The sequence below is a fragment of the Danio rerio genome, chromosome 2, assembly GCF_052040795.2.
Source record: "Danio rerio strain M-AB ecotype USA chromosome 2, GRCz13ab, whole genome shotgun sequence".
NCBI classification, from domain to species: domain Eukaryota; kingdom Metazoa; phylum Chordata; class Actinopteri; order Cypriniformes; family Danionidae; genus Danio; species Danio rerio.
Window position 1 is genome coordinate 8,085,109 of NC_141022.1, and position 125,507 is coordinate 8,210,615.

General features: G+C 39.3%; 2 protein-coding genes across 6 annotated transcripts; one reads left to right on the plus strand and one right to left on the minus strand.

The window, feature by feature from the left end:
• Positions 1 to 62,864: 62,864 nt before the first annotated feature.
• LOC103910208 (sorting nexin-16-like) lies at positions 62,865 to 100,905 on the minus strand. 4 transcript variants are annotated; one of them, XM_087240446.1, is made up of 7 exons: positions 79,767 to 80,056; positions 79,465 to 79,649; positions 77,969 to 78,055; positions 77,702 to 77,847; positions 71,914 to 71,983; positions 68,045 to 68,184; positions 62,865 to 65,186 (listed from the first exon to the last, which is right to left on the minus strand). In XM_087240446.1, exons 2-7 carry the CDS (start codon positions 79,615 to 79,617, stop codon positions 65,093 to 65,095), a joined length of 690 nt encoding a protein of 229 aa, XP_087096572.1. In that variant the 5' UTR covers positions 79,618 to 79,649; positions 79,767 to 80,056; the 3' UTR covers positions 62,865 to 65,092. The 4 variants fall into 4 exon arrangements, 3 of the variants coding, with proteins under 3 accessions (XP_087096572.1, XP_087096573.1, XP_087096574.1); XR_015478224.1 differs by having other exon boundaries at positions 62,866 to 65,186; positions 67,991 to 68,184; positions 79,767 to 79,828; XM_087240447.1 differs by lacking the exon at positions 79,767 to 80,056 and adding an exon at positions 100,823 to 100,905 and having other exon boundaries at positions 62,866 to 65,186.
• Positions 83,805 to 105,432, plus strand: LOC137487415 (adhesion G protein-coupled receptor E3). 2 transcript variants are annotated; one of them, XM_087240444.1, is made up of 17 exons: positions 83,805 to 83,933; positions 87,839 to 87,895; positions 88,480 to 88,518; positions 88,891 to 88,935; positions 90,435 to 90,797; positions 92,005 to 92,036; positions 92,240 to 92,317; positions 93,391 to 93,580; positions 95,637 to 95,753; positions 95,849 to 96,030; positions 98,020 to 98,184; positions 98,261 to 98,467; positions 100,848 to 101,080; positions 102,495 to 102,561; positions 102,648 to 102,739; positions 103,176 to 103,338; positions 104,837 to 105,432. In XM_087240444.1, exons 2-17 carry the CDS (start codon positions 87,874 to 87,876, stop codon positions 104,918 to 104,920), a joined length of 2,079 nt encoding a protein of 692 aa, XP_087096570.1. In that variant the 5' UTR covers positions 83,805 to 83,933; positions 87,839 to 87,873; the 3' UTR covers positions 104,921 to 105,432. The 2 variants fall into 2 exon arrangements, with proteins under 2 accessions (XP_087096570.1, XP_087096571.1); XM_087240445.1 differs by lacking the exon at positions 83,805 to 83,933 and having other exon boundaries at positions 87,767 to 87,895; positions 90,435 to 90,557; positions 90,633 to 90,797.
• The last annotated feature ends 20,075 nt before the right edge of the window (positions 105,433 to 125,507 follow it).

Consider the following 125,507-nt stretch of genomic DNA (forward strand, 5'->3'; position numbering starts at 1 on the left):
GAGCTAGTGTTTCCTCCCATTCCAATATACTTCTGGCGAACGGTTATTGTGATTTTTTTCAATTTTATACGGTTCCTTTCACAGCATCGATGTTGTAATGTGATTAAAATACAATCAGTTAAATAGACTTCGCATTCATTTAGTTGCTGAAGCCTAAACTAACATGTTTACTTGCACGTGCCTGTCAGGAACAGCAGGTTAGCACAGAAACGCCATTGGAAATACTGGAGTAAAATAAAAGTAAAGACTTTTAAGACATGGCGTGGAAACAATGTAATTTAATGCAGGGCTTCTCGTTCATTCTGAGACCAACTTTAAAGCGTATATCAATCAGGCAGTGGAGATCGTTGATTTTTAAAGAAAAATCAACAATCATATTAACTTAATCAATTTGTGTTGGGACAACATGAATGAATTGTGTGGTACCCTGCGTTTTTACAGTGTATTATTTTATATTCATTCATTCATTTTCCGTCGGCTTAGTCCAGGGGTGTCCAAACTCGGTCCTGGAGGGCCGTTGTCCTACATATTTTAGTTTCAACCCCAATTAAACACACCTGAACCAGCTAATCAAGCTCTTTCTGGGTACAATAAACTTCCAGGGAGGTGTGTTGAAGGAAGTTGGAGCTAAATTATGCAGGACACTGGCCCTCCGAATTTGGTTTAGTTCCTTTATTCATCAGGGGTCAGAATAAGCCATCAACTTATCCAGCATATGTTTTACATAGCGAATGCCCTTGCAGCTCCAACCCAGTACTAGGAAACACCCATACACTCTCGCATTCACACATTTACATCACGGCCAATTTAGTTTATTGGTCACTTATAGCTTGTCTTTGGACTGTGGGGGAAACCGGAGCATGCGGAGGAAACCCATGCGAACACAGGGAGAACATGCAAACGCCGACTGACCCAGTAGGGACTCGAACAAGCAACCTTCTTGCTATAAAGTGGCAATGCTAACCGCTGAGCCACCGTACCACTTTTATTTTATATTATAGTTTCTATTTTCAAAATATTTAGACACCATTAAAATGAATTAGCTCAAAATGTCTCGATCAAACAGCATTTGGAAACAATGTCAGGGCTTAATTAAAATGTTAGCAAAACATACATAATTATTATTAGTTAGCTGCACTGGAAGCTTCTTGCATTGACAATCAATAACGAAGAGATTTGTATGAGGGCATTTCCTGCTCATAAACGTATCCAAAGTTTACAGCCTCGTAACATGTTTTGACCTCGGAGTTGTCTGATCTCCCGCTCCATCAGGGCTGTTTTGTTTAAAGTTGTTTTACAGATGCGCTATTGGACCAAACTCTGGGTGCAACTGGGCCACGCCAGGACACTAAACCTCTCAAACCTTCAGATTGTTGTCTGTTTGGGTAACTGTCCTGCTGAAAACTCCAAGCGCTCGTATCGATCACAGCATGATGTCCTGCAGCATTTTTTTTCCTGGAGCTCTTTTATGAGTTTTCCAGTCCCTGCTGCAGAAAAGCATCTTCAGGTCTTGATGTCGCCACTGCTGCACTGTAAAATATGCTGGGTTCCACACAATTCCTTTATGTTGTCCTAACACAAATCATTTAAGTTAATTGCTTTTACAAATTTAAGATGATTGAGCATAAAACATTCAAGTTTTGTTGATTCAGCTCATTTTAAATAAGTAGTTTAAACAAGTAGCAAAACACATTTTTTGAGAATATTATGTGTCTGATATAGTAGTTTAATAGCTGGATCCATAAGGGTTATTACTGTTAAAGGTGCAGTAGGTGATTGTCTTTAACTTTATTATCGTCTATTAACTTTTTTTGTTGTGCTGGTTGAAAGTCTCTTCACATTCCAATAGTAATGAATAAAAGTAAATGATCTAAATGTATTGATATGTATTTTTATATTCTGGGTAAGGCACGAGACAAAAAAAAAAGTTCATCCAATTAAAATTTGTCAGGCTGATAATTTCCATAATTCTGATAAGTAAAACTGTCTGTCAACAAATGTTAATTTATACATCTGCGCACATCCACAGAGACAGTCCTCGCTTCATCCTGCAGCTCAATGACATAGTTGACCAGGTCAGCTACATATAGCTGACGATCACTTACACCTCCCCTACACTAAACCCAACCATTACAGTAGCATGGGTGCTACCTCAGTGGGTGGTACAAGGTCTGCCACATAGTTGACGATCGCCTACATCTCCCCCTACCCTAAACCCAACCATCACATTAGCATGGGTGCTACCTTAAAGGGTGCTACAAGGTCTGCCAAATAGTTGACGATCGCCTACACCTCCCCCTACCCTAAACCCAACCGTCACAGTAGCATGCATGCTACCTTAGTGGGCGGTACAAGGTCTGCTATGTAGTTGACGATCGCCTACACCTCCCCCTACAGTAAACTCAACCGTCACAGTAGCATGGGTGCTACCTTAGAGGATGGTCCAAGGTTCACTACATAGTTGACGATCGCCTACACCTCCCTCTACCCTACACCTAATCGTCACAGTAGCATGGGCACTACCTTAGAGGACGGTCCAAGGTTCACTACATAGTTGACAATCGCCTACACCTCCCTCTACCCTAAACCCAATCGTCACAGTAGCGTGGGCGCTACCTTAGTGGGCAGTACAAGGTCCACTACGTAGTTGACAATTGCGTACACCTCCCCCTACTGTAAACCTAACCTTCACAGTAGCATGGGCATTAAAATAATGGGCGATACAATGTCCACAACATAGTTGACGATCGCCTACACCTCCCTCTACCCTAAAACCAATCGTCCCAGTAGCATGGGCATTACTTTAGTGGGCGTTACAAGGTCTGTTACGTAGTTGAAGATCGCCTACCCTAAACCCAACCGATACAGTCGCATGGGTGCTACCTAAGTGGGCGGTACAAGGTCTGCTACAGAGTTGACGATCTCCTACACCTCCCCTTACCCTAAACCTAACAGTCACAGTAGCATAGGCGTTACCTTAGTGCAGTGGTTCCCAACCTTTTTCTTTGGGGCCCCCCCAATAAATATATACAAACATTGGAGCCCCCCCACCATATAAATACACACGCACGCACGCACACACATATGTGTGACAAAAAGAAATCAGTAATTAGAAATGAGATATCAAAACTATTATGTTCAGAAATAAGTTAATAAAATATTCTTTCCATGAAACAGAAATTGGGCAGGAAAAGGTTTGCTAATATTCAGGAGGGCTAATAATTCTGACTTCAAGTGTATACATACAGTTATTTTCCACCCTGCAAAGGAAAGAGAAATAAATACAAAAGAATAAAAATATTAAACAAACTGTGCTTTAAGCATCTTCACTGTAAGAAAAACAATTTAGCTACAGCAGTCCTTCAGTCAAGAGCAGCGAGGGTTTTCTCGTTATGTTTGTTTAATAATGTTAAAAACAGGCGGCAGAAGGATAGCGCGCTGTATCTTTAATAGTTTCTCTTTCACGTCTTTTGATTCTCAACTCGTTTGTTTATTACACAAATGAGGGAGTAATGTAAATAATCACTAAACACCGCGTTTTGACACCTCTTTGACCATTAAAGCGTTCACGTTAAGATGACTTTAGATGTCTGCGCTCCTCTGCTCGTCTCAGTGTGTGAATGAGAGTGAATACTGACCGGCCGCATGCTTCTGACTGCGTGATCGTGCTGCACACACACATAAGCTCTTTCGCGCTTTTAAGAGCAACACGTGTACAACTGTGGCGAAATATGACGCAATTATCATTTATCTCGATTAATGCTTTTTTTATAATCGTTTGAAACCGAAATCTAAATCGGATTTTCGATTAATTGCAAAGCCCTTTATAATAGTGGACCATTTTTATGCCTTTTTCTACCTCAATACTTATCCTCTCCCGCGCCCCCCCTGTGAACTCTGGCGCCCCCCTTAGGGGGGCGCGGACCCCAGGTTGGGAACCACTGCCTTAGTGGACGGTACAAGGTCCGTTACGTCATCGGTTAGTCAGTCAACAGCAGCCTCTGGTGGATTTACATGAGAAGAGCAGGCGGAACTGCACTCGCGAGAGAAATTTGAGATCTCAAAAATTGTGCACAGCAGCCTCTGGTGGACTAGCAAAAACAAAAACTGCAAAAAAAAAAAAAAACCCTTCCCTGGGAAACATCCACACACACACTCATACACTACGGACAATTTAGCCTACCCAATTCTCCTGTACCACATGTCTTTGGACTGTGGGGGAAACCAGAGCACCCGGAGGAATTCAAAGTCCACACAGAAACGCCAACTGAGACGAGGATCGAACCAGCGACCTACTTGCTGTGAGGCGACAGCACTACCTACTGCGCCACTGCATCGCCCAAGAACATTTCAGATAGCATTTATTGATTTTTGCATCTGAACTCTTCATAAATGGATCATATAGATGTTTCAGCTATATGCTATATTTTTACATCCTAAAAACATTTTGTAGAGAGTTTCAAGTCAGTTCTTGCGCCAGTTAACCTTAAACATTCCAGTTCACAAGAGGACAAGATAAATGAAATTTAAAGCAAAATAAATCTCTCCACATTTTTAATTCAACCAGCTGAGAATTATGGGTACCATGCACTAATTTATATTAAAATTTCAACACTATATGACATTGAGATGATTTAGTTCATAGGTGTCAAGCACATTTCCATTTATATATAGCATTTAATTTATGAGAACTGTTCAGTGAGCTTTAAGAACTGTTTATTTACTGCTTCAGAGATAGACTCCACTTTCGCAGCAATAAGACGACGCTGAAGTTATTTTAAATAAGTTGCTGAAGGGCACAACATGGATTTTGAATCAAAAACAGCACTGAAGTATTATTAACTGTCTACAAGTTACAATATATACATAAAATGGGATCCAAAAGCCTAATAGGATACATAAAGGCAGCTTAGTTCATATAATCCAGGGGGATAAAGCAATTTTGCAAAATGTACAATGGTGTTGAAATACTCTTAAAAGTTCCTCCAGTATTTGTATGTCTAATCAAATAAAACGTGAAATGTTTGGAAGAAAGATATGTTGGATAACATGATCGTTTTTACACATGCTTAAATTGCTCTTAAAATAATAGGAGAACATGCCAAGTGCAGGAAAAAAAAGTACTCTATCCATCTATCTCTACACTGTTAAAAAAGTTGGGTTCCACTTAATTGATTTGTGTTGGGAAAACAGAAAGGAATTAAGTTAACTTATTAGTTTTTACTATTTTAAGTTGATTTAACATAAAACAATTAAGTTGTCCTAAAAATATATAATTTAAATAAGTAGTTTGAACAAACAGCAAACATTTAACTCTGCAGGAAAATTGCAGGATTACAGCGAATCTTCCGAGCCCTTTCAGACTGGACATCACGAGGCTCCATGGAAAAATAGTTCCATCCCGAGGAGCACTCTGCTTTTCCCCAGACAAATTAATACATGTTCTGGTTGTAGTTTATTTCATTTCCCAGATCTATCCATCAGCCCAGTATCAACATTTACTCTACCATGTGTAGATTCTCATCTCATCCCAGAGGCTTAAGGGTGATACGGTCTTCACTCCTGATAAAATGCAAGTGTCTGCACAGACTCCGCTCACTGATTTTGCCAGAAAAAACACCAGTGTCACATCAATGCCAAAGCATCACTTATCTATCTCCATTCCATATGTCTCCTTACTGAACTACACAGTGCCGTCATTATTGCATTTTCTGTTTAAAAAAAGGAATTTGGTTTCGGCTTTAATACCTGCCTGCCTCCCAGTGCCTCAGTGTTCAAGACTATACTTTCACAAGCACACATCTGCTGACAAGCCTTTAATGGCTCCCTTATGTCACAGAAATGTGCTCAGTGAAAGAACCTTCGCTTACAAACATCTCTTATTTCACATGTGTACTATATACACCAGTATTAATGATGCTATGCATCAAAGAACTGCAGCTACTGATATTTTGGGAGGCAGTTTTTAAACAATGTATAAAATAAAGCAGGAAAAAAACTGCTGAAACTAGTTTACTCGCCCTGAGGCCATTCAAGAAGTACTGTAGGTAGACTGTTTTCGTCTGTAAAATATTAAGAACGATTTTTAGCTGAAATTGTGGTCTTGGCGAGTCGTAAATCCTGCGGCTTCTGAGGATATTTGGAGGTCTTATACCTTATTACCTATAGTAAAAGTTCCTGCATGCATCAATGACGATCTGGAGTTTGAGCTTGTCACATAATGATAGATACAACGATTCAATATTATTTATTGGCAATATTATTGCCAATAAATAACCTCAAAGGTCCTTAAAATAACACTTCTCATGCAAATTCAAAGCTGAGTAATGCCAAGTTTATGCTAGTTCCCCTTCGGGGGGAACTTCAGCACTATAAGTGGATTTGATTTGTAAAATCCACGCATTGGGAGGATTCGGATCAGAAGCCGCTTGTCTGGAGAGTATTGAACGGGCCAATGAATGAAATTAATTGGCAGCGTAAGCTTGCGCAGGTGTGCGACATCTGCAATTATCTCAGCATATAAGCACACCTGAAGCCAGCAGACGCCATCCTTTTCGCTTCAGATCCTTTCTGAGTGAGTCGATGAGGGTTCCTCTTGCTGATCAGCACTTCAGAGCGAACGAGTGTGTCTCCCGGTCCAGAGTGGGTCTTCGCGGTGGCAGACGGTCGAGCTGGGTTACTCCCTTGCCTGCGGTTCTTTGGGTCCGGTCCTCCAGAGCGGTGCGTATAGTTGCAACTTTCCTAAAAGAGCAACACAGTCGTGCAGCACGTCCTTTTCAGGATGGCGCTCCGACTGTGCGTTTCTGGATGCGGGGGTTTCCTGTCTCCGGATGATGGACACGATCACTGCATTGCATGTTTGGGGGTCCAGCATGTTAATGCGGTGCTCGCGGGCGGTTCATGTCGTCATTGCGATGCCATGACCGTTGCACAGCTAAGATCGCGGCTAACTTTCGCAAGAGAGCGAGCCACCCCAGTTGCCTCCTGTTCTAAAAAAGCAGTGGGCGCTCGGGCAGATCTGAGGGTTTCAGCGGGAGCTAATCCGCCGCCCACGGGCTCGCGGACCTCTCGCTCCTCACGGCGCTCCATCCAAGCTTCGGGTGGTGAGAGTGATCCGTCTAACCAGATGGTAGCTCTCACACTCGCTGACACCGGAGATCAGATGTCCTCCGCGGCATCGGAGGGTGGGCTTTCACTGTCCAACGAAGATCCGGACCCGCTCGCCCCCTCCGGGCAGGTGAGCGCTGTCAAATCGGATCCTGAAGCGGACATGTTAGCCATGCTTTCCCGGGCTGCTTCGGCCGTGGGGTTGGAGATGGTTTATCCCCCAGCTCCGCGGCCGGACCGACTAGATGGGTGCTACGTAGAGGACCAGAAGGCGAAGCCTTCGAAGCCTCTCGTCCCCTTCTTCCCGGAAGTGCACAGTAGGCTCACGCAGTCCTGGAGGGCACCTTTCTCTGCCCGTGCTGCGAGTGCCTCCGCCCTCACCGCCCTTGACGGCGGAGCTGCCAGGGGGTATGAGGCGATCCCGTCAGTGGAGTGCGCTATCGCGGTCAATCTTTGTCCGCGCGGCGCCTCTACGTGGCGGGGTTTGCCCCGCCTCCCGTCCAAAGCCTGTAGGTTGTCTGCCTCCCTCGGAGCCAGAGCTTATAAGGCTGCGGGCCAGGCTTTGCACGCGATGGCCACCTACCAGCGCTACCAAGCGCAGGCGCTGGCCGAGCTGCACGAGGGCGGGTCCAACCCAAGCTTATTACATGAGCTGCGCACCGCGACCGACTATGCTCTTTGGACTACTAAGTCCGCCGCGTGTGCGCTGGGGAGGACGATGTCCACACTTGTGGTTCAGGAACGCCACCTCTGGCTAAACCTGGCCGATATGCGCGACGTTGACAAAGTTCGCTTTCTTGACTCGCCCATATCCCAGGCTGGCCTGTTCGGCGACACCGTCGGTGAATTCACCCAGGAATTCAAGGCGGTGAAAGAGCAGTCGGATGCGATGGGCAATGTCATCTATCGGCGTGGCCGTAAGCCCGCTCCGCCCGCCAAGCCATCCACCTCCGCTGTTCCTCGCCGAGGGCGCCCGCCAACGAGTGCTGCCCCGCCCCCGCCTCCGGCCAAGCCCCTCCTGCCCAGGGCGCCATTAAGTCCAGTAAACGGACCGCGAAGCGTCCCTGAGACAGGCCATCCGGAGAAGAGGAAACTTGCTCTTTCCCCGCTGGAGGGCGGGGCCCCGATAACAACGGTACTTTTCAGTGCCACCAAAACATCAGTAAAAGAGCACTTTTTCCCTTCCCCGGATGTGACTGCACGAGTTCTGCCAGTCCGGGACGCGCTGCCTTCCGGCTCGCAGACTCTACGTGCTTCGCCAGTGGCTCATGAGCGCTGGAGGGACGGTCTCCCTTCCCTCAGCCCTCCAGCCCCCTCTCCGGAGTCAGGGTGCGGAGCCAGAGCGAATCGCTCTCCTCCAGCTCTTCCGCGGGACCCTCGTGCTTCCCGGATCAGCACACCCACTCCGCGCTGCCCCACAGCTGGTACGTCAGCGATTGTAGCGATGACTCCATTAGCGAGGTCTGCCTGCCTGGTTAGCGCGGGCCAGCCCCTCGTGGTGGCTCATACGCACAATCAGACTCGGTTACGCGATTCAGTTCGCGAAACGGCCCCCCAAGTTTACGGGCGTGTATTTCTCCAGGGTCAACCCCCTGTCCGCCCCTGTCTTGCGAGAGGAGATTGCTGCCCTCCTGGCGAAGGGTGCAATCGAGCCGGTTCCTCCAGCCGAGATGGAGAGTGGGTTTTACAGCCCATACTTCATCGTACCCAAAAAGAGCGGTGGGTCACGGCCAATCCTAGATCTGCGCGTTTTGAACCGCTGTCTGCACAGGCTGCCGTTCAGAATGCTCACGCAGAGGCGCATTCTCCAATGCGTTCGTCCTCGGGATTGGTTTGCAGCCATAGACCTGAAGGACGCGTATTTCCATGTCTCCATTCTTCCACGCCACCGCCAATTTCTGCGGTTTGCGTTCGAGGGTCGAGCGTGGCAGTACAAGGTCCTCCCCTTCGGGCTCTCTCTGTCTCCGCGGGTCTTCACCAAACTCGCGGAGGGTGCCCTAGCGCCCCTTCGGCTCGCGGGCATTCGCATACTCAATTATCTCGACGACTGGCTGATTTTAGCCCACTCGCGGGAGCAATTGATTATGCACAGGGACAAGGTGCTTCGGCATCTCCGCCTACTGGGGCTTCAGGTCAACCGAGAAAAGAGCAAACTCGCCCCCGTGCAGAGAATTTCTTTTCTCGGGATGGAGCTGGACTCGATCACCATGGTAGCGCACCTCTCCGAGGAACGCGCTCGCCTGTTGCTGAACTGTCTGAGGGAGCTCGACAGCAAACTAGTGGTCCCACTGAAGTTCTTTCAGAGGCTCCTGGGGCATATGGCATCCGCAGCCGCCGTCACGCCGCTCGGGTTGCTCCATATGAGACCACTTCAGCACTGGCTTCAAGATCGGGTCCCCAGACGCGCATGGCACGCGGGCACACACCGGGTCTCGGTTACTGCGCTGTGTCGCCGCGCCCTCAGCCCTTGGAACGACCCCTCGTTCCTACAGGCCGGTGTGCCTCTAGGACAGGCGTCCAGCCATGTTGTTGTTTCAACAGACGCTTCCAACACGGGTTGGGGGGCCGTGTGTCGCGGGCATGCGGCTGCGGGCCTCTGGAAGGGTGCCCAGCTGCATTGGCATATCAATCGCCTAGAGCTGTTGGCAGTGTTCCTCGCTCTCCACCGCTTTTTACCGGTGCTGGAGCGGCAACACGTGCTGGTCAGGACGGACAGCATGGCGGCGGCGGCGTATATCAACCGCATGGGGGGTATGCGCTCTCGCCGCATGTCTCAGCTCGCCCGCCGTCTGCTCCTCTGGAGTCACCCGCGGCTGAAATCGCTGCGCGCCATTCACGTCCCAGGCACGCTCAATCGTGCAGCCGATGCGCTCTCACGACAGCTGTTACGCCCTGGAGAATGGAGACTCCACCCCGAGTCTGTTCAGCTGATATGGGCGCGATTCGGGGAGGCCCAGATCGATCTGTTTGCTTCCCCCGAGAACGCTCACTGCCAGTTGTTTTTTTCCCTGACCGAGGGCTCTCTCGGCACGGATGCACTGGCCCACAGCTGGCCTCGGGGCATGCGCAAGTATGCGTTTCCCCCAGTGAGCCTGCTCGCGCAGTTTCTGTGCAAGGTCAGGGAGGACAAGGAACAGGTTCTGCTAGTTGCGCCCCTTTGGCCCAACCGGACCTGGATATCAGAGCTCTCACTCCTCGCGACGGCCCTCCCCTGGCGGATCCCTTTGAGAGAGGACCTACTCTCTCAGGGACAGGGCACCATCTGGCACCCTCGCCCCGATCTTTGGAACCTCCACGTGTGGTCCCTAGACGCGAGGAAGACTTAGGTAACCTACCGACTGCGGTGGTTAATACCATCACTCAGGCTAGAGCCCCCTCCACGAGGCGCGCCTACGCCCTGAAGTGGAGTCTATTCACTGAATGGTGCGTCTCTCGCAGAGAAGACCCCCGAAATTGCCAGATTAGTGTTGTGCTCTCTTTCCTTCAAGAGAAGTTGGACAGCAGGCTGTCGCCCTCCACTCTCAAGGTTTACGTGGCCGCCATCTCCGCTTATCATAGCGCGGTAGCTGGCGACACCGTGGGAAAGCATAACCTGGTCATCCAGTTCCTTAGGGGTGCTAGGCGAATTAATCCATCTCGCCCCCCTTTCATGCCCTCTTGGGATCTCGCCCTCGTTCTCACGAGTCTGCGATCCGATCCCTTTGAGCCACTCGAATCAGTATCTCTAAGATTTCTGTCCCTGAAGACAGCTCTGCTGGTTGCGTTGGCCTCCATCAAGAGGGTCGGGGACCTGGAGGCATTTTCGGTCAGTGACTCGTGCCTGGAATTCGGGCCGGATTACTCTCACGTCATCCTGAGATCCCGCCCCGGTTATGTGCCCAAGGTTCCTACCACCCCCTTTAGAGATCAGGTAGTGAACCTGCAAGCGCTGCCCCCGGAGGAGGCAGACCCAGCCCTTTCTTTAATTTGTCCAGTTCGCGCTCTGCGCATTTATGTGGACCGTACTCAGAATTTTAGATCATCTGAGCAGCTCTTTATCTGTTATGGCGGTCGGCAGCAGGGAAGTGCCGTATCAAAACAAAGATTATCCCACTGGATTGTGGATGCCATTTCACTCGCTTATTCGAGTCGAGGTCAGCCGTGTCCCCCGGGAGTTCGTGCACACTCCACTCGGAGCGTTGCATCCTCTTGGGCGCGTGCACGCGGCGCCTCTCTAACAGACATCTGTAGAGCTGCGGGCTGGGCGACACCCAACACATTTGCAAGGTTTTACAATCTGCGAGTGGAGCCGGTTTCCTCAAGGGTATTAGGTAACCCTTTGGTGATTGAGGAGACAACTCGGTAGGGTGTTGAAACACGCTTGCTGCGCCATTCTCCCTAACACGGAGGTACGACTCAGCGGAGGAGTCACTTGCTGGCCCACTACGTTGTAGGTCTGCCCGCTGGTCAGCCCGCGTTTTGGGTATAGGTGCCTGCTATGCGTGATCCCCACTAGGCGATCCCATATGCTTATTCCGCCACGGCTAAGTCCCCCCCCTGGGCGGACCCGTGTCTTCCCTCTCCGCTAACCACTCTTTTGCTATGCGTACTCCCCCTTTTTAGGGCTAGTCCATATGTAAATTCTGCCATCTATCCCCCCCTTGGGTAACGGATGGCCTCCGCAGCGTCCTCCCTATCGGGATTGCACGCTTCCCAACGTACTGTCGTATTTCCTAGAATTATCTAGATGCTCACGACTTCCCAAAAAATATATCTAAATCCGTAAAACTTCTGTTGAAGTAGGATAAATTAGGGCCAGGGACACGTTGGAGGACCGCGCCCCCCATGATGTGGGTGCGTCACGCTTGCTTGACTATCTCCTCATCGGGGGTGTTGGTAAGGTGCAGTCATTATGGCGCTTTCAATGGGCTCCCAATGCGTGGATTTTACAAATCAAATCCACTTATAGTGCTGAAGTTCCCCCCGAAGGGGAACGTTCGAGGTTACTAAAGTAACCCTTCGTTCCCCGAGGAGGGGAACGGAAGCACTATACTCCGTCGCCATAATGACTGTCCCTTAGCTGTTTGAAAGTCTCTTCAGCTTAAAAGGATGGCGTCTGCTGGCTTCAGGTGTGCTTATATGCTGAGATAATTGCAGATGTCGCACACCTGCGCAAGCTTACGCTGCCAATTAATTTCATTCATTGGCCCGTTCAATACTCTCCAGACAAGCGGCTTCTGATCCGAATCCTCCCAATGCGTGGATTTTACAAATCAAATCCACTTATAGTGCTTCCGTTCCCCTCCTCGGGGAACGAAGGGTTACTTTAGTAACCTCGAACGTTTCTCTGTGTAGTTGATCTCAGATATTGCTGAAATTCAGTGCCCAGCTGTATCATTACTGAGCTGTAAACATTTTATCCAATGGATAATCACACTCTTGTGATATTCCAACACAATCTCACGACAATTCGTAACTTTTTCATTTAGTGGCTAATTCGTAGGAATTCGTACGATCTAATTCGTACATTTTAGTACGATTTGCTCATCCCCCAATGACGGTTGGGTTTAGGTGCCACGCCTCCTTTTTAAAATCGTACAATTTCTTACGACTGAACTCGTACCAATTCGTACGAATTAGCCACTAAACTGCCAAAACGTAAAATACTTACGTTTTCTCGTGAGATCAGGCTGGATATTCTCACAATTTTAAAACCAACTCTGAATGGTTTGCTATGTTTGACAAGGAGCCACAATGTTTTGAACATTACTAATGTCATGACACTATATGGGGTACACCTTGCCCAACTGCTCATTAATGCAAATTTCCAATCAGCCAATCACATGGCAAGACGTGTAGACAGGGTCAAGATGATCTGCTGCAGTTCAAACCAAGAATGGCCAGACTGGTTGGAGCTGATAGAAAGGCAACATTAACTAAAATAACCACTTGTTAAAACTGAGGTATGCAGAGGAGCATCTCTGAACACACAAAATGTCGAACCTTGAGGCAGATGGGTTACAGCAGCAGAAAACCACACCGGGTACCACTCCTGTCAGCTAAGAACAGGAAACTGAGGCTACAATTTGCACGGCCTCACCAAAATTGAACAATAGAAGATTGGAAAAACATTGCCTGGTACGGCGAGGCAAGTGTCCAGCAAAGTTTAGTTCCAACCCCAATCAGGCACACCTGGGCTAGCTAATCAAGCTCTTCAGCTGCAGTCACATTAGAGTTTGAGCATGTGATATTCTGTCATGCGGCGCTGCGAAAAGGGGCGGGATTAAACAAGCTTATTAGACATTTTAAAACACGAGCGATTGCTCCATGTTTTAAATTTATGTCCAGAGAGGTCATGTTTTGATCCTCGATTGGTCTCACGCAGTCAAGTGATGCGATTTCGCAGGTCAGAGTTCACCAAGCTTGAACTTTGCACCACAGCAGCCTGCGAAATTTGACCTTGCGTTTCCAGTTTGACGCATTCGTGTGCGTATGAATGGAAGTCTATGGGAGGAAAAGCCCAGTGTGACCGCAGCTTTTCTAGGCTTACTAGAAACATTCTTGCAGGTGTGTTGAGGCAAGTTGGAGCTAAAATCTGCAAGACACTGGCCCTCCAAGACCGAGTTTGGACACCCCTGATTAAGGCAGTTCTGAAGGCAAAATGGGGTCCAACCTGGTACTAGTAAGGTGTAAATAAAAAAGTGGCCATTGAGTGTAGCTTGCATCAAGAGTATTTTGCCAACATGACTTATCTGGAGAGGTTTCTGAGATCCATGTGGATATTTCTGGTCAAAGGTTACATGGGTGGTATCCAAATGGATTCCTTCATTTCTTCATGCACTCTCAAACCTTCACCATGGAGGCAAATACTTTTCTTGCATGCGTTTGTTGGCATTTTCTGCACTTTGTTTTTCTCCCCAATAACAAATTTGTCAGTATAATGCTTAATTTGAATGTTTTTAATTTTGACAAATGTTGCACTTAAATGAATTGAATACGTAATCACGTAAGCACATATGTGCTTTAGGTCTTTAGGACTTTAGGTCTGCACATGTCTGAAAATAATGAACAATATTTTTTTTATATTTAAAAAAATCTAAATGTTTAGTACATTTAAATAAATAAAACAAAAATAAATAAACAAAAAATCAAAAGTTATTTTCTAATTAGGCTGAAAATTGTGGGTGGGCAACATTTGTTTTTGTGGCAGGCCACAAAATTCTCCGAAGCAGATTCTCTGAAGTCAAAACCTCACGTCTCCATTCCCTTCTATCAGGGAACAGGGGTTACATTAGTAACTGAGATGTTTTTGTCAAAAAAAAAAAATGTGTGCATAAAATTTGTGGTGGAAAAATAATGCCATATGTGAATCTCAAACATTCTGAAACCTATTATGAGACACCCTATATGATAGTTGATAACTTGGTTAGTAAGAGTTCTCAGCTCATGTGGAACTTCTTAATGGACACCACCAGAGGCACATTATGAGCGATCATCAAAGTTTAAATAAAGTCACACATGACATCGCATCCATTCTTATGACATCCTCGAATCCAATATTATGACAAATAACCACCATATATAATATCGTACAAGCCAACACATATAAATTAGAAATCTTGCAGATCTCAACACAATCAACAAATGGAATTGGAGCTGCTCTTGGGATGGACATCAATAGGGAATAACACATGCTTTATTTTAATTTCGATGCTGGAGTGGGCCAAGCGCATCTTGTTTCAATAAAGAACAAAAATATTTGTAGGCTTATCTAAAGAAAGCTAATTTAAGGCTTGACAGAAAAATTGCTGGTGGAGAAAGTGATTCTCAGAACCATGTGTCATATCGGCGAAACAGAAATCGCACCAAGATCCCGCTTATGATGGACACTTATTGTGTAATCCGTACAGTGGTTAAATATAATCCAGCATATGCAATACAATTAATTGTAGGTGTATTTACCAAAATTTAGTAACAATTTCCCATCTGATCCAGACAAATTAGATTAGATTTAATTGCAATGTTCATTGTGCTTTATACAGTTGAAGCCAAAAGTATTAGCCTCTTGTGAAATATTTATTCTTTTTCAAATATTTCTCAAGCGATGATGACAGAGACTGTATAATGATCAGTCATATAGGTTTTAAGGGAGCAAATGAGAGAGCTGACCCTTCGATGGCAGCTTGACTGGCAGGAGATCCCAATATAGGTGAAGCAAATATTCTGGCCCTGTGTCTTCCCACAATTTTGACCAACAAGCATCGTCTTAGAGCAGTGGTGCTCAACCCTGTTCCTGGATATCGACCTTCCTGCAAAGTTCAGCTCCAACCCTGATCAAACACAGCTGAACCAATTAATTAGGTGCTGAACAGCACTTGATAATTACAGGCAGGTGGGTTTGATATGGGTTGCAACTGAAATCTGCAGGAAGGTCGATCTACAAGAACAGGGTTAAGCACCACTGTTCTGCAGCTGCGGTCACACTGGGCTTTTCTTCCCATAGACAACCATTCATACGCACGCGAATGCGTCAGACCGGAAACACGAGTCATGCGTCAAGTTTCGCAGGTTGCTGCAGTAGAAAGTTTAAGCTTGGTGAACTCTGACCTGCGAAATCGCATCACTTGACTGCGTGAGACCAATCGAGAATCAAAACATGCTCAGGAGAGAAAATTAAAACATGGAGCAATCGCTCGCTTTTTATAATGTCTAATAATCTTGTTTAATCTAGCCCCTTTTTGCAGCGCTGTATGACAGAATTTCGCACCGTAGCTTAATACGATGCTTGTTGGTCAAAATTGTGGAAAGCCACAGGGCTAGAATATTGGCTTCCCCTATATTGGGATCTCCTGCCAATCAATCTCTGCACAAGAAGTTTGGCCAGGGGAGCAACGGTAATGACCACCTGAGCCTAGTTTCTCTAAAATGCTTCTTTCCTTCACTTTCGTCAATTGGGGAAGTTTGTTCCTCGCCACTGGCATGCTTGGTTCAGGACTTGTGGAGATGTGCAACAATTGATTTGCCCTTTATTGTTTGGACTTTCAGCAGTGGAAAATAATCCACACAGAACTGAACTAAACTTAACTCTGAAAACTGGACTGACACAGTTTTAGTTTACTAGCATTTTAATGTTAATTTTTTTTTTTTTTTACACAATTTACATTGTAAAAGCGCTATAGAAATAAAGATGAATTTAATTTGAATGTAGACAGGAGGTACACAGAAAAGCTGGGCAAAAATCTAATTCATCCTTTTACCAAAACTTAAGTATGAAATGGGTATGTTTGTGTGGACGAATCACCATCAACCATCAGTGGTGCTGTCACTTGTTGAACGAAGATGCAAAATGTGAGGCTGCTGAACTAATCTTTACTGTAACTGGACCTACATTGTATGCAAAACTTTAGTTTGTGGAGATGTGACTTGTGACATGGCAAAGGACAAAGAATTTCAATCAGAAACTATCCAATAACTCACAAGTTCAATGGATTCAAGAGTTTATATCAAAGAGATATAAACAAAGGCGATATCAAAAAAGACATCCTATGTTAACATGTAAGTTGCCCCGATTTCACTAAAATTTACCTTCTATTTCTACAAATTCAATCAATAATCATTTTCAGGTCTTTAAAATCTGTAAAATGTTTTCAAACTCTTATGCATAATAATTTGGAACAATGCATTTGGAGTTATTTTTTCTATTATTCTTAAATAAATAGACAACTCTCAACTCTCACATGGTTGCCCACTGAAGCTAAGCCGGGCTGCACCTGGTCAGTACCTGGATGGGAGACAACAGGGGAAAGCTAAGTTTCTGCCGGAAGTGGTGTTAGTAAGATCACCAGGGGGCACTTCTCTCGTGGTCTGTGTGGGTCCTAACACCCCAGTATATTGATGGGGACTCTATACTGCTTAGTGAGTGCCATCTTTCAGATGAGATGTTTATTAAGGTCCTGACTCTCTGTGGTCATTAAAAATCCCAAGATGTCCTTTGAAAAAGAGTAGGGGTTTAACCCTGGCATCCTGGCCAACTTTGCCCATTAGCCTCCTAACCATCCCCATATCATAATTGACTCTGGCTGTTTCTCAATTCCAAGAACTCAGAGAACGGACTTGCGTTCTTGTGGAGACCGGTCTTGCCAGGTGTCCTCGGAAGAACGAACTCAGGAGACCATGAGAACAGAGAACGCGTCCTGTGAGAAATGAGATGCTGCGTTCTTCCTGATGGTCACATGACCTTCACGCGTTTAAAATGGAAAATTATTGAAACATTACAGCATTCATAAAACAATTTGTTGCTTTACCCTTTTCAAAATATTTACTATGCATAAAAACATTCTAAATATACTCTGCACAATATAAATAAAGTGAAGTTTATTCATAAACTAATTTCGAGAGGATCACTTGCTTATGATTTATCACAGCCGGTCTCGCATTTGCTAATCAGTATCTTCCAATCATATGAGCCCCAAGCTACTATAAATAGCCACAGTTTTCAGTTCACTTTATCTTCGTTTGGAAGAAACCCCCCTCCTCCCCCTTTACCTCTGATTGGGCGGCACGGCGGCCCAGTGGTTAGCACTGTGAGCCCCACAGCAAGAACACTGCCAGCCCTGGTTCCACAGGACCGGTGGGTGTTTCTGTGAGGAGTTTGTATGTTCTCCCCGTGTCTGCGTGGGTTTTCCCCGGGTTCTCCGGTTTCCTCCCACCATCCAAAGACATTCAACATACATAACAATCAAGCTTTGTCTAATCCCTTGTGTTCCCTTAGCTACCGCAGCAGGGGAGTTCTGAGATCCACCGAGCTCAGGCACCCCTCTTGCTCTGCCAAAGGGAGCTCCGGGCTCTCTCCCGGGACAGCATGCCAAACAAGCTTTTATAAATCATCAGCTAAGTGTGAACTCTTGAAACAGATTTTAATATGAATTTCATCAAACAAACACCCTTAATGTGTTTATTTCTTTATTAAGATGTCCATGGTAATGTTTACTTTTACTGTTTTATTTAGGGAAACTCCTGAGGTGAATAAGTCATATCTCTGAACTTTATTAATAAATCTAAATAAAACGCTGTGCTTCCCACCGCAATGACTTCTGGGACTTCCAGAGTGAGATTGGTGCTCACCTGCATCGTTGCATCCTCGATATCAAGAACACATCGGGAAGTTTCACGCGTCCTCTGTCCTTGCGGTCTTGAGTATTGGAACTGAACTTTGGCAGCTGATGATGACAAGAGAACACCAGGACGCAAGACCGCTGAAGAACGCATATTGAAAAACAGCCTCTGTCTCATCTCCACCAGTTAGCTGGTGTGTGGTGTGCGGTCTGGCGCAATATGACTGCTGTCTCGTCATCCAGGTGGATGCTGCACACTGGAGGTGGATGGTGGTGGATTCCCCCATGAGTAAAGGGCTTTGTTCAATAAAATTACAATTATTTGTAACAGTTAATATTATATACAGTCAAGCCTGAAATTATTCATACATCCGGCAAATTCTGGCTTTTATTCAACCAGCAACTTTATTTTTGACCGGAAATTTTCACAGGCTTGTCCCAAAATAAAAGATGAAGAGGCGCCATTGTGAATTTTTTTTTTCCTCTGCTTTCATTTACAATTGAACAAAATGTGGCCTGTACAAAATTATTCATGCCCTCTGCAAACTGTCACAGTCTATGGGAAAATTCAAAGTTATATAACAAACCATCCAAGCTGTTTTAAAACATCCAAATCACCGTTATTGATTGGCAACAGCTGTTATAATCAACTTAACAGGTGAAAAACAGAAGTTCTTTGTTGTTTGTGGACAGTCATGGCTAAGACAAAGGAGCTCTGTGAGAACCTGCGGATGTGCATTGTGGCTGTTCACAAGTGAGTAAAGAGTTATAAGACCATATCTTAATGTTTGGAAGTTCCAGTGACTACAGTGCAACGTATTATAAAAATTACAAGATGTTCTGGACTGTAAAAAAAAAAAAAAAATGCAGGAAGGTGGAGAAGCAGGCGCCAATCAGCCGTTTGACTCCGTGGGTTAGAAAAGTGTTAGCATGAGGCGTTTCAGGGAAATGGATCTCAATTACCATCCGTGTCTCTTCTCTGCTTATGTCCAGCTCTTGATAGCCTTCAGCTGGGGCTGATTGGCGTTGTGTGAATCGTGAGCTAAAATGTTAATGTGCGTAATGTGTATTATATTAAGCAATATATTGACCATGTTCTAAAATGCGTGAGCCTGTTTTCGCGATTGATTTATAACTTCCGATTCAGTCGCCTAAGGGACAAATAACTAGGAATAATAAACGTCAGAAAACGGTCAAACTCTAAAAACAAATGTTTGCATGACTATACAGACCAAGTAGAATAATTTAATAAGAAAATATCAGTTTGCAACATCAAACTTTGAAACAAGTAGTTGTTAACGTCTAAAAATTAATGGAAGTAAATCGTAAGTCTCAAGCCAAAAAGATTCAAATGGCTGCGCCTGCTCGTCGGTGAAGAATAAGGTGAATAGTTAAGTTCAAAATTAATAATAATTGAGGAGGGCTAAAAATTCTGACTTTAACTGTACTGTATGTGATATTAGACAAATAAAAATTGTGTGAGGTGATGCTGTTCATTTACAACTGAGAGAGGATAATGAGTTTTTTTTTTTTCACATTACACCCTGCTGAAAAATCCAGCTTAAACCAGCCTAGGCTGGTTGGCTGGTTTTAGCTGGTTGACCAGGCTGGTTTTAGAGGGGTTTTGGCCATTTCCATGCTGGAAATCCAGCTAAAACCAGCTTTACCAGCCTATAGTTTAAGCTGGATATAGCTGGTTTTGGCTGGACTCCCAGTTTGGCTAGGCTGGTCAAGCTAGTTTTAGCTGGACATCTCCTAGTTAAGACCAGGCTGGAAATGGCTGGAAACCAGCCTGGAAGTAGCCAAAACCCCTCTAAAACCAGCCTGGTTGACCAGCTAAAACCAGCCAACCAGCCTTGGCTGGTTTTAAGCTGGATTTTTCAGCAGGGACTTGTGCATATCTTGAATCCTGAACACTTTATAAAAGGGCAATATTTAATTCACATATGTTTTACAGATTCCTGACATTTGACATGTCATTATATGACCGGAAGCTCACTGGCCAGAGTGCAGAAGATCCCCAGGACTATTCACTGATGCTGTTTAGTTTTGGTTGTAAAATGTATATTTTCTTAGACTCTCAAGGTGATAGTTGCCTTTTGACTTGAATCATGAGTCACCATGCAGCACAGTTTGAGAGTTTTTCTGTGTTCTACTGACTGGGGAATTAAAGACTACGTATTCGATGAGAAGAGGCAGTACAGCCGCTCCTTATACGCAGAGTATGCAGGCTGTGTAGGGGATAAAATAAATAAAAAATAAAAGGAACTTTTATTTGATAATATTAACATAAAATGAGTGCAAATAAAAGATAAATTGATTAATATGTTGGTAAATACATTTAAAATTTTCATTTTCTAACGAATGCAAAAACAAATGTGACGTTTTTTTTTTTTGTTTTTTTTTCCCGGTCCAATTAAATTACATGTTTTGCATTGTTGCTGAGGTACCATAAGTATGATCACAAACAACATACTCCTGAAGCACAACTGGATGTACGGGAAGCAAAGTGGTTCTAAAAGTACGTATTTTTTTCCCGAAATTTAAATTTTTTTTTTTACTTTAAGCTAAATTGTATTTTAGACAGTATGTCAGCCATGAACATGTTTACATTATAGAGTTACAGCAGGTATAGCATAGCAATTTCAAAAAATACAAACAAGAAAATTAAAAGTTTTTACAATTCTTTTTTTTATTATTAACAGGAAAAGCATTCGTAGTCTTCTTCTGTTGCTGGATTATCAACACAGGCCATGTGGAACCATCAACCACATTGGTCACAGGAAATCTAAAAATAAAAGTGGGCAAATATTAATAATACATCCGCCTCATAATAAAAGGGGAAGCAACGTTGTGGGCAAATGTTCATGTTATTCAATTATATTCTACACTATTGTGTAGAATTTGATTGAAAAATAAAAATTTTGCTTACAACGCATTTACAATTAAAAGACAAATATTGTTACCCAGAGAACATTTACAGATTTATCAAATGTCTCTGCCTCCCCACAAAAGTGACACAGGTCATCCATGAGATAAAATACAATAAACCATGTGTGATTTATGTTATTTATTTTATTTATTTATTTTTTATTTTATTTTATTTATTTATTTTGGTGAACTTTCCAAATCAGTGCTGAAAATGCATAAACATTCAACACCTTCAAGTTAAAAACAAATAAAAACACCAGGGGCCTCATGTATCAACGCTGCGTACGCACAAAAACTTTGCGTACGCCAGGTTTCACGCTCAGAATCGCTCACGTTTGGATTTACTAACAATGAACTGAACGTGGGAATGTGCGCAGGTTCACGGCAGCTTTCTGGCAGGCGTACGCACATTTTTTGTGCGTGTCTGTTTTATTTCCATTGGCGACTCCTAGAGGCAGTTGTGTTAAATTCTTCTCTACAAAGTGTCTGATCCTTGCAATGGCAGCTGTATGAGACGGGTTCATCTAGTAGGTATGTAAGATTTCCATACCATACAGTTGACCAGCTAAACATTAAAGCGCAAATTGCAGCAGTCGCCTGTTTTCCCAATGTTATCTGAGCGATCTACCGCATGCACATTGCTATAAAGACACTATCTGAAGATGAATTTGCATGCGTGAATCAGAAACATTTCCATTCAATAAATGTGCAAATAAAATATGATGCACAAACTTATTGATGATTCCTACTTGTCTTTCTCTTGATAAATAGTGGGCAAAATCTGATATGTAGCGGGGGAAAAAAAGAAGAAAGAATTCATCAGACGCTGGATTCGAGCCGAGTTTATGCTCGAACATGTCTGTACATGATCTCATGCTTCTTATGAGGTGCGCCACTGAGACTGCTTAGGGTATCGCAACATTTTACAGATATAAACCACACTATTTCTTTTTTAAATGCACTCAGTGTGATGTTCAGACCCAACTGTGTTAACCGTATCAGCTAAACTCTCCCACTCTATTTTTTTCTTTTGTTGTTAATTCCGGAGAACAAACTTGCAAATAACACCGCTTTTCTCCGGTCTACCTCCGAAAGCAGCACCTCCATTTCACATTCTGTTCAAAGTTTCTCTTTTTGCTTGATTTTGCCGTTGCTTTTTCGTTGGGTTTTTCCATTAGCATAGTCATTAGCATATTCATATGGGGGAGGAGGCAGGGAGGGGTTTTGTGCTCGTGCATGTTGCGCTCAGTTTCACGTTCATTCAGATGTACAAAAGAATATGCGTGAGATTCGGCGTACGCAGTGTTTCATACATCTGAATTTTTTTCTGCGTACGCACAAAGCTGTAAATGTTTTAGTAAGATTTCCACGCAAGTCTTCGTACATGAGGCCCCAGGACCCTGTTTCACTAAGGAGGTTCAACTAACTTGGGGTTAAACTTGAATTCCGAGTCGATTTACAGAGAGATTAAAAACTGAGAGTTTTCGGTTTTAGAACAGCTGATTTGAGTTAGGTCAATCAACTTTGAGTAGTTAAAGTTAAGCGCACACACCATGACTATAAAAAGGCATTATCAATGGAAGGTAGATTCTACGAGTGACCATGGCAATATCTGAAAAAAAGAGATCAGCATTTCTTTCTCCAGCTAATCTTGATGGGCTCATGCAGTTTTAACAAATATGACCATATATTTAAAAAGTAACACCACTGCATCAGTTAAACAGAGACAGTTAGCGTGGGAAAACATAGCTGTGCAAGTAGTTTTACATTAAAAGTATTTAAATATAATAAAATAGTAATGTAATGTGTGGCATTTTATTAAATTTAAACGAGGCTAAGGCGACAAATACTGCTTCGTCTTCTAAAAAGGGTAGGAGGTTGACAGAAACTCAGAGTTTAGAGAATAAAACCTGCTCCTGACCAGGTTAGATTCACAGAGTAATTTACCACATTAACTGACTCAGAGTTAAAGTTACCTCTCTTTCAGAAACAGGCTTGATTTACCACGCTTTCTCGAGTTTCTTTTCTCGAAACCTGCCATTTTAAAACGGAAAACCCAGAGTTTCTCTCATTTCAGGGTTAAAATACTCTGAGTTTTCAATTAACCTCCTTTCTGAAATGGGCCCCAGGTTGGTCAAGAAGTGTTGATGCAATCTCTAATCGGAGTCGTTTCACTTCTTGTGGTGCATTGCAGATGTCAATTTTCTTTTCTTCAAGAATGTATTCTGCAAACTGGACAAAAACAACAACAATCAACAAACCATCCAATTTTTTATTAATATTTCATATGGACAATGACAAATACCTTCAAAGCAAACACACCACACGACGTACCATCTTTTTGATGTGGGTGAGGCAGTGTTTTACACACCCAATGTGAAACTGGAAGTTTTTTCTTCGTTATTGCCCTGCAAACAGGTTGTTGTTGTCAACTTCCAATATCAGATTGTGCTGAATTAAAATACTTAGTTGTTTCCAAACACTTCTTCTTCCTGACCTCAGTCTCTTCAAGGGAGTCAAGAAGAAGAGCTTTCCTTTGGGATGGGTATATAGCAGGGATGGGCAAACTTAATCCTCGAGGGCCGGTGTCCCTGCAGAGTTTTGTTCCAACACTAGTCAAACACATCTGAACAAACTAATCAGTGTCTTCAAGATCACTTGAACTCTATAGGGAGGTCTGTTTGAATAGGGTTGGAGCTAAACTGTGCAGGACACCGGCCCTCCAGAACCGAGATTGCCCACCCCTGGTATATAACCTAGATTTAACTAAAATAAATAAAGTATATCGTTGAGAGAATAGAGGAGGTTTTAAGAAGAGTCCGTTTTCAAATCACAAGCAATTACCACCAAAAACCAGTGGTGACATTCATTTACAATACCCAACAACACCTCTTATTTTGCAGGGTCCACCCGAATATAAATAAAAACAGAACAAAATACACAAATTGCTAAACAAAGCATGTAAGACCCATTTAGTTATTTAATTTAGACATGGTAAGAAAAAAAATCTATAAAAATATTTATTAATAAAAGCACAAAATATACAACAGACATTGAACTGCTGCGGTTTTCCTTTCCACAGCTCAGTTATTGTGAAGGTGTCAAAAGCAAAAGATTTGTTTTGACTTCTCATTGTGCTGCCTTACTTTCAAGGTAAGACAAGCATTTAGTACCTTGTCAGACAAAAATAAAACATTAATATAACATTACATAAAAGATTGACGCGACACAAAAAAATGAATTAAATCTTTACCTCACTATTCATCTCCATGCCAGGTCTGAGCCGTGAAATATCGGAATCAAATAATTTATACGGTCCCACTATGGACAGCAGTAAATAGCTTTCATTGCCTTCCAAAGCACTTTTGATGTTTATAAACAAATAAAAGCTGCACTTTGGAAAATAAAGCTTCATTACAGCATTTAATTTTATAGTACATGAGCACTTACAGCCATGTACTGCATCCTTGGTGTCAACCTGTGTAAGCATTTCCACTGTAGTGGTGTGGGATGGGGGAAAGGAATGATTAGCAGTTAAATTGAGTGGAGAAAGTAAAGAGGAAGACTTGGGGGAGACATGGGGAGAAAGGTATGGTGCATTTGGTGAGGATAGAGGTGATGGTTGGGGTCTAGAGGTGTAGGTTAAGGGTGTTGGTCAGGTCATTTTGTGGTGCATCAAGCATGGCGGAGGAGTATTCCCGATGAAAGTGAGCGGGGCGGGGGTGTCAGTGAAGAAGGTTGGGGAGTCGCGAAAGAAAGCGAAAGTGAACAGCGGGTTGGGGAAAAGAGCGGTCGAGGAGGGGGAACGGTAAATGAGGTGCACGAATTAAGCCCTGCCTCTGTTAACATTTTCCTCTGTGCTGTTGACCTTTTGGGAAATATAGAACTTAGAAATGTATTCACTTTGTAATTTAAACTGAATTAAAGACTCAACGTATACCTAAAATGTCTCGGGCACCTCGGAAGGGTATCGTGCCTCAAAGCCAAACATCAAGAAAAATGGGGAGTACCTAGTTGTCAGCTGTTGCTTGGTTCTTAAACCAAACATCACTGCATCTAGGTACTCATCCCATTTTCAGGTCACTCCTCCACAAGTTTACACAAGGCTCAAGAGCAGGGCTCACAAATCTCGGTCCTGAAGGGCCGGTGTCCCTGCAGGGTTTAGCTCCAACTTGCCTCTACACACCTGCCTGGATGTTTCAAGTATACCTGGCAAGGTCTTGATTAGCTGGTTCAGGTGTGTTTGATTAGGGTTGAAGCTCAAATCTGCAGGACGCCGGCCCTCCAGGAACAACACCCTGCTCTAGAGCATGGGTGTAAAAAAACTCGGTCCTGGAGGGCCAGTGTGCTGCTGAATTTAGCTTCAACGTACCTCAGCACACCTGCCAGAAAGTTTCTAGTTTTTCTAGTAAGAGCTTGATTAGCTGGTTCAGGTGTGTTTGATTAGGGTTGGAGCTAAACTCCCCTGGACACCGGCAATCCAGGACCGAGCTTGGACATCCCTGCTCTAGAGTAACAAAGAGCAGAAAGGTATTAGGACACAATTGTAAGGATATCCAATATTACATCAATATTGCATGCCCATAATGCCAACTTACTTCTGGATGGTTCTATTTAGTTTTTCCACAAGGCCGTTAGTTTGTGGATGGTATGGGGCACAGAGGCTTCGTTCCACACCGAGGAAGTCACAGAGATCTTTGTTGATCTATTTGCAAAACATATGTAAGGTTTGTATCATTTTGATTTGCACAAAACATTTATACCTATTTTGAATGTAATTCGATAAGAAAGTTGCAAACCTGGTTCACAAACTCTCTGCCTAGGTCAGTTGAGATCCTCTTTGGTGCCCCAAACCTATGAAAAGAATTAATTGTGAGACACAACTGCAGCTGATTTGTTGGGTATTGGATACGCTTCAGACCATTTGGTATAATAATCACAATACACAAATGTATTCGTTGACCTTTTGGTCACTTTGCCCACCAGGTCGATACCCAACAATTCTACTGGCCTATCCACCTTGGGAAAGAAAAACAGCACAAATAAATGTGAATGCTGTGACACCATGTATTTGAAAATGTGAACAAGCTTGCACACATTTTAGAATATATTTTAGCTCCTGTTTTATGGATGGCCCACAAAACTGGTATTGAGCACACTGCAAAACTTGAAAATCAGAAACAAGCAAAGGAGAAACAAACCATTGATATCTCATAACAAGTTTGAAAGAAACAATAAACATTTTACCCATTTATCAATATCCACCCCTATTTCAGGCCAGTAAAATCGGGCTGAAATGGTAAATTTTTGTCTTCACAGTCCCACAGTGTGCACAATAATCTTGCATGAAAATCGTTAAAAATTTGATTTGCTTCTTTTTCTCCAATGACCACTTGTTTTTTTTAACTCCACATCATTTTTTTTTTGGAAAGGTGGTAAAGTTTTCCATCTGTTCAAACAGCATTATTGTTATTGAAAATACTTTGATTAAATATTTTAAATCTCAACTCAAAAGTACTTTGCTTACCATTGATTTGGAAGTTGGAAGAACGCCTGCGTATAATATATTTTTGCTCCTTCTTTATACCAACAGGATATGTGCCTTGCCGTTTATAATTCATAATCCATTGCTGTTTAAGTCAAGGAGTTACCGCCAGCAATACAAATTGGTGTGGTGACATTCAAGTGACAACTAATTCATAGCTCTATTGATAATTCATTAATTGACTTATTTAATTAATTGTACACATTTATATTAAGGGTGTAATGATACGTGTATTTGTATTGAACCGTTCGGTATGAGACTTTCGGTTCGGAAAGCATTACAAACCAAACAATGCAGACTAACATCTAAATAGGCCAAAAAGTGAAGCACGTTTTTGTTTCATTCAGTTCCCATACATGGTGTAGACCCGGATTGGCCAATCGGGAGGACCGGGAGCGTTTCAGGTGGGTCGGTCCGTTTTTTGGCCGCGAGGGCTGGTGTTTCTAGCTGCTTGCACTCTCAGCAGTCGCACATTTTTCATTTATTTATTTATTTGACCATAGCCTCACTCTTTTTATTCATTATTTTGCCGCAGTTCCGCTCTTCTTATTTATTGTCTCGCAGCCTCATGAGCAAAATGCAGCCTGCAGGGTAATAATGATGTAACTATCATTACGGCCACACCAGCGTAACAGCGCCATTGTGGTCCAGTGGTCAGCACTTTGCGTTACGACGTCATTGATCTGTGTTCGATCCTCACCTGAGTAATTCTATTTTCTTTAAGACATAAAACTAAAACATAAAAAGGTTGTTGAACATTTGAAGTTCTAATGCAGCTGTTTTCTTGAAAAAGACATGACAGTGTAATTAGAAACTGAATTGGAAATGACCTTATTTTAATATAGTCAGTCGTGAACTGAGGTAGGCAGGTCTAATGCTTGAAACTCCAGTGCTGAAAATGAGTCCCACTCTGGCCCTGACATGGTGCACTGCATTCCTTTTATTCCAAAAAATGTATCAATTGGTATAGATTTAAAAAATAAAAGTTTTTCCTATATAATCCTGCAGTTACTTTTTTACAAGTGTTTAAAGTTGGCAATAGTCCCATAATCGTTTTTTGATGGTAAGAGATGCGGCTTCACGTCACGTGCTTCCCGCTAGACAAATAAGATTGCCTAGCGTCGGAACAACATGTAAACATGGTCCAAGATGGCAGCGCCCTTTACATCACTATCGAGTAGCGAAGAGGATGAAATTACGATCAGACCTTCACCAAAATCAGTAAAATGGTTTATAAACAATGCTATATGCTTCTCACGTCTATATAGGAAGATCGATTGTACACGCAAACTTTGAGATACATTTAGAAACTGCATCAAAAGTGGCTTGTCTTGCAGGATGAGAGTCAGTAAATGGTAGAAATATACAAACAGTGTTTAAAAATCGAGTTTGACAGTGTGCCCGAAGACGCTGGGTTTCACTCCACTTGCTACATGCGTTTTATTGATATAAAGCACTTGGATGCGGTCGAGAAACGAGTTTCACGGCGCACTGAAGCTGGTGATGATCATCACACAGAACACTCTGTTACATTGGGAAATGATGTTTTGTCATTGTATTGACCATCAAATAGTTTGTGTCCTGTACTTCCTGTTTGGTGCATAATTTGCTACTAAACGGATAAGTACATCACTGTGGCAGGCAAACGCCAGAAAGACCATCTTTCACAAGCAGAGATGCTGTCAGCAGGTATAAACAAAGCACACGCTTAAAGTTATATAGCCTACTATATGCTGAGAACCATAACTAACTTTTAAATATATCCCTATTTACATTACATATATAGACCATTTCAATATGGTCATACCATTGGCCCTTGAACAATTGCTGATTGTTATCATACTATGTCATAACTGTAACAAGTGGCAATTCAATCATTTTTTCACGTTAGAACAGCTGTCATAATGTTAAATAGAGGTCAAGTTGGCTTTATATTTGGACATTCAGACTTTCTGCTTATTGATATAAATTCAGAGAATAATTCTTTGCAAATTTTACATGGTGTCATTATGTAAGCAGTCAATGACTATAAAAGTACAGCATTGTTCACAGTCAATTACATAATATTGCTAATATTGTTTTGAAGTCATCCTTGCATGCTATTTTAGACTCAATATTCAACTTTGTGTGGGAAACAGTATGGGCCATTATATGAACAGATATTTATTATATGAACCTCAATTAATGTTATTTATCAGTATGTGGACCTTTTCGGATTCTAGGAAGCTTTGGAAATTAACAATGTAAAACAGGGAAAACATTAGGACCATTGTTATTTACATGTCTTACAATTTACATTGTTGTTTACATGTCTTAAAATAGTCTATATTACAACATTTATTGGACACACAGATTGTTTTTGCATACATATACTGCCTTAACAGTCTAAACTTGTGTTTGATGTTCTTAATACACATTTATTTACAATTTCTGTTTTTACAGGTCAGTTGCTCAAAGCTCAGCTGAGATAAAGGAAGACCCTAGCATTCATGTGCATATTAAAGACAAAGACTGCGTGTCTCTGGAGGTACTATATCACAAGTTCTGTTACAGACAGTACACCAGGTTCTTGACAAAGTCTACTGGAACAGTTACACAGATGTCAGAAGAACAGTAAAGCCTCCTTTCCAAAGCACACGACAAGCGACAGACCGGAAGTCATTCATTTCCAATGGAGAAAAGTCCGGGAGCTGCGTTGGGTTCCGATCATCTCAGTATGCGGAAAATTCAGATCCGAATTGAGCTGCGGATCTGTTTAAATTTTTGAACTCCTGCGACTAAACCGTATGCGACCTGCTGGCTGGATATGATGTAGTCCAGTGTTGTCCAAGCAGGTCCGTGCGCGCCAGATGAGAAATAGGAGTTTATTTGTTTGGTTTTTATTTAAAAATGTCTATATTAAAAGAATTAAATAAAACAATTTTGTATATTTGAACCAGAAACAAGACTAAAAAAAGTACGAAAAGCATTTTTTGCAGTGCATTAGTACTGTATTCTTGACACATTTGTACTGTTGTCTTTGGCTTTTTGTCCTCTTCTGCTGCCATCAGTCTGTTATTGTTTTTTTTTTTTTACTTTTTTAACTGTATTTTATATATGAAAGTGTATTTAATGTTTAATGCTGTGCTTCTATTTTAGGTGCGACTTTTTAACATTCTGTAAGGGGTCTACAGGTGAAAAATAACCATTCTTGGCTAATTCTGGCACATTTTACAGTAATTTTTATTATTGTGCATTGTCCCTGTAAACAAATACTAAAACTAAAAACTAAACTAAACAATGAATTGGTTTTTGTTGAGACCCTGTCTGGAGATTGGTAGAACCAATACCCCATCTGGTAGAAAGAATACTTCATCCATCAGGTACAGACACGGAGTCAATGGACGTAGCTAGCCAAAGTGGTGGTGAAAGCACAGCAAGTAGAATAGCTGATACTGTAGAGACCACAAGGACACTTCATAGTGCGGCCTTGATACTAAAGAGAATTGTCGATGACTCTCCTTTTATGACATGTCCATGGCCACCTAAGTCTGATGATTTAAAGGGCCATGAAACCCCCTCGTTTCAGCAGGGTATTTTCACACCTCTACTTTGGAAAAAGTCAGAAAAGTGGGCGTGTCCAGCTCTGTTTAGGGGGGAGTGTCGGAGGAAGAAAAGAGGCTTGGTGTGGGAGTGTCTATTTGGGCGCGCTGAATTACAGAGTCAAACCACACAACCACAGCGGACAATGTGACTGTTTACATGGACATCTGTAGTCAAATTATTTGCCAAATTATTAAATGGTGGACTTTAACTGTAGTTTGGCTCTTTCATTCAGGGAATTCATTCATGTCTCTCCCGACAAACGTGATATTTGATTCGAGGAGCTGCTCTAAGCGTGTATTTTTCATGCAATGTTTGATACCGCACGGCGAATGAGAGAAAAAAAACCTCAGCATTTCCCGGAAACTTAGATAAACACGGCAGGAAGCGTCAGAAAGCCGCGTGTGTTATTCCGGTCACAAAATCCAACACGAGGTTATAGTTTGGTTGTAACTGTTAGTGCTAACTTGTTTACACTCGGTGCAATAGTTTGTTTGATACGAATAAAATACAAACTGAAGAAACAAAGAGCACTGGTCGCTCACTTACCAAATCTGTAGAGACAGGACAATCACCAGCAACTAGAGCCGCGTCTTTATATAGAGGAGACTAAAAGCGAATCCGGATCTCAGCGTTTGCAGATGAGAACAGCTCTCAGGTAAACAATAATCCTCCTTAGACATGTAAGTTATTGTTGTCGAGCGTCACGTACACTGTTAATCCACACGTGACGCCAGCTGCGCTCTCACAGAGAGAAAATGAAAACAAAACTTAACGGCTGCAAACTATAAAAGCAACACTTCACGCTTGTTTTGCCAATACAACGTGGCGTCTCTGTCGTCTAAACACTGTGACTGTAATGAATATTAATGAAGTTGCACAATAGAGCGCACTGATTGGTTTGAACCAAGCCTTACTCATGCATTAATGCAACACACTGTAAGACGTAATAAGACACACTCTGGCACAGACGGCCAGTCTACACGCTGGAATACACGCTATTATGTCATGACCGTGACGCAGTTTTAAAAATTTGTTTCAAACCGGAAGTACGAATTTGCTTGAAATAATGCAAAAACAACCAATTTACACTTTTTAGTGAAATATAGGTGTCCTAATAGTCTTTTTAGCAGTGTGGGACACACATACGACTGTCAACAGCTCAAAAAATGTGTTTTGGTGTTTCGTGACCCTTTAAATATTAGTGCAGCAAAATCTACTTTGCCATTTCAACTGTTTAACCTAATTTCATGGATTATTGGTGCAACTGAAGAACCAACACTGGCCCATTATGTTGATATTCCAGATGATTTGAACCTGAAACTGAACTCCATTTGTCACGACCATTGTTTATTTTGCATCTAAGGGCCCGGAGGCAGACACCTAAATCATTGTTTCTAGGTGTAACTGTTTGGTAAGAAAGGATCACATAGTGTTAGTCTTTAATCAAGCTATATATATGCCAAAGGTTGTAGTGATTGAATTAGATGAGTTTCACAAATGCATGTCCTACCTGGGCATTCTGGGGAAAAGGTTTGAAGATGCAGCACTGCAAGATATACTTATTGATTCAGAAGTTGTTGCTCTAGGATCTATCAATGGCGTTGATGAGTGACCATCACTATAACCGCAACATGAGGGCACACAAACATCTGTATGAGAGTCTGCAGCTCATCAGATTTTTCAGTTTCTTAGACTCTTTGCCAGCAAAAGACTTTAGATGAGTGTATGACTGTCATAAGTGAGATCACATGTGCATTCCAGAACAAGACAATGGGTATTTTGTATGAAAATGAAAAATTTGTCAAAATGTGTTTTTTTAAAATGTAGCTGTCAGGTTCTGATAGTCATAAGGACAGTAGTGATGAGTAAAGTGACCTGTCACATGTTTGTTCAATTTGAGCTGTAATAAAGCTTCTGTAAAAAGTTGAAAAATTTGTGCTGCAGATCAGCATTTCATGTCATTTTTGCCCACTTGGACCAAAAATTGTTTTTATTTTTAACTTTGTGTGATACCTACGTGCTTACTGAACATTTTTGAAAAATAAAACATAACAAACATGTTCAAGTTCAAATATCTTTTTCAGTTTTATTTAGTGCCAATCTGTGAAGTTATGATGAGTTGTAAAGTGATGAGTAGATTATTGCACCAGTACTTGTCTCAAATATGTAGCTACATGTATAATAGTGGATTTGACACATAATGTGTGTTGCTAAAATGCATATTAATAAAGTTACAGGCCAAACTAGAAGGATAAGATTTAAATTTTTAGTAAATTACACAGATTTATGCATCTTGACAAAAAACTGCAGTATTTTTTGTGGAGAACGTTTACCATGAAATCCATAAGGGGGCTGTCTTTCCAGAAATTCATTAAAAATGAAGCGCCCAGATGTGAAAATGAAAATCTAGCCACTTTTTCTAGGTTCACCTTATGGCGTAAAAAGTAATAAAGAATATAAGTGAACAAAATATAATGTTTTCAGTGCAACAACGCTCAACAAGGCATCCCAAATGACGTGACAGGCAACATGCTGCCTTCCCCGCCCACCTCCAAACAAACACTACTCCAGTCAGGCACATGCTGCACTAGCTCGCAAAAGGGCTATAACGTTAATGTAATCCTCCTATAACCAAAAGCGGGTCTGGGGTTTGGGAACACTTTGGATTCGGTACATTTATAGTTACGGATATGAGACAGGGCTCGAAACTGCGACCGTTTCTGTCGCATATGCGCCCGAAATTTTATCTATGCGACGTCAAAATATATTTGTGGTAGAGCTACCCATCGATGAATTTGCTCTTCAGTGTTTGGACTCTCAGTAATGATTTTAAAGCACACTGAACTGAGCTAAACTGAACTGAACTTAAACACTAAAAACTGAACTACTCTGTTCCAATTTACTATGACCATTTATGTAAAGCTGCTTTGACACAATCTACATTGTAAAAGCGCTATACAAATAAAGCTGAATTGAATTGAATTTGGGAGTGCGTAAAATTGATGTCATGTGACCAGTTTTCACAGCAAAATGTTCACCACATGCGCGGATTTAGGAGGCATTCATGCATTAAGCATCTTTGCACCTAAAATCGGCAAACGCGGCGCTCAGGAATAGTTTAAAACAGTTGACATGTCAACTTGCAGTAAACAAAGCCTGCAATGCTTGCCCCGCCCTCAAGGTCTTCTTATTGGCCCACTGCGCTAGAACGGAACCCGAATGGATTGTTTAATATCAGCTGTCAATCACTCAGTTCCAGTGACATGGAAACGTAAAGGTCTGGATACGAGAGACTATTAACAACACTGACACATTTAGTTTTAGAAACCACCCAAAGTTACAAATAATGACACATCTGATAAGTGATCATGTAATGAATGTCAATCCAGCAATTACACATTTTGAAGAGTGGATAAAAGACTTCCAGTGTTTAAAGTCCACTATGAAAATGACATTCACTGTAAAGCCGGTGGGACAGAGTTTAGGTAACAGTGTTTGCTACTGAATCTACACATTTTAAGCACAAGATGTTCTAACATTATTTAATCCTTCATTTAATTGTCATGATGATGTCAATCGTGCGACTAACACCGCGTTCACCATCGCTAAAGAGCATGCATTCACTAAGATGAAACTAATATCGCAGCTCATGAAAAGACTGTTACTGCTATTAAGATGACGTATGCAAAAAATAAGTTATATGTTTATGTTACGGTTTAATTAAGTTGTCTAGGGAAAATAAACGTAACACTTATAATATTAAATTATTACTATGTAGATGGTTGGAAAATACACCAGGACACAATTTACATTCAATTCGTTTATTCCTCTTACGAGGAGAAGAAAAAAATTAAGCCAACAAAGAGAGGCTTACATGTGTGCGCTTTGTACAATGTATATATAATAATAAGAAGAAAGAAATACAATCAAAAGTTTTAAGGGAAAAAGGAACTAGAGTGGCGCCAAAGCAAAGAACTAAACAAAACCAAAAGCCACCTAAACTAGAACACAAGATCCCCCTCTAAACTTACTAATAAAAATCAAAATGTGAAAAAGAAACCGAAATCTTCAGCGTTTGCGACGCCACACCTAAACTCCCTGAAATAATAAGCAAAAATACAAAATGCGGCGCTCACCCACTTACCTAGTGTTTCTGAACATCGAAGTTACCTACGGGCAAAATGTATATCGCGCGACTTAGTAAACTATTCCCTTTTCCCCAAAAAGGAATGATAAACTCTTTAACCATGACCTAATTTACATCGATGTAATTATTCAGAAACACAGAACAAAGCATACATTATGAACAGCAGCGAGCGAACACAAACCAACACGCACACACATAGCACTCTGAAAAACAAGGCATGCCGGTCGAATTTAAAGTCCGCGAAACGAAGTCCAATTGGTCTACGAGGAAACGCCCTAATGAGGAGTGATAGGCTCGGGATCCAATCAGTAGGTACCTAGTGGAGAAAAAGTAGCGGAACAAAAGGTGATAGGGCGAGACAAAGAGTGAATGACAGACAAGGAGATGCGAAGGGAGCGAAAGGAGACAAGCAAAACAGGGAGGAAGAAGGCACAAAAATAAAAACTCCCACGGACCGTAACAGTGTAAATAAGTTAGTACATTCTGTGGCTTTGTAAATGTTTTTTTTTTTGTTTTGTTTTTTTTGTTTGGTTTTAGACAAAAATACTGATAAAAAATAATGAATATTGTAGTATCTCTACGACAGGACATGCCATAAAATGAGAGCCTTTCGTCACAGAATGTCAGCTATTTTACTGCTATGTAATTTGAGTTTTGTAGCTTGTGGCCTTTGCCAGGAACAAACTATCCCCTAACATTCATTAAGGGGGATGATTTTCAGACCCTTCAGCTGACCTTGAGATCCTGATGTAGGTTCTTTATCAGTGCAAATGCAACCTAAAAACACATCCTCTCTTAGGCATCAGTAGTAAACCATTACCCACACCAATGACCCATATAACAGCCGAAATGTGTTACATTCCGTGCATGCACTTATGCTATCCGTCTCAGCATGGGATGTGGATGCTTGTTGACAGCTAACGCTTAAGGTTAAACAGATGACTGGAGCCGATAGCTTTTTATTTGGTTTATTTCTGTAATTAATATGGTGCACGGTGCCTCTGTAGAGCAGCTCGTAGAATGTGTTTTGCATTTGCCATGGGATTATATTCATGGTAAACTATAAATTCAACTGAACTTATTTATATTTCACACGTATGCTTATGCGTCCAGTTGCAGCGGCTTTGTGAACATCGTGTCCAAACATTCCATCCGACTTGACAGGTGTGTAATGTGAATAAAGATATCATCCAAATCCGCATGCTGTGCAATTCACCGTTTAATGTTTCCTCAGATCGGTCCAATTCTTGATTCATACCATGGCTTGGGACATTCATGGACATCCTTGTGTCTTATGATTGAGAAGGTCTGGAAAGTGATTGTCTTGGGGTTAGATTTTCAGCTTGACTTTTTTGTTTACCCATATTGTGCCTCAGGAAGCAGCAAATGGTCCAGATCAGGTTGGACTGAAATGTTTGTGGCCTGTATTTGGCTTTAACTGTGCATTTTTACACGTCGTTATTATGTTATTGTTCTCCATATTGCGTTACTAAGCAACTAGCCTTTTCACACTGATAAAAAGCTCAGGAGCCGGACTAATGTTAAATATCACAAGTTGCAAACTACAGTAGATGGTCATAAACAAGACGAAAGATATAATAGGAGAGCTAGGAAACTGATAGAACGTTTATATGGGAATGTTTCACATGCACCTAAATTCGATATTGCATTGCATTTGAGTATGTGACGCTTAAATTCATGGCTTTGATCATTTTACTTTAAAATCAATAATGCTTGATGTGTTTGTCGTTGCATTAGAGCAGAGAATAGGAAACAGATCTGCTACAAAAACAATTGCCGTTAGCACTGAACTGTACTGTTTAGCACTGAACTGTAATAGGCCATAAGCCTATTACATATCCATAAAACACTGTGATATAACTGGGCTCGGATAGTATTGCTTTCCCACTAAAATATATCTGCTCCAGAGTTTGTTTTAATCGAGTCGAGACCACCTCATTCAAGCGATCTCAGAGCGATTGTTTTGGTGCGGATCCGAGCGCAATTGGTGATTTCACATATGCCAAACGAACCACGCTAACTGGGCAAATGAGACAGGTTCCGAAACAAAAGTGTAGGTGTGAAAGCACCCTAATAATGATTTGATCACTTCTAGTTTGAAATTACGCTGGTTTAATCTTCTAAGGGCTTATTATGCGGTCCTGTCGCCATCTTGTGGATAGAAAACATCAACCATCTGATCTACTCAGTATGGTAGGCTAATGACTGGTCTCTCAGAAATTCTAAATATTTTAAAATTGTCAAAACCTTTATAAATAAACTGCATAGTTGCAGTCTAAACAACTACATTCTCTACTAAAAAAAGCCTCAAAAGTACACTATGTTGTCCAATAGCAGTGATAATTGTCAGACTGTAAAGCGTCCTCTGCTTGTTGCTGTATGTGGGCGGAGTAATACACAAATGTGAAGAGGCTAGTACAGTGCTGTTACTGGCAAAATACTGCACGGCGATAAGCCAATCAGATTCAAGAACAAGACAGAACTGTTGTATAAATTTTACACCCTATTTTATACCCTGGGGAAAAAGTAACATTTAAGCTCTGACATAACACTTTTTTAATCAACAGATGCAATGCAATTTTAGTCATAACAAAAACAGGCAAGTGCAAAAAATTGTCACCCCAACAGAATAATGACATCTATATTTTGTACAGCCACCTTTTGATGAAATAACAGCCTGTAGCCACTTGCTGCATTTTAGACCATACTTTCTTGTACATTTTCTTCAGTTTAATCAGGTTTGATGGGATCTAAGCGCAAACAGCACTCTTCAAATCAATCCATAGGTTTTTGATGATGTTCAAGTCTGGGGACTGGGATCGCCATTCTAGAACATTGAGCATGAATTCCTTGGTAGATCTGGAGCTGTGCTTTGCGTCATTATCCTGCTGAAACATCCAACCCTGCCATAACTTCAGCCTTTTGACTGATTTCTGAGCATTATTTCTCAGAATCTGCTAATACTGGGTGGAGTTCATGCAAACCTTTAACTCTGACAAGGTTTCCAGTATAGACCCTCCACCATATTTTACAGAAGGGAGCATTTTCTACTTGTCTATGGTTGTGGCATCTGTCCACAGTATATTTTTCCAAAATGATTCAGGCTTGTCCAGATGAGCCTTTGCACACCTCAAACACCTCTTTTTGTTGATAGAATGCAAAAAGGCTTTTTCCAAAGACTTTCCATTGAGCTGTTCTTTGTGTAGACTGCGCTGAACTGTGGAATGGTGCAAAATGACATCAGCAGCAAGATGTTACTTGAGGTCTTTGAAGGTGGTCTGTTGTTTGTCTGTGAATATTCTAACCATTCTTTACCGTTGCCTTTCAGTTATTTTTCTTGGTCTAGCACAGCTTTCCTTCACCAGGGGCCTCATGTACGAAGACTTGCATGGAAATCATACTGTAAATGTGCGTACGCAGAAAAAAATTCAGATGTATGAAACAGTGCGTACGCCGAATCTCACGCATATTCTTTTATACATCCGAATGAACGTGAAACTGAGCGCAACATGCACGAGCACAAAACCCCTCCCTGTCTCCTCCCCCGTATGAATATTCTAATGACTCTACTTTGGCAAAACCCAACGAAAAAGCAACGGCAAAAGCAAGCAAAAAGAGAAACTTTGAACAGAATGTGAATTGGAGGTGCTGCTTTCGGAGGTAGACCGGAGAAAAGCGGTGTCATTTGCAAGTTTGTCCTCCGTAATTAACAACAAAAGAAAAAAATAGAGTGGGAGAGTTTAGCTGATGCAGTTAGCACAGTTGGGTCTGAACATCGCACTGAATGAATTACAAAAGAAATAGTGTGATTTAAAGGTGTAAAATGTTGCAGCACCCTTAACAGTCTCAGTGGATCAGCTCGTAAAACGCATGTCAATATGTTTTGACATGTTTGAGCATGAACTCGGTTCGAATCCAGCGTCTGATGAACTCATTCTTCTTTTTTCCCCCCGCTACATATCAGAGTTTGCCAACTATTTATCACGAGAAAGACAAGTAGGAATCATTAAGAAGTTCGTGCATCATATTTTATTTGCACATTTATTCAATGGAAATGTTTCTGATTCACGCATGCAAATTCATCTTCAGATAGTGTCCTTATAGCAATGTGTGTGCAGTAGACTTTGTAGAGAGGAATTTAACACAACTGCCTCTAGGAGTCGCCAATGGAAATAAAACAGACACGCACAAAAAATGTGCGTACGCCAACCATAAAGCTGGCGTGGAGCTGCGCACATTCCCACATTCAGTTCATCGTTAGTAAATCCAAACGTGAGCGATTCTGAGCGTGAAACCTGGCGTACGCAAAGTTTTTGTGCGTACACAGCGTTGATACATGAGGCCCCAGAACTGTTCCTGTTGCCTTCCATTTACTTACTATATTTCTGACTGCGGAGATAGAGACTTTAAACCTTAGTAATAGTCTTTTGCATACTTCTCCTGATTTATGTTAATGAATTATACTAGTTTTTAGTTCATTTGGAAGACATTTTAAGGTTTCCATGTTGCTATTTTCAGGATCACAATATGAAGAAGCACAACTAGCGTTCAGCTATCTTAAATATCCTTTTTTTATTATTATTGGTTGCACCTTTGTTAGGATTGTTAAGGTTTATTGAGTTACTCAAATCCTTTTTTTGTTGTTGTTGTTGTTGTTATAATCAGTCAGCATTTAGTGACCACACGTTTTGAAATCCATACAAAAGAAAGGGTGCCCAAACTTTTGCATAGCCTATTTTTCAGTTTCAATTTGATTTCAAACATCAGTACTGCTACACTACTTATTTCTGTCTGAAAAAAACATGACATTATCTAGCTTTCTCTAGAAACCAAATGACGTGCAATCTTCATTTATTAAGGAAGAGCACATAATTATGCAGCCACAGAGGGGTGCCTACATTTTTGCATAAAACTGTATATACACATAGTACAAGCTTGTTATTTTTGCATCTGTTTGGAATTTACTTTTTATTGATCGCGTTTTATGTCATGGAAGTTTAATGTTTTAAATAATTATGCAGATTACATGTTAATAAATTGCATCAAAGTAACACAGAAGACATGCAGGCAATCAACACATTCAGCACATACACAAAATTGATTGTAATTTATTATATATTGATGAGATGATTCATGATTAATAGTAAGTGGTTTCAGTGTTTACAAAGATCATATAAAAAGTACAAGAAGACTATTTGCAGATGTTTCCTTGTATATGCTTCTGGTAGTCTCCAAACGCTGAGTCTGCCAACTCGAAAAAGAGCTGTTGAAGTAAAGCTTCAAAAAAGAGGAGTGTAGAGCTCTAGGACATGTTGAAGCATTATTTCATACTCTGCGTGAAGAGGAGTTAATAGCCAAAGAAATGAAATATTAAAGGGGTGGTCCACTACGATATCATATTTTAAACTTTAGTTGATGTGTAATGTAACTGTGTAAACATAAACAACATCTCTAAATGTACAAAGCTCAACGTTCAATGCAAAGGGAGACCTCGGTTTTTACAGAGTTAGCTTAGCAAAGCCTACAATGAACGAATTTTGGGGACTAAAAAAAATACTTCCGGCTAGTGATGGGAAGTTCGGATCATTTTACTGACTCGGATCTTTGAGTCTCGTTCATCAAGATGAACGAGTCTTTTTTCGAGTCATTTCGTTCATTTGGTTCAATTTGCCAAAATATTATTAAAATGTTACAAATTGCTTCCAAACACATCTACAACTAACCATAAAGGTTGACTGCACGACAAATATGTCATAACTAGAATACTATAAGAAGGAGAAAATAATAATTCAATGTTTACCTGCTCTTTTGTCTATGAAGGCATGTTGTCTCTTTGCCTCTTCATGTCTTTAAATGTCAGGGGTTCATTCACGTTACACTGACAGTCACATATAATCTTAATCAATGCACAGTCTGAGCCGATAGGAGCCATGACCGTTTGTTGTTTACGTGAAAGAATGACTCAAATCCGAGGAGTCGAGAGGTGAGCGGTTCAATTCTTTTTCCGGCTCTAAACGTGTATGATTGGCCCGTGAGGAACGAGTGACTCAGACCCGATAGAGGACTCGAGAGGTGAGCGGTTCAATTCTTTTTCCGGCTCTAAACGCGAATGATTGACTCGTGATGAACGAGTGACTCAGACCCAATAGAGGACTCGAGAGGTGAGCGGTTCAATTCTTTTTCCGGTTCTAAACGCGAATGATTGGCTCGTGATGAACGAGTGACTCAGACCCAATAGAGGACTTGAGAGGTGAGCGGTTCAATTCTTTTTCCGGCTCTAAACGCGAATGATTGGCTTCTGCCAATGTGATGAAGACTTGAAATTAACGATACTACCTGTACAAATGTGCGCACGCGCGGATGAACGAATCACTCCTTAGAGGACTCGTGGTTCCCTAGTCATATTAAAGATTCGTTTAAAATGAACTAATCGTTCATGAACGACCCATCACTACTTCCGCCCCTTGTAAGATCACAAAAGTTAATTTACCGCGCGCACACACACTGCGCAGCTAAGGGCCACGGCCAGAGGCGCTGTAACGTTGTAGCAGAGATAAAGCTAAAATGCGTCCAAACGCTGCTGTTTCCACAGAGCTTCGTCTGTTTCTCTATTTGGGCTTCCAAAGGACAAAAATTTTTTTTTTTAATTACAAAGCAGTAAAGAACTGAGCATTTCTACCTTTAATTACCATATTGGTCAAAATGACTGCATGCAATTCTGATACTTTTCGCTGTGACTTTAAATATGTGTGCATTTTTTTTTGCCTAGCAACTACCTGCTAACATAAACAAAACTTTCTGATGGCAAAAACATCAATTTACTTCAGATATCTTTCAAAGCATATTCTGTGCCGCGAAATAGCTCCTGTTTGAAAGTGAAAAAGAAAGCCAAGACCTTTGCATGTTCTAGTATCTTAAATACATATTTATAGGCTGTATTACCAAAAAAGATAATATTTTTAGGGTAATGTGTCATTAAATTTGATGCCAGACATTTAAAGCTTAATTTTATTATATCAATAATAGCTTTGAATGTAAATATGATGCGACAATATTACGTTTTATATGAGAATGGTCAGAATGAGCAGTATGGTAATTCTAATAGTTACAGAATTCTAGTTTCTCTGTTAATATATCCTACTCTCATGTCTGTATTAACGCAGAATGAAGCGAGTGCACCGAAGCCCTTTCTGACCAATCACAGATGTTTCTGTTAAGCTCCTGAGCACACAGGCAATCAGCTCATGCTGATATGCTGTCTCATTGGCTGCAGCTCGTCACTACATCTGACCACACGTGGGGTTGAGTCGGCCGAATGCTCTGGAATATTCAGCCTGCTAAATATTGGATTTCCGTCTGCAAGGTGCTGGTAACGCGTCAGCGAGCCTCGTTGATGCATTGTTCAGTAGTTCACACATAAAGACTGGCGAGCGGTGTGCACCTGCAGATTTTTTCCCGATCACAGCCCGATCCGTTGGCACACTCGTTAACTTTCAAATCGGGCTCAGATCAGGCTTAAAATCCTGTAGTGTGAACTAGGCTTAACTTGTGTAGAAGTAGAAAACGATACTACTCACGATACTATGTCACGATATAAAACAGAAAATAACTTAATCTGAGCATCAGAGAAAAAGAAAGTCCCGCGCACATGTGCTTGTTACAGAAAGTTCACACATTCACGCACACACATAGACACACATAATAGCGATGTCTTTTAAAGGAGCCGCACCCCATTTTCACTCGTTACAGACACTTGTCAGATTTTATTTCAGAGAGCAGGCAGGAGGTTGACTGACTGTTTACACAGCAGAAAAGCGCGTGCTTGTAAGGGCGTGACCATAGACTGTAAAAAATATGTACGTAGTATCCGTGACGTCACCCATAGGTTTCACTGGCCAACTCTGACAATCCGACTCTGCTATGGATTTCAGTTTGCCATATGGCTTCCCAAGTTCAGAGGCATGCATTCTATTTCTCTACTTTCCACAGCCAACACGTTTTGTGTAAGGAGATTGCTATCCTCCGGGCGAAGAACACAATCGAGTCAGGGATCCAGCCAAGATTAAATGCAGGTTTATAGCCTGCACTTCATTGCACCCAGTAAGTGTGCACAACCTCGAATGCATCTGTCCTTAGGCTTGGTTTGTAGTTTTTGACCTGAAGACATGTCCTTTCATGTCTTGATTTTTCCTCATCACAGACTGTTTCTTTTGTCTGTTTTATGGGGTTGGGCATCAAAGTCCTACCCATCTGGGTCTCCCTGACTTTGCAGGTTTTTGCAAAGACTGCAGAGCATAGGTCTCAAACTCCTTAAGGGCCACAGCTCTACACAGTGTTGCTCCAACCCTAATCAAGCACGCCTGATCCAACTAATCAAGGTGTTCAATGCTACTAGAGACTAGCAGGTGTGAGTTGGAGGTGATTGGAGCTAAACTATGCAGAGCTGCGACCCTCTAGTAATTGAGTTTGAGACCATTGCTGCAGAGGAGCCCTGTCCACTCTTTTGGGGACAAGCATTTGCATCTTAAATTTTCGAGCATATTTATTAAGACTCGCTTATCTTAGTGATGCAAAGGGACGTGTTGCTTCTGCATCTCAGCCATTAGGATTTGGACAAACAAAGAAATCAGCATGCTCATCCCTGTGCTCAGTATCTCTTTTCTCAGGACAAAGGTGGACTTGATTATCACAAGGCACAGCTCTTTATTAAGGCCCAATCTCTTTGGCCTTTCCCTAACCCCTACCCCTTGTTTTGCACGTTCACATCAAGGGGTAGGGGGGTCCCAGTTCTCTTTATCTTGAAGCCATAGGGCTAAGGGGAAGGGGTAGATGGCCCTTCGAACGAAGATTTTTCAGAACCACACTCGAAACCAAGGATAAGAAAATTTCCCTGAATACACCAGCCACAGTGGCAGAACGGCTGGAAGTGAGGAGATCCACAAATTAATATATATTTTTTTTTGTCATTATAACGAATTTTTACAACAAACAAACATGTTTTAATATATTCATAACCATGTTCATGTTTTACCGTCATGCTTAAAAAAACAAAACGCTAAAATAAAAAACGCTGAAATCTATAATCCGGGCGACGCAGTGGGTCCCACGTTCGCCTCACAGCAAGAAGGTCGCTGGGTTGCTGGTTTGAACCTCGGCTCAGTTGGCGTTTCTGTGTGGAGTTTGCATGTTCTCCCTGCGTTCGCCTGGGCTTCCTCCGGGTGCTCCGATTTCCCCCACAGTCCAAAGATATGCGGTACAGGTGAAATGGATAGGCTAAATTGTCCGTAGTGTATGACTGTGTGTGTGTGAATGACTGTGTGTGGATGTTTCCCAGAGATGGGTTGCGGCTGCAAGGGCATCCGCTGCGTAAAAAGTTGCTGGATAAGTTGGCGGTTCATTCCGCTGTGGCGACCCTGGATTAATAAAGGGACTAAGCTGACAAGAAAATGAATGAATGAATGAAAATCTATAATGCCATATTATAAATCATGTACAGCAGTCCCACAACATTCCGACACTCAAATACCCTGTCAGAACAGTCTAATGGCTGGGAATGGGCTTTTTACGGTGTCTGCTATAATGTTAATGTTACTTCTGGTGTGTTTACATTGATGAATACGGCCACTGTGTTAAATGCACAGTATTACGATACTATTGTCACATTAGGTCATTATGATAACATGATATATGCCTTCAGTGATTTCCTGAAGAGAAATACTAACATACTATCACTTGTTCTCAGGTCATGTATTTTGGCTGAGTGCAAAGATAAGTTAATATAATAATTTATGTAACAACGTACACTGAATCTGCCTATTTTACTGATTGCTTGCCTTTATATCCTATATTATATAAACTTATTGTATGTTATACTTTTATAATGATCATTATTAGAACTGATATTAAGCAAAGGAGACAGGGTGTGTTTTATATTTTTTGAAGAAAATGAAAGGAGGCAGCTATGTTATAGGTTCAGTTTTGTTATAAATATGCATACAGTGAAGATAACGGTCATATAAATATGTAGCTACATGATACCTCAGCATTTTTAAGTATCTGTTAAGTTAATATCAAAATGAAAATAAGCAGTTCCTTAGATCATGTTTTCATTTTATTGTTAAGATAGTTTTCCCAGAGATGTGTTGCAGCTGGAAGGGCATCCGCTGCGTAAAAACTTGCTGGATAAGTTGGCGGTTCATTCCTCTGTGGTGATCCCAGATTAATAAAGGGAATAAGCCGACAAGAAAATGAATGAATGAATGTTAAGATAGTGAAACAACGTAGCCAGGGTGATGCGAATGATATTACACAGGTTTTACTTGACGTGTCCTCAGGAGTTTGTTTTCCATATCAAACTTGTGAAGTCTTAAGGAACTTAAGGTAAGGGTGCAAAACTGAACTTGTGTAGGCTACTTAATATTGAGAAAAACCTCACTTTCTGCAGCCACACCTTCATTTTTTAGATGTCTCTGTTTTCCTCCATCCACACTGACACGTAGCAAGAGCATTTTGAAATGAAAACCGCCTCTTCAGCATTTGAAAAAAGCTCGAAAACTCGAACTCAAAGGTAGTGTGGACGAAAAGCGTAAGCATAACCGTAGCAAAACGTATGCGTTTTAAAACTAAAATGTATCAGTCTAAACAGGGGCTCAATAGTGAGTGGCACCTCTTAAGCAGTCATCTGTACAGTGGCGTAGCGGACGGGCCCGCACCGCGGGGGGGCCCCGCGTGATTAGGGGGCCCCGCGTCGTCGCGATTTTCAATAATCTCTTGGGAACAACTGTGGTCGGAACCAAAGTTCACACGTCTGTGTTCTCTGAACACCTCTCAAGCGGTGGACTACTTCATTCTGATTGCTTGCCGCCAATGTTGCCAACTTAGCGACTTTGTCACTAGATTTAGCGACTTTTCAGACCCCCCTAGCGACAAATCTAGCGACTTTTTTGTGTGTTATCGGAGATTTTTTTTAGACTGTCATTTGTCCATACTGTACCGTCCCTACTCTTCTCAACAAGCTGCGTGTGATGCCGCCGACCCCTCCCCCGCCTCACAGCACTGACAGGCGGCCCAGTCAGCCCTCGTACAGCAGCCTCTCCCACCTGCAGGCCGAGAGCAGATCACCCCTCTGCGTACCGACGACAAATGATTTAGCACCAGCAGTGTGAAGGTATTTCCCTTGTACAGTCAAACCGATCTACTTCTACTTTATTTTAACAATTTAATTGGACCGTTTATTCTTTTCTTGTTCACAATCACAGATATTTTAGTGACAGTTTCTGAACTTGTCTGAGTTTATTACATATGAGAGATTACTGCACATTCACTACACATCTATAATGACATACTGTATTCAAACAGCAATAAATTTAGTTAAATAAACATGCTTATATAAAGTGTAGTGCAATTATAAATACCCCTTTATTAACCATAGGCTGTTAAACAGAAACGGTAGAACGTGATGACGTCAGTGATATGCAAATTGACGTATGACGTACCCCCCTTCATCAGGGGGTCCCGTCAGCGATCCCTGCAGGGGGGCCTCCGCATTTTGCGCTACGCCACTGCATCTGTAGAGCTGTGGGCTAGGCAACACCTAACACATTTGCAAGATTCTACAATCTTTAAGTGAAGCCAGTTTTTTCCATGATGCTGGATAATACTCAGATATCAATCAAATCTAATTTTCAGCTGTGCCAAAAATGCTTGCTGCATCATTCTCCCTCTCTCAGAAATGCATGCACCTTGGTCAGATGGACCCTTTCTGACCCTATCTGACACTTTAGTCGACGTCGCCTAATTAAATGTGCATATAGGGCAGCATTTAAAGATTGGAATCATATTATTTTAGCAAAGACGCATTCATGAGGTCAAATGTAGATGGGAACATTTTAAGAAACCAGACAGCTATGCGATCAGAAAAAAAAATGCATTGTAGCCAGGTCTAAACAGGCTTATAGTGTTAGGTGCCTTGGTTATTTTGTAACCAAATACAAATCCTGTTGAAGTAGTATGATAAAGCCACAGCTTTCAGATTTGCAAAAAAAAAACAAAAAAACAAGAGTCACAACAACTTATCCACCGTTTCAGCAAACCATAAAATAGTTCCAAATAACAGTGAGATTGTATTGCCTAAAACCACAAAGCAAGACATCTGACCTATCTTCTGGGAGCATTTAGGTACAGTTTTGTTTTTTTGTGATGTCATTCCGCTCTCCACATCTGTCTGGATGCATTAAAGCCTTGTGAAAGGACGCATGAAACTACAGGAGCCTGCAATGTGCAATACATTATCTTACAGGCACAGCACAGCAAGCGTGAGACAGATTCATGCGCAGTACATTGTGTTCCTTTTACATCGCAAGAGGGCGGGATCTCCTTTCCCTCACAATTTAAGCAGGCTGTTGACTTTAAAAATCCTCATATTGGATTATCTCCTAAATGACATTTGTTTATATTAATTTATCTACTTCATAACCCCCTGGTAACATATTCCTGCTTCCTGTCTGAGCTAAATGTACGGCATATGGTTTAATGCACACATGTTGATGATAACCCAGCATGATGTATGTAATTCACCATTATATCCTTTCCCATGCGATACAAGGGTCTGCTCAGTGTCCAATTGAAATGACTTAAAAATATTTTTGTCCTTCCTCTCGGTCTTGAGTTCTACACATATGCCATCTATTACCACGTTTGCTAGCTGCTAATCAATGGCATGTTTTGTGTCATTTTTCTCTCCATTTAATCCTTCGTAATGCGTCATGACCAATTGTGGTTTAAAACGCCATGAAGAGATAAGAACTAAGGGTTTTTCTGTGACGCACAGATTTCAAGCGAATTTTCATGGGATCTTGGATATAAAGAAGCTCAAGATATTGTCTATTGTGTCTAAGATCACAGTTTTTTAAACACATGCACAGTTTTTTTAAACACGTGCGCCATTCATCACTTAGCAATATGGATTTTTATGGTATTGAGATGAACTATGGATTAATTAAACATCAAGAGATCTTTGAAGTTGGTGCCAAACAGCACAGTGGGTTCAATCTAGTATTGTTTTACCGATTCACTTGTCATTCTTCCTACCGAGATTAAAGACTGAATGACTGCGGGCAGGTTATTTTTGAAGGAATGTTTCTTAAAGGGCCATGAACCCCCCTCGTTTCAGCAGGGTGTTTTCACACCTCTACTTTGGAAAAAGTCAGAAAAGTGGGCATGTCCAGCTCTGTTTAGGGGGGAGTGTCGGAGGAACTAAAGTGGGATGGTGTGGGAGTGTCAGTCAAAATACACACACATGAGAAAGTGATGGTGTTTAACCTACATGGACATCTGTAGTCGAATTATTTGCCAAATTATTAAATGTTGGACTTTAACTGCAGTTTGGCTCTTTCATTCAGGGAATTCATTCATGCCCCTCGCGACAAACGAGATATTTAATTCGAGGAGCTGCTCTAAGCGTGTATTTTTCATGCAATGTTTGATACCGCACGGCGAATGAGAGAAACAAAAAACTCCGCATTTCCTGGAAACTTAGATGCACACGGCGGGTAGCGTCAGAAAGCCGCGTGTGTTATTCCGGTCACAAAATGCGGTGCTATGTTTGCACTCGGTGCAATAGTTAACTTAATTCGATACGGACAAACTGAATAAACAAAGAGCACTGGTCGCTCACTTACCAAATCTGTAGAGACAGGACAATCACCAGCAACTAGAGCCGCGTCTTTATGAAGAGAAGACTAACGTTACAAGCGAATCCGGATTTCAGCGTTTGCAGATGAGAACAGCTCTCAGGTAAACAATAATCCTCCTTAGACACGTAAGTTATTGTTGTTGAGCGTCGCGTACAGTGTTAATCCACTCGTGATCCAGCTGAGCTCTCACAGAGAGAAAATAAAAACGAAACTTAATGGCAGCAAACTATAAAAGCAACAATTCACGCTTGTTTTGCCAACACAACGTGGCGTCTCTGTGGCGTAAACGCGGTGACACTAATGAATATTAATGAAGTTGCAAAATAGAGCGCGCTGATTGGTTTGAACCAAGCCTTACTCATGTATTAATGCATCACACTGTAAGACGTAATAAGACTCACTATGGCACAGGCGTCCAGTCTGCACGCTGGAATACATCGCTATTATCTCATGACCGTGACGCAGCTTCAAAAATTCGTTTCAAACAGGAAATACGAATTTGCTTGAAATAACACAAAAACAACCAATTTACACTTTTTAGTGAAATATAGGTGTCCTAATAGTGTTTTTAGCAGTGTGGGACACATATACGACTGTCAACAGCTCAAAAAATGTGTTTTGGTGTTTCGTGACCCTTTAAATTTAAAGCTACACTGACAGCAAAAATTAAGCAAGTCCAGGTTCTGGCTGTAGCTAATTTTGGAGACAAACAACATGGGTGACTTCATGAACTTGTAGGGATGGATTTTACTCAGAATTAAAATGTGCCCTATAATAAAACAAAACAACTCTGGAATCTAGAGAGAAAAGGTCCTGGATAGGCACACTCTTGCCCTCTTTCTGAACTATCCTTCCCATCTGGTATTGATAAATATTTAGGTGTGACTGATAACAAGATTTTGTTCACTATCTTTGATAAATTTTGAATAATCCCAACAGATGAGTAAATATATAAGTCACTGGTTAACTTTGACAAAATAACCATTCATTGCTTTCATAGTGTGTTATGCATTTTTGTTATTTGTGCTCTGTTTGTGTATTTCTCTCTCTCTCTCTCTCTCTCTCTCTCTCTCTCTCTCTCTCTCTCTCTTTCTTTCGCTCTGTTCTCCCATATCTGCTTTTAAAGCAGATATGTGTGTGATCTAGACTTGACATTGACCAAACTATGTCAGTTTTAGCCACCTTCTGAGTAAAATTTAATTCTATCAATTAAAATCAAACCACATTTTTTAAATGACTTTTAAATAGTTTTGTCTATTGTCATCAGACTAGTCTTGCAAATCCCTTGTGTCATTAATATGTGAACATTGATATAAGTTATTCCATAATTTACACAACGTCCTTTCCACCATCTTGAATAAGTTTGAAAATTTTTTTTTTTTTTTACTTTCCATAGAACGCCAGCCCAATTTCCAGCAAACATGCTGCCAAAAAAGTTATAGAATTTTCCAGTTGCTATGTAGCTTGTTGCCATGCTTGTTTATGATGTGGCTGCTGGGCTACTTGGCCCCGATAACTGCTGCTTGCAGCTATATTTGATGTTGTTTTTAAAAACAATAAATCTGAAAATATACAATTTGCAGTGGTGCTTATTCATTTTTGGTGGTTGTTTCAAAATGTTTTCTGGTGCTCCTAAAATTTGAAGTTGGGAGCACCGGTAATTTCAAGACCTGCATTAGACAAATACTATTTTTTATTTAGTCTTTTTTTTTATTTCTTCATTCATTTTTCTGTCATGTATTGTCAGTGTAAAATTATTACTTATGTTTAAATGTCACTTATTTTTAAGCACAGAGAGAGAAATGGACTATTGTTTGTTTTTAATATCATGTGCTGTATTAATTATTAATTAAGGAGTTTTCATAAGATTTTCTAAACTAGTAATGTTTTTAAATTAATGAATGCATAATAATTGTGATAATGATGAAACCGTAATTACTTGTTGGACTATAATCGTACAGCCAAATATCATTGAATAAATCATCGCATCCCTACTGCAAGCAACATGACACCTCAAGACCTGAGGAAAAGTGGGGCAAGAGAAAAGAAGGTGGAAAATGAAGAGACAGACAAATATAAAAACATTTCAGTCAGTATAAAGTGTAATATAAAGCACATTTCTGAAAAGTGCATAAAAAGTAGAGTGAAATAAATTTTTGTTTAAAAGAAGTATATTCTAATAGCACACTTGAATAAACTTCTTCTTTGTAAATCTAGTTCTTGAGCTGTATTTTACTTGCGGATTTCTCCAGATATTGGGGTGATATATGGAGAGCATGAACAGTCTAAAGTAAGGGAGTAGCTGAGTCTAATAGCGTCCGGGAGATAAATTCTGATAGCTTAATCCTAAGGGGCGAACATAATCGCTGACTGGCCGATATTCTGATGCGAGACCGTAGAAGGCTGAGTTATTTGTCTTCCTGTGATTGCGGATGACAGTGTGTTTGCTTTCTTCTCTAATCCAGTGGCCAGAAATCACTAAAGCTTTCAAGACATGTTATCGTTACATGTCTGAAATAAAACAAAGGCTCTGGATCAAATTAACCCTCCTTTCGTAAAACTGTTTGAGGAGGACATGATACTTTTCTCTTCATATCTTCAAAGAGTTTATATTTTTCTTGCAGAGGCGGAATGTTCATTATTGCGATAGTTGCACCCTTTGGTGCGTTATTAATCATGCTGCATAGAGAATGGTTTGATCTTATTTCAAAGAAGCAACAGTGTTTTAATTACGTAATTGACGTGACATTTAAAATCATGCTGAACTCATAGTGTCACACAACCAGCGATCGCTTTCCAGAGATCGCTGGTTCTCACACGAACACCAAGACTACTCTTCCGCATTTCCCAGGACTACATTTTCATACATGCACTGCTCCCAGACACCCATGCTCATTCCTCTAACTTGATTGCACTCACCAGCTGAACCCTGTCAGAGACTGATAACACACCATACATAAACCACTCATTCACTCTCCCTGGTTGCAGAGTCTTGTTTGCATTTTGTGACATTACAACGCGTTTCCCTGTCTTGTTTCTCCGTGTTAGATCTTAGCCTTGTTTACCCTTGTTCTCTAGTTTAGCCGCCTGCCTTATGACCTATTGCCTGAATATAGTGGTGGGCAAAGCGAGGCTTCGTGAAACACTGAAACTATCGAAGCAAATGTGTCGAAGCTTCGAAACGTTTCGAAACACCACTCTACGGTGACACCTAGTGGTCATTTTATTTGTATTTTACTGAAACAGCTTCAGCAAAGAACAGTTGAGCAAATTAGGGTATGAAATCCCACTTTGTAGCCTTGAATCTGCAAATGGTTTAGTTGAGCAGTTAGAGTTCGTGTCCGCCATGTGGGAATAATGGGTTCGAACCCAGACGAAAACAGTTATTTTGAAATGCTTTAACACCAGTTGGTAATGCTTTGTTATTGTATCGTTTTGTTTCAACATTGCTCTGACATACGAATAAACACCTTGTAAATAAATTTGTATTGTTTTGTGGCCAGAAGTTAACAATAATTACTTATATTATTAATTAAATTTTCCATTGTATTTTATTAACGTCTATCCAAAACCTAAAACCATCACAGTACTGTAAAATATGAATTATTGTTTTACAGTGTTACAAAAATGATGCTAAATTGATGGCATATCCGCAGCTGTATCCTATCTAGACTACACCATAAAACAGTAACATGGTTAAAATATATAAAATCATGATTTTGGAGTATTTGGACTAGTCGGGATTCGAACCCAAAACAAATTTGAAACACAGTACTGTAGTGCACACGCACGGTCCACTAGGCCATACAAGACACAGTTGACATCTTGATCATGACAGTTAAATGCAGATTCTGCGGGTCTTGAAACGCCTCTGAAATGATCAATGCTTTGAATCGCTTTAGTCACGTGACCAAGTGTTTCGAAACACTTTAGTCACGTGACCTGGGTGTTTCGGATCATGCTTCGGTGCAGTGTTTCGAAACACTTGCGCTTCGCGATCTTGACACTGTGTCAAAACGTCAGTTTCACATCAGCCATCCTTACCTGAATATTGATTACGATTTTGGATTTGCCTGCATATACCTGTTAACACCTGATTTGACCACTGCTTGCCTGACACTGAATAAACCTGCATACTGGATCTTACCTCCAGTTGTCTTTTCACTCCACCCAGTCGTTACACATAGCAAATGACTAAATATTTACTGTGCATAAATCCACTCACGTTAGCGAAACAACATTGCTAATCATTCAGAGAGATGGATATCATGCCATGTCATGCCAGATTGTTATTGTAATGACGGGGGGAGTGACAGAGACAACTGGAGGTAAGATCCACAATGCAGGTTTATTCAGCGTCAGGCAAGCAATGATCAAACATGTACAAACGGGTATATGCAGGCAGTCCAGAATCGTAGTGAAAAAACAAGCAATAGGTCGTAAGGCAGGCGGCTACACAAGAGAACACAGGTAAACAAGGCTAGGGTCTAAACACGGGAAACAAGACAGGGAAACCGCTTTGTAATGCTACTAATACAGCTAACAAGACTCTGCAAACTGGATGAGTAAATGAGGGGTTTATGTAGGGTGTGTAATCAGTCTCTGACAAGGCTCAGCTGGTGAGAAGGTAATCAATCTTGATGAGTGAGCAGGCGTGAGTGTGACCGGAGAGCATGTACGCATATGTAGTCCAGAGGAAGGCGGAAGTGTAGTCCAGAGTGTTCGTGTGAGAACCAGCGATCTCTGGAGAGCGATCGCTGGTTATGTGACAGTTATTAAGTTTTCCTCTTCAGGTTCATTAATTGAGTAAAGAATCACTTAGCAAAAAGAAGTCTTACAATTAGCTAATAAAATATACTCATGTACAAAGTCATGAGAAAAAGTGTATGCGGTCAGTTATAGCCATTCAAGGTAGAAACTCTCAGAACTCTGTTTTGCAATTTTTAATGAAATAACAATATTAGAATGAAGGGTGACACGGTGGCGCAGTGGGTAGCGCGTTCGCCTCACAGCAAGAAGGTCACTGGTTCGAGCCTTGACTGGGTTAGTTGGCATTTCTGTGTGGAGTTTGCATGTTCTCCTCGTGTTCACATGGGTTTCCTCTGGGTGCTCCGTTTCCCCCACAGTCCAAATACATGTAGTACAGGTGAAATGGGTATGCTAAAATTGACTGTAGTGTATGAGTGTTTGTAAATAAGTGTGTATGGATGTTTCCCAGAGATGGGTTGCAGCTTGAATGGCATTTGCTGCTCAAAACGTGCTGGATAAGTTGGCATGTCACTGACTTGGTCCCAGCTATTCCCCTCACTGACCAGCAGAGGTCACTATCACAGGCCTTCTAAGAACTCCATTCCCCAGAGTTCCCCATACCTGACGCTGATTACCCTGCACCTGATCCACATCCACACACACACATTTAAGCAGCTCTCACTCACCTCTCAGTGCGAAGTCTTGTTTTGCCCTGCATACATTTCTGATCATTATTCGTTGCCTTCTGACTAGTCTCTCGTTGCTAACCTGGACTGTTTATCGACCTTGTCTCTACTCGCCACCTGCCCAGAACTTTGCATGCCTCTGGACTCTGACCCTCTGCCGTCAGCCCCGATCTCAGCCTGTATCCTGATGCCGATCGTAATCTGCCAGTCTTCAAGCCTGTCACAACCTCCCGTACACTTGAGTATTCCTGTTATCATTAAAGTTCTGTTATACTTCATTTGTTTAATAAACATACTGCATATGGATCCTTCTCTGTCAGCACATTCATTACATGGCAGTTCATTACGCAGGTGACGACCCCAGATTAAAAAAGGAACTAAGCCGAAAAGAAAAAGAATAAATATTAGAATGAAATAAACAAACATTTAGTAAAAGTCAGTGTATTTTTATGAGTTTTCATTTAGCAATGTTATTAAATAAAAAAAATATATATAAAAATTGAAAATCTACCTCTGTAGTTTAGGACCCAATGCTAATTCTACTCCTTAGCTTGGTGTCCTAATTCTCCTTAGCTTGAAGGTGTAGGGCTAAGCGGAAGGGCTAGATAGCCATTAAAACTGAGATTTTTCAGGACCACACTCAAAAGAAAATTTGGGGTAAATTTGGGTAAGACATATTCCCAGAATACACCATCTACAATAGCAGCATGGCTGCGTACGAAAGTCAGGAGATGCACAAATTAGTATTTTGTTTGTCATTATTACAAATTTTTACAACAAACAAAATTTTTTAAATATATTTATAACTGTTTGTGTTTTACTGTCATGCTTTACCAACAAAAAACCTGCTAAATTTTGCTGTCTATAATCCATAATAATAAACAATGTACAGCAGTCCCACAACACACTTTCACAGCTGTCATTCGATGACACTCAACTTCCCTGTCAAAAAATCTTGTGGCTGGGAAATACTTTTTAAAGGGTCTGGTATAATGTTAATATTGTGTTTGTGTGTTTACATAGATGAATGTGTTGCCCTTTAAAAAGTTTCACATTAAAATATCTTCTTTACATATTTTATATGCATATTTCCTTTGTTAAAATATGAAATGTATAATTTAATGAATTAATCTACTTCATGTGTAAGAAGTACAAATACAAAAATACAAAAGTATTTTGCGTTATGACATACTTCCTGTTAAGTCACTTCCTGTTAGTGTTCCTGGCACTTTGTGGAAGCCTTGTCAGACATGTTCTCTCTCAGACAATCTAAACCAACTGCTTAAAATCTTCATAGAGGCAATGCCAAAAGTTTATGTTTTGCATAATGATTATTTTGTAAAAAATACAATGTTTTTCAAGTTTGTTGGCTAGTGTAATTCCTACTGCAAGTAGCACTGTAGTCTGTTTATGACAGTAACAGTGACAGTAAATGATAGGGATGTAACGGTATTGTAAATACCGTCATACCGCAATATTAATTTTTTTCGATATTACCGAAGTCGCATGACTCGGTAAAACTATAGGTCTTCTGAGAAAATTTGCTCAGGCGATTGAAGCGAACGGGAGGTAACGAAAACTACTGTTCCCATCAGCCCATGCTTGACCATCATCCCTTGCGGTCTGTTGTCGCTACAGATCCAGTAATGCGGAAATGGAGTGTGCTGCTAGAAGCGGGGATGAAAAGAGCTGGAAAACTCTAAGGCCCCGTTTACATAAGTTTTGCTACGGTTACGCCAACCGTCCACACTACGCCGGAGTTCTCGAGCGCCGAAAACGGAGCGTTTCGAAAACGCAGGAGAGGTTGTTTTCATTCTGAAACGCTGCTGCTCCGTCTCATTGTGGATGATGGAAAACAGAGACGTCTGAAAACGGAGGCGGGGATGCAGACGTTCGCCTCTGATTGGGGCTTTTCCTGAATATTAAGTAGCCTAACACGCACAGTTCAGTGCTGCATTCTTTCCGTGTAAGTTCAGACTTCGCAAGTTTTGATCAAGGCTGCAGTCTCTTCTTCTCAGTTTGATATGGAAAAGCAGACTAACGTAGACTAACCATGTTCCGTACACTTTTCGCTATTCAGCGCACTCAAACGACCACTCCTCCGTCATTGAAAGCCAGATAAGCATGCTTGTGTGTTCATTCTCTGGGGGAATACCTATTGCACAATCCAAATCTTGATTGATGTCTTTTGGACCAGTAGTTTTTGAGAAAAGATGGGATAAGTACCGTCTTCGCATGTGTACGGAAGATGATAGGTATTAACGGTGTTCCGTACACGACTAAAATAGTGTTCCGTACAGGGCGCATAACTTTAATTTACTGACAAAAATGGGCATTGTTTGAAGTCTTATTAAATTCTTATGTCAGAATATACTATTATTGTGTTTAACTTGAAGTTAATGATATATCAAATAACTATTTTATGAAAGTTTTAAATGAAATAGCCTCAAAATCATTTACTTTTTATATCATGTTTATTTTATTACAGCATGACAATTTAAAATATAAAAACATTAAATTCATGCACATTGAAGCTAACTTGACTGACCTTTTATGAATATAAACATCATTACTGCAAAAGGAGGATCCAAACAGCGTTTGCAGCCTGTCTCTCAGGCGGAGAGTTGCGACATGCGGTATTTACCCACAATTGATGTTTAAACATCCCCATTTCAAAGCATTTATTTAACAAAAGATAATTTATTTAACAATTTGTGATAACATAATATTCACTTCATAAAGACTGTAATACCGTGTGATGCATAAATTAAATGCAAAAGCATATTGTCGGGGCTTTAAATGTCTCCCCTCCCAGGCGACACTCGCACTTAAAGCTTGCCCACTTTCTGTTTTCAAGCGCATTAGGTGGACGTAGCAAACTTACTGATTTTACTCGGAAACATATAGTAGGAATGTCTCTGTTGTGGTTGGGACTGAAAGAGTGAGAATTAAAGATTACACAGATATATAGCTTGCCTACGACCCATAAGTATTTATTCAGAGATTAGCGTTAAAAGGTCATCTGTACGGAACATCGTTGTGTACGGAATATGGTTAGTCAACGTTATACCGAGGACACGGGTAAATCTTCAAAGGGAACAGTGTACTTTATAACTTCATTCACATCACCCTGGCTTCGTTGTTTCACTTTGTAAACAATAAAATGTAAACATGATTTAAGGAACTGCCTATTTTCATTTTAATATTAGCAACTTAGACAGCAGACATGCTGAGGCGCCGTGCTGCATAAGATGAGCGTCATCTTCACTGTGTGGACATTTATAACAAAACGGAGCCGATAACAACTGCCTCCTTTCAATTTCAGTGAAAATACGAAACGCACCCTCTCTTTTGCTGAGTATCAGTTTTAAGAATCGATAATGGCCATTTTAAAAGTGTAACATACAATAAGTTTATACATTATAGGAAATAAAGGCAAGCGATCAGTCAATATACAGAATGTACGTGGTTACATTAATCATTAACTTATCTTTGCGCTCAGCCAAAACACGTTACCTGAGAACAAGTAATAGATTCCAATGCCCAAAGTCAGGGAATATGTCGTTAGATAAAGACAACAAGATAAATGAAATATCCCGTTTAATAAATATAGTGAGATTAGATCCAGCAGGAGATGCTTGATGAGAAGTCCGACTAGCAGAGCTCTCATCTGGGTAGGTGGGCTGAGTGTGATTAAATGTTGATTGTGATGAGTTTTCAACAATACTAAATTGAAACTTTTTTTTTACATGGTTTAATAATTTTTTGTTATTAAAATTGAAGTTCCTGTTTCAAAGCTTACAGATAGATGACTAATTTGTATGTCATTGACACTTTTGGCACTTTTTTGGAGTATTTTCATAAGTTTTGTTTTTTCCTGTAAATGATTCAATAAATACCGTACCGTGACATTCATACCGAGGTATTACCGTACCGTGAAATTCTGATACCGTTACATCCCTAGTAAATGATCAACCTTACTACGACCCTTCATTGGCTATGGTTTAACTCAGTGTGTAGTCAGTCACAACCAGGGCCGGCGCGTCCATAGAGGCGACCTAGGCGGCCGCCTAGGACAGCAGTATAGAGAGGGCGGCGTCCGCAACACCCCCCTTACCACCCGCGTCCTTGGTTATGTCCGCGACACCTCCCTCACCACTCGCGTCCTCAGATATATTCGTGCATAGGCGACAGAATAGAGAGGTCAGCGACTCCTCCATCAGCCTTCACATTGCTGAAACAACTATGGACCGATGAGACCAAGTTTAACTTGTACCAGAGTGATGCGAAGAGGAGAGTATGGAGAAGGAAAGAAACTTCTCATGATCCTAAGCAGTGAAGCAAGGTGGTAGTAGTGACATGCCGTGGGCATGTATGGCTGTCGATGGAACTGCTTCTCTTGTATTTATTGATGATGTGATGCTGACAAAAGCAGCACAAATTTTTAAGTGTTTCGGGCAATATTTTCTGCTCATATTAAGCCAAATGCTTCAAAACTTATTGGATGGCATTTCACAGTGCAGATGGAGAATGACCCAAAGAGTTTTTGAAGGAAAAAAGTGGAATATTATGCAATGACTAAGTCAATCACTTGACCTGAATCCAATTGAGAATGTATTTCACTTGCTGAAGACAACACTGAAGGGAAAAAGCCACAAGAACAAGTAGGAACTGAAGACCAGAGCACCACCATGAATGAAACCCAGCATCTGGTGATGTCTATGCGTTCCAGACTTCAGGCTGTAATTGACTGCAAAGGACTTGCAACCAAGTGTTAAAAGTGAAAGTTTGATTTATGATTTATTATTCTGTCCAATTACGTTTGGTCCCTTAACAAGTGGGATGCACATATGCAAACTCGTGTAATTCCTACACTGTTCGCCTAATTTGGATGTAAATACCCTCAAATTAAAGCTGGCAGTTAAAGCACATCTTGTCGTTCCATTTCAAATCCATTTTGCTGGTGTATAGAGCCAAAAATGTTAAAATTGTGTTGATGTCCAAATATTTATGGACCTAACTGTGTGTCTGCTATATTATAACATATGATCATCTTGAAAGTCAGCAAGGATAGCCAAAATAAATAGTAATCGTAGTAGTGCATTATATTTACATAAATTTACAATTACAACAGAATATTCTTAATTTTCACTCTATTTTACTACTTAATTTACTACTCTAAGTCGTTACAAAGCCATATAATTGCTCATTCCAGTGATGTTTTGAATCCTGAGTCCTGAATGAATCATATGAGTGAATTATTCACTGATCTACTTGTAAAAACAGATGTTATGTATGAAGCCTTACAGTACTGTCCAAGCAAGATTTGAACTCCTCACTCTGAAGAAAAAAGACAAGCAAATCATACCTCCTGCGCGGCTCCCGAACCATTGCTCTGGGCAATGGTTATTAACGCAATGGTTATTAATTATTAATTACTTTATTACCGGTTATGTACAGCCTCTGCAGGTTCTGTTCACTATCATTGATGGCCATGCACTCACGTTCTCTCAGTTGTAAACAAACAGTGCGTCAGCTCATGTGTGATTTTGCAGCCGCAAATACATCATTACATGAAGTCAGAAATTACATTTTGGGGTGAGTCAGTATGTATTTATACACTTTTTAACACCATTTGAAGGTGTCATGTTGTTGCGCAATGTATATAAAACAATGTGAGGACTTGTGTGACCGGCTTTATGCTTCTCTCCTGACCTTGAAAATATAATTGTCTGAATCGTAGAAAAGAAGAATTATGATCGTGTGCAAAATCGAATTGAGATTGCAATCTTTTTTTTTCTGATTAATCATACAGCCCTGGGGTATATTATCATTATCTTATAATTATTGGTCTTTTCTTCTGATTTTCGTTTTGTGCTTATTTCTGATTTGTTGACTGTCTAGTCCCACTTGTGATTTTCCTCCATGAGTTGCACTGTTGAGGCCCTACATTTTTTAAGAGGGACTGAACGCATTTGCAACATCTCATCTGCTCATGGTAGTCCTAAGTGGCTGTAATAAGATAAAAGCCTTTAAATACCATTAACAACATCTTGTATGTGAAGTGCACCACTTAATCAGTGTATGCGGTTACATGCAGTTTTTCTATTATAGCTAATCAACTCACCAGGGAAAACATCTTTCCCTTGTAACATCAGAATTATGTTTAGCATTTAAATCTGGCAGATGTGGTACACCGAAGAGATACATAAACTGAAACCAATAGTGGTCAATGATCTTTATTCTTCCCAATACTCTAGCCAGGGTTCGGAGATGCTCTTTGTCATTAGGGCCAGTTAACAGGATTTCATCAAGGAATATTGCCACGTATGAAAAATCTTGTAGTATCTCCTAAGTGGTCTGTTGGAAGATAGAAAGTCTAGAAGAGACTCCAAAAGGTAGAACACAGTAAGGAAATAATCCTTTGTGTGTATTCACAGTCACATCAGGGATTCTACATCTAACGCTACTTGATGGTAAGCATAGCTCATATCCATTTTGTAAACTTCTGTCCCCCTGACAAGGTTGCAAACATATTTTCTATCCAAGGAATGGAGTGTTGGTCCAACTATGAGACTCTGTTCATGATAAGCTTGTCATCACCCCATGAATGTACTGTATTATCAGATTTCTTTTAACAAGCGTTCTATTTCTGCTTCAAGTTTTGTTTATCGCATGAGGAACTAGTCTGGCTTTAACAAAATGTGGGACTACATCCTTGTCTACACAAATCTTTGCTGGTGGCCCCTTTAATTCCCCAAACTACTCTTTAAACAGTTCTTCATATTGACTGAGAACTAGAGGTAAAATAAATTTCACAATTCCTTGAATCCTATGCAGGGTTTCCCAGCCTATACCGAGCTCCTTGATCCATTCTCTCCCCAATAAATTGGGCCCTCCTCCTTGAACCACCACTAACGGTAGATCTTTCACAATGCCCTTGTATCTGTCAGGGTTCTGTGTGTGAATGAGTCATGTGATTTCTGTGTAATTGTAGTTCCATGTTCTCCGTGTTTATGTCATTATGTCATGTGATTTCACCATGTGCAGTGATCGATTTGTTCTGTTTCCCGCCATGTCTTGATGTTCATTAGTTTCACCTGTGTGTCACGCCTGTATGTAATCAGTTAATCATGTCCTGTGTATTTAAGTCCTGTGTTTTGGTCAATCTAGTGTCTGGTATTACATGTCTTTCTTTATTTGATTCCAGTGGTTCTTGTGATTGTTCATTTTGTAAACAAATATGTATTTTGATAATTCCTGCGATCCTGTGCCTTTTGTAAGAGAGCCCAGTAGTGGCAGTATATGACTTCCACTTGTGCAGAGCACAACACAGTCAATTGCTGGTCAGTGAAAACTTTTTTTTGAACTTGCAAGAACAGGGGCCTGTTTCAGTAAAGAGGTTCAACTAACTTGGAGTTTAAACTTGAACAATTGATTTACTGAGAGATTTAAAAACTCAGAGTTTCCGGTTTCGAAATAGCTGATCTGAGTTGGGTCAATTAACTTTGAATAAACCAACTTGAGTTGTGTTAAGCACACACTCTGACTTTATAAAAGTAATATCAACGGGTTGCAGATATAACGAGTGACCATGGCAACATCTAAAAAAAGAGATCAGCATTTCTTTCTCCAGCTAAACTGGATGTGTTCATGCAGAGTTATAGGACCCTGCTGAAAAATCCAGCTTAAACCAGCCTAGGCTGGTTGGCTGGTTTTAGCTGGTCAACCAGGCTGGTTTTAGAGGGGTTTTGGCCACTTCTAGGCTGGTTTCCAGCCATTTCCAGCCTGGTCTTAGCTGGTTAGGCTTGGAGATGACCAGCTAAAACCAGCTTGACCAGCCTAGCCAGGCTGGGAGCCCAGCCAAAACCAGCTATGTCCAGCTTAAACCAGGCTGGTCAAGCTGGTTTTAGCTGGTCATTTTCCATCCTGACCAGCTAAGACCAGGCTGGAAATGGCTGGAAACCAGCCTGGAAATGGCCAAAACCCCTCTAAAACCAGCTTGGTCGACCAGCTAAAACCAGCCAACCAGCCTAGGCTGGTTTAAGCTGGATTTTTTAGCAGGGGAAATATGACTATATATTTAAAAAAGCAACACCACTGCATCAGTGAAACAGATTGTTAGCGAAATCCTGTGTCTTTCAAATATTTTACTTGTCACCAAAATGTAAACAAGAGTCAATTCTGTTTGAGCATTTACTTGAAAGTTACAAACTTTTTAAGTTACTGTCTTGATTACTTCACTGGTGGCTGGCAAATCATACATGCAAGGCATTCTTCTTCACTGATTATTAAGCATCGTTAGTCTGCCATCTACAGGTAATCACATCAAACCCATCTGACCATCCAACAGTTTCGGTTAAACAATCAGCACAATATTCATTCTAATGCTGTGTTCATAACAGACGCGGCACACATGAATGAATCATACTATTCACGCACAAATAGCCGAGTAAACATTGTTTACTCGATTCATTCGCGCGTAAAATTTACTTAATTCACGTGTGAAATTAACTTCACTATAGATGCGGATTCGCAACATGTGCAGGGCTTCTGTTTGGCCGGTGACTCTAGCTTCATTGCTAAATGGCTAACATGGATCCTATTAAAAGAATAGCTGAATTCATGTGCTTTAGGAAGGCTGAAAAACAGCGTACATTTGTTCGGCGCCGTAATCAGTCCACTAGATCCTTACAGAGGTGCGCCCAGCTCTGTGACTTCAACAACCCCTCCAGAAAATATAACTGTATAATGGAGCCTTTTAGCAGTGTTTCAGTTTGATGACCTGTTGTCTGGTGTCAGCAAGCGGATTTCCTCTCGGGACCTCAACAATAGCTACTACGTCCCATTTTGAAATAATGTAATGTATAAGAAATAATATAGATTGTGATAAGTCTATCTTATGTGATAAGTAAATCTTGTGATAAGTGATAAAATAACTGAAAATTCATGGGCGGTTTATTAAAAAGTCATTGTACTGTGTAATATACAACACCAATCCCGACAATATATCACTGTTAAAAATGTTAATAAAAGTCACCTTTTAAGCATTTTCCATGGTTAAAATTGATGGAAGATCGATCAAGGTCCCATAATGCATTTCAAAAGGATAAATAAATGGGGGAAAACATAATAAAACATGAAAAATACAAATGAACAAAATGTCCTTTAACAGTGAGTGACGATATTTCAAAGTGATTAATTGCCATCATTTTGACCGGTAACAAATTGTACTCTTTCAGAAACATTTTAGTGAAGATCAGATGTGACTGTTGTAACTATATAATCAGGGAAACACGCCAGGAATGAATTCAAAGTCTTTAATTTACTCATTAAAAAGAGCACTACAAGAAAAGTAGAGAAACACATAAAACGAGAGCAGAGCTGAGGGACTTCAAGTACATGAGGGAACAATCAGGGAGAAACAGAGCAGGTGTACAAACTAATCAAATCATTAGATGGAAAGAAAACAGAACACTCACTTATTTTCCACTGAAACAGAACAAAAGACAAAAAACAGGGCAGACACGTGAAAACAAACCTGGAAAGAAACGTGAGGATTTGGGAAGAAAAACAAAATATTTTTAGTGCTGAGAATTATTCATGGACCATATTGCAAATCACGCTGTAGAAAATTTATTGACAAAAAGTCAGGACAACTAATATTGTTATGTCGCTTTAACTTATTTTATTAAATTAATCAGGTTTCAACTTTTTTTTTAAAGGGTACCTATTTTACAAGATTTAATAAAGTCTCCTGAATGTATCTGTAAAGTTTTAGCTTAAAACACCCATCAGATTATGTATTATACCTTTCAGAAATTAGTATTTTTCAGCTCTGAGCATCTTAGCTGTTTGTGTTGCTTGTGCCTTTAATGCTAGTTCTCCCCGCCCACCATTATCACGTTCTCTGCCTCGGCTACGTCAGATAAACCAGCCTGATCTCATGAGGAAACGTAAATATTTTACGTTTCATTAGTTTATTGTCTAATACGTACGTATTAGACATGAAAATGTCGTGTGAAAATGTCGTGTGAAAAATGTCGTGTGAAAATGTCGTGTGAAAATGTACAACTTCAAAACGGAGTCATGGCACCTAACTCCGACCCTAACCATCATTGGGTGATGAGCAAATCATATTAAATTGTATGAATTAGATTGTACAAATTCATACAAATTAGCCACTAAATCAAAAAGTTACAAATTGCCGTGAGATTGCGTTAGATAAACAGCAAAGTGACAGACATGTAGGAAGCAGATCTTACGTAACCTTTGTGAGAAATATTACAGTAAGAACTTTCCCAATGATTATTTGATGTATTTGTTGTGGAGTTAATTCAAGCAATGATGAGTCACACTCAATGCTGTTACAAAGTTCACACAGACACATGCACACAGAGCACACGCGTTTAACTTTGCACTGGTTTTGCACGCAAATGTGACAGGATACTTGTTAACATCCACTGCTGTATGGATATCACAATGTTACAAAATATGTGCAAAATAAACCTGATTTAATGTACACAAACCGGGATTGAAACGTCTTCTTTTATAATTGCACAGACATGCGGCTGTGGTCATAAAGAGTAAAATCGCTGTCATTTATTACAGTCATGCGTGTTTTAAAAACGTTTTAAGCTTGCAAATCTCATTCTTGATCACATTTAATGATGACTGATGATCAGAGCGCTGAACAGATCTTTTAGTCCCAGTTGCTTTGTGCACGTCCTGTCTTGTGGATATGATTATATGAGCCACTATAGAAACATTTTAATCGATTTGGTGGATGGGGGAACTGCGCTCCTATCACGTTGTGGTGGGCCTCAAAATTAGAGGGATTTGGACCCTATTTTAGCATCAGGAAATAAAAAAAAAAAAAAAAGATTTATTGTCTTTCAATATGACCATGGACACACTATACCTACACACAGTTCTATCCAAACAGCTTTAAAAAGAAGATTTTCATCATAGGTGCCCTTTACAATATTTTTGATTAGTTTGACTAGATGTAAGATGACTAAAAAAGTTAATTTGATTCAACAAAAAAAAATTAAGACAGCGAGAATTTCTTTACAGTGCAGTAGAACTGGGTGAATTGATCGAATTATCATTACTAGGATTTTAAAATCTCTGCTACATTGACTACAATCCAAAAAAAGGAGGTTAGTTATATGTAAACATTTTATTGACTTACAAAGTCAACATCCAAATGTTTAAAATGAGAGTAATCCAAAACAGAAGTCAAGTTAAATACTTAAAGGAAAAAATCTAAACAAAAGTTTACAGAGTTGACGTTATGTGTTTGGCTCCTATAGTGCGAGTCTGACACAGATGTTCTATAAAATCTCTATAAAACCAAACTGACAGGATCACAAATACACTCGCACCTCATTAAACCTTTTAAACCACATCTCTTTGTTGAGCCATTAAAAATGTTTGTGCTACAAATGATTTGCTGGCACAGATCGACTTTAATCCAAGAAAAACAGCTTTTTTTCTCTTCTCCGTTTTAGGAAAGGGTCTTTTCCCCTTTCTTACTTCATTTGATGAATTTCTTGGAATGGTCCTCCGCAACGGTGTTTTTCTGGGCTGTCAGTCGCTGATCCACACCAGCACGCTCCGTGGCCCCTTATGAACCGCAATTTAGTACCGAAGAAAGAAACAAGCAATTTAGTAAGACAAAAATGTTCCTCCATCTTCCCAAGACACATCCTTTTTCTTAGTACAATTATGAGATGTTTACAGAAATAATAACTCTCAGCTAGAATTCATTGCAAAGGTAGTAAATTGAAATAAATTAGATCTAATAAAAAATCTCTGTTCAGCCCTCTAGGGTTCTGAACATGCCACTGTAAACTGTTAAACAGAAAACAATTGAACAGATATGTTAGTCTGGTATACTGTAAAAAAAACAACTAGAAATGCTACAGTTAACATTCATTCATTCATTTTCTTTTCAGCTTAGTCCCTTTATTAATCAGGCATTGACACAGCGGAATGAACCACCAACTTATCCAGCAAATGTTTTACAAAGCGGATGCCTTAGGAAACACCTATACTCCACACAGAAACGCCAACTGACACAGCCTGGACTTGAACCAACAACCTGCATAATTTACATACTGCATATTGTATTCCTAATCTATACTGAGCTTCAGTTTACATGTATGTAATTTATGAGCCTAATGCAAGGCTATTCAATTGGCAGCCCGCCGGCCAAACCCAGCCCCTGAGGCAGTCTGTTTCAGCTCTCCAAATAGTGTGTACAAAACATAAAAAATAAATTCAGTTGTCATAAAACGGCCGCTATAGTTATGAAGTGACTTGCATCTGTTCACTACAGCACGAGCTGCAGAGGCTGCGCAGAGCGTGAGTCACCATAATGCTGCGTTCACACCAGACGCGGCATGCGCGAGTTATTTACATGTTTAGTCAATGCTAACACGCAAATAGACATCCTGCGGCGCGATACGCGTGAGGCGAATTGAGCGTTTTGCACTTTTGACGCGCTTAATGAGCGTTTCGCGCGAATCTCTCGAGTTCAAAAATCTGAACTTCATCGGACATTCGCGCCGCGTTAACCAATCAGAAGCTTGCTCTTGTGGGGGCGTGATTGTGACGTAGAACCTGTTGATGGTGTCCCAGGGGAAATCCTCCAGGCGACACCTACAACAAGTCATCAAACTGGGCTTGGCTCAGTCAGAAGAACCGTTGAAAGCCTCTGTGATCCAGGTTCAGTTTTTGGAGGAGTTTATGAGCTCACAGAGCTGGATGCACCTCTGAAGGCATGTAGTGGACTCAGACACGGTCCTAAATGTATCAACGCTGTATTTCAGCCTTCATAAAGTACATTAACACTGTTATTTTCTTCATAAAATCCATGTTAGCCATTTAGCAACGAAGCTACAGTCACCGGGCAGACAGAAGCCCTGCCCATCACGCGAATCCGAGTCTGTTCTGAAGTGAATTTGACACGCGAATGAAGTGGATTTCACGCCCGAATGAAGCGGGGTTTGACGCACGAATGAAGCGAGTAAACTCAAATGTTCATGCAGCAATTTATGCACGAATAGCGTGATTTATCCCCGCGTTCCGCGTCTGGTGTGAACACGGCATTAGCGAGTGGTGTGGACAGCCGAAAACATTTAGATGTGTTTTGTAGAAAATGCCTTTTGTACAATGCACTGTAATCATTAATAGGGATGCAACGATTAGCTGATTTCACTATTAACTGTGCTTTAATCCCTCACAGTTAATTAATCGTAAAGGCTTCTCTAAGCCGCATTTCTGTTGCACGGAAAAGTTATGACAAGTTGCCAACTGTGCGCTAGTTTAAAGTTCCAAGTATGTACACTGAGGCTACTACGCACGCACACTGGATTAACTATAGCAACGGCCGTTCCCATATCACGTTTTTTCCGCTTGCAAGTTTATCATTTCTAATGTAAGAATGACAATATGCGCGCACAAGTGGAGCAACGCGCTTGCCTCTTTCCAGGCGCACGCAGTTGAAAACATCTCACGGTGAGAGTTGTGCGTGCCTTTCAGTGCAATGTAAACAAAAGATATGCTAGACAAATTAATATTATAATGATTTTGTACGCATGAACCCAGATGATAACAACAGTTAATCTAAATAGCTACTTCCCTAATATAAAGCTTGTTGTTCGAAATTTCATTAGACGTGATAACCGTGAAAGCATGATTATTCTACAGACTCTATCGTACAAACAAAATCTATAATGTTGCATCACTAATTGTTTTGCTGTTCAAAACATAACATATGAATGTGTCTGAGTGTAGAAAAAGCCTACTTCAGCAATGCACTGCTTTTGTTGTGTGAAATACAACATTTTGACTGTTTGTAAAAAAAAAAATAAAGTCAATTGGACAATGCAGTTTTTTTAAAATACAATATATTAACATTTTAATGTAAAAAAGCCAACGTGGGTGTCTTTATGAGCACAAATACAGCATATGGGCTCTTATATGTAGTTGTGTCATCACTCAAATAGCAAGTCATATCTCTCCGGCCCTTCGTTTAGGATGCTTTTCATGAACCATGCCAAACTAATTGAATAGCATTGGCCTAATGTATCAGATATAATACTCAACAACCTTTTTTTTTTAAATCTCAAAGTTAAAGATAAACCTTTGGATATCCAAACTGTAACACTATTTTATACATCAGGCTTGACAGATGGTACTGTTTCTTTTGAACATTTCCCTATTTATGCAGTGCAAAGACAACAAAATGCATTAAAGATGCAAATGGCCATGACACTTATTGTTTTGCCAAAACCAATTAGCGTTGCCACTACAGGCTGTGGGCTAAGAGCAATTAGCGCAGCACTTAATCCAATTAGATTGAATTTCCTTGAGCATATTAATCATCACGGAATCACTGGTTTCAGCCAGAAGACAAAATCTACCTGCTTATCCCTGTTTCCCAAGCAACCCACAAATAGGTCATGTTGTTACATTACTTCTTTGTTCTCTCAGGATGGCTAATTTGGAGCTCTTTGTGCAGAAGGACGTTTCTCATGGACTCATTTCTCTCTCTCTCGTCAACCATGAAATCCCTCTGAAGGCAGCGGTCTGTCCCTTCCAGTGTCTCACAGAAGGCCTTCAAAAGGACGACAGGAGAAATAGATTAGAGCAGAGCTTCTTAACCATTTTTACTACAAGCTTCCCACTGTGTAATTAATTTACAAAAATCAGGAGTGTCTATTGATTAAAATAAATAACTAAAATAATCAATTAAACTTGCATTTATTAAAATGTAAAATTAAAGAAGCACAGTGGAGATCAAAAATAGAGAACCTACAATTTTCTACATTTGAAGCAACCACAATTTGAATCTTAACCAGAGTAAAGGGAAAGTATTTTAAAGGGGACCTATTATGTCCTTTTTACGAAATGGAAAACAATTCTCTGACATCACTAGAGTGTGTATGTAAAGTTCCACCTCTAAATATCCCACAAATAATATTTTGTAACTCTTTGAAACTGCCTCTTTAAGGCTTTGCTCCTCACTGTCCTATTTTGGTAACTGTCGCTTTAAATTCAAGTGAGATTCTGCTCTTGCCAATGCCAATGTATCAGCATAGTGGCAGATTCAAAAACAAGACTAAAGCTGCGGTCACACTGGGCTTTTCCTCCCATAGACTCCCATTCATACACACGCGAATGCGTCAGGCCGGAAACGCAGGGTCATGCATTAAGTTTCGCAGGTTATAGTTCAAGCTTGGTAAACTCTGACCTGGGAAATCGCATCACTTGACTGCGTGAGACCAATCGAGGATCAAAGCATGACATTTCTGGACAGAAATTTAAAACATTGAGCAATCACTCGCTTTTTTTAAATGTCTAATAAGCTTGTTTGATCCCGCCCCTTTTCGCAGCGCCGCATGACAGAATATCGCATGCTCAAACTCTAGTGTGACTGTAGCTTAATACCCTTTGCTAATGAGGGAGAGATTGTCACTAATGGGCGTGGCTTTCCCCTCTGATGACACATACACATGTCTGTCTCATACACATGTACAGTCTTACACAGTCCTATATTCACAGAATGTTGCCACACAACTGTGCTTAAACCCCTTATAAAAGTCATTTTTGTATAACAGGTACCCTTTAAGCAAAAAATAATTAATAAAAAAGAAAAACATTCTGTCTGTGTGAATTGGAAGTTGTTCGGACTTTTATTTCAGTATGTTGGTGTACTTACAACTGAAACATTTTGCACATTAATCCCTCATAGCAAACGAAAGGGGCGTGATTAAACATATTGTGGCTGAAGCCAATAACCGAGAAGAACCACCACTCCGAATATGAAATCAAATGATCTGATTTTGATTGAAGATTTTGATTTTGATTACCAAAACAAACTTTTTTTAAAGAATTAAAATTGAAGCATCCATGAGCATCCATGAGCTGAAACCATCCAACAGCAGCTCTCATGATAAAAAGTAACTGTTTTACTTACCGGCAAAAAAATGGCTAATTTGTATGAATTTCTACAATTAAATACGTTTTTTTTTTTTTTAAGATGCAAAGCCCAAAACCCCACCACTAAACCCAAATGTTGATGTTAGATTTACAATTTGTAAAGTTAAATCTACAAATACTTTTGAAGTTGTTTTGACAGAATTGTGTATTGGTTTGTGTAGGTCATATCGGGCTGATATAAAGACAATAAGCCTCTTTTCTGTTACCTTCCTGACGTGGGAGTGCAGTTTCCCCGCCCACTGAATTGATTGACAGCCGCATATTAATATGTCTCCCTATAAACGTGTATAATCATATCAACAAGACAGAACGTGCACAAATCAACTGGGATTAAAAGATCTGTTTGGCTCTCTGTGATCATCAACCATCATCAAATGTGATCGAGAATGAGTTTTACAAGTTTAAAGGGCACCTATTTTAATCCCTTTAAAGATTTAATATTAAAATTATGGTTCTTCTGAGTTTGCCAGTTTTTTTTAAATAATGTGTTAAAAAGTGTCATTTTGGGGGCGTGTCCACAGCTCATTGTTTTAGGGGTGTGTTGCTTCACATGAAATTAATTTCGACTTCCTGTCCAACTTAACAAGGGGGCGGAGCCAAGCGCTCCCTCGCTTTGTGTAGGGCAACAGACAGGCAGACAGACAGAGAGAAGCAACATGAGTGAGAGGATCAGCATTCAGCAGTACATGTACGACACGGACACAAACCAAGCAGAGACTACTGTTGAGAAATCCATATTCCTAATGTGCCAGAATATGTCAGAATGGTAGTTACAAAACCATTTCTGTCTTTGTATAGTTTTAGAGCCGCCTGTAACGATGCATGTGTCATCCCTATAGGGATGCAATGATTAAACCGTTTCACTAATAACAGCTCTTTAATTCGTCATGGTTTATTAATCATACAGGCTTCTCGACACCGTGTTTCTGCACAGATCAAAACTGTGCCAACTAAACAAAGTTATGCCAATTGTGTGCTAGTTTAAAGTTCTGAGCTTGTACACCGAGACTAATAACCACGCACACTGGATAAACTTTGACTGAGGCGCTAACTAAGGCAAGTGCGTTATTTCCAATGGAGAGACGTGCATGCGATGCAACACACACACTTTCCAGCCACATCTAGTTGAAATGACAGTGAGCTTCTGTGACTGTGGGAAATGCAAACGGCTGAAGTTTAAGGAAGACGCAATGTAAAGCACACAGGTTTGCAAACCCACCTAAAGCTATAAACAATGGCGCCAATGAGAGCGATCATGTGGTGACTGTTAATCTGCCAGCTGAGATCAATCTAATGTTTTCAAAGAGAGTGCTGAAAGACTCAGGATCAGCTGTTTCTAATGGCCAAATGGTTTTAAATGACAACTGGAAACATTGCATTCACTGCGTATTCAGCTCAAATGGCCGCTAAATGTAAAATTTTCGTTATTTATTCGCAGGAAGACGATGATGGCTCTTGTGTTAAGCCCAATGAGCCCTACCGTCAAAAATAGAGCAAGAGTGTTTTTTTGGTGACATCGCTTCGACTTGCATGCTGAAAAATGGCAAATGTGAAACAACAAACTGAGGATGTGGATGTGGATGCTCCAGTTGGTCCACTGTTTTCATATTGTTAGATTGAAAAAAAGAGAGTATTGGGTGTGTTTATATCACCTCAATATGACGGTATATACATTGTACTTACATCTGTCCAAACAGCTTGAAAAGTCAATTACAGCAATTTTACCATCTTTACTTCATCCCCACAGCCGCATGTCAGTACAATTCTAAAAGAAGATGCTTCAATTCTGGTTTGTGGACATTAAATAGCTTTTTTTGTACATTAACAGGACGGATATCAATCCGACAAATACATCAAATAATCATTGGGAAAGTTCTTTCTCATAAACGTTACGTGAGATCTGCTTCCTTCTTGTCTGTCACTGTGCTGTTTATCTGACACAGCCCATTTAGAGATTGAGGCACGCTCTGACAGGCACGTGTGAATGGTGGGCAGGGAGAGCTAACTTTAAAGGCACAGGCAACAGAAACAGCTACATTGTGTTCAGAGCAGAAAATCCAATATTCAGAAAGGTATAATAAATAATGATACTGATCTCCGTTTGTTGAATTTAAGTTACATTCCAAGTACATACCAACTAATTGTCAATAGATTATAAGTAGACTGTTAGGTTAGGGTTAGTGTAAGTTGATATGTACTTTTAAAGTTTCTAATAGTCAGTTAAATGTCTGTTGAAAGAGCAGTATCAACATATTAAACAGACAGTCTAATAATGCTCAAATGGACCATCAAAATAAAGTGTTACCAAATGGTTTTAAATGCAAAATAATTAAATTAAGCTTACCTGTCTTTCTCTAAGAGCATCTAAAGCAGTTGGTGGATCATCCAGACATAAGAATTCTCTGACTGCCATGCTTCAGTAGAGAAAAAGCAATAATGTTAGTGTTACTATGTTGGTTTTAAACTACAAAAATCTATCTATCTATCTATCTATCTATCTATCTATCTATCTATCTATCTATCTATCTATCTATCTATCTATCTATCTATCCATCTGTCCATCTATCTATCTATCTATCTATCTACAGTGTAGACAGCATTTTTAGCCCACCTCACCCACACCCCTCCTGGATATGTTAGCCCTTCATTCTGCAGTGGCCGAAGGAAAATGACTAAATGAATATTTTCAAGTAATGTTTAAAAGATCAAATTTTCAGGTCAAATGTGTTTCCTATTTGTATTAAATTTATCTTATATTTCTCTTTTGCAAAAGGCCCTATTTTTTTTAATAGGCTGGAATAAAAAAAATAGTTAGAAAAATATTAACCCCTCCTTTTTTTGGATTGATTGCAAAACAATATACTGTCAAGCGTTTAAACTGCATGTAAGAAAACTAGTCAAATATTACGTACTGTCATCGTGGCAAAGACAAAAGAAAGTAGTTTTTAGATTTTATGTACTAAAATTATTATGTTTAAAATGTGTTGAAAAAAATCTTCTCTGTAAAACAGCACTTGGGAAATATTCAAAAAGGAATACAAATTTCACAGAAGAGCTAATTATTTTGTCTTCAGTTGTATCTAAATAATATAATAAGGAATATAAATCTCTGCCAAATACAGAGGAGCCAAACCATTAAAAGCCCTGTATGCAAGCATGAGAATCCTAAAATCAACATGAAACCTGGCAGGACGCCAGTCCAAAGACCACAAAGTAAGAGTGACGAGATCTTGGAGCTAGTCAGAGATCTAGGTGTTTTACACATTCACAATTTATTAAGTGTAGACTTGGAGACTCTCACAAACATTGCAATAATCTACACATGAAAACAACACAGACCCATGCACAATTAAGTTTTAATGAGCCAGATAGTCAACGACGAGTGCCAATGAACGTAACTTCAGTCTTGTTACTGTTCTGTGTTTTTAATCTCAGAAAACAAAGAGTAAAACAATGACTGCCTCACTGACATCCATTTTAGAATGAATGAACCATCTGATCCTAAAGCTGACCAACAGAAAAAAATAAATACATTCTGAAAACGTAGTCCCATGGACGTTTCTGGAGACCACGAATTATGTTGCCAGAGGTACGTATGGCTGTATGGCATTTCATTTTTTAACCCTTCATGACACCACCAACTTTCGGTTCAGGTCTACCTCAGAATTTTTTCAAAAGATGCATTATAATGGGCATGGAGCTCCACGAGCAAATGGCAGGACTGGGCGTGGCCAGCAGGGGAGAAGGAGGGGAGCAAACTCTGTTGTCAGTTAGCTCACAAAATGAGACACAAACCGTGAGGAGACGCACGATTTTATAGTTTACAAAGTTTAAATGCATAGAAATAAACTGTAATTTCAGGCTGTATTTGTTACAAATACAAATACAAACTGTATTTGTTATTTCATATACAGATAACCAAAATTTATATCATTGTAAGGATAATCGTGTTCGTATAAACACAATGAGGACTTTTCCCTCAATCCCCAGGTCAGAATCATAGGTCTGAATGCAGACTTAGTGCAGCAGGTCTCTTACCCTCTCTAATTAAACCATTAGCCCTGCTGGTAATTTGGAGGATTTAGGCAAACACAGCAGCACGGCGATGTGTCGAAATGTGAACGAACTCCTGATAAAAGACAACGTCCGTCATTCTCCAATTCTCTAACTGCTCTCCCGACAAAAATGCTTGCTGAACACACACAACTTTGCTGTATCGGCCCTGACAGCATCCCGGGGGAAAATTTGTTTTCCGAATATGGATTTTTGTTTTGCGGGGGATGTTTTGTTTTGTTAAAAGGTTTTTAAAAACTTGGAAAACCTTGCTTGTGGTCTTTATTTTGCCCCAAAAAGCTGCATGTGGATCTCCTACTAAAATGTTACCTGCTTTTAAGTGAAGTTTTACAAACTAATTTTGAGAGGAGCATGTGATATGATTGACCGCAGCTGGCCACCCATCTACATTAGTTAGCCAATCAGATTAATCCAAACACACAAAAGTAGACTAATTAGAACTACTTCCTTATCTTCGTTTTCCGAAGAAACCCTTCATCTCCCTGCTGAAAAAAACAGCCTAAACCAGCCTAGGCTGGTTGGCTGGTTTTAGCTGGTTGAACAGGCTGGTTTTAGAGGGGTTTTGGCCATTTCCAGGCTGGTTTCCAGCTATTTCCAGCCTGGTCTTAGCTGGTCAGGCTAGGAGATGACCAGCTAAAACCAGCTTAACCAGCCTAGCCAGGCTGGGAGCCAAGCTAAAACCAGCTGTGTCCATCCTAAACCAGGCTGGTCAAGCTGGTTTTAGTTGGTTTTTGTCACGTTAGCATGAAAAAAACAGAAACAAAAAAACGGGAGTAGAATCCAAGTGCAGTTTAATATATTATTGTGCAGAGAAGGTGACAAAAATATAAAAATCCAAAGTGCAAAGTAACAAACAAAACAAACAAACCAGGAACTCAAACAGATAAAACTCAAACTAGATCTTAACAAGAATAACAGGATACAGACTGGAATCAGGATCAAACATACAGATATAGACGAACGACAAACTCACAAACAGTGGTGGAATGGTTGAATATGAAGTCCAGGTAATCAACGGAGAAACAGAGACAGCTGTGTTTGCAATCAGTGTAGATGACAGACCGGATGTGTGCACGAAAGAATGTATGGAAATGTAGTTGTAAGCCACTGTAGTTTGCTGGGAGTAGCTGGCGAACTACAGTGGCATCTTGTGGACAAAACACAGTCATGACAGTTTTAGCTGGCCAAATGGTTGGAAACCAGCCTGGAAATGGCCAAAACCCCTCTAAAACCAGCCTGGTCGACCAGCTAAAACCAGCCAACCAGCTTAGGCTGGTTTAAACTGGATTTTTCAGCAGAGCCACCACTCCTCCTTTCTTCGTTTACCCCAGGGGAGCTCTCGAGAACCACCTGATCTCGTACTCCTCTCACTTGCTCTATAAACCTGGCGGGAGCCCTGGGCTCAACTATCTCCGAGCTCAGGGTTCTCTCCCGGGACCAGGCCCGGATTGGCTAATCGGGAGGACCGGGAGAATTCCCGGTGGGCCGGTCCGTTTTTTGGCCGCGAGGGCCGGTGTCCCTAGCTCCAGAATCTGTTGCTCTCAGCAATCACACTTTTAAAATTTATTTATTTACTTGACCACAGCCTTTTTATTCATTATTATACCGCAACTCTTCTCTTTTGATCTATTTTAATGATGATAAAACTCAGTTGTGTCATCACCCTTAAAACAGTTGTTGTGGTCGAGCGGATAGCACGTTAGGTTAAGCTGCCGCGTACCTGGGTTCGATCCTCGTTAGAGTAAATTAGTGTTTTCATTTTTATTGATAAGACATATAATACTGTTAGGATTGTTGAACATTTGAAGTTCTAAAGCAGCTGTTTTCTCAAAAAAACGTGATAGTGTCATTAGAAACTGATTTGGAAATATTTTTTTTACTTATTTTAATATGGTCAGTCGTGAACTGAGGTGGGCCGGTCTGAGGCTTGAAACTCCAGAGCTGAAAAGGTGTCCCACTCCGGCCCTGCCCGGGACAGCATGCCAAACCTGCTAACAGTTGTCAAACAATATCTAAGTGTGAACTCTTGAAACCAATACATTTATGAATGTACATTTGAGTTTGAAAAACTATGGGTAATTGTTTTAATTTTGAGCAATGGCTTGAGAAAAAAAAGAGCAACGACCTGGATAAAAAAAGAAAAGTCAGGAAGATGTCATCTTTTGATATATGAACTCTGGGGAAAATATGTGAAATTAATTGCCTGTGACTTTAATGGAGCAAAAGAAACAAAACACTATTTCACAAATTCTGTTGTCAAGATGATATAAGATAGAAAAAACACACACAAGGAAGAACCAATAAAGTAAGTTCAATGAGGCAGATCAATAGATTTACTTATTAGAGAAGCCAGAAGAGAAAATCTTTCTAAGAGCTACACATTTTTGTATGTATCTAAGGCTTGGTGGTCAGAAGGCCTAAATGAATAGAGGAAAAACTAGATACTGTATTGAAGACCCAACAGCCATTATAAGGTTTAACCTCTGTTAGGCAGTTAAGAAATTTGGATTTATCAAATCATTCAAGTAAACTTTTAAGTTATTGAATGCAAAAGTCCTACAAAGTTATTTCAAAGACTACAGAATACACAAGACGTCACTTATTTACATAGAAAACTTATAGTTTTCTACAACTAGAGTATATTTTACTACAACACATCACAGTTACTGTAGTAAAAATTAAAGTATACCACAGTATTTTTACAGTTTAGCAGTTTACTATGGTTAATACAGTAAGCTATAGGATTTCAAAAGGTTGTTTATTCTACAGATTTTTTTATGTGTGAATGATAAAAGGATGAGTTATTATTAATGTAGAATTGCAGGTTTAAAATTCATTTATTCATTTTCCTTCGGGTTGGTTTCTGATTTATCAGAAGTCGTCACAGAGGAATGAACTGCCAACTATTCCAACATACGCTGCAGATGGCCTTCCAGATGCAACTAAGTACTGGGAAACACCTCATACACACTCGCACTCATACATGCTGCCAATTCTGTTTACCTAATTCACCTATATATATATATATGTTTTTGAACTGTGCATTGTAAAAAAAAATCTGTAATTTTACAGTTTATTTCTGGTAGAGCTGTAATTGGGCCATAAAGTTAGACCCAATAGGGCTCAAGCCCAACATTTTTCAAATGTGCACATGCACACAGCTCTTTTGCCTTTTTTTTAAGAATGAGTCATTTATTTGTGTTTTAACATTATTTATTCACAACAAACCTATAGACTACTTGGAAATTAGAACAAAAAAATAAAATAAGTCCTCTGTTTTCAGCTGAGTCCCTTTATTGATCCAAGGTCGCCACAGCGAAATGAACCGCCAATTTATCCAGCACGTTTTTACGCAGCGGATGCCCTTCCTGCTGCAACCCATCTCTGGGAAACATCCACGCACACTCATTCATACTCATACACTATGGACAATTTAGCTTACACAATTCACCTGTACCGAATGTCTTTGGAATGTGTGAGAAACCGGAGCACCTGGAGGAAACCCACGCAAATGCAGGGAGAACATGCAAACTCCACACAGAAATGGCAACTGACCCAGCCGAGGCTCGTATCAGCGACCTTTTTGCTGTGAGGCGACAGCAACACCTACTGCGCCACTGTGTCGCCACTTTTAATCAATAGTTTAAAATTTATAGTGGCCACAATAATATAAACAAATGACCCAATACACTAGTTTTCTACAACTATAGAATATATTAAACTACAACACACCATGCTTACTTTAGTAGAAACAAATATGTATACTACAGTATATTTACAGTTTAGTACTTCACTAGTTAATACCACAGTATGCACCCTCTGGCGGATTCGCGAAAACAAAAACTTCAAAAAACGTAGCTCCTGCGACGTATTTGGCGCTCTCCAGAAATGTATATAGGAGTACATTTTCAGAATGAACCTGGGATGATTTTCTTTCATGTGGGAATGATACAAGAATGGGTAATGGTTGATTGATTGATTGATTGATTGATTGATTGATTGATTGATTGATTGATTGATTGACTGACTTCCTGTTTGAGCTGTATTGTTGTAAGTACCTATTTCTCACATCTTTCTCAGCAACCAGCGTCTGCAGAAAATCGTGTAAACCCAATTGTCGTTCTTTTAGAAATTCTGCACTGAAGTTGTTGAACCAGCGCTTGGGTGGAAGGACAAATCCAAATGCAGGAAACATCTCCTTTAGCTGCAGACACAACACCCACACAACCTAAAGACTCACTCACAGATACAGGAAGGAAATAAAGAAAAAATCTCCAAGTCTTGATTACCGCACTGTCAGCTGACATGAGTCATCTGTGCCTGACCTTGTCATGAAGCCGAGAGAAGTCCGTGTATCGTCTAAAAATATGCCAGCTCTCATCTGGTGCACGGCTCACTAGGATCTCGTAGACCTAAAGAGTGCAGAAAGAGAACATTGTGTCCTCTAGTTTGCCAAAAATGTCTTTGAATCATCACAGAGGGTGATTGCATTTCAGACTGTTTCCATATAAACGATTGTGACTCTTTGACCACCTCGTGACTCTGAAACCCAAACAAAAAAATTTTGTTTTTATTAATCCAAAATCTGAATTTTGCTGATCTTTAAACATGAGAATATGTAAAGAAATGCACTCAAAAATATATAGGTGTTACAAAATAGAAATATATTTATTCTGATTGCATTTCAAATTTCATATCAACCAGAAATTGCCAGTAAATTACTTTAAATGTTACAGGAAATTGTGATTATTAATTTGCAATGCGCTTGTAAATTTACAGCCTTTTCGGCAATCAGAATTGCTAGTAAGTTACTGTAAATTTTACAGTACATTTTTTACCGCATAGACTTTCATTGGAGAAATAATGATCGCTCAAGTTTCATCAAATATATCTTAATTTGAGTTTCAAAATGATGAGTTTGGGCTATAACCGGAATATAAATTATGTAATGAACTACATATTAAATTTAGTACTATTTTCACACAGTCGTCTTAGCCTACGCTCGCAGAAATAAAGGTACGCGAGCTGTCACTAGGGTGATGCCTTTTCAAAAGGTACAAATTTGTACCTAAAAGGTCCATATTAATACCTCAAGCGTACAAATTGGTACCTAAAAGGTACAAAAGTGTTCCACTTAGATTTTTTAGGTACTAATATATACTTTTGATGTACCAATATGGACCATTTAAGTACAAATGTGTACCTTTTGAAAAGGTACCACCCCAGTGACAGCTCACGTACCTTTATTTCTGACAGTGTATATAGAAATGTAGGTAATGCTTTAGTCTACATTTATAACCTGCCAATTATTAATGCATTAACTGTTTATTATATAACATTTATAAAGTGTGATCTTTTTACATTCCTAATCCTACCCAATTCCTAAACCCAACCACTACCTAGCTAACTATTAATAAGCAACTAATTGTTGGGGTTTATTGATCTAAGAGTGTTAGTTAATGATTTATTAATGGTGTGACAGAAATCAAATACATGAAAATATATGCAAATGACATACAGGTTTATATTTGGATTTCACATATCTGCATGTGTATATATATACACGCAATATCAAAATATTGCTAAAAACCATGGTTTGTAACTGAAAAAAGAACATTATTCAGAATTTGACCTTTTGTTTATTAACAGAAGAAACAAAAAGTGGTTTTGAAAGTACACAAATGTAAGAAAATGCATTTAGAACTTTCTATTTTGGGTCAAAATATCTATTTGAAGGTGTAACACAATCAAAAAAAAAAAAAAAACTGACATACATTGTCCACTACAAAGTAAAAGAGATAATTCATGGGTAAATGCTTACTGTGAACTTTGTCTTTTCCTCCGTGACTTTATAACCAATCAGGCTGACCTTGAGTGCTTTCTCTTCATTGCTCCTACTGTAAAGTCCATTGCTGTAATACTGCACCCCGTTCCCTCTCCTCACAACATCTGGACTGCAGTTCTGGTAAAACATCTTCTTCTGGGTCTGTTGTTCTTAGAAAAGAGCTGGAATATGTGGTAGAGGATTATAAACAATCAAACATAAAATACACGTACTAGATCCATAAATAAAACACAATTAAATATTAAATGTAGTAGTTTACAAGATTTTCTTTCTCTTACAAAAGGAAGTAGCTTAAGAATCTCCTTGGGTATCCTCACTTTTAATAGATGTGAATCAGTATGTTTGTCATAAATGAGACACAGCCAAACCACACCTTCTTCCTGCATGTTCAAATGTATTCCTATATATGCAGTGGTGTAAAGTAGCTAATTACAAATACTCAAGTTACTGTAATTAAGTAGTTTTTCTCAGGTATTGTAATTTAATTAATTAAAAATGTGTACTTGTCACACAACCAGCGATCGCTTCCCAGAGGATCGCTGGTTTTCACACGAACTCTCTAAACTACATTTCCGCTTTCCCCAGGACTACACATTCATACATGCACTGCTCCCAGACACACACGCCTGCTCAGTCATCTATCCTGATTGCATCACCAGCTGGACCTTGTTCACAGACTGATTCCACTCCATTCATAAGCCACTCATTCACGCTTCCAGTTTGCCGAGTCTTGTTTTCCCAGAGTAACATTACAACACGTTTCCCTGTCTTGTTTCTCCGTGTCTCAATCCTAGCCTTGTACCTTTGTTATCCTGTTTAGCCGCCTGCCTTTCGACCTTTTGCCTGTTTAACGTTTACGATTCTGGACTGCCTTCATATACCCGTTTGCACCTGATTTGACCATTGCTTGCCTGACATTGAATAAACTGCATATTGGATCTTACCTCCTGTTGTCTCCTGTCACTCCACCCCAGTCGTGGTAACAGTACTTTTACTTTTCCTTGAGTACATTTTTGTGCAGTATTGATACTTTTACTCCATTACTTTTTCCTTCAACCTGCAGTCACTACTGTATTTTTATTTATTTATTTTTATGCGGATTAAAAAAAATCAGTCTGTGATTCCGGTCCAATCAAATTACACATAGAAGGTAAATCAAAGTAAACTACCTCAAGACATGGGCAATTTATAACTTCAGCAAATTGTTTGAAAGCATTAACAGTGTACAAGATGTCCAAAATCTTTACACGCACTGACCCAGAGACTGAAGATGACAGATGTTTACTGTATCATGACCGAAATGGCCTTAAACACCCAGCAGGCACAAGACATCAACATGACGTCAGATTGATGTTGTACCCTAACGTCGTAGGGATGTTGCAATTTGTTTGGAAATTAAAATCATGTTGACGTCAGAACTCAACTTCAGGCCAACGTCAATGTCCAACGTCCAACCTAAAACCAACCAAATAATAACCTCTAATGATGTTACAGTTTGGCGTTGTGTGGATGTTACCACTAGGACGTCTATCAGACGATGGATTTTGGTTGCCATACCTGATAAATAAATGTCAGTATTTGACGAATTGGTTGTTGTTGTCGCGCGCATACTGAAGAGCGGTGTTGTCGCGCACGTTCTCATCAGCTGTGTTGTCGCGCGTACTTTATAGCGGGGGTTGAGCGCGCGTAATCAAGAGCGGTGTTGTCGCGCACCTACTAAAGGGCGGGAGGGAGGGTGTGCAGGGGCACTTTTGATCATTTTGGAAGGGCACTTTCTATCCAACACTAAAAAGCGCATGTGCACTGCACAGGTTGAGCCCTATGTGTGCACGTGCCTGCTGGCTAGACATCGAATTTTGGTCACCTGACATCACAACCTAAATCTAACCTAATATTAACGTCTTAGGACATTGTGTGCCTGCTGGGCAATAACAAGATGCACTACAGAATGTTACGCTTAGGCACTCACTACTCACTACTCTTGAGTACTTTTGAAAGGGCTACTTTTTACTCATACTTTGAGTAATATTTCCAAGTACAAGTATTCTACTTACACTACATTTTTAGGCAAGTAATAGTACCTTTACTTGCGTATGATTATTCAGTACTCTTTCCACCACTGTATATATGTACAGTGTGTTAAACTGGACATTATTCACCCCCATTTTGCATATGTGTTGTCAGGAGATGTTTTCTTTTTTAACTATAAATAGAAATGTCTGTATAAAAAAGTTAATTTCTAATGTATTTATTTTAACCTAAACGCACAGTCTACTCCCCTAGCAAAAATAATAAACTGTAAAAAAGAGTCACACTTTACAGTAACAGCGCATGAATAATGATGTATGAATATGTAAAGTAAATGTTATTTAATTGCGAATCACAATTGTGTTTAACTACAACACGAATCACATGAGTTCATGAGTGAATAATGCCTACCTTACTTGTAGTAGGGGAGCGCGGAGCACAAACACGGTAAAATGTAACATGGTGTTTTAAGGTATTTGCTCAGGGTTGATCTTGGCATGCTTCCGAGGTTTTCACCACAGTGTTGGTAGACGTCTTCCTGCCAGAAAGCGGGTAAGACAAAAACAGAAGCTAAAAAATAAAATAAACTAGATAACAGTGTCAGAATGTGGCAAAATCTGAAAACGTGGTAAAAATCAGGCAAAGGCTTTTCTTCTGGATTGCATTTTAAAACTGTCCGTTGTGTTTAGGGAAGTGGGTGGGCGGGTAAATTGGTGCTTTTGAAAACACTACTGGTTGGGTTTAGGGAAGAAGGAGGGTGTGTCAGTCGATCGGTCAGTCAGACAGATGAAAGAGGCCTCTGCTGGATTTACAGCAGGTACCAATGGCACATGCGAGAGAAATATGGGATCACAAAATGCGTACACATCGGCCAGCAAAATAACGTTTCTCCTGGGACGTATTTGCCGCTCTCCAGAAATGTATATAGTGGTACGTTTTCAAAATAAGCCTGGGTTGCATTACTCACAGATGATGTCTCTCATGTGACTCATGTTGTAGTTAAAATTAGTTCTTGAAGCACATGCCTTAACTCATTATTAGTATTGATGGGTCGTTCATGAACGATTCGTTCATTTTGAACGAATCTTCAATATGACTCTGGAACTACGAGTCCTTTCAGGGAGTGATTTGTTTATCCGCGCGTGCGCACATTTGTGCAGGTGGTATCGTTCATTTCAAGTCTTTTGAGTCATTGCGGAAAGGCAGAAGCCAATCATATGCGTTAAGAGCCGGAAAAAGAATTGATCCGTTCACCTTTCGAGTCCTCTATCGGGTCGGAGTCATTCGTTCATCACGGTGCAATCACATGCGTTTAGAGTCGGAAAAAGAATTGATCCGTTCATCTCTCGACTCCTCAGGTTCGAGTCATTCTGTCACGTGATGAACGAACGACTCAAGAACCAGAAGATTGGCTCAGACTGTGTACTTTGGTTAAGATTATATGTGATTGTCAGTGTAACGCGAATGAACCACTGACATTTGAAGACATGAAGAGGTGAGCTGAGCAAAGAGACAACAATGCCTTCATAGACAAAAGAGCAGGTAAACATTAAATTATTATTTTCTCCTTCTTATATTCTATTTATGACTTATTTGTCGTGTGATCACCCTTTCGGGCTAGATGTAGATGTGTTTGGAAGCAATTTGTAACATTTTAATAATATCATGGCAAATCGAACCAAACGAACAAAATGACTCGAAAAAAGATTCGTTCATCTCGATGAACGAGACTCGAAGATCCGATTGAGCAAAATGATTCGAACTTCCCATCACTCATTATTAGAAATATTTAGTTTACATATTAGTACACCACATATTGTTTTTATATGTATCTATTTTGTGTCTTTTTTATATGTGCTACTCTTAACAGCGCTATATAAAAAAAGGATATATTAGCAGTAGTAGTAAAAAAGACTGGTGTCATGTTAAGGTGATAAAAGTTAAAACTGGGTCAGAAACTTTTCAGAAAGCATATAAACATACTGTAAAAACAATACATGCAACATATTATCCTACAGTATTCACTTTAGATCATAAACAGTTCAATCATTCACATTTCAATTCATTTGTTGCAAGTAAACTATAAACCTGTTTGTCTAGGCAAAATTTCCCAACACCCAAAATCGTAAAACATGTAAATAATAGATTCCTGTGAATCTCTTCAGTTCAGGAATAAATATTTGACTTCTGTATGAATAGCAGCTATCGATATTGTTGCCCGTTGTTAGATGTGTGACCTTTGAACTTTCAAATCAATAATTTTCTCAATGTTGTGTATTAATTTGACTATGAATTTGAATTGGAGCAGGAGGAGATCAGAACACAAAGTGTGTTTCCCTGGGCATATGCTGTCATTTAATCTTCAACACATTTAGATGTGGACAAGTAAAGATCATTTAAAGATAAACCAAGAGCAGGTAAGACATTCTTAAAATACTTGAATGAAATGGAGAAAAAAACACTTTAGTTATACCATACATTGTTAATTGTTACAGTTTTTGTTTGTTTATTAGTCTATGATAATGAAGTTTTATCTTTTTGTTATTTTGTTATATTTATTTTGAATGTTTTATGTTACTTTTAATAATTAGGGTTATATCCCTAATATCAAATGACAGTTCATAGTGCCAAAACTGTAAAGGGCTGCAAAGGCAGAAAGCTAATTCTGCATTAAAAAAATAAAAATAAAATAATACTTTAGTACAGATTTCAGTCTGTGCTTGAACTAAAGTGTTAACACTGCTTGTTTTTTGGTTTGTTTGCTTGTTTGATTTTTTGTCAGTAAATTATTTTTAAAATATCCATTATCTCCTGCATGATGAAAAAAATGTGCAAACAATTAGAATCAGCATGGGCGGTTCATTCCGCTGTGGCGACCTCAGATTAATAAAGGGACTAAGCTGAAAAGAAAACGAATGAATAAGTGAATAGAATCAGCATCATTGTCATAGTAGTTTATGTTGCTGTTCAGTCGAAACGTCGCAAAAAATAGAGACTGTTTCTGAAATGGTTTGCAGATAGTTTGCGGACATTTTCAAGTTGGCATTATCTTTATAAATAATCTGCATATTTGCATATCTAAAAAACTACATTCTCTCTTTTAAAGTCTAAAAAATACACTATGTGGTTCAACAGTCAAAGTATTTGTCAAACTGCACTCATAAACTAAAATAAAATGACTTTTGCTGCATTTTGAAACTACTTATTTAAAATGAGTTGAAACGACACAATTCTTTAGTTTTTTTGGGGGGACAACTTGATTTATGTTCAACCCACTTAAATCAACACAATTAAGTTAGTTTAATCAATTTGTGCTGGGGCAATATGAAGGAATTTTGAGGAACCCAACATTTTTTACAGTGTATAGAGCAGGGGTGGCCAAACCCTGTTCCTGGAGAGCCACCTTCCTGCAGATTTCAGTTGCAACCCATATCAAACACACCTGTCTGTAATTATCACATGGTGTTCAGGCCCTAATTAATTGGTTCAGGTGTGTTTGACATGGGTAGCAACTGAAATCTGCAGGAAGGTGGCTCTCCAGGAACAGGGTTGGCCACCCGTGGTGTAGAGAGTTTCTAGAAATAAAATAAACCATTTGAAATTGAACAGTAGAACTGTGACTCCATTGTGCTGTTCTATTGGAGTGCAGTAAGTGCACTATTCTGTGCTTCTGAATGGCTGTAGGTTTCTGTGGTATTTCATCCGGTTCAAACAGCAAAATTGCTTATCACTACAAATCTTGTCACATAGCGTGTTGTTAGGACACGTGGTTACAATGTAACCTGCTCATCTAATGTTTACGTTCGTGATAGCACATGTGAAACTCTGAATCTGCATCTTATTTTGGAGGCTACTACAGTCTACCAGAGGTTGCATTTCGGTTGCGGGTACATGGTTTGAGAGCCTTCCTGATTGAATAAATCAAATATGCGGTTTTCCACCAAGACAACCTGGGGTGCTGAAATGTAATTGGCTAAACTGGCATTGGGCGGGTTAAAAGAACCAAAACAAAGACAGACGTTCTGGCACATAACACATATTTTCAAAGCAGAATATCTGACTTCAACATTGTTTTATGTTCACTTAGTTTGTTTCTTTAACATCTGCAAGTAGTCATGGTATTTTTATGCTTTAGAAAAGTCAAAAACTTACATACAGCACCTTTAATAATCATTGCAAAGTCTAAGATTTTTACTGAATTTTTCCTCAACTGGGGTAGGAATTTAAATATTGAATTCTTACTTTTCTAATAATTTTTTTGTCACTTAATAATCCTTGCTATAAAATGTAACAATTTAATTTAGCTACAAAAATAGACTTTTTTGTGGGCGATGACTCATATGATTGACTATTTGTTTACAGAATTTAACATTTCTTTAATATCTGACCAAGATGTAGATCAATAAATATTTAATTGTGAATATTACAACTTTAATATACACTCACCAGGCCACTTTATTAGGTACACCTATCCAACTTCTCGTTAACGCAAATTTCTAATCAGCCAATCACAAAGCGGCAACTCAATGTGTTTAGGCATGTAGACATGGTCAAGATGATCTGCTGCAGTTCAAACCGAGCATCAGAATGGGGAAGAAAGGTGATTTAAGTGACTTTGAATGTGGCATAGTTGTTGGTGCCAGACGGGCTGCTCTGAGTATTTCAGAAACTGCTGATCTACTGGAAGTTCAACGCATAACCATCTCTAGGATTTACAGAGAATGAAAAAGAGAAAATATCCACTGAGAGGCAGTTCTGTGGGCGCAAACGTCTTGTTCATGTCAGAGGTTAATGGAGAATGGCCAGACTGCTTCGAGCTGATAGAAAGGCAACAGCAACTCAAATAACCACTCGTTACAACTGAGGTCTGCAGAAGAGCATGTCTGATTGTGGAGGCCTTTTGAGTACAGTCAAGCCTTGATTAAGAATTCAAAGGCCCCTGGGCACAATGTCTTGTAGGCCCCCTACCTAGCTGCTAGTTGAATTAAAAAATTATATTAATGTAATATTTTTTTAAATAAAATTAATCTGTTATGTATTGCCCGCATTTTTTAAATAAAAGATATAGTAAATATATTTCTAGTCTACAAAGATTTGAATTATTTTTAAAGCATTTAAAGCATACTTCGAAAAAACTAATATAACTAGTCAACTTTTTGTTTTAATTAGATTTTAGGTTTTAAGTGTTTACGTTCACTGAAGCAGTACTACAAATTTCAATTTAAGGGTATTTTAATGTATAACTACTATAACGTAAACTTATAATGCATATGATTTGGATAACACCTCTCCAATCCAGTTCTATGAATCTGAGTCCTCCATAATACACACACCTATTATTGATTCCTACTTGTCTTCCTCGTGATGAAGAGTAGGCAAAATCTGATATGTAGTGGGGGTAAAAAAGAAAAACGTGTTCATCAGACGCTGGATTTGAACCGGGTTCATTGCCATGCTCTTTATGAGCTACGCCAGTCATGCTGCTGATTGTTGCGCTCTTTATTTATGTTGTCTCTGTCAATCAAACAGTGATGGGCATGATTCACTCAACTAGGTTATTCTAACGAGGTGCGCTATTTGCACTTAGCCTAAATAGACACTCCAAAATCTGCATTATTCCCCCTCGCAAGGGTTAATCCAGCCCTGAGTACAGTGAACTCATTGTCATGTTCAAGAAACTAGTCTGAGATGATTTACACTTTATGACATGGCGCGTTATCTTGCTGGAAGTAGCCATCAGAAGTGGGTCCACTGTGGTCATAAAGGGATGGACATGGTCAGCAACAATACTCAGGTAGACTGTGGCGTTGACACGATGCTCAATTGGTACAAATGAGCCCAAAGTGTGCAAAGAAAATATTCCAGACACCATTACACCACCACCACCAACCTGAACCGCTGATACAAGGCAGGATGAATCCTTGCTTTTATGTTATTGATGCCAAATTATGATATTTTCTCTTTTTCAAACCATTCTCTGTAAACCCTGGAGACGGTTGTGCATGGAATCCCAGTAGATTACCAGTTTCTGAAATACTCAGACCAGCCCGTCTGGCACCAACAACTTAAATCACCTTTCTTCCCCATTCTGATGCTCAGTTTGAACTGCAGCAGATTGTCTTGATCATGTCTACATGCCTAAATGCATTGAGTTGCTGCTATGTGATTGGCTGATTAGAACGGATTGGAATGCATTAACGAGCAGTTGGACAGGTGTGCCTAATAAAGTAGTCACTAAATGTACATTCTGGACACATATGTAGCACACAGCTCATTTGTTTCCCCTTCCCTCTTAACTGTAATGTCCCCTGAATCACTTTAGATAAGGAGAAATACACTGGAACTCCAAAACTGACAATGGCTTTCTGTCTTCATGAAGGTGAGTATAAAGGTTGCTTCACATTCTGTCCAATGCATTTTCACACTAGAACCACCGGAGGTCGCTGTATTCCTAAAATCGCCAGTGCGGGAAAATTTTACCCAGAACAAATTTTGTTTAGAAATTACAAAAAAAATTCACTGTTTCACTGTTTTTGCCATTGCTAACTGTTATGAGTAGGTTAAAATATCAAAATTTGAGCCATCATACTCTGATGCTTAACTTATTTCTCCAAACTCGCCATTCATTGCATTTTGGGTTTTTAATAGCCCTACAAATTGCCTTCTTTTAGTCATTGCGACTTTATTCATTTATTATAACCACTATCTCAGTGGGTGAAATTAAAAGTAACAGTCAATGGTTAGTAATTTCATACAAAAGCAGTGCATAAAAACAAGCATTTTTATATTGGGTAAATTTGACCTACGCTGGAGCGTATAGGTATAAATTTTTATCTAAACAATTTTTAATATCTGGGAATGAAGGTCTGTTATGTACATTTGAATAACAGCAATGGGTAAAATTGACCTCATGGTGGTTAGCATTAAAGCGGATTTAATTTTTCTTTTTATATTTCACAACAGGTTTTTTCAAAGTTCAGGCTATCATCTCTGTTGTGCTGTGTAAGTCACTAAGCTAAATAATTCTCCTTGGCATTGAAGGGATAGTTCACCCCAAAAATGAAAATTTACTCATTATTTACTCACCCTCAAGAGCTTTTTCTTCTTTTGAACACTGAAGAATATATTTTTAAAGCTATAAACCTTTAACCACTAATTTCCATAGTAGGAAAAACAAATACTATGAAAGTCAGAGGTTTTCAGGTTTCCTCAGAATATATTCTTTTGTGTTAAACAGAAAAAAAGAAACTCAAACAGGTCTAAAACAAATAAAGCGTGACTAGATTATCACTGAATTTTAACTTTGGGGTAAACCTCCCCTTAAATGTTTTGTATTTTGTTGATTAATTTGTGTTAGTCTTTTTTTTATCTAAGATGTCCTGGCATCTGCAACTGTCACACAAGAAACAACCATAGGTGGTAAGTTTTTTTGCTGTGATGTTAATAAACGTGCACAAATGCACCGTTTTCTACTGTGGCCTAGTAGTGCACAACACAACATTAAGATCACAACATAACAATATTAAGATCAATGCACAACAACAATAAAATCACAACCCAAATACATTTCAAAAAGCAAACACTAAACTTACAACACGATGACATTAAGATCACAACGCAATGACATTAGGATCACAACATGCTCCGGCCACTAGGTGGCAGTTGGTTCACAAACAGGCAATTGTGTGCACATCTAACAAGTATTCATTAATTTTGGTGACATTGCAAATCGGTATCCCAAAAGTAAAACCCGCTTTTTGCCTCTTGGAAGCAGTGTTTTGTATTAAATTTCTTGTGGCGTCTTGAGGTAATCTGTTTCACTGTAACTCACCATTCAAACAGGAAAAGTAATCAGTGTTTCACTGCCACCAAATGTTTGGAAGCATTTCCAATGTGTTGTTAACCTAATGGGCTCTTTTTTAATGATCTAAGCGCAAAGTCTAAAACGCATGACGTAAAACCATTAAGGGTGTGTCCAAATCAACTTTTGCTATTTTAAGGATGGAAAAATACAGGTTTCACTAGCGAGAAAACAGTTTAACAGACCATCTACAGCACAAGAATAGAGAAGCCGCCTCCATTCGGCCTCTTTACTTTCTCTTTATTTCTACACTTTACTCCTTTACTTTACATCCAAACACAAATCCTAATTGTATGCCCTATATGGTGATACATATGTCTCAAAAACCTGACAGGTGGACAAATCCAAACTTGCAGATAATAACTAAAAACTAAATATGCAGATAATAAATAGCAATGCTAGTAATAATATCATTATATAAATGTAAATTGTCATGATTAAACTGAAAAAGGCCCCCGAGATGAGGCATGGAGGCAGTGGTTTTAATAGTTATGCAGAAAATAATATTTTTTGTAATATTTTAATCCTTTAATTTTCTTCATGAGATATTTGTGTATTGCTGTAAATCCTGTGTGAATAAAGCAATGTGTATGCATCTGAACACAAATAGGCGCTGGACTAGACCTGCTTTTAGATGGTCAATGGCGCAGTTTCAGTTTTTCAAAATAGCATTGCGCCAACAATGTTCCTTAACACACCTCATTTCTAGACCAGCACACCTATAAGTCCACAAAGTGGCGCGAATGGATTTACTATTTAAACAACATGGTGGAAAATGTGAAAATTAGAGCTGCGGTGTTCTGAAAATAGCAACAAATCGTGCCAAAAACATCTTGCACCTTATTGCGCTGGGTGTATGATAGTCGGAGCCAAAGAATGTTTGCTTTCTAAAATGTCTTTGTGTTGTCAACAGCTGCCAGTAATGTTCATTTATATTGCATACTCAAGATTCTGCTTCCCATTTATGGTGTGATGTTTTATTAATGCTATTAAATACATAAAAGTATGATTTAAAGAAATAATAAAGTTATAATTTTCTAAAATATTTTCAAAACAGTTCATCCGACTGATCCCTGCTACACATACACTGAACTGGATGATCCATGGAGAAACATCAGTGAAACGCAATCCTCCCAAACGTGTGGCACATGGAGTGGCTGGTATCGGCTTTTGATTAATGGTCTGAGTGCTTATATCCCAGACATGTGTGTTGAGGACTTCATCTGTGGCTCATATGTCCCATTGTGGATTCGAGGTGGACACCCTACAGTAACGGATGGAGTTGTCGCTCGGAATGTCTGCACTCATTGGAATGATTCCTGCTGCTGTTACCAGTTTCCCATTGCAGTCAAAGCCTGTCCAGGCAATTATTTTGTCTATGAGCTGAATGATCCGATTTTTTGCTCCGCCCACTGTACAGGTAATTAATTACATTTACATTGAGCTTTTTTTAAGTCTTGAGTGTGGCAGCACGCATAAAGCAAAATTTAACATGCATAACAACAAAGCCAAACGGGGGATTATAGTCAAAGTCCCTTTAAGGCAAGTCATTTCACTCGGCGACCATCTTTGAAACTCTTGCTCGGGCTTTATATCTTAATGGGGAATTCTCTAAAACTGTTAGCCAAGCTGATCCGTGTATTATCCATTTAATTGGTTGTTCAATTTATTCTGAAAAACGAAACACCAGAAAAACAGTCAGTATTTCGTTTTTTTTTTTTTCAGTTTGTTCTGTAGGCACAAAAACAAAAGTTAATCTGTTATCCTGTTTTTAAGTCAATTCAAGAATTCACACTCAGCTCATGATTTAAACATAGCTTGTTTGGCATGCTGTTGTCCCAGGAGAGAGCTCTGAGCTCAAGGGATCCTCGGGCCCAGGGCTCCCTCTCTCTCACAGGGCAAGGGGAGATTGAGCTCAGGTCAATCTCAAAACTCCCCCGCTGCTGAGGCTAAGGTGAACTTCCTGAGAGTAAGACATTTTGAAAAAAATGTAAGCATATTATATTATGGAGCATATTTGAACGTTGGGAGGAAACTGGAAAACCCGGGGAAACCCACACGGACACAGGGAGAACATGCAAACTTCACATAAAAATACCAGATGGCCCGGCACTATTGGTATTCTGGCTGTGAGGCAACAGTGCTACCATGCTGCCCTTTCTGGATAAAGGTGAAAGACGGGGAGGAGTGGGGTTTATTCCAGATGAAGATAGTTGTCGAAAGGAAATGAGGATATATAGTGACTTGAGATCCTTTGATTGGAGGATCGTGATTAGCTAATGTGGGCCAGCTGGGTCAATCATGTGCCCGTGCTCCTCTCGAAATTAGTTTAATATAAAAAAAAAGCATACAATGCAGCCTCTGGTGGATTTACATGAGAACAGCAGGCGCGAATGGCACTTGCGGAAGAAATTCAACATCTCAAAAAGCATACACAGCGGCCTCTGGTGGATTCACGAAAACAAAAACTGCAAACAAACGTCACTCCTGGGACGTATTTTGCTGTCTCCAGAAATGTATACAGCAGTACATAATCACAATGAGCATTGGTTGGTTGTTTTTGGCAAGTGCTTAAGTTTAATGGCTTGTTTTATTATTGTATTCATGTTGTTTTTCTTTAATTGCAGATATAAATGTGATACTGCAGGAATCATGCACCGTAAGTTGAGTTTCCGAAAACTGAATTGGACTTAAGCACCTATAGAAGTCCAAGTATAAAAAGTGCAAAAGTATACATGTTTTAATGTCAAATATAAATGTGCTCTCCTATTTAAAACTTTCTCAAAAACCCATATGGTCTGCTCTTTAATACATAAACATGATTAAAATTGTAAAATTCTGCCTTCTCTATCGTGATTTCAGAATCAGACTCCTGAAGAATGTCTGGAAGACCTTCTTGAGCAGATAGACAGCATCACAGCTGAAGTGCTTCCTTTGAATGTAAGTCAATTTATTCAATTGAAAAATGATAAAACAATCATATGTAATCATATTAACAATTGAAGTCACAATTATTAGCTCTCCTGTGATTTATTTTATTTTTTATTTTTCCTTTTCAAATATTTACCAAATGATGTTTAATAGAGAAAGGAATTGTTCACAGTGTTTCCTATAATTTTTTCTTCTGGAGAAAGCCATTATTTTATTTTGGCTAGAATGAAAGCAGTTTTTAATTAAAAAAAAAAAAAAAAAACATTTTAGGGATTTTATCATTATGCCTCTCAAGCATTCTTTTTTACTTAGTTAAGCCTTTAAATGTCACTTTAAGCTGAATACAAGTATCTTGAAAATGTCTAGTAAAATATTATGTACTGTCATCATGGCTGTCACGATTACTAGCGATCATTTCCCATAAGATCGCTGGTTTGCACCTACAATAACCATGGACTACAAATCTGCCATTTCTGAACTACATATTCATACATGCACTCCGGTCACACTCACACATGCTTCCTCATCTAGACTGATTACATTCACACCACCTGAGGATTGTCAGAGACTGATTAACACACTCTATTTAAGCCACACATTCACCCCTTCAGTTGGCCGAGTCTTGTTATCTGTCACTAGTAACTCTACAACGCGTTTTCTCAGTCTTGTTATCTTGTGTACCGACCGTTAGCCTCTGTCTTTGCCTGCCTTTCTGACCTCTAGCCTGTATTCGACTGTGATTCTAGACTGTCTCCAAATACCTGTTTGCACCTGTGTTGACCATCGCTTGCCTGACTTTGAATAAACCTGCATGTGGATCCAAAACTCCAGTTGTTGGTGTTACTCCCCGTCGTTACAATGGCAATGATAAAATAAATCAGTTATTAGAAATGAGCTATTAAAACTATTATGTTTAGAAATGTGTTGCAAATATCTTATTCTGTCAAAATGAAATTGGGGACAAAAATACAAAGGGGGGGCTAATAATTCTGATTGGTTTTAATTCTGATACAAATGACATAATTTTGTTTTATTGGCTCTGAAGTTTATATGTAACTTTATGTATTTGTTCAATGCTTTAGACTGTGACCAGCCTTTTAAATATGGTCCTTGAAGCTACAGAGAAGATTCTAGAATCACCACAATCAGCCAGTCAAACTGAACTCGCCTACTATGGAAACAGAGTTTTAAAAACCAGCGAGAAACTCATTTCTTCATTGGTGAAGCCAACAAAAACAAGTGCCAATGACAGTTTTACTCTTAGTTCTGTAGGTAAGTGGAGACGCAGTTATTCTACACACTCAAAAATTATTGTTCAACTACTTATTTAAAATAAGCTGAAACATTACAATTCTTGAGGGTTTTTTTGTACAACTTAATTCTTTTATGTTAAATCCAATGTAAAAATAAATTTTACTTAATTTATTTGTGCTGGGGGCGACACGGTGGCTCAGTGGTTAACACACAGCAAGAAGGTCGATGGTTTGAGACCCGACTGGGCCAGTTGGCATTTCTGTGTGGAGTTTCAATGTTCTCTGTGTTGGCGTGGGTTTCCTTCGGGTGCTCCAGCTTCCCCTACAGTCCAAAGACATGGGGTATAGGTGAATTGAATAAACTGGCCGTAGTGTATGTGTGAATGAGTGTGTATGAGTGTATTCCAGTACTAGGTTGTAGCTGGAAGGGCATCCGCTGTGTAAAACACACGCTGGATAAGTTGACAATCCTTGATGAACAAAGGGACTAAGTAGGAGGAAAATGATTTGTGCTGGAACAACATGAAGGAATTGTGTGGAACCCAGCACTTTTTATGGTGCATAACTTTTCAACCCGTTACCCCCAAAATTATAATGCCAGTGACTCATGACCCCCAATATCCTCTGAGGCGGTTATAAATATATAAACCTAACACACCGGCGCACATATACCAATAGGCCCAAGTCTATATTTCATTTAATTTTGAAGAACACCACTCGGAGACCATCCTCTATGTTCAGTTGTGGCCTGTATTTATGTTTAATGTACATGAGTGCTGAAAAGATGTCTGAAGTTTAACCTGGTGTCTTAAAATCAATGTGCTGTGTCTTTATTATTACATAATCACCCCAAGGGTCGCAAAAAATGGAAAGGCTGATGGCTTTTTATTTGCATGTTGTTTCTTTTTAATGCAACCAGTAACTACCATTTTTTTCTTCTGTAGGTTATGGATAAAATATGGTAATTCTAGTAGTTTAATAAAATTTATTTGATTTTTGTAAATCCCCAAGCAACCTCCGTCATTGTCTCATGATCGCCTGGGGGGTCCCGACCCCCACTTTGAGAACCACTGCTATAAGGGGCTTTGCATAGCAGCAGTGGATCAAAGGTGGCGAACAATATTAAATTGTCTATCAATACTAAAAGCTCTTCCCATTGTCCAAATTCCCTCAAATTAGACATTCATTATTTTAAAGTTGCATTGACCGATGGAGCTTATGGAGTAAATGGAGCTGTAAATTTAAGTACAGCATTTTTGCTCTAAGTCAAGATGACTGGTGATGTTTTCCTCCTCAAAACCATGAAAACAAAACAAAAACACGACTCAGACTACATTTTTATTAATTCATTTTATTTTCGGCTTAGTCCCTTTAATAATATGGGGTCGCTACAGCAGAATGAACCGCCAACTTATCCAGCATATGTTTTACAGAGCGGATGCCCTTCCAGCTGCAACCCATGACTGGGAAACATTCATACACACTCATTCATACACATACACTAGCTTACCCAATTCACCTGTACCGCATGTCTTTGGATTTGTCGGGAGCACACGAAGGAAACCTATGCGCACACAGGGAGAACATGCAAACTCCACACAGAAATGCCAACTGACTCAGCCCAAGCTTGAACCAGTGACCTTCTTGCTGTGAGGCAATCGTGCTACCGATTGCGCCACCCCTATTTTAAAGCTAGTATAACAATATACAATACTGGAAATAAATATACAGCAAGGTAAATGGAGCTGTAAATGTAAATACAGTATTTTTCTGTATTTTTTTTACAGTAAGTTACTGGCAGTAGGTTACTAGTAGATTCTACAGGAAATTGTTAATAGTATATAATTAGATGCTGCATTTAATTTCTCCTAGACAACATTTGATGCTACAGTATTGGTTACCGCTTAACATCCAATCATAAACTTGGAGTGTTCTGGGGTTATACAACACTGTTTTTACTATTTTACCTAAATCAAACCTTTAATAATAAAAAGTACTTTTTATTGATTGACTGATGAGAGAATGAATACAGAAATGATTGTTAAGTACCTATAACATTGTTTGTTTTTAATCAGAGGGACGAGTCTTTATGGTTGGACCACATGTCACATTTGATGAAATCCCTCCACTGATCACATCAAATTCCTCTGTTGACATCGATCTTGTTGGCATTGCCAAAAACAACAATGAAAGTATGTGATTTAATAAGGGAAAAAAAAATGGATCAATTTAGTTTTTTGTAGTATTTTATAGTTTTCATATTGAAGCCACTGTTTATGTCTAACAGAATCAGCTGCTGTGGGTTTTATGAGCTACATCACAATGGAGAATCTACTGAAGGCCGACTTCTTCAACACAACAAACAACACGATTAACACCATGATGTCCACTGTGATCTCGGTTACTCTTCCAAAGACCACCAACACTAAACTCACCAAACCAGTCAACTTCACCTTCAGACACATCCGAGTAAGAGACTGAAATGTGTTTTGTCCAACATAAGCACTGATGAACATCTAAAAGCGTCTAATATTTAAAAAATAAGTACTGAACGCATTACAGTTTTTCTCAGAAAACATTTCTAAAGGTGCCGTTGAGGTGAAATTTTCCCCAGATGTTAGTAACAACAACAAACAAATGCAAATAAAACAACTTAGTTTACATCTTAAATTTTGTATAATAAAAAAAAGTTCAGAAAGTCATGTTACAAGAATGCAAGTAATTATTTTAGAAGATTAATTATTATTATTTGACTGTTTCTCGAGATTGAATCCTCATAAAGTTCTCAGAAAGTTTCTTATGATTATGACTTGCAAATTGTATATATATTTAACGGCGTGATCTTTTAACCTGCGTCCAATCCCGGCTAACTTCCGGAAAGGAAGAGTAGCCAATAGCGTTAGAGATAACAAATAAACCAAGTCCCGCCCCAGGACTGACAAAAATCCGAAATGTTTCGCCCGAGCAGAGAGAAGAACCAGCGAGCAAGCGGAGAGAACTGATCCCGCACGCGCGCTGTAGGCATGACCTCGCTCGCAAGAGCGTACATCGTGCGCACAGATGATGATGAAGATCCCCTGTGCGCTCGCGAGCTGTAGTTTTCTCGCGTGTAGACCTGTAATCTGCTCACGGTTCACTTCTCCTCGCGCGCAAACATCACCGCTGTGCTCGATTAATATTGGCATTGATATGCCGCCATAAATAACCAGGAGGAGGAGTCATCGAGATCTACCTGAGCTCAAACTCCTCCCTCGCCTTGCAACGGGAGGGAGCCCAGGGCTCGAGGATCTTATAAGCTCAGGCCTCTCTCCCGAGACAGCACGCCAAACAAGCTTTATTATCAATCATCAGCTAAGTGTGAACTCTTGAAATATTAGCTGCTTGTCACGAGATGGAGAATCACAAAACACAAAAATCCATGTGCAGCAATTTATTGACAAAAACAAAGGAGTTTCCTAATCTTGCACAGGAACCTCAAGCAAGACACAAAAATCTAGAAGTCCAGGCAAAAGAACTGACAAAAAAATCCAAAAATAAGCAAATACAAAAACAAGGTAGGAACGCCAACAAAAACAATCAAGAATCCAAAAATCTGCAAATACCAAACTGGGCACAGATGCCAACAAAAACAAACAGGAATCCAAGAATAAGCAAATACAAAACTAGATAACCAAACAAACATATCAGACATGAGGGGGCAAAGAAAATCCTAAGGCAACTGAAACACAAGACAAAAGGGTTTATAAAGACAGGGCTAAATTAACAAACAAGAGACAGCTGTGACAGGACACAATCAGAAGTGCAAAGGGTTATAGGAAATTTAGTTAAACTACATAACAAGCTAGTGCCCTCAAGTGTCCAAAAGAGGGCGCTGCAACATGTGACACTGCTTCAGTCCAACATCTACATTAGCAGGATGATGAAGATGAAAAGGGTGGACATTTCAGCAAGACAATCATCCAAACCACAGCCAAGGAAACTCAAATGCTTTCAGAGAAAGAAAATCAAACTGTAGAATGGCCCAGCCAATCACCTGACCTTAGACCAATAGAAAATACAAATTAAAGATCAGATTTGATAGACGAGACCCACAGAACCATCAAGATTTTTACAATCTGGTGAAGTCTGTGAAAAAAAAAGCACACCTGAGCAATGCATGTGACTTCATTCTCCATATGAGAGGTGTTTTTAAGCTGCCAAGATTACAAAGCCTTTTATACAAAGTACTAAATACATTTCAGTAGTTCAAGTACTTTCTCCTTGTGTCATTCCAGAATTTTTTTATAATTTTTTTTGGTTTCGTTTTGTTTTTATGTTTGTATTGTTTGGGTTTTTACCAAAATTTCAATTCCCTGTCAACAGCTCCTTTAGAAATATTATTCCCAGGAAAAAACTTGACATGTTCAATATTTATTTTCCCCATTATACTCTTATGATCATTTCTCCTTCACTCTGCAGAAGTTTGACCCCAGCGGTTCTCTGTCCTGTGTCTACTGGAATAGCAGCGAGTGGATTGTAGATGGTTGTTCAGTTATAAACACCAACAGCATCTTCACTGTGTGTTCCTGTGTTCATCTGTCCACATTCGCTCTCATCATGCAAACCAGCAGCCGTCCTCCAAAGGTACCAGAATATTTCTAGCGAGCGTTGAAGATGCAGCACAGCTTTGGCATTTATGCTCCCTGACATGTTTTCTCAGAGCAACTCAATGCTGGATCTGCTGAATTTGATGTGTGTGATCGTGGGGCTGCTGTTCTTCATTTTGGCCCTGTTGACCTTTGCTCTTTGTCAGTGGAGTCCTGGAGTGAATAATGTGGCTCGAATCAACATCTGCATCAGTCTGCTATTGGCTCACCTTCTGTTCCTGCTCACACAACTGTTACTGAGCCGCATTCACCCTAAGCCGGTGAGAATGATGGAGAAGCTCTACTCCTCAACACAGCCTTGCTGAGGGTCATCATAACCCTGAAATCATTTTTTTTTTCAAAGGGCCACGAAAGCCCCCTGCCTCAGCAGTGTGTTTTAACACCTCTAGTTTGAAAGAAGTCCTGTTTAAGTAGGAGTGTCGGGGGAGGGAAAGAGGAAAGGTTTTGCATAAAAATGGGAGTTTCCGTTTGGGCACGTGCTGATTTTCACAGAGGCAAAACGAACACAGACGCATGGGAGAAAGACAGTGACTGTGTATAGACATTAGTAATCGAATTATTTATCAAAATATTAGTTCCAGCAGTCTAGTACTTTCACTTTCATTCAGGAACATATCATGCATGCCCCCGTGACAAACGAAATATTGTATGGGAGGAACTGCTGGAAGAGTGTAGTTTTAATGGAATGTTTGCTACCGCACGGCAAATGAGTAAAAAAAAAAAAACTCCACATTTCCCGGTAACTTAGATGCACTCGGTAGGTAGTATCAGAAAGTTGTGTGTGTATAGACTACCATGTCACAAAATGCGGCAAAAATCCTACACAACTGTAATAGTTTGATTAAGGTGTTTACATGTTTACATTCGAAGAGCAGCATTTACAGCGGATCTTTCAGCCCATAATATTGTAGTGATAATAATGTACTGTAAACTTAGTAACTAAATCATTTTGACTGAGGTATGTCTTTAAACAATAAAAGAGTACTGCTGCTACTTCCCAAATGTGTTGAGACAGCACAATCCACACCAACTGGAACCCCGTTTTAAAACTGAAATGCATTAGTACTTTCAAGAAGTGTGGGAAACCTGATCAACTTCCCCAAAAGTTTACTTTGGTAAGCTGTTTGAAACTGCTGAAATGAACTCAAAAAGAGAAAAAAAGGAGACGAGCGGCAAACCGGGATTTCACCATTTCCATATAAACAAAAAGCTTTCGGGTAAAAAAATATTTCTTACAAGCATCTTTTTGTTGTGTGCACTGTAGTCCACACGTGAGTCCAGCTGAGCTCTCATAGCAAGGAAATGAAAACAAAACCTTTGTTGCAGCACATTTATAAACGCAACACTGACGACCCGTGTCTCCAAACAATTCTTCTTCTTCCGCTTCCGCTTGTTTGTTGCATCTCTGCCGTCTGAACTCTGTAACAGTAACAGCCTTTAAAGCTATCATGCATATTAATGAAGTTGCACTTCATACACAATAGAGTGCGCTGATTGGTTTGAACCAAGCCTCTCTCATGAATTAATGCTGCACACTCAAACACGTCACGTTGTACTGGCCGCTACTGACAGCTAGTCTTCATGCTGCAATACATGCAAGGATCTAATCGGCGTGGCGCAGCTTAAAAAATTTCCCGTTTCAAATGGGAAGAAAGAATTTGCTTGAAATAACGCAAAACAACCCAATTTCATTTTTTTTTTGTGAAATATATGTGTCCTAATAGTGTTTATAGCAGAGTGGAACAGATTTATGACTGTCAACATCTCAAAAAATAAGTTTTGGTGTTTCGTGACCCTTTAAAGAATAATAGAAGTCTAAAAATAGTCGTCTTGGCTAAAACAAGACTAAATTTGGGCTGTCACTTAAAATCTAGACTAGCCATCAAATAAACAGAAATGTATGACCACACATATAAAGTCTGTCTAAGCCAGGGGTGTCAAACTCAATTCCTGGAGGGCAGAAGCTCTGCACAGTTTAGTTCCAACCCTGCTCCAACACACTTACCTGTAGGTTTCAAACAAGCCTGAAGGACTCAATTAGTTTGATCAGGTGTGTTTAATTAGGGTTGGAACTAAACTGTGCAGAGCTGCAGCCCTTTTGGAACTGAGTTTGACACCTGTGGTCTAAGCTGTCTGTTTGGCGACGAGTCTAGTTTTGGGTTATTCTTAGGGCGTACTCACACTATGTACAGTTGCCTTGAACTGGGCAGAAACACACTTGTACCCTCTCCCGTCTACCCCCACGCCCCGCACTCACATTGCATTCGAGCCTGAGCACGCTTATGTAATCGATGATGCGCTGTTCAGTTTATGGAGCGCTCTCGCTCAGCACAGTGAAGATTTCTTTAGTTATATCATTTTAGTCCTTTGTGATGCAGTGACACACGGTCAAATATTTCGGCAAACTGATCAAACACTTTTGATACTTATAAACAATCATAAAGTCCTCGTGCTGCAGGAATTAGGAGGTTTGCCGAAGGTGCAGCTGTCGTGCAGTGAGGGGTTTGCTTCTTTAATATTCTAAACAGTTTGCATTAATTGAACAGTAAGAATGATTAATAAATCCACATGAAACAGTCCCTTAAAAGTCAAAGAAGAACTTTGTTTGATTGTACCTTAACCATCTCTCATGGTCTCCAGGTGTTGTGTAAGGTGATGGCCGGCCTTCTGCACTTCCTCTTTCTCTCTGGCTTTGTGTGGATGCTCATTGAAGCTGTGCTGCTCTTCATTTGTGTGAAGAACCTATCACAGATCAGGTCTAAAAAGAGGGAGGTGCTTAACAGTGGATTCCTGTGTGTGATTGGATATGTGGTTGCTCTGGTTGTGGTGGGCGTGTCTGCAGCAGTGGTTCCTAACGGCTTCGGCAGTGAACGGTGAGTTTACTTCTAAGGCTGGTTTATACTTCGGCATCGAGCGTCGTTGTGCCTTTATACTTCTATGTGCTATTTGTGTTGCTCTGCAATAATACTTCCGAAAGTGCAGTAGGTTACGTTATGTTCCTCTGTATTAATTTTCCTTGCTGGTGTTTTGATTTTTCTGAATGTTACCTTAATGTACAAGTAGCTAAAACTCGCTCATTTAGATGCAGGAACCGGCGGACAAACAACAACTTTAATCATAAGGTAAACACAAAACAAAAGTTTTCATGCGGAGCTCCTTCATGGGACTCGACGCTTGTAAACACTCGCTCGCTTTCAGCAACGCCCACACTCATAACTGCTACCAAGCCGACCAATCACAGAGCTTGTGCTACGTGTCGCTGTGATTTGTAGTTTAATTTTTTGAGAGGTGTGCGTCAGCGTCGGCATCAGCCATGGCGAGGGCTATAAGACCACACAAAGGTGGCGCTAAAGGATACATCTGTGCTTGGCGCAGAAGTATAAGGCCCAATCCCAATTCTACCCCTTAGCCCTTCCCCTTACCCCTCGGTTTGCGCATTCACGTCAAGGGGTACGGCTGTCCCAGTTGGCTTTAGCTAGAAGGCGTAGGGCTAAGTGGTAAGGGTGTATAGCCCTTCGAATGAAGAGGACACTCACTCAAATCCAATGGGTAAGAAAACTACCCAGAATACACCAGCTACAACAGCAGTATTGCTGAACCCGGAAGTAGATCCACAATTTTGTAATTTTTATCATTATTACGATTTTTTTACGACAAACATGCACGCTTTAATATATATTTATAACCGCGTTCGTGTTTTAATGTCATGCTTTAAAAAAAAAAACACTAAATTTCACGATCTATAATCTATAATCATTACTCCTGTACAGCACTCCCACAACATTCTGACACTCAGTTACACTCGAATACCCTGTCAGAAAAGTCTAGGGGCTGAGAATGAGCTTTCTGTTATATAATTAGTGTTGTTTTGGTGTTTTTACATTGATGAATATGGCCACTGTGTAAATACACAGTACTATCTTATTGCCACATTAGATTGTTATAACATAATATATGCCTTCAGTGATTTCCTGAAGATAAATACCAAAAAATAACACAACTGGAATCACTACAGCAGTCGCGATCGTCTGATCTCATATGAAGCAAGAGATTGCGATGACATCTGATGACGCGTGCAGGTGCTGTGTTGGTGTCCCAATTTTTAGGGGTAAATTTTGAAGCCCTTCCCCTTAACCCTTAGTTGTAAGGGCCAAGGGGAAAGGGAAGGAGTAGGGGTACAAAAACAGAATTGGGATTGGGCCTAAATCAGCTTTTAGTTTCAAAACTCATGACCTTCAGCCATGTTTGCTCAATTGTAATCATTTGGATGCATCTTCCTCCAAACAGATGCTGGATTAAAACGGATGAAGGCTTCATCTGGAGTTTTCTAGGGCCTGTTTGCGTCATACTATCTGTAAACACTTTTTTGCATACTTAAATATCTTTAATTTATAGGGAAAACATTTTGATTAATACTGGGTTTTTTTTACTATTTTGCAGTTGAACATGATTCTCATGATTATCATCGGCTTCAGTCTAAACTCAACTCTTATGAAATTGAATGCTGAAGTTTCACAATTGAAACAAACCAGGTAACAAATTATGTGATTTGATCATTCATTTATTCATTTTCTTTTTGGCTTAGTCCCCTTATTCATCAGGGGTCACCACGGCGGAATGAACCACCAACTTATCCAGCATATGTTTTACACAGCAGATGCCCTTCTAGCTGCAACCCAGTACTGAGAAACATCCATACACTCTCGTTCACACTACGGCCAATTTAGTATATTCAATTCACCTATTGCGCATGTCTTTGGACTGTGGGGGAAACCGGAGCACTCTGAGGAAACCTATACCAACATGGGAAGAACATGCAAACTTCACACAGATATGCCAATTATCCCAGCCAGGACTCGAACCAGCGACCTTCTTGCTGTGAGGCATCAGTGCTAAGCACTGAGCCACTGTGATGAAATCCAAAATGAAATGTAGGCTATAAAGATGACGCTTCTAATTTCTCCACAGGATCATGGTGTTTAAAACAATCAGTCAGTTTGTGGTGCTTGGTTGCTCCTGGATTCTTGGTTTCTTCACTGAGAGCAGTGAGGTGCTGGAGATCATCTTCCTGATATTGAACTCCCAGCAGGGAACCTTCATCTTTCTGATCTACTGTTTCTTCAATAATGAGGTCAGTCATTTACTCAGTACCAGTTTTATATCATATCACATCATATTCCAGGTAATATCTGTAACTGCACTTGCATTTCTCTCTGAAGCTGAAGTCTTCAGATGAGCCTAGAAATCCCCAAATTAAACTTGAACAGAGAATTCCTTTCACACATAAGTTTAAATATTGTAGCAAAACACATTAAGCAATGTTACAGCTTTGTGTGTGTGTGTCTCTTTAAATGCAAATGAGCTGCTGCTCTACTCCTTAAAGTTCCCAAGGGATCAAAACTAACCATATGATTTTGTTAGCTCACATTACCAGTTTTGTTTGCCACAATTAATCTGTGCATGTCATTAAGAAAAAAAAAGTTTGCCCTTCTAATATTTAATTGAAATCTGAAAATGCACTTCCTGTTTTTGTCACATTGGCTGTTTCTCAGTATGCGTTCTTCAGCGGTCTTGCGTCCTCGTGTTCTCGTGCAACGTCATCATCAGCTGCCTAAGTTCAGTTCTAATACACAAGACCACAAGAACAGAGCAAACTTCCCGAATGTGTTCTTGATATCGAGGACACACCGATGCAGACTTGAACACCGATCTTGCTCTAGAAGAAGTCATTGCGTTTCTGTGTGGAGTTTGCATGTTCTCCCTGCGTTCGCGTGGGTTTCCTCCGGGTGCTCCAGTTTCCCCCACAGTCCAAAGACATGCGGTACAGGTGAATTGGGTAGGCTAAATTGTCCGTAGTGTATGAGGGTGTGTGTGAATGTATGTGTGGATGTTTCTCAGAGATGGGTTGTGGCTGGAAGGGCATCCGCTGCGTAAAAACTTGCTGGATAAGTTGGCGGTTCACTCCGCTGTGGCGACCCCGGATTAATAAAGGGACTACGCCGACAAGAAAACGAATGAATGAATGAATATATTTTAAAAAGAGGAAAAACAATAAATCATTGTATGAATGCTGTAATGTTTACATAGTTTTTTATTTAAAACGCGTGAAGGTCATGTGACCATCAGGAAGAACGCAGCATCTTATTTCCCACTGGACGCGTTCTCTGTTCTCATGGCCTCCTGAGTTCGTTCTTCCGAGGACGCCTGGCAAGACCGGTCTTCACAAGAACGCAAGTCCGTTCTCTGCATTCTTTGTAATTGAGAAACAGCCTGTGTGTCAGCATAGTGGCAGATTCAAAAACAAGACTAACGTCCTATGCTAATGAGGTAAAGATCATCACTAATGGGTGGGGCTTACTCCATCTGATGACACGTCCAAAGAGAGATTGTCAATTAAAGTGTTTCTGCAGATAGTTTTTATGAAGTGTGATTATAAGACATAAAATGAATACATTTTTACCAGTAGAAGCTGGTTATATTCACAGACTGTTGCCACACAACTGTGCTTGAACCCCTTATAAAAGTCGTTTTTGCATAATAGGTCCCCTTTAAAACATATTATATTATAATGAATATGTTTTTGAGGTTAAAGTGATCGTCTGAACTCTTTCTGTCTCCTTTTTGTCCAGATCAGACAGCAGTATTGGAAGTGTTTCACATCTCTTTGCTCTCGACGCAAGACCAATGAAGGCACAAAAAATGCCAAGGACTAAAGCATTCATGTTTGGGAAATCCTGTTAAAATTCCATCATAATGGAATCAATGTATACTAATGTTAAATCGTTCATTTTCCTTCGGCTTAGTCTCTTATTTATCAGGGGTAGCCACAGCAGAATGAATCGCCAGCTACTCCAGCATATGTTTTACGCAGCAGATGCCATTCTGTAAACAATCAATTAGGCTAATGTCGTTTTGGTTTCATTTTATAATTGTGATATCGCTTTTAGTCTTGATGAGATGTTTGTTTTGTTCAAATGTGATTTTAATTGGGGTCCCAATATATTTGTGTGTTTAGTGAATTCTAGCATTTTATTATACTTTTGGATATTATTTAGTAACCAATGTATATATGTTTTCAGCTTTTGTAAGTTTCTGATCAGTTTAAGCCACATTTATTATAAGTTGAGTAAAAAGCAAACACCCTCACCATCTTTCATCATCACGCACTTATGAAATGATCCTGTAATTCAAGCTTGAGTTATAAATAAATTGCGAACATGTTTAATGAAGTGTATTTGTGTATTAAGTGTATGTTTTGCCCTGGAAATCCTCGATAGTTGAGATCATCTCTTCACAGGTCTTGGATCCCATCAATGGCGCTGCACAATCTCTAGAGCAGGGGTGTCCGAAGTCGGTCCTGGAGGGCCGGTGTGCTACTGACTTTAGCTCCAACTTGCTTCAACACACCTGCCTGGAAGTTTCTAGTATAGACTGATTTCACGTGGCTGCCATTTTCAAAAGCCAAATCGAGGCTGCGGTGGAAAGAAATCCAGAGGTATCATTGGGAGTTACATAGGAATGTTGTGTAACTCGCTATATATCTTATCAGCGAAAATAAAGTGACACAAATTTATAATTTCTCCGCCTTCCAGGTGACCCGAAGGTCCGTTCTGAATGAATATGTAAAAAGGAATATCAGAGCTCATTATCAGCTAAGGGAAATGGCACTAGTTAGCAAACGTTTTCTTTCCCAAACACACATTTTAGATGCCATTTATCAAACTCGAGTTAATAAACTGAATCTTTCACTATATTAGACTTGTCACAATACTGAATTAAAAGAAAAACCGGCAATTTCGCGCTAACATTTAAGGCAATGTTGATGGCTTTCTTAAAACAGCGCTGATTTGCCATTGTGTTCACGTGTTCAACAGAAATGATTGTGATTGGCCGAGAAGATCATCAGTTCACCCACCGCTGTATACTGAGCACAAACACAGACGAGCCAAGCGATCTGCTTGATGACTCGACTGATCTTGACGGCTGCTTCGCGCTCCAGTCCGTGTCTGTGTTTGCACTGGGTGAAGAGCGGTAAACTGAGTGCAAACCAAACACAGATACACAGAGACTGAAGCGCGAAGCCGTGAAGATCAGTCGAGTCATTAGCGCTCAGCAGCGCTTCCATGTTAGCGGGAAACAGCCGGGTTTAAAACTTCAGTACCAGGACAACACTATTAAAGACAACACAAGAGTGTGCTGCAGAGGACTGCAGTGTTTTATCACTCACCGGGTCACATAGGCTGAAGCAGGAAAGCGTCCTCACTGTGTTTAACTAGTGCCATGAGCTGAAGCCTAGGAGGACACTTAAGCGTATCACTGAGATTGTGATCTTATTTGATGCTAAATTGCTTTTAATCTTTTAAAATAAACTTACTAAATAATATTTAAGTGATGGTTACACCATTTCTGCATTTTGGAGGTTTGTAGTACACAGCATATTACTGCAATGTTTACAGTGCCGGTCCTTTACTTCCGGGTTTCTTCCCACCGCAGCCTCGCTTTGGTTCTTTAAAATGGCGGCTGCGTGAAATAAGCGTATACCTAGTAAGAGCTTGATTAGCTGGTTCAGGTGTGTTTAATTAGGGTTGGAGCTAAACTCTCCAGGACACCGGCCCTCCAGGACCGAGTGTGGACACCCCTGCTCTAGAAGCTTCAGGATGGGCATCCTGAAAAAGAGAACAAAGAAAATAATTAGCATAGATGCTGTTTATATTGTATTTGAACAAGATATTAAATGTCTGTGTGTTATAAATGAAAATAGCAGTTGTATAAATAAACATAGAAACAAGCATATAAGTATTTCTAACAAAATGTCTGGTGCTTTAAGACTGGAGTGTTTGCTCCATGTGGTTTGTCAAGCCCACTCACCTGCATATAGAGCACACTCATGCATCGTATCATTATGTGGTGCACGGTGTGTATGCGTTGCTAAAAAGATAGGTCTTTAATCTTTTGAACTAAGAGAGTGAATCTGCGCCTTGGACATTATAAGAAGGCTCAACCTCCTTTAGTAGACTTTGCTATTCTGGGTACTACCAGAAGCCCTGAGTTTTGAGAACTTAACCCCTTCAGACCCTGCGTCCAATACAATGGACATCACATGTCATCCCATTTTTCAGAAATTTGGAACATAATTTAGGTCTGAAGGGATTAAAGAACGGGATGTATATCTTTAGTGTAAAATACAGTTTCACAATGCAACTTTAATATACAGTAATATACTGCATAACTGTCCTGCAGTAAAATACAGTTTATTTTACAGTGAAAGGGCACCTAGGTTACCCCTTTTTTCAGATTTAATATAAGTCTTTTGCGTCTCTAGAATGTGTATATAAAGTTTCAAATCAAAATACCCATCAGATTTTTCATTATACCTTTTACAAGATGCTGTTTTATACTGATTTCCAGCAGGGGGTGGTTTTGTCTTACTGTGCCTTTAAGACGAGTCTTTCCCGGCCACTATTTCTACATGCCTCCTCCCTCAGCTGCGTCAGACAACAGACGGACTTAAAGGAAGGAGGTCTCACGTAGTGTTTGTGAAATACTACAGTAAGAACTAACCTTTACTAATCAGTATTGTGAAGTTGCATTGATGAGTCACACACAATATCGTTACAAAGTTAACGTGCGCGCACACACACACACACACGCAGGCAGGCAGGCAGGCAGACAGATAGAGCGCGCTTAGCTTAGTTTAGGCTAACCTCAAGTACTGTGTGGATATCTGTTATGCTAATGTACAAAATAAACCTGATTTAACTTCCACAAACCGGATTGAAGCGTCTTCTTTTATAATTGTTCTGACACGCGGCTGTGCTGATGAAGTTAAGCTGAAGTAAAACGCTGTAATTAATTACACACATACTCTGTTTTAAAACACTTTAAACATGTGAAACTTACTCTTAATCACATTTGATGATGATTGCTGATCCTAGCGAACAGAACAGAGCTTTTATTCCCGGTTGCTTTGCGTATGTCTGTCTGGTCTTGTTGACATATACACGTGTCTACCGGAACATGTTAATGCGCGCAGCTGTCAATCAATTCGGTGGGCGGGGGGATCGCACACCTACGTAATGGTGCGATCGATTTGAAAACAGCTCCAATTGGCCGACCCTTTTTTTGTAGTTAAATTGAAAAAAAAAAGGACTGGGTGTGTTCATATCACCCCAGTATGACGGTCTATACACTATACCAACACACAGATCTGTCCAAACAGCTTGAAAAGTAGATTTTTTACCATAGGTGCCCTTTAAATACATTGTAATTTACAAAAATTGTTAACAGTGTAGCCTTTCCATGCTACAGGTGATTATCTCCAACAGTTCAACAAATGCAGGGTCGGCAAGCTACAAGGGCTCTCTTTAGTTTGTATTTTTGGCTGCCAGTAAAACCCTCTCAGCTGGATCAGACAGTTATAGAGAGAGAACTCTGTGCTTCAGCGATTGCTCAAGATACTGCCGGAGGAAAGTAAAAGGGACATCGCTTTTTCAATTACTCAACCTGCAATCCCCACAAAGTCTGTTCCTGCTTAGTCTCATCCATTGAAGGTCCCGAGCCATGGGGCACATATGCTTGGCCTATATCACTCAGAAATAAAGACAGGCGTAAAAAACAGAATTTTTCACATTCTGCGGATTTGGCCCACTGGAGAACTGAACAAGCATGTTCTTCTCCCAAGCACATAACAGCACAAGTCATGTGTGTGTCCTCAGGTATTTTAAACTTTAGTTGATGTGTAATGTAGCTCTGTGAACATAAACAACATCTGTGAATGTAATATGCTCAAAGTTCAATGCAAAGGGAGACATTGGCTTTTTTCGAGTTAGCTTAGCAAAGCCTACAACGAATGAAGTTTGAGGAACTCAAAAATATACATCCGGGTTAGTGAGATCACAAACACTTCAGCTTTTGCGCATTCACCACGCGCGCACACCCTGTGCAACAACAGGGTGTAGCCAGAGGCGCTATAATGTAATAGCTAAAATGGTGTCCAAACACTGCTATTTTCACAGAGGTTGTTTTGTTGCTGTATTTGGGTTTCCAAAGGACACGACAAAGACAAGTGCTTACAGTTTAGTTTAAATTATTTATGTTTTAGAAAATTGTAAAACATATATAGGTAGCGTTTGACAAAGGACAGCTTCCAGAATCTCTCCCAGTTCAGTGCTGGATTTGGCTAAAAACTCCTCAAAGAAGCAGCATCTCCAACCATTATGGCAGAAGCTGTGGATTGTTAAAATTGATCTATTACATGCACAGTTTCTAACATTATCGGTATGTTGTAGCAAGGACATAAACAAGGATGTAAACAACAGGAAATGCTGTTTGGCACCGCTAACAATTTAGCTACAAATTCATATTTATCCATCAAACCACTGTAAACACCCAAAATCTTTAGCAGTGCTGCAGTGTCTCTCTATGCGGACACTTTCCGTGCATTCTACATCTCAAATGACAAACTCGCAAAAAAAATATTGTGAACGTTTCATAGTACTTACACCAATGACTGTAAAAAATATGGACGACGCGACAGCCCTTTTTCCCATTGAACGCCTTGAGGGCAAAACGCCTGCATGACGGACACAAACTGTCGCAAAAGACTGCTGAAATTGGAGCCTTGACATGCGCAGAAGGACTGTCTGATGGAGCCAGAGGAGGAGCCGCGAAAATGAGCGGAGTCGAGCTTCCAACCAAACGCTTTATGTAAAATCAACCACGCCCCCCGAACATCTCAACATGCGTTTGCTGTCATATCAACACAGATGTATGTAATAACGTTAACAAATATGAGGGTTTTATATATTCAATCGCGCCAGCTCCGGACCGCAGCGCATAACCTACTCGCGGCGTCGCGGGCTGATTCCGGCTCGCATGCGGCAGCGCCGGCTCGCTCGACCGCCGCATCTGGCTCGATTGACTCGGGCTGGAATCGGGTAGTGAGTCCAGGCATCCGGAGTAGGTCCAGCAGAGGTAGTCAGTCTGAGCTCTGAGGGGTAAGTCTCCGGCAGGCGAGAATCTAGCTGGAACTGTGTTTTGCTATCTTGGTTAGGCGTGTATCAGCAAACTAATAAAGCCCGAAAAAAGCCCTGAATTTAGCGAATAAACAGTGTTCCACCAGGATCATGTATGTCAGAAACTATAGTTTACTGCTGAACTCATTTTATCAAGGTAAAATAACACAGAAATCGAATAATAACATTTCAGCTCAGACGCGCTGCTTTGAGAAACTGTCAATCACAGCTGTCAATCACGATGACACGCCCAGCATTAAATTACTGCTAAAAACAAACTGTTTACAAAAATGAAGATCTGCACCTATTTCAGCACAATAACCAGTGCCTTAATCGATCAGAACCATCTTTTGGGACATTTTATTGCAAGTGTAATAATTTTTTTTATTTGGGCTCAAGTCTCCTTCATTAACACGGAGGAGGCGGGCTTTATGACTTGTACTGCAGCCAGCCCCCAGGGGGCGATCTAACGGCCGAGACCTTCACTCAAACGCAGGCTTGCGGCACACTTGACTTACACGCGCTTATTTGTGCTTGTAGGGGTGTGATGCTTTTTCTTGTGATGTGGAGCCGATCAGCGAATCACAGCACATTATGTTATCTGACCAATCAAAGCCTCTTGAGGGCGGGCCTTTCAGAAGAACTAGGAAATATGATTTTTATGTTAGCTGAGTAGCTAAGGTAAGATATATAAGAAATAATGTTTCTTACAAAGCATAAGCATACATTGCTTTGTATCTTATAAACGAAACCAAGCCTTAAAATACACTCTGGACCACCCCTTTAAGATGCTTAAGGTCTGGATCCTCATGTACGAAGACATCCATTGAATTCATACTAAAACATTGTGTACGAACAAAGCTGTAAACGTGCGTACGCGGTAAAAAATTCCAATGTATGAAACACAGTACGCAGAATCCCAGGCATATTCTCTTTGTGCATCTGACTTAACGTGAAACTGAGCGCGCATGCACAACCGCAAAACCCCTCCCTGCCTCCTCCCCCTAATAAATATGGTAGACTCTTCTTTGGCAAAACCAAATGAAAAAGCAATGGCAAAAGCAAGCAAAAGGAGAAACTTTAAACGGAATGTGAATTGGAGGTGCTCCTTTCAGAGGTAGACCAGAGAAAAGCAGTGTTATTTGCAAGTTTGTCCTCCGGAATTATTAAAAAAAGAAAAAAAATAGAGTGGGAGAGTTTAGCTGATGCGGTTAATGCTGGTCTATCAGATTCTATGAACCAAATGTTGGCAGGTATGATGCAGAGACTGTCAAAAATAATATAGTGTAAGCCTTAAGTTGACATTTTAAAAACAAAATGTCACTAAATTTACATACATAAAAACTCTATCTTTACATTTTTGGAGATAACTTAAAGTAAACAGCTTAAAGTTTTATGTCTGAAAAACAATAAGTTTGTCTTGGAGATGCAAAATGTGCCCACAATTCAACTGATTTGGAATCAGCCACATAAACAAATGGCTTAAATGATCTTAATATAGAGTAATTCCACTCTACTGCATGATGACTTATTCTGTGGTTGCATGAAATATATTTTCCCTAAATTGTCGTTTGTTTTGCATTTTGTTGAAGTAAGTGGAAGCAATGGTGGTGAGATAATAGACCCAAAAGCTGCTGTGATCCATTAGAAATCCGCCTGCAGATTTACTGGTAGTCTGGAGATGGCGCCATTGCAACTTTTAAGACGGTGTGTGTGTGCACGCGCGCAAACATGGCATTTAGTTATATGCGTTTAAAATGTAATTTTTCCAGCTGATAATCACTCGCTTTAACAACTTCCTCAACACCAGATTTAGGTTATTATGTCTGGTTATTTTTAGCACCCGCATTAGCATTTACAGAGTGAGCAATATGTTCCTGAGGGCACTTCCTTCTCCATTGTTCCATAAGTAAAACACTTCAACAAGTTGACAAGGCAACCGTCTCCATCCTCTGGATGACAGATTATGGTGTCATAACTTAATCTAGAAACATTTATAATGTTCACAAAAATGGAGTATAAGATAGAAATTTGTTTCTTATCTCTTCTTTTATTCTGATGATGAGAACGTGATCTGTAAAAGAGAGCTTGGAGAACTGCTGTAGGAGAACTTGATCTGTAAATTTGTTTATGTTATTGGGAAAATACTGTATACCAAACTTTTCCTAATTTATGAATAACTTTGAATAGTATGTAAATCATAGACTTGTACATATGAAGTCAGAATTATTAAACCCCCTTGAATTTTTTTTTCCCCTTTTTTTATATATTTCCCAATTTATGTTTAACAGAGCAGAGAAATTATCATAGCATGTCTGATAAAATGTTTTTCTTCTGGAGAAAATCTTGTTTGTTTTATTTTGACTACAATAAAAGCAGTTTTTAATTTTTTTAAAACCATTTTTGTCCATGCGTACATCCACTTTAAAAAAGTAATTTTATCAAAGATTTGTGGTTTCATTAAGTTTGATAATGATTGATCTAAAAGCAGTGCAAATTAGATTATTGTAAATTTGACTAAATAGAAACTATGTTAATATGAGATTTTTTCTACCAGACAACATCTTTTCTATTCTCCACTGTAAAAATGATTATGTTATTATTATTATTATTATTATTACATTATCATTATCATTATTATTATATTTGATAAGGTTTTTTATTGTTTTATGATGATTGATAAGTAAATATAAATAGTAGGGCAAATTAATTTGACTTGTAAATTTGACTTAACAATATTTAAAAAAAAGTTTTATGTTAAAGTGACATGTTTTGTCTTTTATTTAATATTCCATGCATACTTGACACAGATGTCAAGGTCTGGGATAGAACCCGGGTCTCTGGCTTGTAAGGTGAGTTACTTACCACTGAGCTACTGGAAGGTGATGACTCACAAGACAAACGATGCACTCCATACATAAGCACACATGGTACACTCTATTCATATACACACAAACACACGATGATATACATATACAAACATGATACATCCTATACATATGCACACATGCTACACTGTTTACATATTAACACATTATACAATCTATACATGATACACTATACATATACACACAAACACACGATGCAATCCATACATATGCACACATGATACATATCCTAAACATATGCACACATGATACACTCTATACATATACACGATGCAATCCATCCATAGGCAAACTCTATACATATGCACACATAGTACACTCCATACATATACGAACATGATACACACTTTACATATGAACACATTATACAAACTATACATAAGAACACGTTATACATTTACAAACATGACGCACTCAGAACATGTGCACACATAATACATTCTATACATATACACACAATCTATACATATATTTACACAAACGATACATGCACGTCAAGGTCTGGGATAGAACCCAGCTCTCTGGCTTGAAAGGTGAGTCACTTACCACTGAGCTACTGGGAGGTGATGAACCTCGAAGACAAACGATGCACTCCATACATAGAAAAACATGGTACACTCTCTACATATACACTCAATCCAAACATATGCACACATTATACATTTACAAACATGACACACTCAATACAATCCATACATAGGCACACTCTATACATATGCACACATAGTACGCTCCATACATATACTACATATACAAACATGATAGACTCTTTACATATGAACACATTATACAATCTATACATATGAATACATTATACATTTACAAACATGATATACTCAGAACATATGCACACATGATACATTTTATACATATACACACAAGATATATGGTATTCTATAAATACACACATATGAGACATAGATGTCAAGGTCAGGGGTCCGTTCTTCATACGTGGATTACTCAGTTAGCTGGATTTGGATATTGGTTTGTACACTCAATACATATACACACACGATACAATCCATACATAGGCACACTTTATACATATACAAACATGATACACTCTTTACACATGAACACATTATACAATTTATACATATGAACACACACATGATACATTTTATACATATATTTACACACATGATACATAGATGTCAAGGTCCTGGATAGAACCTGGGTCTCTGGCTTGAAAGGTGATACACTCAATACATATACACACGATACAATCCATACATAGGCACACTCTATACATTTACACATGTAGTACACTCCATACATATACAAACATGATACACTCTTTACATATGAACACATTATACAATCTATACATATGAACACATTATACTGTCTATACATATAAACATATTATACACATACAAACATGACACACTCAGAACATATGCACACATGGTACATTTTATATATATGATACACACACATTATACAATTTATACATATATTTACAACCATGATACATAGATGTCAAGGTCTGGGATAGAACCTGGGTTTCTGGCTTGAAAGGTGAGTCACTTACCACTGAGCTACTGGGAGGTGATGAACCCACAAGACAAACTATGCATTCCATACATGGTACACTCTATACATATACACACAAACACACGATGCACTCCATACATGGTACACTCTATACATATACACACAAACACACAATGCAATCCATACATATGCACACATGATACATATACAAACATGTTTTACAAACATTGTTTGTTTGTACACTCAATACATATACACACACGATACAATCCATACACAGGCACACTCTATACATATACACACACGATGCAATCCATACATATGCACACATAGTACACAATCTATACATCTGGGGCCTGTTTCAGAAAGGAGGTTAACTGAAAACTCAGAGTATTTTAACCCTGAAATGAGAGAAACTCTGGGTTTTCCGTTTCAAAATGGCAGGTTTGTTAAACTCTAGAAAGCAGGGTAAGTCAAGCCTGTTTCTGAAAGAGAGGTAACTTTAACTCAGAGTAAGTTACTGTGGTAACTTACTCTGTGAATCTAACCTGGTCAGAAGCAGGATTTATTCTCTAAACTCAGAGTTTCTGTCTGTCTCCTCCCCTTTTTTAATGATGAAGCGGTATTTCTCGCCTTAGCCTTACGTCTCCACACACCTATTTTAATGCTCATTTTGGATACGTGCATAAAAACGATTGATAGAAACGTCATGATGCACATAACTTTTTAAAATATGCATAATAAACACGCATAACTGAGTAGGATAAACTTTTATTCGATAGAAAATGTGCGCATAAACTTAGATGGAAAAACTTTTACTGAACAAATTACAGTATGTACATTAAAAAAAAGATCATGATCATATGATAATGAAAATGTGTGTAAATGGACAAACCAGCAGGCTGGGCACACTGTAACACGTCTTAAATATTGTTTTAGTCATTCTAAAATGCCTTAACTGTTTCAGTATTAGTGTATATTATTAATTACCTCCGAACGTCTGGTGCGTGTCAAGAGTCTCCGCGTCTCATGGCTTCAGACACCCCCACGTGTTCATTGTGTTTCAGCATTGTCTTCTGACATCGAGGCGCAAGTACATTAATTAGGCTAAATAAATGACGCAGCTTCTTCTACCACAGTAAATTCTGTTTTTACTGTTGATATTTGGTGCCAGTTTAATCAGGAAGTGACAATTTTTTTCTCTTTGACTCGTTGGATGGAATTTTATTCGCATCTTTTATGCAATATTCCAGTTTTGCACATAAATTTATGTAATATATTTGGATGGAAACATAGCTATTGCCTACATTTTAGTCACACACAGAAGAACTGTACTAGAATGGCTTATCCTTTTTTAATAAATAATTAAATTAAATTCACCTTCGACATGCACTGTAACTAGATTAATGGGATTATTATTCTTTCTAAAAATTATTTTTAGTACTGCTTACCTTCTAAATGTTATATTAACCTCTATCACTTGATCAATAAAAAAGGCAGACACACAAGTGCACTGTTAAATCATTTAAAACTAATAAATGTATAAAAAAGTTTAGAAAAAAAATATAAACGTCACAAATTACATTACTTATTTTATTATACTTAAATATTTAAATACTTAAAAAGTTAAATTAGGCATTAACTTGAGCAGCTGTTTTCCCACGCTAACTGTCTCTTCTTCACTGATGGTTGCTTCTTTTCAAATATATACACACTCATATTTGCAATAACTTTGCATGAGAACATCAAGTTCAGCTGGAGAAAGAAATGGTGATCTCTTTTATAAGATATTGCCATAGTCACTCGTAATGTCTGCGCTCCATTGATAATGCCTTTTTAAAGTCACGGTGCACGCACTTAACTCTGAGTTGGTCTACTCGAAGTTGATTGACCCAACTCAGATCAGCTGTTCTGAAACCGAAAACTCTGATTTTTTAATCTCTTGGTAAATCAACTCAGAGTTCAAGTTTAAACTCTGAGTTGTTTGAACCTCCTTACTGAAACAGGCCCCTGAACACATTATATATGAACATACACCCAGAACATATGCAACCATGATACATTTTATACATATATTTGCATACATGATACATAGATGTCAAGATGAGACAAACATGACACGCTCAGAACATATGCACACATGATACTTTCTATACATATACACACATCATACACATATATTTACACACATGATACATAGATGTCAAGGTCTGGAATAGAACCCGGGTCTCTGGCTTGATAGGTGAGACACTTACCACTGAGCTACTAGGAGGTGACAAACCCATAAGATGCAATCCATACATACGCACACATTATACATTTACAACATATACACACGATTCAATCTATACATAGGCACACATAGTAATCTCCATAAATATACAAACATGATACATTCAGAACATATGAACACAATCTATACATATGAACACATTATACAGTTAAAAACATGATACACTCAGAACATATGCACACATGATACATTCTATACATATACATATACACACATAGTACATTCCATACATATACAAACATGATACATCCTATACATATGTTTAAATATGAACACATTATACATTTACAAACATGACACACTCATAACATATACACATGATACATTTATTTACACACAGATGTCAAGGCCTGGGATAGAACCCGGGTCTCTGGCTTAGAAGGTGAGTTACTTACCACTATGCTATTGGGAGGTGATGAACCCTCTAGACCAACAATGCACTCCATACATGGTACACACTATACATATACACACAAACACACGATGCAATCCATACATATGCACACATAATACATATACAAACATGATACATCCTAAACATATGCACACATGATACACTCTATACATATTCACGATGCAATCCATACATATGCACACATAGTAGACACCATACATATACAAACATGATACATCCTATACATAGGCACACATGATACACTCTTTACATATGAACACATTATACATTTACAAACATGATACACTCAATACATATATAAACATGATATCCTCAGAACATATGCACACATGATACATTCTAAACATATACACACATTACACTCTATACACATAGTACACTCCGTACATATACAAACATGATACATCCTATACATATGCACACAAGATACACAGATGTCAAGGTATGGGATAGAACCCAGGTCTCTGGCTTGAAAGGTGAGACACTTACCACTGAGCTACTGGGAGGTGATGAACCCAAAATGTACTGTATCAGGTTATTGTAACCCCGCCGGTCCTACACCACCCAACCTGCTCGGGGCTGGTTATCAACCGACGATGATGGGAGTCGGTTGCTCTAACAAGGAGGCTAAAGACCATAGCCTCTATCGTCTGTCACTAGAGTACCTTTAGAGGTCAGAGGAGAGAGGTTTACCTGTACAGCACTCACTAGCTGGCCTTTGTTAGACAATCAAATTTTTTTCCATAATTGACTATTGATTCCTTTATGACATCCTTCACATAACTCAATCCAGACCTCATCTTCAATTATGGTATTTAGTTCCAGTTCCCATTTTCTTTTAACATGATCTGTATTTTTGTACAGTAGTTACTAATCTGTTGTATAAATGGCAAATGGGTTTTTTAGCTGGAATGTTTATAAAAACATATTTTTAATAAGTTTATTATTATTATTATTATTATTATTATTATTATGCTTTAAACAACAGATACATGACAATATAGTGAACAAATAATGCCAGGGTTATATAAAGTAAATAATAACAGCACAAAAAAAAACAATAACAATAATCTCTTCTGGAGAAAATCTTGTTTGTTTTATTTTGACTACAATAAAAGCAGTTTTTAATTTTTTAAAAACCATTTTTGTCCATGCGTACATCCACTTTAAAAAAGTAATTTTATCAAAGATTTGTGGTTTCATTAAGTTTGATAATGATTGATCTAAAAGCAGTGCAAATTAGATTATTGTAAATTTGACTAAATAGAAACTATGTTAATATGAGATTTTTTTCTACCAGACAACATCTTTTCTATTCTCCACTGTAAAAATGATTATGTTATTATTATTATTATTGTTACATTATCATTATCATTATTATTATATTTGATAAGGTTTTTTATTGTTTTATGATGATTGATAAGTAAATATAAATAGTAGGGCAAATTAATTTGACTTGTAAATTTGACTTAACAATATTTAAAAAATAGTTTTATGTTAAAGTGACATGTTTTGTCTATTATTTAATATTCCATGCATACTTGACACAGATGTCAAGGTCTGGGATAGAACCCGGGTCTCCGGCTTGTAAGGTGAGTTACTTACCACTGAGCTACTGGAAGGTGATGACCCACAAGACAAACGTTGCACTCCATACATAAGCACACATGGTACACTCTATTCATATACACACAAACACACGATGATATACATATACAAACATGATACATCCTATACATATGCACACATGCTACACTGTTTACATATTAACACATTATACAATCTATACATGATACACTATACATATACACACAAACACACGATGCAATCCATACATATGCACACATGATACATATCCTAAACATATGCACACATGATACACTCTATACATATACACGATGCAATCCATCCATAGGCAAACTCTATACATATGCACACATAGTACACTCCATACATATACGAACATGATACACACTTTACATATGAACACATTATACAAACTATACATAAGAACACGTTATACATTTACAAACATGACGCACTCAGAACATGTGCACACATAATACATTCTATACATATACACACAATCTATACATATATTTACACAAAAGATACATGCACGTCAAGGTCTGGGATAGAACCCAACTCTCTGGCTTGAAAGGTGAGTCACTTACCACTGAGCTACTGGGAGGTGATGAACCTATAAGACAAACGATGCACTCCATACATAGAAAAACATGGTACACTCTCTACATATACACACAAACATCTATACATATGAACACTATACATTTACAAACATGATACATCCTATATATGATAAACACACATCATACAATTTATACATATATTTACACACATGATACATAGATGTCAAGGTCTGGGATAGAACCCGGGTCTCTGGCTTGAAAGGTGAGTCATTTACCACTGAGCTACTGGGAGGTGATGAACCCACAAGACAAACGATGCACTCCATACATATGCACACTCTATACATATACACACATGGCACACTCTATACATATACACACATAGTACACTCCATACATATACAAACATGATACACTCTTTACATATGAACACATTATACAATCTATACATATGAACACATTATACAATATACATTTACAAACATGATACACTCAATACATATACAAACTTGATACACTCTGAACATTTGCACACATAATACATTCTATACATATGAACACATTATACTGTCTATACATATGAACATATTATACACATACAAACATGACACACTCAGAACATATGTACACATGGTACATTTTATATATATGATACACACACATTATACAATTTATACATATATTTACACACATGATACATAGATGTCAAGGTCTGGGATAGAACCCGGGTTTCTGGCTTGAAAGGTGAGTCACTTACCACTGAGCTACTGGGAGGTGATGAACCCATAAGACAAACTATGCATTCCATACATGGTACACTCTATACATATACACACGATGCACTCCATACATGGTACACTCTATACATATACACACAAACACACAATGCAATCCATACATATGCACACATGATACATATACAAACATGATACACTCTATACATATACACAATGCAATCCATACATAGGCACACGTGGCACACTATACATATACACACCCATACGTATACAAACATGATACATCCTATACATATGCACACATGATACACTCTTTACATATGAATACATTATACATTTACATTACAAACATGATACACTCAATACATATACAAACTTGATACACTCTGAACATTTTCACACATAATACATTCTATACATATATTTACACACATGATACATAGATGGCAAGGTCTGGGATAGAACCCGGGTTTCTGGCTTGAAAGGTGAGTCACTTACCACTGAGCTACTGGGAGGTGATGAACCCACAAGACAAACTATGCATTCCATACATGGTACACTCTATACATATACACACGATGCACTCCATACATGGTACACACAAACACACAATGCAATCCATACATATGCACACATGATACATATACAAACATATGCACCCATGATACACTCTATACATATACACAATGCAATCCATACATAGGCACACGTGGCACACTATACATATACACACCCATACGTATACAAACATGATACATCCTATACATATGCACACATGATACACTCTTTACATATGAATACATTATACATTTACATTTACAAACATGATACACTCAATACATATACAAACTTGATACACTCTGAACATTTTCACACATAATACATTCTATACATATATTTACACACATGATACATGTCAAGGTCTGGGATAGAACCTGGGTCTCTGGCTTGAAAGGTGAGTCATTTACCACTGAGCTACTGGGAGGTGATAAACCCACAGGATGAATGATGCACTCCAAACATGGTACACTCTATACATATACACACAAACACAAAATGCAATCCATACATATGCACACTCTATACAGGATACACTCTTTACATATGAACACATTATACAATCTATACATATGAACACATTATACATTTACAAACATAACACACTCAGAACATATGCACACATGATACACTCTATACATATATTTACACACATGATACATAGATGTCAAGGTCTGGGATAGAACCCAGGTCTCTGGCTTGAAAGGTGAGTCACTTATCACTGAGCTACTGGGAGGTAATGAACCAATGAGACAAACAATGCACTCCATACATATGCACACTCTATACATATACACACATGGCACACTCTATACATATACACACCTGGTACACTCTATACATATACATGATGCAATACATACATAGGCACACATGGTACACTCCATACATATACACACGATGCAATCCATACATATGCAAACATGATATACTCTTTACATATGAACACATTATACATTTACAAACATGATACACTCAATACGTATACAAATAGGATGTACTCAGAACATATGCACACATGATACATTTTATATATATACACACAAGTTACACTCTATACAAACACACATGAGACATAGGTGTCAAGGTCAGGGGTCCGTTCTTCATACGTGGATTACTCAGTTAGCTGGATTTGTTTGTTTGTACACTCAATACATATACACACACGATACAATCCATACACAGGCACACTCTATACATATACACACGATGCAATCCATACATATGCACACATAGTACACTCTTTACACATGAACACATTATACAATCTATACATATGAACACATTATATATGAACACACTCCCAGAACATATGCAACCATGATACATTTTATACATATATTTACATACATGATACATAGTTGTCAAGGTCTGGGATAGAACCCGGGTCTCTGGCTTGAAAGGTGAGCCACTTATGAGCCACTTACATATGCACACATGATACACTCTTTACATATGAATACAATATACATTTACAAACATGATACACTCAATACATATACAAACATGATACACTCTGAAAATAGCACACATGATACATTGTATACATATACACACGTTACCCTCTATACATATATGCACAATGCAATCCATACATAAGCACACTCCATACATATACAAACATGATACATCCTATACATATGCACACATGTTGCATTCTATTCATATACACACATGATCCTGGTCTCTGGCTTGAAATGTGAGATATTTACCTTTGAGCTACTGGGAGGTGATGAACCCATAAGACAAATGATGCACTTCATACAGAGGCACAGATGGTACACTCTAGTCATATACAAACATGACACACTCTTTACACATTGTACATTTACAAACATGACACGCTCAGAACATATGCACACATGATACTTTCTATACATATTTACACACATGATACATAGACGTCAAGGTCTGGAATAGAACCCGGGTCTCTGGCTTGATAGGTGAGACACTTACCACTGAGCTACTAGGAGGTGGCAAACCCATAAGATGCAATCCATACATACGCACACATTATACATTTACAACATGATACACTCAATACATATACACACGATTCAATCTATACATAGGCACACATAGTAATCTCCATAAATATACAAACATGATACATTCAGAACATATGAACACAATCTATACATATGAACACATTATACACTCAGAACATATGCACACATGATACATTCTATACATATACATATACACACATAGTACATTCCATACATATACAAACATGATACATCCTATACATATGCACACATGATACACTGTATCAGTGTATGAACATATTATACATTTACAAACATGACACACTCATAACATATACACATGATACATTTATTTACACACAGATGTCAAGGTCTGGATTAGAACCCAGGTCTCTGGCTTGTAAGGTGAGTCACTTATCACTAAGCCACTGGGAGGTGATAAACTCACAAGCCAAACGATGCACTCCATACATGGTACACTCCATACATATACACACAAACACACAATGCAATCCATACATATGCACACATAGTACACTCCATACATAAACAAACATTATACATCCTATACATATGAACACATTATACTATCTATACATATGAACAAACGATGCACTCCATACATGGCACACTCTCTGTATATACACACATGGAACACTCTATACATATAGACACCTGGTACAATCTATACATATACACACATAGTACAGTCCATACATATGCAAACATGATACATCTTATACATGTGCACACATGATACAATCTATACATATACACTCACATGATACATAGATGTCCTGTACATATGCACCCATGATACATTCTTATATATGAACACATTATACAATCTGTACATAAGCACACATGATACACTCTATATACATATATATATACATACATATATACACACAGATGTCAAGGCCTGGGATAGAACCCGGGTCTCTGGCTTAAAAGGTGAGTTACTTACCACTAAGCTATTGGGAGGTGATGAACTCTCTAGACCAACAATGCACTCCATACATGGTACACACTATACATATACACACAAATACACGATGCAATCCATACATATGCACACATGATACACTCTATACATAGTCACGATGCAATCCATACATAGGCACACGTGGCACACTATACTTATACACACGATGCAATCCATACATATGCACACATAGTAGACACCATACATATACAAACATGATACATCCTAAACATGTGCACACATGATACACATTATACATATACAAACATGATACACTCAATACATATACAAACATGATTTCCTCAGAACATATGCACACATGATACATTCTATACATATACACACATTACACTCTATACATATACAAACATGATACATCCTATACATATGCACACATGATACACTCTTTACATATGAACACATTATACATTTACAAACATGATACACTCAATACATATACAAACATGATATATTCAGTACATATGAACACATGATACATTCTATACATATACACACGTTATACTCTATACACATAGTACACTTTATACATATACAAACATGATATATCCTATACATATGCACACATGATACATTCCATACACACAGATGATACACAGATGTCAAGGTCTGGGATAGAACCCGGGTCTCTGGCTTGAAAGGTGAGCCACTTACCCAATATGATCTAAGTTACAGCTGAGGAGGGAGAAAAGCTCCAAAATGAAAGATAATTAATGAAATCAGACCTGGCCCGTGTCACATTTTATAAGTGTAAGTGAATGGCTTGTCTTGCTTGCAAATGGTGTGTTTAATTGGGTTTTGTTACTTGTAACCGCTTGTACTGTATCAGGTTATTGTAACCCCGCCGGTCCTACACCACCCAACCTGCTCGGGGCTGGTTATCAACCGATGATGATGGGAGTCGGTTGCTCTAATAAGGAGGCTAAAGACCATAGCCTCTAGCGTCTGTCACTAGAGTACCTTTAGAGGTCAGAGGAGAGAGGTTTACCTGTACAGCACTCACTAGCTGGCCTTTGTTAGACAATCAAATTTTTTTCCATAATTGACTATTGATTCCTTTATGACATCCTTCACATAACTCAATCCAGACCTCATCTTCAATTATGGTATTTAGTTCCAGTTCCCATTTTCTTTTAACATGATCTGTATTTTTGTACAGTAGTTACTAATCTGTTGTATAAATGGCAAATGGGTTTTTTAGCTGGAATGTTTATAAAAACATATTTTTAATAAGTTTATTATTATTATTATTATTATTATTATTATTATTATTATTATTATTATTATTATTATTATGCTTTAAACAACAGGTACATGACAATATAGTGAACAAATAATGCCAGGGTAATATAAAGTAAATAATAACAGCACAAAAAAAAAACACAAAAACAAATAAAATTACAAGCAAGCAGGACCTTTACATTAATCAAAGATTTTGAAACTAGAGCCCAGTTGGACAGTTTTATTGGCCTTTCTATTAGCACTATGCTGAATAGTACAAAAGTAATTTTTCAGTTCCTTATAAAACACAGTAAAACATTTTTTTTTTTTTTGGAAAATTTACATATGAATATGAAACGTAATTAACAAAATAAATAAGTTAATAACAAAAACTTCGTTATTCAATTTATCATAATTTAAAAATCCAAAAATTCAGTTTTCAAAATAAAAATTTTAATTAAAGAGTACCTTTTGTTTATTAAAAGCATCATACTAAAGCTTTTATGCATAACCACAGCGCCAAAAAGTAGTTAGTT

Bases quoted from the DNA above. Each gene is read 5' to 3' on its own strand.
- LOC103910208 (XM_087240446.1), bottom strand. From the start codon at position 79,617: ATGTTTTACCAGAACTGCAGTCCAGATGTTGTGAGGAGAGGGAACGGG. The intron at 77,848-77,968 runs GTCAGGCACAGA...TTGTGTCTGCAG, and splicing joins TCTCTCGGCTTCATGACAAG to CTAAAGGAGATGTTTCCTGC. The intron at 71,984-77,701 runs GTACTTACAACA...TCTCTACTGAAG, and splicing joins GAGAAAGATGTGAGAAATAG to CATGGCAGTCAGAGAATTCT.
- LOC137487415 (XM_087240444.1), top strand. From the start codon at position 87,874: ATGGCTTTCTGTCTTCATGAAG. The intron at 92,037-92,239 runs GTAAGTTGAGTT...TCGTGATTTCAG, and splicing joins TACTGCAGGAATCATGCACC to AATCAGACTCCTGAAGAATG. The intron at 95,754-95,848 runs GTATGTGATTTA...TATGTCTAACAG, and splicing joins TGCCAAAAACAACAATGAAA to AATCAGCTGCTGTGGGTTTT.